The sequence below is a fragment of the Myodes glareolus genome, chromosome 5 (genome assembly GCF_982192425.1).
Source record: "Myodes glareolus chromosome 5, mMyoGla1.1, whole genome shotgun sequence".
NCBI classification, from domain to species: domain Eukaryota; kingdom Metazoa; phylum Chordata; class Mammalia; order Rodentia; family Cricetidae; genus Myodes; species Myodes glareolus.
The window spans coordinates 102,936,880-103,081,058 of NC_142030.1; the positions used below are offsets into that span (position 1 = coordinate 102,936,880).

A 144,179-nucleotide genomic window follows, 5' to 3' on the forward strand; every position below is an offset into this window, starting at 1 on the left:
CAGGCAGAGTAAGTTACCATGGCAACATGATCGAGCAATAGGTGAACTGAACTGCGCTGTTGAAGGTGCCTAGGAGAAAATATCAGTAATCACAAAAAAAAAAAAATCTGTTCATTGAGCAGATATCAGATGGATGGGTCTCGAGGTCACCAGGAGGTGCTGGTGTCACCAGCTCAAATAGAACTCACTGTGAGAAACTACACTCCATCCTTAAGTGTCCGTCCACCCACCTCCAAACCACCATCCTAGCTGCTCAGCTGATCAATGCAAACTGCAGGGCAAGTGCTTACAACCTGGAACAGGAAAGGGTGCTTTACAGAGCTCCTGAGAGGGTGATGGAAGCCAGGCTGGAACATAATTCAGACATAGAAACAGATGAATCTGTGGCCTGTACTTGAGGCTATCCTGGGCTACCTAGTGAGAGCCCGTTCTGAAGAAGCCACAGGCGTATTGATTAGTCACAGCCCCTTCCTGTCTTCTCCCTCTGCTTCCTGGTCACCATGATGTGAACAGTTCTTTATCATGCACTCCAGCTGCCCTGGTATCCTGCACCATCCTCTGACAGCACATGCTGAAGTAAGTCCTCTCTCCCTTAAGTCGTCCCTGCCAGGCAGCATGTCACCATTTTGAACCGCAAAGTATGTCACCACAGAGTAATGTTCCACGTTGCTGGACTAAATACCCTGACAAAAACTCGGGAGAGGAAAGGGTTTGTTTGGCTCACAGTTCCATGTTTCTGTAGTCCATCACTGCAGGGAAGTCAAAACAGGAGCTCAAGCAAGCTGCTCATGTCATATCCACAGTCTGGAGCGCAGAGAGAATAAGTGTGTCCTTGCTTGCCTTCTCTCAGCCAGCTTTTCTTCTCTTACATTGTTCAGGGCTTGCTGCCTAGGCAGTGGTACCACCAATGGACTGTGTATTCCTAAATCATTTTACAAACAATCCCCCCACATACATTCTTGCAGGCCAATGTGATCTAGGTAATTCCTCAGCAGGAGTCTTCCCCCAGGTGGGTTCTAGGCTGCTTCCAGACTACAGTTAAAACTAATCAGTACCAGAAGTCTGGCCTCTTTACAATGAATAGTTCATCCTCCCCCAAATATGGAGGCGAGATGATTTGAGAGACAACAGAGAAGGAATCGGACACACTTGGAACAACAGCACCTTCCTGGAGACACTCAGTGACCACAGCCTCAACTCCTAACTCTCCCACTACACCCCGCCCTCCTTGTTTCCAAACCAACACGACTGAAGTATTTGGTGATTCTAATTAGTTGTGTGATTCCATCACAGCACTCCATATTTGTTGTCCCCGTGGTTCTCCCAGAGTCCAGGCTCTCTTCATTCACCATAGGTGTGATTGTCATCTGTCATGCTTTGAATCTTGAATGCCCACCCTAGACACCCCCCCCCAAAAAAAGTCTACACAGAGTTGTTGAAAAGTCACGGAGACTTTAGGGGAAATATTTTTTCTTTATATGTGTACCTGTGTGTCTGTCTATGGTTAGCAGTATAAACCTGGAAGAGTGGGGCCTAAAACTGAGGTGGACTAAAGTCTCATGCAGTAGCCAACTTTATTCAGAACATCAGACAGTTTATACTGTAAGTGTTAAGAGTCACATGAGTAAAGTGTCCAGTGGCAAGGATAAGCCACGTGTGGCAGGTAAGCCACGTGTGGCCAAAACAAACCATATTTTTCCATGGAGGCATATAAACAAACAATAATAGCCAGTTGTAATGAATACTATAAAGGAAGCGCACGCCTATCCAATACTCCTGGGAGCATACACAAGAGCACAGTACAAGAACAATTCTGGGTTTTTGAAGAAACTGATGGTCACAAGACTCTTGTCTATTTTTTTTTTTTTTGGAGTTTTCTCACAAGTCCTCAGAATTCTCACATGATTTCATTCTTGAACCATGTTCCAGCAAGTGCGTAATTGCACATGTGTGTGGGTATCCATAGAGGCCAGAAGAGAGCAGTAGATCCCCTGGAGCTAGAGTTGCAGGTGAGTGTGAACTGCCCAACATGGGTGCCAGGAACCAAACTCCAGTTTGCAAGAGCAACAAGTACTCTTAACCACTCAGCCAGCTCTCCAATCCCAGACTTCCTTTTGTCCATGAAATTGCTTCTTCTGCATCCAACCCATCTTGACTGTTGCAAGTCAGGTTTCCTAGACCACACATGGTGAGATTAATTAATTTCTTGTTTTCTTGTGGGTGGACATCAGCTACAGGGAGGGAAGGAAAATTCAATCCAAGGGAGAAGTTTATATTATTCATTACAGCTGGCTATTATTGTTTTGTTTATACGCCCCCATGGACACCATCTCAGCAGAAGTTTGAGGATGCTCTCCAGTGGAGCGGCCTACGGCTTCATCTTAAGTTGGAGTGAAAGATCTGGGCTTTATAGCCTGTGTTACAACAGATGGGCCACTCCTAGAAGGTTTTGCAATTCCGGAAGGGGGATGGATGGAGGTTGTTTATTACAGCCTTCCCAGCTGCCAGGGCAAGAAATTCGTCAATGCTTTAAGAGAACGTTGGTGTCAACACTGGTGACCTAAAAAGAAAGCAGGGCAGGGAGGAGGAAGAATGAAGGGAGAAGGAAGAGAGCAAAGAGTCCTTCCTTTCTCTCTCTTTGTCTACGTGTATTCATGTGTGTAGTGGTGTACACATGGAGGTGAGAGGGCAACTTCAGCTGTCATTCCGTAAGCATTATCCACTTCATTGAAGCAGGCTCACTCACTAGCCTGGAACTCTCCAATGTGGCTAGGTAGACAGGCAGTCTATAGCTAGTAAGCCCAGGAATCCACCTGTCTCCTACCTCCGCAGCCCTGGGGTAACAACCATGTGCCAATCATAAGCAGTGTGTTAGCTACAGCTGTCGATTTGCTGAGCTCTGGAATCACCTGGGAGATGGGGCTGTAGGGTATACGATTACGTTGAGATGGGAACTTCTTTCCACTGTGGGTGATACCGTTCCCTGGGCTGGGATCCTGGACTGTACTAAAAGGAGGAAGCAAGCTGAACACAAGTGCCCCCCATTCTCTGCTTCCTGACTGGATGCAGCGTGACCAGCTGCCTCTAGTTCCTGCTGCTGTTCCTTCCTCACCACAATGGACTGTAACCTTGATTGTGAACCAAAAGAAACTCTCTAAGTTGTTTTTGTGTGGGTATTTTATCACAGCTAAGGAAAAGCAGCTAAGACACTGCGCCCTTGTACATGAATTCTTGGGTCTAAGTCAACCATTCCTGCTTGCACTTACTGACTGGGTCACCTCCCACCTCTCCTTCCCTTCTCTTTTTTTTCCTCCCCTTCTCTCCTCCCCACCCCTTCTCTCCCCTCCCCTACCTCTCTTTGTCAGGTCTAATTGGGAGCAGAGTGAAACAAGACAGTTGCTCCCTCCCTGTCGAAGAAGGTGTCTGTATTGGTTACTCACCTGATGATGTGCTAGAATACCTTGACCAAAGCAACTCAGGGAAGAAAGGGCTTATTTTGGCTCACGGTTCTAGAGAAGACACAATCCATCCTGAGAAGGAGGCATGGCAGCAGAAGTGTGGGTTTGACCTGACAGGAAGCAGAGTGCTCCTGACAGGAAACAGAGTGTTCCTCTTTCATCTGCACACAGGAAGCAGAAAGGGAGAGAACAGGAAGCAGGCCTAGGCTGTAAACTCTCAATCCCACCCTCAGTATCGTTTCCTCTCACAAGGCTCAACCTCCTAAATATCCCAAAATCTTCCTAACTATGGTGCTGACGAAAAGCTTCAGAGGCCATTGAGGATGAACTCTTCCCTCATGGTCAGCTTTGAACCCACCTTCTGTTTTCCAGGTCACTATAGAAATGTAAACATCAGCCTAGCCTCTCTTGATTAGTCCTCTTGCTTGGAGCACCTCTGTACTTTGGCATTCTGATCTGCTCCAAGATTAGAACATCATACTGTTGTCTCCTTCCTTAAGAGGTGATCCAGCTGGGACTGTCAGTCCCCTGGCCAGGAGTCCAGTACCCAGGAAAGCTGATTCAACCTGAAAAGGCATAAAGAGATGGGAGGAGTAACCAGCCTCTTGATAAGATGCTGTTCATGCTTCTTTCTGTTGTCGTGAGCGAACACTCTGATGTCTGTCAGTTCATTCGCTGGCCTGCTCTCTGACTTTGGTTTAGCTAGCTTTTTCAGATAGCCCAGAGATAGATCCATGCACAGTGGGCTGGGCCCTCGTGCATCAATTAAGACAATCCAGACATGTCCACAGACCAACCTGACAGAGACAGTTACTTGGGTGGTTCTAAGACATGCTAAGTTGACAACTGATACTAACTAGAACAGATACTGTAATCCTCACCCAACGATCTGGCCCATGTAGCCACTTGCAGACTTTCCATTGTGTAATCTGCAAGTGAGTCTGCACATGTTTCTGAGCTACTCACAAAAGCATTACTTTCCCTTTTCCTATCCCTTCTTCAGACACTGGCCAAGCTGGGGCGCGCTTTCCTGATCCTTATGGCTTCCCCACTCTCTCCAGAACTTTCCCTGCCGACCATGGTGATGCAGTCACTTGTCCACCATGCAGCCGTTTGTCCACCATGCAGCCACTTGTCCACCATGCAGTCGCTTGTGCACCATGCAGCTGTTTACAAATGGCATGCCTTTCTCTCTTTTCCCCTTCATCTCTTTTCTTCCAGCGGCTGCCAAGGCTCACAGTTTGTCGGCTCTGTTGTTTTCGCTTAAGTTTTAAATCTCTAGTGAGAGTGTTCTTAATTTTCTTCTGAGTCCATTTCTAAATTATTTTATTAACCAAACTAAACTTAAAAGAGGGAGCCCCAGTTTCCCTGGCAACACAGCTTTCAGTGGTGCGGTTCAGGATGGCCATTTTCAAATTATGAGCCTTGCAGTTCTTTGATTCATTCTGTTATTTAACTGTCTCTCTTGCTTGATTCTTTGAAGCTAGAAGTTGAGTCTGTTGGCTTTCTAGAGCTATGGGTTCCATTGAAGGATGTGAGGCTAGATTCTCTGGTCCTTCCTCATGAGCTGAGGGTTCAGGATATGAATCAGCTGCAAGGGGAATGGAGAACATTCCCAGGGTTCATCCCAGCCTTCCTTCCTAACTTGACCTTCTGTGAGCTGCTTAAAATGCAGAGGAGACTAAGATCAACATAGTCTTCCAGTCCCTGATCCATTCTGGGGTGTGTGTGTGTGTGTGTGTGACACTATTCTTAGGGAAGCATGAACAAAGAGCTACAGACATGGAACCAACACAAGATCACAGTAAGGACATCACAAAGTCCATCTTGATACAAGACAGAAGCTACACCAGGAGGAACTAACCAGGTGCTGACAGGTTTTCTTTTTTTTAATATTTATTTTTTTATTATGTATACAATATTCTGCCTGTGTGTATGCCTGCTGACCAGAAGAGGGCACCAGACCCCATTGCAGATGGTTGTGAGCCACTATGTGGTTGCTGGGAATTGAACTCAGGATCTTTGGAAGAGCAGGCAATGCTCTTAACCTCTCAGCCATCTCTCCAGCCCCTGAAAGGCTTTCATTAAATCTACCAGGCTTCAGTCAGGATGGCCAGAAAGTACAGCCCTGGGGGGAGTCACAGAAGTGAGTGTTAGCGGGTAGGATAGGAGCAAACTCGCAGTGGGCTTCTCAGGCCCTGACTGTCAGCAACTTAAACGGTTTCGAAATAAAGGCACCGCAACATGCTGTCTAATGCAGCCTGGTGCAAAACTGTGAATTCAGAAAATGATGGCTGTGTCCATCAGAAGAGTCAAAGCCCATCCATCTTGTTACCAACTAGTTGGTGGACTAAGATAACATGGCATCACCAATGTTAAGCCCTGTCAGTGTTTGTGCCAATGAGTTTTATTGGGGTTACTTACAGAAGCAGAATTGATTCGAAGATAGCTGTGTTACCAAAATTCCACTCCAGCAAGGGTGACAGCTCATGAAAGCTGGGAATCTGATGCTCAATGCAGAATTTACAGACAGATCAACAGGCTGGGAAGGGTCTTTCCTAGGTAAGACAGTTTGTCTGATCCTCTTCCTGGGAGTTCAGCTGGTCCCTGCCTCTTCCAGGCAGCTAAGTTGGACTAAGCTTCTTGTAGTGTTTCTCAACAGTGTTCACTGCTTGTTGGGAGCACAAAGGCCTTTGTGCTCACAGATAACACTGCGGAAACCAGAAATGTTAAACATGCAGGTTGTTTTTCAAAGAAAAGGATGTATAACCTTTTTCTCACCCAGAGGGTTGGGAATGGAGGTGCCTAACAGCCTAGGTAACCCTTGCACTATCTGTAGGGCCAGGCCACACCTGGCTCCCCTCAAACTCCCACAGCCAGGACAGGAGGTGGCTAAGAGTCTAGATGATGCCCATGCTATCTGTATGACTGGACCATATCACACCCTCCCCTAAGTCCTTAAGTTAACACATGCAGCCTATCTCTAGACCCCATCTCCATGGAAGGAGTAACATGTGCTTTGAGGAGAGTTTGGATGTAATTATGTCACATTCTTGTGCACATGGGATTGTGTTGCATAAGGAAACTTTTTTTCCAAGTTGTACTGTACTTAAACTGCCCATTGTCAGATGCTAGAAATTTCCAGCAACCTTGGCTACTGAGTCCTACTGAACCAGAATTCCTTCTTGTCTCACACAGATCTGGCCATGGCATTTACAGAACCCTGCCCCCTCCCCACTGCTCACATATGCTTGGGGAGAAAGGAGCATAGTGAATCTAGGTGATTTTAGGGACTTCCTTGGCGCTGTGAAGTGGTTGACTTCCTGGATGTTCATGAGCTTCCCTGTGTCTTAAGGCATTTTCTTCTTTGTTGGAAGTTTTGTTTAGAAGCAATTGCTGAGAAGCAGGATGGGAGCAGGGTGTGGGGGGAGCATGGGTGTCACGGTGACCTGAGTGGACTGGGTTCTTGCAGCAAGTTGGTGCTCTTTGTTGCCATCGTGGGTTCGGGAAAACCTTGGTTCTTGGTGACTGTTGCTCTTGGTGAGGAAGAGGCATGTTTAAAAGCTACCTTTGAATGCGTGAAAATTTAAAAAACGGCTTTTGGATATATAAAACCAGGCAGCTGGGGGGACGGAGGGGAAGGAGATGTTCTGCTAATTAAAACTGGGAGGCAGGAGGAGGAGGAACAATTACTCTGAGGCACTATCTCTCCCCGCATTTCTGCAAACAAATTAGCTTGAACACCCACGCAGTAGGAAAACTACGTGGCAATTATACTTCAGTGCTTCCTGAACCGTTTGCTCTCTCCATCTGATCACTAACGTTACAGTGCTAGTGGGCTGGAGGTGGGCCGGCCGGGTGCTTATCTGGACGAATGATTTCCTCCTACTTTTCAACTAAGTCAAAACCACAGCCATGAGGAGGCTGGGACCCTGAACCACACTGAGAACTGTCTCCTCAGCTAGAGCAAAGGCTTCCAAATGGATGAGCATCAATAATAGTCTTTCATCTGAAGAGGAGGAGCGTATGCTTTGAACTGTGAAGTTTCAGTAGAAAACTTAATGGAAAAAAAATATGTTTAAAATAGTTGCATAAAAGCATGTGAAACTATGGCAATTGTCTGTGAACAGAAAAAAAACAAACCACATTTAGGGGCTGATGAAATGGCTCAATGGTTATGGGCACTTGCCATCAACCCTGATGACCTGAATCCAATCCTTGGGAGCACATGGTAGAAAGTTGTCTTCTGATCTCCACATGTGCTCTGTGACACACACACACACACACACACACACACACACACAGAGAGAGAGAGAGAGAGAGAGAGAGAGAGAGAGAGAGAATATAAAGGTAAATCATTTTAAGAACCAACCTCACACTTATTTCCATTGTACATAATGGAGGTGTCTAGCTAAGGTAGATGACAAAATATTGTTGGGAATCTCTGTAATGGTAACAAAACTCTGTGGGTCCCCCAAAGGTGGAATCAGGCAGCGGGACACGAGGGGCAGCGGGTCCCAGGCAGGGAGCTACGAGGTGGGATGAGAGATGGAGATGGATAGGCATGCCTTGCAGAGAAAGTGGGCATTTATTTAGTGGGTTATGGAGGGGAAAGGGAAAGGAGAGGGGGGACGAGGAGAGAGAGAGGCAGAGAGAGAGAGAGAGAGAGAGAGAGAGAGAGAGAGAGGAGAGGAGAAGCTACCCTCTCTCTGAAGGAAAAGGGAGAGAGGCTGAAGAGGAAGGAAGATCCAACTTGCCTTGGAGGGAGGAAGGGGAGGGGAGTGGGCAGGGCTTTCTCTTAAATGGACAGGACAGACTATTACAATCTCCACTCCAGTTCACCCTCCCATTCCAAAGCCTGTCTGTCTTAGAAAGCCCGCCAAGGGTCGACTTCTCCCCAAGACCATGCCTACTGGCTACTTAAGACTTGGCACCTAGGTCCATGGTGTGATTTCTCTCCTGCTTCCCCCCTTCTATTGAGAATCACCCAGAAGTTGCTTTGCTCATTAAACCTGAACTTAAATCTGACTTACTGCATCAGTGGATAAACCTACTACTGGGGAATTCAAAATACTTTCAGATATATTTTAGGGAAGTAATCTTCAAGTATCAAGTAATCACAAGTAATGGTACAATAATCGACATGTGCAGGTTTTATTTAGACATATTTTTTGACTAGTTTCCATGTATATTTTTGAAACCTTCATGCAGCCAAAGCGAGAGTTATGAAGGAAGATGACTATCTTAAAGACACAGGTGGGGTCTTGGGAGTCTGGGAACAGGGCCTGAGAGCGGAGCCTGGGAGCGGAGCCTGGGAGCAGAGCCGGAGCCTGGGAGCGGAGCCTGGGAGCAGAGCCTGGGAGCGGAGCCCGAGCCTGGGAGTGAAGCCTGGGAGCGGAGCCTGGGAGCCAACTGGAACAAGGATGAGAGTGGGAAGATCCCATGCGATGCCTTCATTTCATCCTCTTTTATTTGACGCTTCTTTCCCATGCGATGCCTTCATTTCATCCTCTTTTATTTGACGCTTCTTTCCAGATATCATGGTGGATTTAATAATTTTGATTTCAAGAAACATACATCCCTGGGGGCTTGAATGCTATCTAGGTAAGGAGGGACTAAGGCAAAATTCTTCGTTTCTGATGGGAGTGTGTCAGTGAGTACAGAGTCCCGTGACTGTTCTTGGTGCCAAGACTTAGGGACCTCTGAGAGCTCGGCTCTAAACAAGACATTTAGAACGCCCCCTATGCCAGGGAATATACTGGCATATATATTCCATATATATATATTGGCATATATATTCCTCCCTTCCATAAGGGAGGCCGAAAGACTGTGAAAGCTGAGAGAGAGGGAGGAGGGCTGTGAAAGGCTGTCCTCCCGGCTGGCACGGCCTGTGGAGACTGCCTGCAATGAGTCTGCACCGTACGGGGCCTGTCAATCATCCATGGGAGGGGGTCTCAGGGCACTACTTCTCTCTACAGAACTATTACACACTGATATGTTTTTGGAGAGGGGCAGCCATTAGTTGGATAGGCACCACTGAGATCACCAGGCTTCACTGTACAGAACCCATGAGCACAGAGATAGCCCCTGTTAAACACAGTATGTCATAGAAGCAAAACAGCATGAATCTGGAAGAGAGACTTGTAAGGTGGGGGCAGGGGGGACTAACTGGGGGGGCGGTGGGTGAAAGTGGTTGGAATGGACTATATGTCTGAAACTGTTGAAGAGGACATTTAATCAAAGGTAACTTCTGAAAAGACGTAGGTATCTATCACGTAAGGCTGTGAAAATTCAATGATTTACATGGGTTACTTTGCCTGACTTCCATGGAGCACTTAGCACAGTGATTGACACAGAATGCTTACTGTACTGTCTTATAAACCGTCTCACAGTGTTGTATATAGAGTAGTGATGGACAGGGAGTACTTAGCAGCGTCACCCACTGCGGGTGTACAAAGTCATGCAATGAAAGTAGGAAGCGAATGCCTCGGAACGCTGCTCTGGAACGGTCGTCACGGTGTGTTTCCGACCAGCAACAGCCCCTCAGTGCTTGTTAGAAGTAGAATGTCCTGGGCCCCAGTCCAGAGCTAACACTTAGGGCAGGGTCAGAAATCGGCCTGTTAGCTACTGCTCCAGGTAACTGATGTGCTCAAGTGTGAGACTCAGTGCATCCTGGGACGGTACTGTGTCGTTGTACCACAGGTGAGTCTCAGCCCTGCCAAGGATCGCTTTTCACTATAAATGTTAAAGAAATAAGAAATTTCTTTAACAGTTTCATATTCTTTCTCTATCTTTCTCCCCTCCTACCCCAAGGCAGCGTCTCATGAAGCCCAGTAAAGCTTGGAACTAACTAAGTGGCTAAGGATGACCTTGAACTCCTGACCCTACTGCCTCTGCCTCCCGAGTGCTGGGATTACAGGGTTTGCCACCATGCCCAGGTTATGTGGTGCTGGAAACAGAACCCAGGGCTTTGTGTATGCTTGGCAAATACTCTTTAACTAAGCTGCATCCCCAGCTCTCCTGCCCTCGCTCTTTCTGGTTACTTACTTCTTTTGTCCTCATATACACTGATAAATTTTCCTCACTCCTTAAGATGACATGCCTTCCCCAATGCCCTGCAACACCCAAAATAGTCTATCTTAATGAGCTGATGTTATGTCCCTTCCTTCTTTCCCCCATCTCTTTCTCTCTCTCTCTTTCTCTCTCTCTCTCTCTCTCTCTCTCTCTCTCTCTCTCTCTCTCTTCCCGTCCCTCCCTACCTCTATCCCTCCCTCTCTCCCTCCCTTATGTCCTTCTTTCTTGTTTGCTTGGTGTCAGCGAGGTCTCCCATGGGCAGCTTCATGGAGAGCCCTGGCACATCCACTACATGCCATCTAGTGGAGAGGCAGAAGCCATCTCCTGCTGTGTGCTGACTTCCGAGTCCAAGTCCGGATAGAGTCCACAGTTCCAGCAGGGCTGGACTCGGGGCAGAAGTGCAGCTCAGGAGCAGTTTCTTTAGGTAGTTAATATCTAGGAGCTGATGAAACAGGAAATGGGCATGATAAAAATAATATTAAGAATTATCTGGAAGAGCACACAAGAGCAGCAATATCAAACAATGAATGCTTTTTAATAACGGCATGAAAGATCATCACAGGCGACATGGGAGGTCTGGAGACGAAAGGCCCGGCTGAATAAAAGTGGTAGACACGTTCTCTGAACATTTTCTTTGTCTCCCTTTGCATTAATTTTTATTGGTGTAGAAAGTGTCAGGTTTGAGGGCTGCAGAGATGCTCGGTCATTATGAACATTTGCCACTGTTGTAGAAGACCAGAGTTCAGTTCCCAGACCCTGTGTCTGGTGGCTCACAGATGCCTGTAACTCCAGCTCCAGGCGAACCAACACCGTCTTCTGGTTTCTACAGGCACCTACACATGTATGTTGATGCACACACATAAATAAAAATAAAGTTTAAAAATAAAACAACAAAACAAAGTATTAGGTTTCGTTATGGTATTTCCAAATAAGGTTTGTCTTTGTTTTCCTTTTCCACCTCCTCAGTGGCCCCGTGGCCCCCACACCCTCCCATTCTTAGAACCCTCTTTCCAGCTGTTTCCTTCTTTCTGTTCTCAACACCCCACCCCCTCACCCCCATGGCCGTCTGTCTAGTTCCCTAGCCTACAGTCACTTTCTCACATACATACATACAAATATTGAAAACTAAGACCCATGTATGAGGGAGAACATGTCATGTTTGTCTTTCTCAGCCAGAGTCATCTCACTTGACATAATACTTCCCAGAGTCACCCATCTTCCTGAAAATTCCATAATTTCATTTTTCTTCACAATTGAATAAAAGCCCATCGTGTATCCATTGGCAGACACTGTAGTGGTTTGAATATGAAATGCCCTTCCCCAGTTGGCAACGCTGTTTGGGAAGCTATGGAATCTTCAGCAGATGCAGGCTTGGCAGAGGAAGTTCATCACTGGGGGTAGGTGCCAAAGGTTTATTGCTTGACACTGTTTCTAGCTTGCTGTCTCTGCTTCCAGTGTGTGGTTGAGATGTGATCTCTAGCTTCCTGTTCCTGCCACCCTGCCTTCCCCACCACTGTGGACATCTAATCCCATAGAACTAAAACAAGACTGTTCCTTATGTTGCTTTTGGTCATGATGCCTTATCACAGTGACAATAACAACAGATAGCTAGTACAAGTCATCTAGGCTGGCTCCACTTCCCTACTAGTAAAAATAATGCAGTTAGTGCGGGAGAATTATCTGTATTCTCTCAATCATATATTTTAAGAAAATGCTGATTAGCCAGGCAGAAAGTATAGACGGGTCAAGTAAACAGGAAGTAGAGGCGGGGCGATGAGAACAGGAGAAGGCTAGGAAGGAGGAAGCCCATTCCTCCATTCCTGCCCAGACTACCGAGAAGCAAGCTGTAACCTGCCCCGTTGTGAAAGGTATTGAGCTGTGTGGCTAACATAGATAAAAATAATGGGCTAACATAAGTTATAAGAGCTAATAAGTAGCCTGAGCTAATGGGCCAATCAGTTTTATAACTTATGGAGAACTCTGTGTGATTTTCTTTGGGGCTTGCCGGCTTGTTGGGGTACCGGGCGAGACAGAAACCCCAACAAGCCGGCCCTCATGTTACATGCAGCAATAAACACGGATACACAAGTGAAATGATCTGACATGAGTGAGAAGAAACCCGCAAATGCAGTTCTATCCGTGGCCAAATAATTACAACGTGCATCCCTGTAGTAGGACACAGAGTCCTTTGGGGACTCAGAAGTGGTAGAGTTGGGTCATAGAGAAGATCTATTTTTTAATTACTGAAATAAAATGTTATTGTATATATTTCTAGAGGGCGATGCAGGTGCCATAGTGCCGTCTGGAGGTCAGAGGACAACTTGCAGTCTCTTCTTCTACCGTGTGGGGCTCAGGAATGTGACTCCTGCTGTGAGGCTCAGTAGCAAGCACCTTCATCCTCTGAGCCAGCTCTCTGGCCATGTTTTTAAATCTTTTTCTTTTTAGATACCTCCATGCTTTACATTTTCTCTAAAACCAAACACTGATAAGGCAGAGTAAACAACCTACCCCCAGGTCAGGGAGGAAGGAACTACCCTCTGGAATCTGCCGGGTGCTGCTGTTCCTCCTCATGAATGGTTTGGCTTTATTCTGTTAGTCTTCTGTTGCCTGCTTTGTCCACCTTCCTCCTGCCAGGCCTGGCTCTTACCTCCACTCCCTTCAATTTCTCAGTGAAATCCCCATATTTAATATCCAATCAGAAGCAGCCTTTCCCCAAGAGGTGTGCTCTCCCTTCCCAGAAAGCAACAGCCTTTGTTAGTGTCTCTAAACTATTTAATACATGTTGTTGCAACATGGTTATTCTGTAGCTATTTCTGGTCTCTGGAAGATGGAACATACTTGTCCAAGTTAGTTTAACTGCCAATGTGATCCACCCTGGAAATCAGCAGAGAGGAGAGCTTCACTTGAGGAATTTCATAGATCAAATTGGCCCAAGCGTGTCTGTGAGATATTGTCTTGATTGTTAGTAGACATAGTAGGTTCCAACTCCACGCACTGTGGGTAGTCCCATTCCTTAGCAAGGCAGTCAAGGATGTAAAAGGAAGCTAGCTAAGCATTTAACTGTTATATAATCAAATAAAGTGGATAATTTCTGGGCTCTCAAGATGGCTCAGCTGGTAAAAGGACTTGCCATAGAAACCTGACGGCCCAGTTTAATCTCCAGGTCATACTTAATGAAAGAAGAGAACAAACTTTCTGAGAGTTGTCTTCTTAACTTCATATGTGCCATGGATAAAGGGCGCACGCACACACACACATGCCAACACCACCACCAACTAAAGCTTTTTAAAGTGGATAATTTCTATCAAAGACAAAATACATAGGTAATATATCGGTGAAGAAAATGTAGCCCCTTTAACCTTTAAAGAACTAAAATTTAGACTGTTGAAGTACATTATTGGACAGCAAATAAACATTTTTCTAATGATAAATTGATTTTGGCAAGGTTTCAAGTATCTTCCCTCCCCCCTTTTTTCTTCTTTTCTCTTTGTCTTTATCTCTGCCTTCAAAAACCAGAGTTAAAGGAACAGTCAATCCATTGTATATCTCTCAGGTATGATATAGAAATATGAAAAAGGAATAATCACACTGTTCCTACATTTTAATCAGTTATCAAATTTGGAAGAAAATACAGCCAAGAAATAATACGCAAAGGAAAAAGTTGAATTGTAAGGCTACAAATTAGTATCTTGACTGCTAAACGCTTGTCAAGCCTTACTTAGCCCTGGAGATTCCACTTGGCTGTAGGCTAAGCTACAGTTTCCTCCTGTTTCTGGTATGACAGCTGAGCACATGAGACTTCTGGATCAGAGACGAAGACTTGATTACTCTGTACTGAAACTTCATGTTGTTGACACCCGTTCCTGGTATCTTAATCCAGTTCATTGATGTAGAAGACCCAGACCTCTGTGGGTGGTTCCATTTCCTAGTCATAGGGTCTTGAACTGTCTTAAGAGTTGGGCAACTGAGCTGAGCACAGAGGTAAGCAGACAAGCGAGCATGCATGCATTCACTTCTCTCGGCTCTTTGTGGTGTGCTCTGACTAGCTAACTGCCTCAAAGTCCAATGATTTGACTTCCCTGTCATACTGGACTGTCACCAGGACTTGTGAGCTCAACTAACCCTCTTCTCCTCTAAGTTGCTCTTTGTCAGGATATTTTAATCATAGCAACGGAAATGAAACAAGACTATAAATTGGTGTGTGTCCTGTGGCATGTGTGTGACAAGAATGTCCCACAGTGGCCACACGGGCAGTAAACTGTGTCTCAGGAGGAAAGTGTGAGCCTGACCTTTCCCATCTCGGTGGTAGATGGGAGCCTTTTGATCTGTGGGAGAAGCCACCTCCTTCCTTCAAGGCAGGGCTCTTTCAGCTTCTTCACAAGTGAGCCATCCTCACCTGAGAATGTTTGCTTCACCCCAGGCATATCGGAATGGAGAATAGACATACAAGTCAGACATATACTGTTAGTAAATCATAAAGAGATTACTTTAAAACGATTCCTTCCTGTACATTGAGTTTTGCTACTCACTAAAGGCAGCAGCAAATCTGCATGTTCACGAGGTGGATGCACTTGTTTTCTTTTAGGAAGAAGGCATTCTCAGCTGGACATTTCATACTGCGGGAAGTAGAGCATCTTCAGGGCTCTTCAAAGTGGATCAACATTTTTATCTGATAATTGTCAGTGTTGAGAACACTGCTTCACATCAATACATAGCTCAAAATGATGAAAGTATGTTTAGGGCTATTTCAGAAATTGTTGGAAATTATATTTCCAATTGTAAACCAAAATTCCTTACACTTAAAAAAATGCATCTTAGATCTTTGTTTTCTGTAATTAAAACACTCTATCTCTTTAAAGATTTTACATTTATATATGTATATACATACATACATACATACGTGTCTGTGAGTGTGTGTGTGTGTTTTGTGTGTGTGTGTGTGATGGCACACAGGTGGAGGTCAGAGACAGCTTTTGGAAATCTCTCCTTCCACCATGAGGGCTCTGGGAAAGGATTTAATCACATGGGGTGCAGTCACAGCAAGCTGACAAATCTCTATTTTCCCATCTGCAAATGGTAACTGTGCCTTAAAAGGCTGCTAGTTGTGATAGCTTATACAGATTGACATTTTGACAAGACCTAGAACCACCTAGGAATGGAACCTCTGGGTATGCCTGTGACTTTACAGATGAATTAAACCACTGTGGATGTGGGCTGTACCATTTGATTGGCTGGGATCCTGTACTGAATCAAAAAGAGAGAGCTGGGCACAGCATCCATCAGTCTCTGACTGGCTGCATCCTTCTCCTGCCGTGTGCCTATGGTGCTATGATGGACCGCACCTTCACCGTAAGCCAGTATAAACCTTCCCTTCCTTCAGCTGCTGCTTTTTAGCAGGTATCTGTTACAGTAAGAACAAAAGGCAGCTAGGACTTTGGTAGGCGACTAATACACTGGTAAAGTCAACTAAAAAGCATGCGAAATAAAGTGTTTTGTCATTACAAATATCTGACAGATAAAAACCTATATAAAATCATGATCACCCTGAAGGTCAGAAAAGAATTGTTTATGAAGTCTGGGCATGGAGTTAGAAAGAGCAGAAATTGTCCTCACCTACTGAATGCGTGACACCCCCTGCTGCTCGCTTTATCTAACTTTGTTTTCATAACAATCTTACATGAAGCATAATAATCTCTACTCAAACTATGTATTAATTAATTAAATTAATTAATTAATTTTAATTTTTCGAGACAGGTTTCTCTGTGTAGCTTCAGAACCTGTCCTGGCACTCGCTCTATAGACCAGGCTAGCCTTGACCTCATAGAGATCCACCTGCCTCTGCCTCCGAGTGCTGGAATTAAAGGTGTGTGCTACTACTTCAAGGCTTAATATCTGAAATATTTTTTTAAATATTTATTTGTTTATTACGTGTATAATATTCTGTCTGTGTGAATGCCTGATGACCAGAAGAGGGCACCAGACCTCATTACAGATGAGAGCCACCATGTGGTTGCTGGGAATTGAACTCAGGACCTTTGGAAGAGCAGGCAATGCTCTTAACCTCCGAGCCATCTCTCCAGCCCTATCTTAAATAATTTTAAGAGGCGTGGTGTGTGTGTGTGTGTGTGTGTGTGTGTGTGTGTGTGTGTGTGTGTTGCGTGTGTGTGTACACCTATGTGCAGGTGGCTGCAGAAGCTGGTCCAGCGGAGCTGGAGTTCCCAGTAGTTAGTTGTAAGCTGCCTTACGTGGCTGACGGGACCTGAACTCAGACCCTGCACGAGAACAGCAAGTGCTCTTAGCCACCGAGCTGTCTCTGCAGCCCCAATTATCCACAGTTTTTAAGATAAGAAGGCTGTCTCAGAGCGCCTAAGTTGCTCAGAGTCTTTCAAGTGATAAATGGTATGACATTAAAAAAAAACTACAAAGAGAATAGATAGCAACATGAAAAACGTTAATGGAAATGAACAAAATGAAAAATTAATTTGGGGCATGAAAAATGTATGTGGAGAGAGGAACAAAGACTAAGAATGAAAGCGAGCCATGAATTTGGTGCCAGGTGAATCTTTCTACCTTTTTAACACCCTCGTTCTCTGTTCAGTACGCTGGGGGAATATCATTGCAATAATATTTCTCTTAAAGGATTCTTTTCATTCCACTAGTTTCCTCAAAATCACCCAATGTCCACCCTGCAGCCATAGGCTGTTTAGGGCCCAAGATAACTATTATGTACCCTGACACAAAATCTTTGAATCATGTACCTTTAGGACAAGATTGCCCAGTGGCCAGGATGACGTTTCTGGCAGAATTAGAGAAGAAAGTCTATTTTTTTTTTAACTGGGGCTGGAGAGATGCCTCAGCAAGTAAACCATTTGCCACACATGTGAGGATTGAATTTGGATTCTCCAGAACTCGTGTAAATGCAGGTTGGGTGTGGTGACCTATAATCCAGCCTTAGATGGCAGAGCAGAGCTGGTGATTCCCAGAGAAAGCCTGCAACAGCGAACAGCTGTATTATAAGAGATCTGCCTCCGTGAATAAGGTGTAAGAGTGAGAGGAGATCTTGCTGACACTAGCCTGGGACTATCAGCGTGAGCGTGCGTGTGCACACACACACACACACTCATGAGACAGAGACAGAGAGAGAGAGAGAGAGAGAGAGAGAGGAGAAGAGAAGAGAGAGAGAGAGCGCTGCCTTAACTCATATTACTACAAAAAGTAGTACCTGTTTTAGGCTTGGGTGGCCTTTCTGGGAGTTCATCTTCTTGGGAGTTCATTGACCACTTGCCGAGTCCACTGACTCTTCCTAACATCCAGCTTGGCCTCCTCTGTCCCTAACAGATCAGTAACATACTATTAATTTATTTTGAGGCAGTGTTTTTCTGTAATTCTGGCTGTCCTGGAGCTGGGTGTATAGACCTGGCTGGCCTCAGACTCATAGAGATCCATCTGCTTGTCTCTGACGTCCAAGTGCTGGGGTTAAAGGCCTGCACCACCAACACCCTTGATACACTTTTTAAAATTTGAGATTGGATCTGGAAAGACAATTCATTGGGTAAAAGCTCCTGGCCCCAAGCCTGAATATCTGAATTCCACAGATATGAGTTCCATCCCTGTGATCCACATGGTGGAAAGAGATAACTGACTTCCTTTACTTGTTCTCTGATCTCATGATTCTCTCTCTCTCTCTCTCTCTCTCTCTCTCTCTCACTCACTCACACACACATGTACACACACATTTTAAAATGTAAAAATAATTTAAAGTATGAAAATGAGGAGTGGATGTGGTGGAGAGTGAAGAGAATTTCACCTCTGTGGTGTTTGTTTGTTTGTTTGTCTGGTTTTTGTTTTTCCTTCCCCCAAGCTGCTGGGTGCTTGCCTGTCGTGAGCAATCCCCCTGAATTCATTCCCAGCACCACAAGACAAAATTAAAGTTTCAGCAACAAAACGTTTGGCTTGAACTTGGAAGAGGATGGTAGAACTATTAGAAACGGAACGCAGTGAAGCACCGGAAGTTAGGGATTTGGCAAGCAGGTTGGAAACTGTCCTTCTTCCAGATCTCTGCCAAACAGCTTCAGTCTGGCGCTTTCTGCTCAAAGCGTGGAGGTGGGGGGTTGGGGGGAGAGAATGGGCGATGAACTCCAGTGCTCAAGTATGAACGAGGCGCCAAGCAGTGGCCTGGGTGGAACTGAGCTCAGGACTTTCACACACTCCAATATTTGGGGCCTTTGCTCCGGATACGGGTAGAATCGAGGTTCCAGAAAACCACAATGCCTTTGACTGGGACTCCATTGTCTTAGTGTCTAACCGAGCCACCAAGCCCGTAGGAGGGATGTGCGGAAGTGGTGGCTACAGAATCAGGACAGGGTTGTTAGAAACCTTCCGGAGGCGGAGGGGACCGCTGCTGGGATTCTCTCCACATGCCACAGCAGGAGACAGCTGGGACAGCGCTACAGCTACAGCTCCTATTGGTGGCGGCTCCAAACCTGCTCCGCCCACTTCAGCGCACACCAGGGGTCCCTGGGTTCCAACCCTTATCCAGTGGAGGTCTCTCTGAGGCATCTCTGCGCTCAGACATCGGTCCCCAGCCCTCAGCAGCCAGTTACCCTGAAGATCACAAAGGGACCCGGAGAGACTGATAGCTTGGTAAAGCAGACCTAAAGGATCCGACTCATTTTTTTTTTTCTCAGCTGGAAAAGAGGGTCCACGGAAGCCACCAAAAGAAGCGCCAAAGGGAGGTTGCAGTTTGGAAAAAGGACTAGGGTGGAGCGATTTAGACTCCTCTGCACAGCGAAGCACGAAGTGCCCCTCCTATTTCACTACCTACCCACAGACCACGCAATCACGCGCACATCTGCCCAAGAGCCCAAGTCCCTGAACAATGGAAGTCTCTAACCTCTCAGGCGCCACTCCTGGCATCGCCTTTACTCCCGGGCTGGAGAGCTGCAGTGACGGCCCAAGTTCCGGCAGGGACGTGGGGTACACCCCAAGTGGACTCATCTTGCCAGGCCGTGAGCCACCCTTTTCCATCTTCACCGTGCTCGTGGTGACTCTATTGGTATTGTTGATCGCTGCCACTTTCTTATGGAATCTGCTAGTTCTGGTGACCATCTTGCGCGTCCGCACCTTCCACCGCGTGCCACACAACTTGGTGGCCTCGACAGCTGTCTCGGACGTGCTTGTGGCGGCCCTGGTGATGCCATTGAGCCTGGTAAGCGAGTTGTCAGCTGGGCGACGCTGGCAGCTGGGCAGGAGTCTGTGCCACGTGTGGATCTCCTTCGACGTGTTATGCTGCACGGCCAGCATCTGGAACGTGGCGGCCATCGCCCTGGACCGCTACTGGACCATCACGCGTCACCTACAGTACACGCTGCGCACCCGGCGCCGCGCTTCGGCGCTCATGATCGGGGTCACCTGGGCACTGTCTGCGCTCATCGCGCTCGCACCGCTGCTCTTTGGCTGGGGAGAAGCCTATGATGCTCGGCTACAGCGTTGCCAGGTGAGCCAGGAGCCCTCCTATGCTGTCTTCTCCACCTGCGGAGCCTTCTACCTGCCTCTGGCGGTGGTGCTCTTCGTCTACTGGAAGATTTACAAAGCCGCCAAGTTTCGCTTTGGCCGTAGACGGAGGGCTGTGGTGCCTTTGCCTGCCACCAAGCAGGTGAGAGGGGCTAACTGTGGATTTGTGGGTAGGGGACTCTGGGAAGAATGGAATTTAGAGAAAGGGAAGAGTGGGACAGAGCTTGGATATTGGAGAATAAGAGGAAAAACTGTCGCGTCTGGAATGCGGGAGGAGGTGGCCATCTGTTCTTTTCAAGAGCACATGGGGTAACTTATCGCTTCCGCTTCTAGCGAACCACCTGCGGGATATGCACCTGTGAAAATGGTTGCTTTGCACATTGGGACTAGTGCTGGAACCTCTAAACCTCAGAAGTAGTGTGTGTGTGTGTGTGTGTGTGTGTGTGTGTGTGTGTTTAAAAGAAAAAAAATCCATTGCCGCTCTCCCTTGTTATACCACCCCCAGTGGTATCCCCTGGAGAATTGGGAGAGAGAAACTGGGTTGCAGTTCCAGTTCCAGACATCCATTGCTTAACACTCTCGTGCCTCCCTTTTTCCATCTTTAAATAAGTTAGTTATTACTTTTAATTTAGTTTAATTTTTGAAGGCAGGGCTCAGGTACTGCAAGTCGATTTGGAACTTTCTGAGTAGCTGAGGATCACTTTGAACTTCTGATCCTTCTTCCCTCATTTTCCAAAAGCTGGAATTAGAGGCAAGCACCACCATGCTTGGTTTATAGTTCTGGGAATGAAGCCCACAGCTTTGTCCATTTGGGGCAAGCATTATTATCTACTGAGCAACATTCCCAGCCTTAGGTCCTACTGTATAAAGCCCCTAGTGAGGATCCCATGAACTGAAAAATGAAAAAAAAAATCTACATAGCCCTGACTCATGGAGGGTGGCAGAACTGGCAGAGGAAAGGGCGTCTCAACCGTCTGACAGTTTAACGGCAACAGTGAAGCTGCAGGTTCAAAGAGAGACCCTGTCTCAAAAAAAAAAAATACTATGGAGAAAAATTGAAAAAAACACCTAATGTCACACACACACACACACACACACACACACACACACCCATATACACATACACACATATGTATCCATGTATACATACACACAAATACAATGTGTGAACCAGAAAAGGGGTCAACATTAAAGAGAGCCCGAGATAGGAAAGGCTGCTGTAGTTTGTTTTACTTTTACAAAGTCTGCCCAGATACTAAGCTACCAGACAAGTGCATGCATTTTTAAAAGCAGATTCTTTTTTGTTATTTTAATTAAATGGCAGAGGAATTTTTTTTAACACAAAACAGGAAGGTCAAGTCTATAATTGGAAAATGTTGAGAGAGCTTTATTCAGAATTAATGATGTTCTTTGAAAGGTACCTCGGAAATGCCTGGGGTGATTATAGTTTCTCCGTCTGATTGCAGGGCTAGGGCTGACTTTTAATAGCTACAGCAATCTAGTTATGCACCTAGGAAAATCACAGTGGACTGGATGCCTGAAAGGCTTGCCAAGCCTGATTTTACTCTTCATTTTGGCAGAAGAAACAGTTTTTATTTGCTAAATTTATTTTGGTTTGTTTTGGTTGCATTGCTGGCGATCAAACACAGGCTCTTATACAAGATAGGCAAGGACACTGCCACTTGGTGCCATCCCCAGCCCTTGCTGTCCACTCAGACACATCCCATTTAGGAAGGTGATGAGAAGAGGTGACAGGACAGTTGACTGACCAATCAGAGGCAGGCTCTGATGGGAAGAAAGAACTCCAGGAGGCAGGGCCGGATTTGTGCCTAGTGACTCTGTAGTGGGAGGACCCGGGGAAAGCACCCCTCCCTTCTGGGTCTTGACTGCTACAATGCCCAGCATCATCTCTGTCATGGTTTGAATGTGAAGTGTCCCCCCACAGGCTCATGTGTTTGAGTGCCTGGCTTCCAGCTGGGGATGCTGCTTGGGAAGGTTGTGAAATCTTTCAGAGGCACAGCCTCCCTAGAGAAATGGCTCACCTAGAATGAGCCCTGATAGCCCAACCCTACTTCCCTGCTATGTTCTGCTTCCTGATTGAGAATGCAATGTTATCAGATACCTCCTAGCTTGCTACCATGGTTTCCCCACCGTGACAGACTGTGCCTAAGAACTGTATGCAAAAATAAGACCTTCCTCCCTTAAATTGCTACTTGTGAGATATCTGGTCAGAAAAACCAGAAAAATATTTAATATTGCAAGATGATTAATTTGTCCTTCCTGCCTTCCTTCTTCCCCCCAGCCCCCTTCATTTTTTTTTTATTCAGTTTGAGACAGGTTCTCTCTATGCAGCCTTGACTGTCCTGGAACTTGCTATGTAGACCAGGTTGACCTGATTCTGCCTCCCAAGAGCTGGGGTTAAAGGTGTGCACCAACACTTCCAGCTGATGGTTAAGTTCTAACTGTCAACTTTGATATAACCTAGAATAACATGTCAAGAAAGTCTTAATTGGGAAATAGTCTAGATCAGGTTGGCCAGTGACCATGTCTGTGAGGGATTAAGTTAGTTGATGTGGGAAGACCCACCCACGTTTGCTGGCCTATTCCCTAGATAGGGGGTCCTGTACCATGTAACACATTCCCTTGGTAGAGGGTCCTATAATACAGTGTAAGGGAGGAGAGTGAGCAAGCATGCATTTCTCACTTTGCTCAGGACTAAGGGTACGATGTGACTGGTTACTTCAGACTCCTGTCACTTCTGCACTGTGATGGACTGGAATCTGGAATCAAAAGACGAATACATGACTTTCTCTCTGAGGTCATGGTGGGGGGTGTGTGTCAGGGTGTTTTATTACAACAACAGAAATGAAACCGGGATCCACAGTATCCCAGTACTTTCCTGATCAAACTGCTTCCCCTAGTCCAGAACCAGATGAAACTAAAGCTGAAAACATAAATGCAACCAAACCTCAATTAATGTACTTGCTTATATTTTCCCTTGCTAAGCACTAATCCCAGTGCGTCCTCTGCCCTTACAGAGCAACCAAATTCTCAGCAGCAACACAAAAATCCACCTAAACATAAGAATCATAACTAGTGTACTGTACCCAAGAGTTAGAGGGCTGGTGAGATAGCTCAGAGGTAAGGAGCACTGGCTGCTCTTTCAGGTGTCCGGAGTTCAAACCCAGCAACCACGTGGTGGCTCATAACTGTCTATAATGAGATCTGGTGTCCTCTTCTGGCATGCACGCAGAACACTATATACATAATAAATAAATAAATCTTTAAATAATTAAAAAACAAATAAACAAAAGAGGGTTTGGCCAACCTGTGTATTTCTTGTGTATTTTGCTGCATGATGGGATGGCTTATTTGTATCAAGCCAACTGTGTTCTGCTTCTATTTTCACAAGAGAATGTCCTGATTTACACAGCTTTTTTCTACACATGAGAGGCAGTGGAGAAAATTTCCTGTTCTGAGTTGTCAGACATGATAAGCATCCTCTGTTTACGGTGGGTGATGTTTGGAGATGCAGTTTTTTTTTAATTAAGATATTTTTAATACAATCTTTTCTCATTTTGTACAGCTATCCCTGTACCCACCCTTCCCCCCACCCCACCCCCATCCATTCCTCAGAAAGGGTAAGGCATCCCATAGGGAGTCAATAAAGTCTGACACCTCACTTTGAGGCAAGACCAAGACCCCCCCCACCATATCTAGGTTGAGTAAGGTATCCCACCAAAGAGAAGGGGCTCCAAGACACCAGATAAATCCTAGTTCCATTGCCAGTGCCCCCCACAGATTTCCCAAGCCTCACAACTGTCCCTACACATTCAGAGGGCCTAGTTTGGTCCTATGCAGGTTTCCCCACTATCAGTCCAGAGTCAGTGAGCTCTCACTAGGTCAAGTCAGCTGTTTCTGTGGATATCACCATCATGGTCTTGATCCCTTTGCTCATATTGTTGCTCCTCCCTCTCTTGGACTGGTCTCCTGGGCCCATGTATTCAAGGCTACTTCCCACTTTCTATTCAGTGAGGTTCAGTGTGATTTATGTTGAGGTCTTTGATTCAACTGGACTTAAGTTTTGTTTATGGGGATAGATATGGATCTGTTTGCATTCTTCTACATGTTGATATTCAGTTATGCCAGCACCATTTGTGGAAGAGGTTTTGTTTTTTCCATTGTATAATTTTAGCTTCTTTGCCAAAAACCAGGTGTTCTTAGGTGTGTAGATTAATATCAGGGTCTTTGATTTGATTTCATTGGTCAACCTATCTGTTTATATGCCAATACCAACCTGTTTTCATTACTGCAGCTCTATAATAGAGCTTGATGTCAGAAATGGTGATGCCTCTGGAAGTTCCTTTATTGTACAGTATTTTTTTTTGGCTATTCTGGGTTTTTGTTTTCCCATATGAAGGTGAGTATTGTTCTTTCAAGGTCTGTGAAGAACTATGCTGTGATTTTGATGGGGATTGCATTGAATCTGTTGATTGCTTTTGGTAAGATTGACATTTTTACTACATTGATCCCACCTATCAAAGAGCATGGGAGATCTCTGCATTTTATGATATCTTCCACGATTTCTTTCCTCAAAGACTTAAAGTTCTTGTCATACAGGTCTTTCACTTCCTTGGTTAGTGTTACCCCAAGATATTTTATGTTATTTGTGGTTATTGTAAATGGTAATGTTTTTCTGATTTCTTTCTCAGCAGCTTTATCATTTGTATATGGGGGGGGGCTACTAATTTTTTTTTGAGTTGATCTTGTATCCTGCCACATTACTGAAGGTGTTTACCAGCTGTAGGAGTTTCCTTGTCAAATTTTTGGTGTTCCTTATGTATACTATCATATCATCTGCAAATAGCGAAAATTTGACTTCTTCTTTTTCAATTTGTATCCCCTTGATCTCCTTTTGTTGTCTTATTGTTCTAGCTAGAACTTGGAGTACTATGTTGAATAGATAGGGAGAGAGTGATTTTAGAGGGATTGCTTTGAGTTTCTCTCCATTTAATTTAATGTTGGCTGGCAGCTTGCTGTGTATTGCTTTTATTAAGTTTAGATATGTTCCTTGTATTCCTGATCTCTCCAAGACCTTTATCATGAAGGGGTGTTAAATGCTTTTTCAGCATCTAATTAGATGGTCATATGGTTTATTCTTCCAGTTTGTTTACATGGTGGGTTACATTGATGGATTTTCATATGTTGAACCATCCCTGCATCTCTGGGATGAAGCCATCTTGACCAGGGTAGATGATTTTTTTAATGTATTCTTGGATTCAGTTTGCCAGTATTTTATTGAGTAGTTTTGCATCAATGTTCGTGAGGGAGATTGGTCTATAATTCTCTTTCTAAAATATGTCTTTGTGTGGTTTGAGTACTGTTGCCTCATTAAAAGAGTTTGACAATGTCCCTTTTGTTTCTATTGTGTGGAATGATTTGAGGAGTATTGGTATTAACTCTTCTTTGAAATTCTGGTATAATTCTTTATTGAAACCAATTGATCCTGGAAATTTTTTTTTGGTTAGGAGACTTTTGATAACACTTCTATTTCCTTAGGTGTTATAGTTCTATTTGAATTGTTTATCTGTTCTTGATTTAATTTTTGTATGTGGTACCTATCTAGAAAATTATCCTTATCCTTTAAATTTTCCAATTTTGTGGAGTACAGGTTTTTGAAGTATGAACTGGTGATTCTCTAGATTTCCTCTTTGTCTATTGTCCACTTCTAATTGGACTTCTAATAGACAGTGTCTATTTCCACTTTTAATTTTGTTAATTTGCATATTTCCTTTCTGCTTTTTGGTTATCTTGGATAAGGATTTGTCTATTTTGTTGATTTTCTCAAAGAACCAACTCTTTGTCTCATTTATTCTTTGATTGCTTTGTTTGTTGCTATTTTATTGATTTCAGCCCTCAATTTGATTATTTCCTGGAGTCTATTCCTCCTCAGTGAGTTTGCTTCTTTTTTGTTCTAGAGCTTTGAGGTGTGCTGTTAAGTAGCTAGTGTGAGATTTCTCCAGGTTCTTTATGTAGGCTCTTCTATTCACTTTCCTCTTAGCACTGCTTTTAAAGTGTCCCATAAGTTTGGGTATATTGTGCATTCATTTTCATTGAATTTTAGGAAATCTTTAATTTCTTTCTTATTTTTTCCTTGACTCAAGGGTAATTCAGTTGAGCACTGTTCAATTTCCACGAGTTCGTATTTTCTGCAATTAGTGTTTTTGTTGAATTCTAACTTAAGCTATGGTGATCCAATAAGATAGAGGAGGTTATTCCAATTTTTTTGGTATCTGCTGAGGTTGGCTTTGTGACTGAGTATGTGGTCAGTTTTAGAGAAAGTTCCATGAGGTGCTGAAAAGAAGGTATATTCTTTTGTGTTTGGGTGATATGTCTTGTAGATGTCTATTAAGTCTATTTGAGTCATGACATCTGTTAGTTCTCTTATTTCTCTGTTAAGTTTCTGTCTGGCAGACCTGTTCACTGGTGAAAGTGAGGTGTTGAATTCTCCCACTATTAGTGTTTAGGGTTTGATGTATGATTTAAGCTTTAGAAACATTTCTTTTACATATGTGGGTGCTCTTGTATTTGGGGCATATATGCTCAGAATTGAGACTTTGTCTTGATGAATTTTTCCTGTGATGAGTATGAAGTATCCTTTTCCATCTCTTTTGCTTGACTTTAGTTTAAAATCTATTTTGTTAGATATTAGGTTAGGAACACTTATTTGTTTCTTAGGTCCATTTGATTGGAAGTCCTTTTCCCAACCCTTAACTCTGAGGTAATGCTTGTTTTTGGGATTGAGGTATGTTTCTTATATGCAGCAGAAGGATGGATTCTGGTTTTTTAAAATTCATGTTGTTAACCTGTGTCTTTTTATAGGTGAATTAAGAGATATTAATGACCACTGATTGTTTACTCCTGTTATTTTTCATTGGTAGTGTTTGTGTGTTTCCCTTCTTTGGGGTTTGCCAGTGTGAGGTGTGAGGTTACTTGTTGCCTGTGTTTTCGTGGGTGCAGCTAACTTCCTTGGGTTGGAGTTTTCCTTCTATTACTTTCTGTAAGACTGAATTTGTGACTAGGTAGTATTTAAATTTAGTTTTGTCATGGAATATCGTGTTTTCTCCATTTATGGTGATTGAAAGGTTTTCTGGTTATAATCCATGATTTCTTAGTGTCTGCACCACACCTGTCCAGGACCTTCTGGTTTACAGAGTTTCCATTGAGAAGTCAGGTGTAATTCTGATGGGTCTGCCTTTATATGTTACTTGGCCGTTTTCCTTTGCAGTTCTTAATATTCTTTCTTCATTCTGCATGTTTAATTTTTTGATTATTATATGTCAGGGGGACTTTCTTTTCTGGTCCAGTCTATTTGGTGTTCTGTAAACTTCTTGTACCTTCACAGACACATCTTTTTTGGGGTTGGGAAAGTTTTCTACTATGATTTTGTTGAATAGATTTTCTGTGCTTTTGAGCTGAAATTCTTCTCTTTCTATCCCTATTATTCTTAGGTTTGGTCTTTTCATGGTGTCCCAGATTTCTTGCATGTTTTGTGTTAAGGATTTGTTCGATTTAATGTTTTCTTTACCAACGAATCCAATTCTATTGTATCTTCAACTCCTGTCATTCTCTCTTCCATCTCTTGTAACTTGTTGGCTATGCTTGCATCTGTAGTTCCTGTTTGTTTACCCAGATTTTTCATTTCCAGAATTCCCTTGATTTGTGTTTTCTTTATTGCCTCTATTTCAATTTTCAAATCTTGAACTTTTTGAGCTGTTTGCTTCACCTGTTTGATTGCTTTTTCTTGGTTTTCTTGGTTTTCTTTAAGAGATTTATCGATTTCTTACAATTTTTTGTTTATCTTTTCCTCCATTTCTTTAAAGGAATTTTTTTATTTCCTCTTTAAGAGTCTTTTCTCTCTTTCAGCACCATAACGTTATATTGAAAGCTGTTTTTTTTTTCTGCTTCTTCTGGGTTATAATGTTCAGGTCTTCCTGTTGTAGGACCACTAGGTTCTGGTGGTACCATATTGGTCTTTTTGTTATTGAATGTGCTTACACTGCTGCCTGTCCATCTTTTCCTCCAGTGGGTGCAGGTGGGGTCTGTGACTTAAGTGGTTGCTCTTCCTCTGGGTGGAGTCAGGTCTGTGCCTCTAGTGGATGCTGATAAAGTTCTGGGGCTCTTCTTCAGGGGCAGTCTGGACCAAGGCTCTCTTCAGGGTCAGTCTGGGCCAAGGCTTTGTCCAGGGGCAATTTGAGCCAAGGCTCTGGTAGTCACAGATTGGGGTGGAGGATGGTAGTGGGTGTGTGGAAGCTGTTTGGGGTCTCCCGGTCTTGTTGGGTGGGGATGTTCCTCCCAGGGCAAGAGCCTAGGGAACTGAGCCCTCCAACTGGAAACTCAGACACCTCCCACACAAGGACAGTCTGGGCCAAGGCTCCGGTGATCACAGATGTGGTGGAGGATGGTAGCAGGTGTGTGGAGGCTGCTGGAAGTTGGAGATGCAGTTTTTCAAACTTGGCATTTGACTGTTGCAGAGCAGACAAAGCCCTTGGGTGTTCCAAGTCTTGGCCTGGCATCTTCGGTTAGAAATAGTTACTCCAGAGGTTAGAGAGATGCTTCAGTCAATAAATTGCTTTCATTGGAAGTATAGGACCTGAGTTGGACCCCCAGAATCATGAAGAATGTCTAAGAGTAGTTGTGCACACTTGTAATCCCAGAGATAGGGAGGTGTAGCTGGGTAAATCCCTGGGACCCACTGACTGGCCAGTCTAGCCTATTTGGCTAGCTACAGGCCAGTGGGAAATCCCATTCAAAAAACAAGATGTAGCTGGAAGGTCATTTCATGAACCATTTTCAGCCTGCCTGCATGTCGGTGATGACCCCTCCCGGAGATCAGGAATGAAACTTCCTGCTGGTGATGTCATGCTGATGTTTTAGAAGCTTTAGATTTGCAGACATATTGGATTTCTGATTTTTGCAGCAGAGCTTTCTGGTGCTGTGAAGATCACACAGATTGACGTGAGGATGAGTTAGTGGCAGTTGGTTCAAGGGGCCAGTGCTCTCCGCAGCATCTCGCCATTTCCCAGTGTACACAATGAGCATGTGTGGGTGCGCTTGTGGATGAAGGTTAGAAGATAACCTCAGTTGTTTACATTGGGGTCCCCTTTCTTTTCCAGACAGGCTCTCTCACTGCCTTGGTGTACACCAAGTAGACTAGGCTGGCTGGACAGCTGGACTCTAGGGATCCACCTGTGTCTACCACCATGCCCTGGGATTACAGATGTGCACCACCATGCCCTGCTTTGTCTTTCTATTTTCTAATGGACATCACATGAAACGTGAAAATGAGTTATTATGTATAATTGACTCATCGTCCTTCTCCCTCTCTGCCCTCTCTCCCTCTCCCCTCTTCTTTCAGTAATGACCACTGAACCCAGGGCCTTCTGTATGCTATCCAGACTTTACCACTGAGCTACAAACCAAACTTTTATATTTCCTTAGAAGTTGCTGTTGGAAGTTCCTTCCCTTCCAGTGTCCCTCTGTGGTGTCTTGTTCACGCTGGACAGTCGTGAACACGGAGCTTCTGAGCACACATTTTGATAGTACACGGGTGGACTCAGCTTACTGCTTCCTTGGTGGAACTGTCTATTTCAGACAAATAATCTAATCAGTAGACTTGCCTTTTCTACTTTGCTTCCTTCAGGATCTCTTCAAACTTAATTTATCACATCCATTTCTTTTTTTAAAAAAATGATTTTATTGAGCTCTACATTTTTTTTTCTGCTCTTCTCCCTGCCTCTCCCCTCCCCTTCATCCCTCTCTCATGGTCCCCATGCTCCCAATTTACTCAGGAGATCTTGTCTTTTTCTACTTCCGATGTAAATTGGATCAATGTATGTCTCTCTTAGGGTCTTCATTGTTGTCTAGGTTCTCTGGGATTGATTTGTAGGCTGGTTTTCTTTACTTTATGATTAAAAAAACCACTTATAAGTGAGTACATATGATAATTGTCTTTTTGGGTCTGAGTTACCTCAATCCAAATAATGTTTTCTAGATCTATCCATTTGCCTGCAAATTTCAGGATATCATTGTTTTTTTTTCTGTTGTGTAGTACTTCATTGTGTAAATGTACCACATTTTCCTCCCCATCAATTCCTTACTTTCTATTCCTCAATAGAAAGACTCAAGTGACTGGAAGGTTCTTTAGATGGGTCGAAAGATGGCTGGGAAAGTGCCCACTAACAAGCACTTCCTGAGTGGGAGGGGAAAGGGAAAGAACGGCCAGTTTCTTCCGCTGGAGCTCTGCGGATCCTGTTTCCCTCCCTGTAAAAGATGACTATGAATTACTGGAATGACTTCATGACACAGCTGTTTGTCCCTTAGACCGTCTGTGGTACCTGATGGTGCTCGGTGATCCACAATGGCCTCGTCTTGTCTTCTCCAGGGCCGTGAGTTTTGTTTTGGTCTTGTTTGTAATTTTGTCCCCTGTCCTCTGATCTGTACAATGGGAAAAGTTGGAACAGCTCATTATAGACGAGGTGGTTCTCTGCTACCTTTCTAGAATACACCTGCAGCGACCCCACGGGAGAGAGACTCCGGTGTGGGAGTGTGCTGGAGTGTTTACACCTGCAGCGACCCCACGGGAGAGAGACTCCGGTGTGGGAGTGTGCTGGAGTGTTTACACCTGCAGCAACCCCACGAGAGAGAGACTCCGGTGTGGGAGTGTGGTGGAGTGTTTTTTTAGGCCCTTCCCACTTTTTTGAGACAAGGTCTCTTTGGATATGTCTGTCTCCTCCTCCCTGTCACTGGAATCCTAAGTACAATCCATCATTCTTGGTCCATCCTTTTTTCCTTCTTCCTTCCTTTCTTCCTTCCTTCCTTCCTTCCTTCCTTCCTCCCTCCCTCCCTCCTTCCCTCCCTCCCTCCCTCCTTTCCTTCCTTCCTTCCTTCCTTCCTTCCTTCCTTCCTTCCTTCTTTCCGTCCTTCCTCTTTCTTTAAGACATGGATTTGGGGGCTTGAAATCAGCTTCTCTCACTTACAAGACAAGAACTGTACCAAGTGAACTATCCCACTAACCCCCCCCACCCGGCCACTAACCCCCCCCATCAGGAGACTGTTTTACTGCTCAATTATTTACCCCTTCATAGTTTCTCCTCAGGTGATAGGTGGAGAGGATGATGGGTGCTCGGGTATACAATGCCAGAGGCTCTTCTTTTGCATAGATTTTCATGCATCTGTGTTTAGACTGATATAGTGATTTTCCCAAACAGACAGGTAGGGACCTTATGAAGATGGAGCAGGAGACAGAATCTGAATGTAGACGTGAATAGAATTCTGAATGTAAAGCTAGGCCACCTGGAACCCTTCCTAGTGTGTATTTTTAGCAGAGCTACTCCAAGTGAGAAGGGATGGGCAAGCAGATATGCTGAGAATGGAGTCCAGTACACTTACTCCTGTGGTGGTCCTGATGCTTCCAGCTGGATCCTGGACAAGAGCTGGAAACAGTTATTGCTTGGCATCTTCCAAGAAGCAAGAGAGAGGCAGGTGCAAACCATTGCATTGTAACACTAAGTCATTGGTTAAGTGGCTATTTCCAGGGAGCAGGTGCTGATGCTAGGTAGTTCCTGCACTAAGAAGAGGTAGGTCCTTCCTCTGTCTCAGATTCAGACATCACACTCATAATTACCCAAATTGCTATAAAAGCAGAAAATCTGGTACAGGGATCTTGGTACAGGGAGCCATGAGTGAGTTCAGAGGATCATAGGCACATTCTTTTAGGACTAGTAACCTAAGGGTCAACAGAAGAAGCCTCCTTCTCTCTCTCTCTCTCTCGCACGCGTGCGTGCGTGCGGTGTGTGTGTGTGTGTGTGTGTGTGTGTGTGTGTGAGAGAGAGAGAGAGAGAGAGAGAGAGAGAGAGAGAATGTGCAGAGAAGGTAGCTAATTATTATGATGTTGTCTGTATGTGGGTGTGTAATGCTGATTTCAAGCACACACACAGGCATGTGTGTGCTTGTGAATTTGAAAGCCAGAGATGGGTGCTGGGTGTCTTGCTTGATTGCGCTCTACCTTATCTTAGGGTTGGTGAGGCAGGGTCTCTCAGCCTTCCAGGTTGAGCCAGTCTCTCTAGCCAGCTTGCCCAAGGGATCTTCTGCCTCCATTTCCTTTGCTATAATTACAGGTGATCTGTCATGCCTGGTCAGCATTTACATGGGTGCTAGGAATCTGAAATCTGGTCCTTACACTTGTGTGGCAAAGTGAGTATTCGCTGAGTCATCTCCCCAGTCTAATAATTTATGATACAGAGTCATTTAGAGTTTGTTTTTTAATCTAGGCAAAGCAGAATTATTATATTACGTATAAGGATCCTCTTCCCGTAGTAATTATACAATACGTTGCAATGCTAATGTGGACAGACTGTCTCTCTAGAGCAGACTCTGTAAGGACCAGGGTTGGCCTGCTCCACTGGTGACTCCAAGTCCAGTCCCAGTCTCCAGCATGAATATGGACGGGTGAATACCTGTGGCAGGGGTTATTCTGGGCACAGACTGTGTATCCAGTGCTCATCTTCCTTGGATCCTCGGTGCAGAGCAGTCTCAGCAGCCTGCTTCACAGGGAGGCAAGCAGGCTTGGAAAGGCAGATGAGCTTGCCCAGTCCCAACCACGGGTCTGACACAAAAGTCTCTGCTCTTGTCATCTGGCCTAGTGGGGACCTTTATTCTCTCTTCTGAAGAATCTTTAGATCTTACCTTAATCTGTATTTTCAATAGATTTTTTCAAAGATTATGATAGGTTCCTTGACTAAAGCTGGAGAAGTGTTTGGCAAGTCTAGAAAAGCCTTGTGTTCCTGTGTCATGTGGTATTGAGGCAAGGGAACGTATCTCAGTTAGTAGAGACCTTGCCTAGTATTCACGAAGTCCTGGGTGTGATCCCCAGCACCACACAATCTACACCTGGTGATGTGTGCTTGTGATTCCAGAAGGAGGTGGGGGCAGGAGGATGAAGGTCATCTTCAGATAAATAGTGAGTTTGAGGCCAGTCTGGCAAAATGAGGCCTTTTTTTCAAAAGTAAAGCCATATGGCAGGTTTTGTTTCAATGGTTAAATCTTTTAAAGGGCAATTTTTGTTTTTTATTAAAATGGACGAGAACCTTCACACATGGTTTATTTTATTACCTCTGCCCCTTAGATCGGTTGACCATATGCCCTAATTTCATTTCTATTGCTTTGATTAAATACCCTGACGAAAACAGCTTAGGAGAGAAAGGGCTTATTTCAGTCTTATTTCTGGGTTTCAATCCATCATAGTGGGGAAATCAAGACCACAAAAACTCAGACTTGGTCACATCATAGTCACACTCAAGAGCAGAACAAAATGAATAAAATGAATGAATACATGATTGCTATTGTTTATCTCACCATCTCTACTCTTACATAGCCCAGGACTCAAACCTAGTGAATAGTACTGCTTAAAGTGGGCTGGGTCTTCCAATGTCATTTAATGGAATAAAGACAATCACTCACAGAAATGCCTAATGGTCAATCCCTCATTGTGATTCTCTTCCCAAGTAGTTGCAAATTAACAATTTAATCCCCCCCACATATGTGTGTGTGTGTGTATACATATATAGGTGTGTATATATATATATATATATGTTTATTGTTGGACTCTCCATGTTTTGCCATGTTCCACTGATCTACTGTATTTATATGCCTTTTTCTAACACAACATACTCTCGATTACTAAAACTTTATAGTACTTTTCTGTTGTTGTTGTTGTTTCTTTTGTTTTGTTTTGTTTTTGTGAGACAGGGTTTCTCTGTGTAGCCTTGGCTGTCCTGGAATTTGCTTTGTAGATCATGCTGGCCTTGAACTCACAGAGATCTGCCTGCCTCTATTTCCTAAATGCTGGGATTAAGGGCATGTGCCACCACTTCCTGACTGTAGTATTTTCTTAAAAAAGTGTTTTTATTTATGTATATGATGTGTCTTGTGTGACTATGTATGTGTGAGTGCAGGTATACACAGAGGCCAGAAAAGGGCATCGGATCCCCTGTAACTCCGTTACAGGAAACTGTGAGCTGTATGACATGGTGCTGGTATCTGGACTCCAATTGTCTGAAAAAGCATCAAGCTCTCCTAACCACTGAGCCATAGATCTAGCTCCTTTAGTTTGTTTTAAAGTAATTAATGCTAATCCATCAAGTCTGTGGTTCTCCTTCAGTACTGCTTGTGTAAATTTCTACCTTAGGAAGCAAGACAGGAAGAATAAATTCTATAGTGTCGCGACCGCCTCGACCAGCAAGGAAGACGCAACACCGGAGCTCTTCTTGCAAGCAGTTTACTCAGGACCTTGTTACAATAGTTTCTCTCCCCGGGGAAGCTCCTCCCAGCCCTTAAGTAGCCCTGGGCAGCCAATCCTGGATCACCACGTGGGCACTGTCCATAGGTCCACTTATACGCAAGCAGCTCACGATCATGCTGTGATCCTGGCCTTAGCCAAATAAGGTGTTGTTTACCACTGAGAGCACTCGCTTTCGGGATCGAAAAAGGCGGAAGCCAGTGCCGTCTTTTAGGTGCGGTTCCACGCAGTTCTATACACTATAGTAAGAATCAGAGTGGAAATTTAAAAAGCGGGAAGTAATCAATGGAGAAAAAATCAATGAACCCAATAGCTGGTTCTTTAAAATGATCGGTAAAAGTGTAAAACTTGAGACAGGCTAAGGAGAAATGGCAGCAGTTAATATCAGAAGTGAAAAACGGGACATCACTACAGATCCCATGGTCATTAACAGGATAATCAGGGGACAGGGAGATGGCTAAGTGGGCAAAGTGCTTGTTGTATATGCTGGTTAATTTTTTGTCAACTGGGCACAAACCTGGAGCCACCCAGGAAGAGGAACCTCATATAAAAAAAAGCCTTAGCTGGGAGGTGATGGCACATGCCTCTAATCCCAACACTCAGGAAGCAGAGGCAGGTGGATTTCTGTGAGTTCAAGGCCAGCCTGGTCTACAGAGCAAGTTTTAGGACAGCAAGGGATATGCAGAGAAACCTTGTTTGAAAAGCAAAACTACAAAAAAAAAGAAAAGAAAATTGATTTTTGGGACTGGAAAGATGGCTCAGAGGTTAAGAGACTCCACTCTTCCAGAGATCCTGAGTTAAAATTCCCAGCAACCCCATGGTGGCTCATGACCATCTATAATGAGATCTGGTGCCCTTTACTGCCCTGCAGGAATACATGTAGGTAGAACACTGTATACATAATAAAAAAAATAAATCATAAAAAAGGCAACACCTCAGTCTCATTGGTCTGTAAGTCACTGCTGTGAGAGATTGTCTCAACTGGTGATTGACATTGGAGATTGGAGGTCCCAGATCACTGTGAGCAGCACTGTCCCTAGGCAAGTGGAGCTGGGCTACATCAGTAAGCCTCAATCCTCCATGGTTTCTGCTTCAGTTTCTGCCCCAACTTTCCTTAAGGACTGAAGCTTAACCTGGGACACGGTGCAAGCATGAGGATCCAAGTTCAGGCTCCAGACCCCACTTATGACTCGTTGAGAGCCAGTGCCCTGGACACACACTAGCCTGTCTCATCTCTCCTCGGTGGGACTGGAAGGTTAACGGGTGCTTGAGTTTAATGTTTATTTCTCCAAGGAAGATTAGACTCTGGTTGATTAATTTCTCCTGATGCTAAGCCTTGTTCAGAACAATAAAAAGATTTGAGGGGTTTGAAAACAGATCTCCCTATCACCAGCAGGAAGCACAAAAGGATCTCCTCACACTATCTGCTTAAAGACAGGGCAGAATTTCTGAAGGTATAAACTTATAGACATGTATACTTCCACTGTCCACTTCCTTCCTTGAGTGAGTTCTCATGTGGTGTTTGTGTTAGCGTGTGTGTGTGTGTGTGTGTGCCAAAGTATGCGTGGATGCTAAAGGTTGATGTTAGACCTCTTCCTTTGTTATTTTCTTCTTTGTTTCTTAAAATTGTATATGTGTGTGTTTGTGTATATGTGTGTGTGTGAGTATGTACGCCTATGCCTGTGTGCAGAAGCAAGATGAGGACATCAGGTATCCACCTCTTTTACTCACTGCCTATTATTTTGAAGCAGGGTCTCTTCCTGACTCTGGGGCTTCTATTTTCTCAGCTAGACTGGAAGCCAGAAAGTTCAACAATCCTTCTGTCTCTATCCTCTCAGATCTGGGGTTGCAGGCATACAAAGGATGCTGGGATCCAAACTACAGTCCTCATGATTGCATGGCTGGCTAGTGGTCTGAACTGATGAGGCATCTCCCTAATCCTTTTCACCTTGGTCTTTTGGAACAGGGTTTCTCATTAACCCTGGAGCTCACCAGTTTGACTGGATGGTCAGTGGGTCCCAGAGGTCCTCCCGTCTCCACCTCCCCAGCACACCTCATTACAAGTATATGTCACCATGCCTGGAATTTGTAGCTGGGTTCTGGGTATTGCCCAGGCACATCTGGAGCTTTTAGCAATCAGATATGTTATTCATATTTAGAATGTTTTGCCCCTGCACACTTGTTCCTGTTTGTGGGCTCCTATTCCCCCAGCTGTGAGTCTCTGTACTCACTGGTTTCTATCTTGGAAACAGCACCTGAGCCTCGTGACCTCTCTTCTCCGACAGAACTGAGAATAGCTGGCTTTTCTTCTGTTCAGTGTTTCCCCTTGTTCTGTTGTTTTGATTCCATATTTCCTTTGTTCCAAGGCGAAGGAGGCACCTCAGGAGGCTGAGATGGTGTTCACAGCACGCTGCAGAGCCACAGTGACCTTCCAGACGAGCGGAGACTCATGGCGGGAGCAGAAGGAAAAGCGAGCAGCCATGATGGTGGGGATCTTGATCGGCGTGTTTGTGCTGTGTTGGATCCCCTTCTTCCTGACGGAGCTCATCAGCCCGCTCTGTGCCTGTAGCCTGCCACCCATCTGGAAAAGCATATTCCTGTGGCTTGGGTACTCCAATTCCTTCTTCAACCCCTTGATTTATACAGCCTTTAATAAGAACTACAACAATGCCTTCAAGAGCCTCTTCACTAAGCAGAGATAGGAAGGGCTGAGGGCCATAAGGGAAGACCAGGGAAGAGCAAGGGGATTTGTAATTCCTGTTTCACTGGGGGCATTCTCTCCACCGCACACTAATGACACTTCAAAAGTCATACCATTGGGCCTGGAATATGGAATGGTTCTCATGAAGGACACAATTGTTTGACAACACACCCATGCCTTCTACAGAAGGACACGACAGACATTACTAGCCGATTGTGGTACACGTCTGCAATAGGCAGAAACCCCGCCAAACCCTTACAGGTTACACTTTAGGTAGTACTGTAATTCATTAGATTTGACATGTGACAACGTTGATTTGCTTTGGTCTTATTTAATTTTCTGCTCTTCAGTGAGGGCCTCGGAGGGCTTTCCTGAGATTGTCTCCTTGACATAGCTTCTGCTTTCCTCTCTCCACCAGAGGAGTTTGACCTTATCAGCTTCATGCACACCTCCGCAAGGCAATGATTCTTAGCTTAGGAGCATATGAACCTCACCTGAAGCCTTGTTAAAAAGTGTTCCATGCAGGTGTCTTCAAGATGGCTCAGTGTGTAAAGGCACCTGCCACCAAGCCTGGGGACCTGCTTTTGAGCCTTGAGACCCACATAGTCGCAGGGAAGAGAGAGAGCCAACTACTGCAAATTTTCCCTGACCTGCACCTATGTGCCAGCATCCCTCTCCCCCCTATGCACAAAAAATAAATAATACCTATAATTTAAAGATAGAAAAAGTGTTCATTAATTCACACAGACCAATTCAGACTGGGCTAGTATTGTGGTGTCTCGGTGGTCTTTCTGTTTTGTGTCTGTTGTTATTCATTTCAGACAGGGTCTCCTATATAGTCCTGACTGGGCTAGAGCTTACTATGTAGGCCAGGCTGGCCTCTAACTAACAGAGATTCACCTGCCTCTGCCTCCTGAGGGCTGAGATTAAAGGCATGCATCTTATCATGCCCAGCTATTACTGTTTTTCTCCCCCAGTTAGTCCATATGAGATATTGCTGGGTACTTACATACCTCTTCAAAGTTTTGGCTTTTAAAGATCTGTTTGTACTGGTGTGTGTGTGTGTGTGTGTGTGTGTGTGTGTGTGTGTGTACGTGTGTGTGTGTACCTGTTGGTGTCTGCAGTGACCAGAAGAGGGTGTCAGAATCCCTGGAGCTGGAGTTACAGGCAGTTCTACGTTGCCCCACAGGGATACTGGAAAGCAAACTCTTCCTCTGCAAGAGCAACAAGTGTTTTTATCTGCTGAGCCACCTCTCCAGCTCATTAAAAAAAAATTCTTTAGACCAGTTAAATGGGCATTTCTGGGTATGATTCACACAGCAAGACTCCTTGTAGCTCCTCACATTGCCTGCTGTGATGACTCCTCTATCAAAGGGAAGGACAACTGTTAGAAGCTACTGGTGTATGTATACCTGCAGACACACATACATGTGTGTGTGTGTGTGTGTGTGTGTGTGTGTGCGTTACTGTGCATGCATGGGTGTGCATGTTTATGGTTTGTGTGCATGTGCGTGTGTGTATAAGCAATAAAAATACTTCTGAGATGTTCCTTTCTTGGCCCATTATCAATTGATTTATGGTGCCTACTCCAAGATTGGGAGTGTGAGGCTCGCTGTGTACTTAGAATCAACACCACAAAGCCTCTATATCATACAAATCCTTTTGATTAAAAGACACTAAGGGTCATAGTGAACTGTGCAGCTACAAAAATCTGAATGGCCCATAGAACAAATCTTTGTCACCTTGCTGAGATGCCTGTGGTCTGTGTGGGCCCTTCCAGCTCTTGGTTGTCTTCTTGGGTTCCCTGGTGTGAGCAGGGTGAGTTCTCAAGAGAGGGCAAGAGCGTGAACAAGCCAAAACCCCCAAAACTCACATTAAGTCTGCTGATGCCCCATGGGCAGGAGCCCAAAGTGGGGACAGAAAAGTGCACACTAGGAGGTAAGAAAAACAGAGCTGGGAAAACGGCACATGAGGCAAAGTGCTTACTGTGAGATCCCAAGGACATGAGTCTGAATTGCCAGAACGCAGATGAAGCTGAGCACAGAAGTGTGCCTCTGTAATCTCAGGGTTCCTGTGGAGACTGGGGGCAGAGATGGGAATCCCTGGAAGTGTGCCTCTGTAATCCCAGGGTTCCTATGGTGACTGTGGGCAGAGATGGAGATCCCCAGAAGTGTACGTCTGTGATCCCAGGATTCCTATGGTTACTGGGGGGCAGAGATTGGATCCCTGGAAGCTTTCAGGTCAACTAGCCTGGGTTATGAGGCAGTGAGCAAGACTCTTTGCCCCCAACAAGATCAAGGGGCACCCAAAGATGACCTCTGACCTCTACCTACTCTATGAGAAGTGCTCACCTGCTCTTCCACACACATCACACACACCAAGATGAAGAGAAGATGTTACTGTAAACATGGAAGTAAATCCAAGAATAATAAAGAATGGAGTGGGGACTGGGAATGCAGCTCAATTGGGAGAGTGCTTTTCTATCACCATGAGGTCCTGGGTTTGATACTCACCACCACATAAAACAAGTGTAGTGGAACATGCCTGCTGATCCCACTTAGATGGAGGCAGGAGGACCAGAAGCTCAAGCCATTCTCAACTACATAGGAAGTTTGTGGTGGTTTGAAAGAAAATGGCCCCCTAAGTGTCACTATTAAGAGGTGTCACCTTGTTGGAGGAAGTGTGGCCCTGTGGAGGCCGGCTTTGAGTTCTTTTATATGCTCAAGCCACACCCAGTGAGATGGTTCACTTCCTGTTGCCTGCTGATTAAGATATAGCACTCTCAGCTCCTGCACTATGTCTACCTACATGCTTCTATTACCCATCATGATAATAATGGACTAAACCTCTGAAACTGTAAGCCACCCCATTAAACTTTTTCCATTATAAGAAATGCCATGATCATGGTGTCTCTTCACAGCAGTAGGAACCCTGAGACAAAGTTCAAGCCTGGGCTACATGAGACTTTGTCTCAAACACACACACACACACACTCACACATACACACACATGGGTCTGGGGGGAGCCTTAAGAAACTTTTGTCTCAGTCATATTCATTATGTTATAGTTATCTTGTAATTTGGACTCCAGCATCTACCCTGCAGTTAATCACTTCCAGAGGGAGCCCCATTAGAGTTGCTTCCCTCTCAAAACACTCCCATGGCCCCTCACACAGGTCCTCAAACTCACCTGGGTATGTGCCTAGTCAGAATCTTTTTACTCTTGGGGTTGGCACCTTGTCTCCATGTGACTCTGGCCCTGTTCGGTGGCTGAGGCTTTCCCTAACATTTCAGTGTAACAATGCAGCCACCATGAAACCCATTTCTCCAAGTCCATCTTCCTTGTTTTAACCAGCATATTGAAGCAGCTGATGTGTCCTGGGTAAACTAGGGGTGGGATGGAGGGTTGGGAACATGATGGTCAGGATGGTTGAGTTTAGGGAGGTACCAAGGAGGGAGTGTAATGAAAGATATCTTGATAGAGGGGGCCATGTGGGGTTAGGGGAAATCTGATGCTAGGGAAGCTTCCAGGAACCCACAAGAATTACTCCAGATAAGACTCCTAGCAATAGTGGAGAGGGTGCCTGAACTGACCTTCCCCTGTAATCAGGATTGGTAATTACTCCTGTCATTATAGAGCCTTCATTCAGTAACTAATGGAAGCAGATGAAGAAATCCACAGTCAAGTACTGGGCTGAGTCCTGGGAGTCCAGCTGAAGAGAGGGAGGAGGAATTATTTGAGCAAGGAGGGGGTCAAGATCATGATGAGGAAACCCACAGACACAGCTGGCCTGAGCTTGTGGGAGTTCATGGACTCTGGACTGTAAAAGGAATGGCGGGCCACTTTCCACTGCCCGCCCGGCTAGCTTTACCCGAAATAATTACACTGAAACTGTATTCTTTTAAACACTGCCTGGCCCATTACCTCCAGACTCTTGTTGGCTAACTCTCACATATTGATTCAACCCATTTCTAATAATCTGTATCTCACCACGAGGTCGTGGCTTACCGGGAAATATTTAGCATGTCTGACCTGGCCGCTTCATGGTGGCAGCTCTCCGCCTCTGCTTTCTTTCTCCCACAATTCTGTTCTGTCTACTCCACCCACCTACGAGCTAGCCTATCAAAAAGCCCAAGGTAGTCTCTTTATTAACCAATGAAAGTAACACATAGACAGATGACCCTTCTCCATCACTGGACTGGCAGCTAGGGAACCAGCACAGGACCAACCTAGACCCTTTGCACCTGGATGACAGTTGTGTTGCTTTGTCTTTTGTGGGGACCCTTGCAGTGAGTCCAGGACCTGTCCCTGATGCATGAGCTGTCTCCTCGGAACCTATTCCCTATCATGGGATGCCTTGCCCAACCTTGATGCAAGGGGGAGGAGCTTGGTCCTGCCTCAACTTGATATGCTATGCTTTGCAGACTCCCATGGGAGATCTTGCCCCTTCTGAATGGAGATGGAGGAGTGAATGGGGGGGTGTAAACAGAGACTGTGCTTTCATTTCCTGGCCACCCAGACCCGAATAATCGCACAAAACTCTAATAATTACAACACTGTTTGGCTGATGACTCAGGTGTATTTCTAACTAGCTCTTACATCTTAAATTAACCCATTTCTATTAATCTGTCTATCACCATGAGGCTGTGGCTTACTGGTAAGGTTCTGGTGTCCTTCTCCTTTGGGAGATACATTGCATCTGCCTGACTCTGCCTTCTTTATCCATGCATTCAGTTTAGTTTTCCCTCCTGGCTCTATTTTGCTCTGCCATAGGCCAAAGCAGCTTCTTTATTAACCAATGGTAACAAAACATATTCATAGCATACAGAGGGGAATCCCACATCATGGGGATAGAAGGGAGGGAATGGGAGAAGAAGAGAGAGGGGAAACTGTTGTTGGTATATGAAATAAATGAAAATTATTAAGATGGTAAATTGCTTCATATATATGTATATATATATATATATATATACTTAATTTGAATAAAAAAGTTCTTTTTTTCTTTTCAAAAAAAAATCAACTGACCAAGTAGAGGACTTCCCTGCTTTAGAACAAGCAGTACTTGGGCCAGAGATGGTCAGAGGTTAAGAGTCACTGCTGCTCTTGGAGAGGACCTGAGTTCCATTTCTAGCATGCATGTCAGGAGCAGACAAATGCCTGTTATTGCAACTCCAGGGATATCTAATGTCCTCTTCTGGCCATCACAGGCACCTGCACTCACATGTGTGTGCACATGCATATGTGTGTGCACCTCCCCACACTTAAATAATACTTAACAGGAGTTGTGGCTCCTTCCCTGGGGATTCGATGGTTAATGTTGATTGTCAGTTTGATGGGATTCAGAATCTCCATGGAAATAAAACTCTATGTGAGGCAGTTTCTAGATTAGGTCATCAGAGGCGCGCATCCATGAGAATGGATAGCATCACACACTTGGGATCTCAGACCGAATGAAAAAAGAGAATGCGAGCTGAGACAAGCATTATTCCTATGCTTCCTGATGGTGGGCACAATGTGACGAGACACTTCTGAAGTTCCTATTACCATGCATCCCCACCACGATGGACTGTGTCCCTTGGAACTGTGAGCCAAAACAAATCCTTCCCTCCTGAAGCTGCTTTTGTCAGCTATCCAATCACAGCTACAAGAGAAAGAACTAATGCCCCAGAGTTGGACAGTCAGTTGCTCTTCTAGTTTGCTTTCTATTGCTGTGACAAAGACACAGAGCAAAGGCAACTTGGGGGCAAAGGGTTTATTTCTGTTTATACTTCCAGGTAACATGCTTAATTTTAGCGAGGGAAAGCAGAGCAGGAACTGAAGCAGAAACCACAGAGGTGGAACATTGCCCACTGGTTCCTCTCTGGCATGTGTTCAGCTAATTTTATATATGGATGAGGGCCACTTGCCTAGGGATGGTACTGCCCATAGTTGGTGGGGCCCTTTCAGATCTATTGAGACCATCTCTTATAGATATGGGCACAAGCCCATCTGAGACAATTCTTCATTTGAAGTTCCCTCTTTACAGATGACTCTAGGTTTATGCCCAGTTGGACAATAAAAACCAACAAGAAGAGTTGGTAAGGAGGGGGTGGGAAAGAGCACCCACAGAAGGTTCCAAGTGATCGAGGCATGGCTGCTGGCATTGTTCAGAGGTACTGTCCCCACCTTTTGTACTGCGAGTGTCAACAGGCAGGTTATAATGTGATTCTCATGAGATATAGCAACCTGAGAGCAGTTTCAGCTCATTCCCATCCCTGGTAAACATACACACAAGAGCAGAACCATCTTCCCCAGTCCCCAAAGCTCTTCCAGCAGACACAGCCAGCCCTTCATGTGGTCCAGTGCCTAAGACCCAAGCAAGTGAGCCTAGCTGTCTGTATTGGCCAGGGTTCTCTAGAGTAACGGAATTTACAGAATGACTTCATGCACGCACATGCGTTCTCTCTCTCTCTCTCTCTCTCTCTCTCTCTCTCTCTCTCTCTCTCACACACACACACACACACACACACACACAATTTACAGGCAGTGGTTCAGCAAGTCCAACAGTGACTGTCTATGAATCTAGTAGTTGTTTAGTCCATGAGGCTGGATGTCTCAGCTGGTCTTCAGTATACACCAGAATCCCAAAGAAGTAACCTCTAATGCCAGTGAAGAAATGCACTTGCCAGTGAGAGCAAGCAGACCAAGGAGGGGGCATGCTACCTTCTTCTGTGTCTTTTACATAGTCTGCCTTCAGAAAGTGTGGTCCAGATTAAAGGTGGATCTTCCCACTTTAAAAATCTGGATTAGAAGAGAATCTTTCCACTTTAAGTAATTTAATTCATAAAAAGTCCCTTACAGTTGTGCCCAATCATTTGAGTTTTAGTTAAATTCAAATTTGGTCAAGTTGCCATCCAACAACAGCATCACACTGCTTGACTCCAGTGATTTGCTTTAGTTAAAAAAATAAATTATTGAGCACCTTTAATCCCAGCACTCAGGAGGCAGAGCCAGGTGGATCTTTGAGTTCGAGACCAGCCTGGTCTACAAAGTGAGTTCCAGGACAGCAAGGGCTACGTTGAGAAATCCTGCCTGAAAAACAAAACAAACAAACAAACAAACAAAACCAAACATATTGATGGGGGATGGTGGTGATGTAGTTCAGTTGGTAGAATGCTCACTTACCATACAAGAAGCCCTGGGCGTACACTGGGTGTGGAGAAACACACCTGTAGTCCCAGCACTGGGAGGTGGAGGCCAGAGGATCAGAAGCTCAGGTTCACCCTTGATATATGGAGTTTGAACCCCGTCTGGGATACGTGAGACCCTGTCTCAACACCATGTGTCTAATCCCTTCCCTAAAAATAAAGGAAGGAGGGAAGGAAGGAAGCAGATAGCAGATAAATGGAAGTGTAATCTTCTCCCACGATTTTTTAAAAAATGAAACCAAATTAAACTTCAAAAACTATTTATTTTTGAGTAGATAGTGCATGTACATGGTACAAAATTCCAGAATACAAAAGACAAGCGGTGAAAAGTCATTCCCACCATTTTCCAAGAGACAACCAAGGTTGCCAGCATTCTGTGTCACTTTTCAGGGACACCCTGGGCACAGGCAAGCAGACGTATCACAAGCATTTATGTGAGTATATGCAAACATACATATGCATACACGCCTACAACACATACATATCTCTATTCCAAACACTGGCATTTCATGAATGTTCATTTATGTTTTCTTCTCCCACTTAACCATGTGGCTTCAAGGTCTGTGAACACTTCCTATCAATATATATCACAGACCTTTTCTTTTAAATGTCTGCAAAATGCCCCATTGTAGAGATGGGCCATGATTTTTCACCCCTGTTCTGAATTAATGATAGTTTCCAACTTCGTGTTATTACAAACATTGCTTTAATAAAAGTTTCCATACATAAGAAAAGTTCCTAGACGTGGCACTGCTGGTTCAAAAGGCGGTACACTTGGACTTGTGATAAACATACTGTTCAGTTGTCCTCCAAGGAGGCCACAGGTTTGCAGCTCTGCCGTCCCTGTATGGGATGCTGCTGCCCACAGTTGGACAGTACCACCCATTTTCGTGAATTCACGTGGCTAAGATGTATCTACCACATCTGAAAGAAGAAGAAACTCATCACCCTGTCTGACACTGCTGTGCCCTCCCTGCCACAATACTGGGCATCTTCAGAAGGTGATCTTGGTTAAAGGTTGGAAACTTCTGGAAAACTTTTTCCATTCCGACCTTCAAGGTTGGTGACTAATGAAAGCTTCTCTAATGCTGCTACTAGAGCCGCCAGCCTGCTTCAACCCAAGCATGGATTAGGTTCAATCTATAGCTTGCTGCTACAGAATGTTAAGATACAATTTGGGGAGCCAACTTCACCAAGTGGATGTGCTGACTTGTCTGGGGAACCACAATGAAGCGGGCAAGGTCCCTGCTTCTGCTGCCCTTACACATTGCAGAGAGGGACGATGCAGACCTTACAAAGCACTGGGGGCCGTAAGCAGTGCCATGTGTCATTAGGACAGACAACAGGGGTGTGGTGGGTGGACTGTGATATGATCAGGAGGCCAATGTAAAAGGGAACACACAGGTGATCAAAAGCCACTACTCCAAATCAGGGAGAGGAGAGAGTCCTCTTCAGGGAGCACGTGAGGAAAATACCCACGGAGGGTGAGCTTGGTCCATCTAGGAAACTGACACAGGCTGATGGGGTTACAGAATGTCAGACACACTGCAGATGAGATCCCAAAGCCCACTCACGATCTTACACATCATATTTATTCTGAGAAGATGGAACACATTCATTACTTTTTTGTATGTGTATGCTCCTATATGTGCATGGGATATGTGCGTGCACGTGTATGTATGTGCCTGTGCACATGAAGGCCAAAGGACAACTCAGATGGCTTCGTGATTGCGTGCCACCTTATTCTATGAGACAGGTTTTCTCACTGAACTCGAAGCTTACCAATTCATTTAGTCTGGCTGGTCAGTGAGGCCCAGAGATGCTTCAGTCCCTGCCTCTCTAGTGCCAGGAATACACAAACATATGGCCAGGCCTGGCTCTTTACATGGATACTGGGGATCCTAACCAAGGTCCTCATGCTTGCAAGACAAGCACTTTACTGACTTTTATGTACAACTTTGGCCTGCTGCCACCTGCTGCTAGGGGGAGCATGGCAGACTCTAAGATGCATCTCATAAGGCTCTTCCTCTGGCCACGCTCAGCTTTAAGAATGGGCAATAGCACCCATGACACTCACCATGGCACTGCTCTCTATTAAGGTGTTCTGTTTCTTGGTGACCAACACTGGCAACGAATACACTATACAACACTTCCTTACAGTATTTCTCAGGGCACATTTCAATTTAACCATCTGAACCTAGACAAGCAAAGTCACGGCTAGAAGTTACTTCTAGAAAACTGACATCCACCACCTGGAGAACAGGCAGGCTAGAACCATGGGGAGCAGAGGGAATGTGGGATGTACAGGCTGCAGGGCAGGCTGGGGTCCTACTACCCTTCAGGTAGTGCCTACTTTACTCAGGATAGGTAAGATGAGAGTCTGCCAAAGTGACAATCCATGGGAATGACACTCTGTGAGGTAGGAAGAGGGCTGCTGGAGGGCCTGCCCTTGCTTTGTTCAAGGGTTTGGGAGATCTCCAGGAACACTCTGGAGAGGAAAAGCCCTGCCTGGTGACCTATGCTGGTTTGGTTCCACTACCAGTCTGCATCTTCACTGTTCTTGAACCAAGGGCTACAGACCAGAACTCCATTTGCAAGAGCAGGCTAAACAGGAGCTTATGCCCAGCATGGACTCTGCTTCAGTAGGAAAAACACCACCCCTCTGGATGCAGGTTGGCAGTTGTTCGGTGGTACTATGTGCAGCCCTGTGGTGCTGGCTGACTAAACACAAACATGGGAGAACATGTCCTCACATCCTCCCAGCCTTTCACTATTAACTTATTCTAGCCCAGCTCACAGCTGCTCTGAGCCTGATCGTTATCAGAGCACCCCTGGGTACTCCATGAGAAGCAAGGAGGAGTGAAGGCGGCTCCCGACCTGCAGATTGGTCCTAAGAATGCATGGCACTGGGCACCGGCCCAGTGAACAGTCTCACTGCTCTGAGTCTGGTTTCTGCACACTGGAAAAAAAAAGTCACTTACAGACGTTTCTCCACTGTCTTATAATTCTGGGAAAAAGCCAGAAAGCTCAGAACTCAATGCTATAACATGTCTGGGCACAGAAGACACTGCCCTGGTAGGCCCCTCCCTTTCACCAGTCTCCAGGTAGATTCTGAAATGACCAGGGCCCTCGGGGAATCTCCTCAGCCTACTTCATGCTGGAATTACCCACAAAGGTGCTGTCATGTTTCAGGATGTTGGAAGCAAATGCAGGATTCTCAGTGCTGACTTCTGCAGCCAATTCAAAGAGTGTTCAACCAGCCTAGTCAACCCAGAAGGCTTCAAAATACAGGTCAGCCATCGCTCATGGTCTCCCACTAGAACACCAGATGGTAAGACACTACTACTTTAGATGCCACACACTTTGAATGTAGGACAGAGAAATCACGGTAGATCCAAGCCAGGGGCTTTCTTTCTCCCTGCTGGCGAGCTTTCATAGTGGCAGATGCTGCTGCACAGAGAGCTGCGGGGAGGGTGTCGTCAACAGTCTTACCCAGCTATGAACTTGCATGCTATAATACCAACCAGCTCGGCAAGATGTGAGCATTGGTGCAATAGAGGAATGGCTGTTACGGGGGGAGCCAACTGCATTTTGTTTAGATCTGTGGCCTGCTCCTCCGGAAGGAGTTCACACCTGGCACTGTAGAGCTAGCAACACGTATCTCTCGCCGTCTGTATTAAGTCTTGTGAGTTAAAAAATGGGATACGGTGTCTACCAATTTCTTCCTACCAGGAGTGATCAAGCTTTTGATGTTATAGCACGATACTGTCATCTACAAAGTCTACACAGAGTACACAGCGTAAAGAAACAGAGAGGGAAAAGAACCTCCATGTTTTAAATCACTTTAAAATGTGGTATTGGATCACATTCACAGCTATCCCTGGCTGCGGGCAGCCTGTGGCAGAACATGCCTACAGCCATACCAAAGTAACTCCCGGAAACAATACCAAATAAAGGTTTCCATCTCCAAAACCAATTATGGTTGCTTTAGATCAGGTATTCCAGACCTCTCCCAGACACAGACAGTGGGCTCCAGAGACCTTGAACCTCACCGGTTCCCACTTCCCTCCCAACACCTGTGGTCAAACACTGACATCAGCCAGAGTTCTGGGTGGACGAGCCTCCTCTCAAGGTAAGGTGATGGTCCTCTCTGAACTGGGAGTTCTAACACAGTCCCGATGCCGCCTCCTCCCTCAGCGCATCACTCCACAGCTGAGCCTTTCTCAGTGTTCCTGTGACCACCAGGTCACAGCGGAACCTGCGCACATGGCTCTCTAGGAAGTGGGCTGGCACAGGGGAGTGATGCTTTGGGTGCTGCCGCTCCTACCCAGCTCATCACAGCTCAGTGACCCCTGGGTCAGGAACACGTGATGCTCTTAGGCCTGCATGGGAGACAGTCTTCTGTAGCCCAGGCTGGTTTCCTTTTTGCTGTTCAATCTTGAATAACCTTGACACCCTGCTCCTCCTGACTCCACTTCCTGAGAGCTAGGATCCCAAGTGTACCTACCATGCCTGGTTTATGTAATGTTAGGGATGGAACCTCGGCAAGAGCTCCACCAACTGCCCCCAGCACCTCTTTCCTGAGTCCGTATGACTCCCGCCTCTCTTAACCACATACATTAGGAAACGAGAAATGAGCAGTGCTTCTGTGACTGCGCAGTGCTCCACCTGCCTCCCATATTTATGCCTCTGTCAAACGGTCCCAACCTGCTGTTTAGAACATGTGTCCGCCAAATCTACGCAGACTGGAGCTCAAACCTCACACTGGGGTTTACTGAGCAGGACCCAGTTGCTAGGTTCTTGATTGCTGGGGGAGTATTCTGCAATCTCTTCGCTCTGCTCATTTCCAGAGTCTAAAACCAACCCTTCAGGGGCTATTAAAGGCCCTTCCTCCTATTTCAGCTAACATCCTGTTCCTTTTAGATCTAGCCCAAGTGTTGTTTCCTGCATGGAGTCCTTGTGCCCCTATGTACAAATCTGCCGTTCCTCCCTGCTCAGCCCCTGCTATGTTTCCCTATGCCTGCGCTGATAAAACTGAACAGCACACACATCTTAGTCTCTACTTAGATCCCGACAGTGCAGGAACATGGGGTATGCTTCAAACAAGGACCCATCCTGATGTGGGAGGCTTCAATGCTAATTGAAGAGTCCTCAGCGGAAGGTGCATTTGCAGCGTTTCCATCAAGTGAGCCTGGTGATGTGCAGGGTTGAAGGACGACGCTGATACCCTGACAGCTCTCCTTGACCACATATAGCCTGAGGGCTGGACAGACCCACAGCCATGCCAAAGGAAACACCAGAGAAGCATGGCTCCAGAGGAAGGGTTCCCATCTCTAAAACCCATCACGGTCACTTTATATTAGTCTTCCCAACACAGACAAGTGAACGCTAGTAAACCTGAACCTCTCCTGATTTAGTCTCTACACCCATGGGCTAATTGCTCAGCATGCCAGCCCAGCCTATAGTCTGTATGCACTGTGAGAGGCCAGAACAAAAGGCACAACGGTTGGGGTATGGCCAAAGCCAGCAACACCAATGGGCTGGTTGCTCACTCAGCAGCCTTCGGAAGCATTACAAGGGGCAAGCTTTAGGGTTAGGAGGGTTGTATCTGCTCTCTGTCCCTGCTAGATGCCAGAGGAGAAAGGGACAATGCTCTGTATTCTGCTACATTTACCCCAGGGCTCATTTTTCAGCAGTTGCTCAATTAATACTTGCTGAACATAATGCTCTTTATTCTCAGGGCCCGTACAAACCCGGGTACCTTCATAAATGCAGTGTTACTGGAGAAAAAAAGTTGAGTGGACAGTGAATGAGCACTGCCCACGATTCTTCATAGGGTCCTAGGATGCCACCCAAGCCACGGTGTCACTGTCTGAGGCTACCAGCTGCAGCCAGGAGAGATGAAACGAAACAGTGGAAAGAAAACATCCATCCAGAGAGTTGAAATGAATCTTCCCGCATCTCTCCACGGCCATTTTCATAACCGTTTTGGGATCCTGTAGTCTGTACATGCCATCAGAAAAGTCCCAACAACATACAGAAGTGGAGGTGGACGTTCAGGAGGCCTTGGCTTTGATCTTGGACAGCAGCAGCTCGTTCTTCCGGCCCTCCTGGGAAAGCGGAGGAGGAAGACAGCAATCAGTGTTAGTCATTGGCACTCACATGGGGTCTCCAAACTTTACACCCCAACTTTACACCCAGTCTTAGTAACTTTTTGACACAGAGTCTCACATTGCCTAAGTTGGTCTTGAACTGGGTACAAAGCCAAAAATGTCCTTGAATCTCTGATCCTCCTGCCTCTACTTCCTGAGTACTAGAATTACAGATGCTGGGATCCAACCCAGTGTTCTGGACTGCCAGGCAGGCTCCACCACTAACCTACATCTCCTGCCCCTCAGCAGCCATTCTCTGACAAGTCAGGCTGTCTCCTGGCATGATACTGCTTGGTGACCTCCTGACCTGTGTCAGGACAGGTGTGGTGAAACCTCTGGGCTGAAGACAGAAGACCAGGCCCTGTCAGTTCTACAGACAGAACTTTCTAAACTCCCAGGGGACAGAAGCAGAAAGCTTATTTGCCGGTCTTCTTGAGAGGAAAGGAGGGGAGAAGGGGCCTTAGAGACTGTACCCTAAGAGGTGAGTAAGGTAGCTTTAGTGTACACAGCAGGTGAAAGAGAGAGAGGTTTATCTAGCGAAGATGCCAAGTATTCTTGGCCTTAAGAAGTAAGTGCACAGAAGACACAATGAGAGGTGTTTATGAAGGGAACTAAACACTTTGAGTGCCATCACTGAGGGACGCCACTGGCCCCACTGCCTGCCAATGGCGTCCAGTGTCCAGAGTTACCAGTTACCCTTCTGGATTCCCTTTCTCTGGCAAATTCTAGAGTTGTCCACCTGACAGTTCAACCCCAGGTCCTTACCAAAGTGTCTTCATGTCTCTAACCAAAGGGAAGCTGAGAGGCTGGATGGCTCAGTGGGCAAGTGTGCCTGATGAACAAGTAGGAGGACTGGAGTCTGGAAAGATGGGCAGGACCGTGCACACGTCTGTAACCCTGGTGCTGTGGGCATGCGGACAGACGACTGCTGGGTCTTCCTGGCTGCCAGTCTAGCTCTAGACCCAGTGGAAGATCTTGCCTCAAGGGAATATAGTGGATGAATGAGAGAGCAGATGTCCAACAGCCTCTAGTCTCTGCACAAGCATGCATGGACATGCACTTGCACACACATGTGCATCACGTATGTGCTCCACACCAGTCCCTGGGTGCTTTCCATGCCTCAGGACCCTAGGCTGCTTGCTGATGTGCTCCCGCTTTCCCTACAGCCGAGCCCTGCTCAGCCTGCAGAGTCTGCTCTGGCTGCAGATCTGCGCTGTCTCTCTATGGTGAAGCTGACACTATTACTTTATTATGTCTTATTCACTAGGGCTTCTGCTCATTTGCTTCGTAGCTTCTCATCTGTCTCCTTCAGCACAGCAGAGCTCCGTAGGGACAGACACCACGTCTGTTTTACAACCTGGCTTATGCCAGAGGCACAGTCAGAGCTGGGAGAACATTTGGAAGGATGAGATTTGTTGCTCTGCCCGTAGACAGGCGTACAGTTGCCAAAGCTAACTCATAAAACAGAGCGTAGGCCAGGTGAAGAAGAATAAGGTGGAAGAAGAGACAGAATAATCTTTAAAAATAAACAAAAACACCATCAACATGGAATGTTTTCACTTTGTTCATGTGTATATGTGTGTGTGTGTGCTTGCACACGTGTGTACATGTGCTTATGGAGGTCAGAGGTCAGGCTTAGCTGCTGCTCTTCAGGCATTGTCTACCTTCTTTTTAAAATGATATTTTCTATTTATTTACTTTGTGTGTACATATGTGCCTGCCACGAAGATCACAGGGCAACTTGTGGGTTTGGTTCCCTCCTTCCACCATGTGGGCACTGCCTTTTGAAGCCAAGTCGCCAAGCTTGGTAGAAAACGTCTTTACTTACTAAGCCATCTTGCTGGCCCTAGCTTACTTTTCTGAGACAGAGTATTTCCCTGGCCTGAAACTCATGGGGTAGGCTAGGCTGACTGGCCGACAAGCCCCAGAGTTCTCCTGCCTCCTCTTCCCCAGCACTGGGATTATAAGTGGGTTCCATACCTGTTATTTTTCCCCTATCCTGTGAGTTCTGGGTACCAAACTCAAGTTCTCCTGCTTTCATTGCAAGTGCCTCACTGACAGAACTCAGTTCTTGCCAGCCCCCAGCTCTGGTTTTTAAGGGTGCATCTTGAGGTGAGGTGAACGAGCACTTGATTTTGGCTATGATTTGGCTATGACCTGTCTGTCCGGCCCGCATCCGCTCACCTCTTTGAACTCTTTCACGGTCTTGAAGTAGAGCCGCTGCTTTTCCAGCAGCTCCAGGTACTGATCGTTCAACTGGTCCCTTCTCATTTTGTTCTCCTGCTTCTTCTTTTCCATCTGTTGCAAACATTTTGGAGAATGAATGAATAGTCATTCTGACAGCGACTACCACAGGCATCTGACTAACATTCGCATCTGTCTCTTCCAAGCCTCCCTTCCAGACATAATTTCTCTGGCTGGCCTGTTTTCTTGAATGATAGATACCATCTGTAGGCTCTATAATCTATTCGGCAGTAAACTGCCGTGGAACGTTAGAGGAACAGCATAGAGAGATTCTCAGCTGGGGACTACTTTGTCTTTAGAGAGTATTTGTGAGTGTCTGCAAGACGTTTTGGGCGTCACAACTGCAAGGAAGGACTTGTCAGCACCACCAGCAAGGAGAAGCTGCTCACTACCCTACAGGTCCGGGACTGTGATAAGGAAAAGGATTATCTGGCTCGGAATGTCGGCAGTGCTGTAGGTGAGTAACTCTGATGTATATTATTGTGTATTTATAATAAATAGCCCATCACCCTTTCATTTATTGCAACTGCACCATAGGATAAGCTATCTACTATTACTTTGACTACGTTATATGATTTTTCCTCTCTGATCTTATACACAGACACTAGATGCTGACTTCAAGGGATTTTCTAATGTAGCCAAAAGCTCAGCGAGGTTGTGAGTAGAGATTGGAGGACAGCTTGTCTCTCCTTCCATCATGTGCCTATACCCAGTGAGCCACCTAGTTGGCCCCACCTTGTTTTAGACACAGGGACTATCATTGGCCTGAAACTTGCCAAGTACCCCATCAAGCCCCAGGGATGCTCCTGTCTTCAGGTCCCCAGCTCCAGAAATACAAGTATACACTAACACCACTGCATCTGACATTTTCTCAGGGTTCTAGGGACTAAACTCAGGTCCTTTATTAGTAAGGGAACGCCTACAGAGATCCTAAAGTTATCAGTGAACAAGCAAAGTCTTTGTTCTCACTAGGCACATCCTGGCAACTGGTACTGTGCCAGACTAAACCAACCAACCAGCTAACCAACCAAGCAACTGCACACTACAGTTCTCAGAGTATCGGTGCTGAGGAAAACGGAATGGAGTGAGATGGTGAGGGTGTGTGGACTCTGTGATGCAGAAGGCTGGGGGTAGGGGTGGGGGTGGTTGCTCTGAGGTGGGGCAACTCAGCAGAACCAGGAGTGGTGTGTGCAGTGTTTCCTGAAGCTAACTGCAGAACACCAGCCACCCAGGAGGTGAAGGCAGGAGGACTTTGTGTACAGAGCAGATGCTGCCTGCAAGTAGCCATGATGGTGCCTGTGCACGCACCTGTGTGTAGTTATGTGCATGATTGTGTATGCGTAGGCCAGGGGATAAACTTGGCTGCTAGCCCTCACCTTGTATCCTGAGACAGGTCTCTACCTGCCCTTAGACTGGTTAAGTAGGCTAGGAGGGCTGGTCAGTGAGTCCCAGGGATCCCCCATTGCTATCCCCAGCATCAGAATCATAAGCACATGCCACCACGCCCACTTCCTTTATGTGGAAGAAGTTTGGTTTAGGAGTGAAATGTCATGAGATCAATGAGCAGGGAGGAGGTGGCTGGATGCGAGAGGCAGACTGCTAGCAGAGGGCAATTCTTTATCTGTAAAGCAGGGGAGGGGTAGGATCATTCATTTGATACAGTCTATGCGGGGTAGCACAGTCCCTGGCATCCAGAGTGTTTAGTGCCTGGAAGCTGTGATTCACAGCAGTGTGGAGGCCTGCCCCACCACAGAGTCTCATGTCTGGTGCAGGCCTTGTGGAAGGATGCAGTCAGGATGGAAAGCCTACGCCTAGGACCTCCTCACCACCACAGAGGCTATGGGTTGTAGAATAAGCTAGCTGACCTTCATTCTGTTTTGTTTAATGCCTTCGACGATTTGTTCCATCTGCCTTAAAAACTGGTCCCGGGAAGCAGGGGAGGCCATGGCTCTGAAAGAGAAATCAGCAGAGGTAGGTCCAGTACATGGGACTGTTAGAAAGGGGGTGGGGACACCTGGACTGTGCCCCAACAGTCAACTAGGTCTTTGCAGGGCACAGTGGATCCAGAGGGCCACCAAGAATAGCAGGCAGACAGGCAGTACTCCAAACCTCTGACCGAGTAACCAAATGTGAATCTTGTTTCCCCTTCTCCCTAAGTTCCTGGGGCGATGGACTGCAGAAGGAACAACTCTCTAACTAGATGGGGATGGATTCTGAGGAAAACCATGCAGTTGAGGAGACCATGCTGTCCTTTAACTACACAGACAAGTAGTGTACCCCCTTCAGCAGCAGAATGCACACAGGCAACTTTGGGGGTGGGGGGGCTCCCCTTCCATGCACTTTTCAGCTTCTTCCTTTAAACTTTTATCCAATCCGTATTTTTCAACATAAAATAAATAAAAATAATAAAAATGCCATTTGCTATGAATGACAAGTACATATTAAGGAGTTAATTCAGTTTTGTCTTTAAGAATCTGAGGACAGGGAGACATTAACTAGAACTAGGGGCCATGTTCTGAGTATTCCTAGATCTCAGCTGGGAAGCCTAAGCCATGTTGGAGGCAGCAGGCGGGGTAGAGTTCCCGCTGTGCCTGCTACACCTTCCTACCATAGCCAGCTCTGCAGAGGGACAGAGACCAGGAGGCTCAGAGCATGGGGCTCACAGGAGTGGGGATTCTCCCAGAGAGTGGCTGGCAGAGCAGAACTGTCGTGGATATCAGGGAGATGGCACTACCGTCTGAGAAAGGAGGGCATCAGGACCCAAAGGCAGGTGCCACACCTGCACCTCCCAGGACTATGGCTGCTGGCTTTTTCCCCTTCTTTCCCTTGCATGCTGTGATCCCAAGGATCCGATTAAGGTTCAGGTATCACGGAGAATGCCTTAGCCCGGCTGTGTTTAAATCAGAAAAGACGTAGAAACCCTTGGTTCTGAGCGAACTTGGTCTTAGAATGTTTGTGGTGTCCTGCCAGGGGCCTGCAGAGGCTTGCACTAGGAAAAGGAAGCATGTTATTCTGGAAGCTTTAGGCTACCAGGAAGGTGGGCAGCTAGCTCACCCTGGGTACACTCCAGAACTGGTGTTACCTGGTAGCCTTGCTATAGGATTTACAGAGATGTCCTTGCTACACATTTAATCCTATTTTTTGAGACAGAATCTCATGTGGCCCTGAACACACTTCATAGTCAAAAATGACCTCAAACTCTTAATTCTTCTATCTTCCCTTTCAAGCGCTGGGGTTACAGGCATGCTGCGTACTAAGTAGTCCCAGCTTATGCGGTACTGGGAACTGAGCACAGGCTTCGTGCTCTGTGTAAGAATTCCTCCGCTGAGCTAAATCCCCAGTTCAGAGGATGTATGCTAACTCACAGAATACACCTTCAGGGTCTGCCCACCTTGTTTTTTGAGGCAGGCTATCTCAACGGCCTGCAATTCACCAAATAGGTTAGGATGGCTGGACACTGGTTCCCAGGAATCTCCAGTCTCCACCCCATCAGCTCCAGGGTTACAATCACAACACTACACTCGACTTTCCATCTGAGGGTTCTGGGATGGAACTCAGTCCTTGTTATCCACAGTATTCCAGTTTGCAGAGCCTTCCATGAAGGCGTCTGCAATGGGTGGAGTAGGGAGAGTGAGGGGTCCACACCAGAGCACCAGGCCATTCGTGCATCAATAGCTCTCCCTCACACTACAGCAAGATCAGGAGGGCAGCCAGGGAGCAGGGGCGTGGTACTTACTGTGAGAAGTTCTCGTGAATTGAGTTAAGCAGGCTAATCTGGGGGTGAAAAAGAAACACGTAAGTAGGAGGCGGTAGGATTCCCACAGCACCTCAATCATTGCTGGGAAGTTTGCCTGGGGCTGGGCTAACAAAACTGAAAGGAGCCAAGACTGTCAAGCAGGTCAAAGTAATACACGAGAGGAGAAAAGAAAGCACATGTTCTTGCCTGCATAGTTTTCCTCCAGGAACCCATTTCTATGGACTTAAAGAAAACTTTCCTTAGGTGCATGACCGTGAGACTGTGGAAGGACAACCTTTGAACGGCCCAGTCACCAGCTGGGAGGACTCTGGTGGCAGGGCTCTTCAGACAAACCGCCAGCACAGGTCCTTTTTGTCTTCTCAAACATCACTTTTTATCTGAGGCTATTGGCCCAGGATGGGCCAGTGGGGCCGGCACAGAGAAGATACTGACCGTCTCCCACCTCCCACTCCTGCCCAACATGGCTAGACACTAAGTGGCTCTGAGAGCTTCTGATGAAACATATCCTTTAAAGCCCTGTTCCCGTGGAAACTGTCTCTGCCCTCATATCTGGACCCTCCATTTGTCCTTGTGAGGCATGCCGGGAAGGGCTCTGTCTGGGTCTTCCTGGTTGTGCACTGTTCAACCTGTTGGCTCATCCCTAAGCAGTCACTACACCTCGACTTGAGACTCACAATACACAACACAGGAATGACATCACCACACCTGGATTTTAGACTCAAAACACACAACACAGGAATGATATTCTTACCCTTAATACTTAGGAAGGAGTGTGGGTTTTTTATTTGTTTTTCCTCATGTGTTTTTGTGTTTGTCTGTGCACTTGCATGTGGAGCCAGAAGACAACCTCATCTGCCATTCCTATGGTGCAAGATGCTCTCCACCTTGCTTTCTAAGACAGGGTCTCTCACTGGCCTGAAGCTTATCAAGGAGGCCAGGATAGGGGTGGAGCAGTGATCCCCGGGATCTATCTGTCTCTGCCTCCCCAGTGCTGGGATTATAAGCACATTACCATGCCTGCTTTTTTCTTTTCTTTTCTTTTCTTTTCTTTTCTTTTCTTTTCTTTTTAAAATGTGGGTTCTGGGGATTGAATGCAGGACCTCATATGAGCCTCTCATGAAGGTGTTTCTCTCATGATAGTACAGAACAGGTGAACATCAGCTTCACTACACTGCAGGGAACGCCCAGGCAGTCTCCCACTTTGCAGTGACAAACCTCTGCATTTGGCCCAGGAGTGTCTCTCTGCTTACACTAAACGACCGCATCACAGGCTCTAGGTCCATCCGAATCTTCCGGAGCTGTGTGCCGTCAGTGGCTCCTGTGTACACTTAAATGACCCCATCACAGTCTCTAGGTCCATCTGAATCTTCCGGAGCTGTGTGCCATCAGTGGCTCCTGTGTACACTTAAATGACCCCATCGCAGTCTCTAGGTCCATCCGAATCTTCCGGAGCTGTGTGCCGTCAGTGGCTCATCTGAGTTATTTTCTTTCCATACAGGCTCTCACCCAGGCCAGCACAATGGCTTAGTACAAAGGTGCCTGCTGCCAACCCTGAGGACCTGAGTTCTAGTCTGGAGCCCACATGGGGTAAGGAGAGAGCCGGCTCCTACAAGCTGTCCTCTGAACTACACATATGCACCCCTCTGCGATAAACTTTCAAATGTAATAAAAAGGAAACAAATAATCAACAAAGGCTCTTACCTCCTTTTCCAGATACACTTTTCTGTCATCCAGAGTGTTATACAAAGTGAAGAACTGCTTGGTTTCCTTGTGCACCGCGGAAACTGCCGAAGAGATCAGTATTCCAGTGTAAGAGCATCAGCCGAGCAAAGCATCCCAACCCGTGCAGAGTGTGCCAGGGCCTCATGCCCACTTAACCATCATGACAGCCTATGTCTGTGTGCACATGTTTGTACGTAGGTACACGTGAACACTGGGTACCTTCCTCAACCCCTCCTCACCTTATTTCTGAGACAAAACCCTTCACTGAACCTGGAGCTCACTCACTAAGCTAGGCAGGCTGCTCAGCAAGCTTCAGCGACCCACCTATCTTCACCTCCCCAGTGTATGTACTACCATGCTTGACTTTACGAGAAATGTGCGTGTGGATCCTTTGCCTGCATGCATGTATGTGCACAACATATGCTTGTGTCTGGTGCTCATGGAGTGTGTTGGAGCTCGCGAAACTGGAGTTATGGACATCTGTGAGCTGTCATGTGGGTGCTAGGAATTTAGCCTAGGTCCGCTGCAAAAACAATTACAGTGAACTACTCAGCCATCTCACCAGCCCTTTTCTTTTTCTTTTCTTTTCTTTCTTTCTTTCTTTCTTTCTTTCTTTCTTTCTTTCTTTCTTTCTTTTTTTTAAAAAAAAAAACAACATACAGAGATCAAACTCAAGTGTTCATGCTTGTAAGGCAAGCACTTTATTAACTGGACCATCTCCCTAAGACCCTGAGGGTGGCTTTGAGCCTGACATGACATAGTCACTGGGTCAGCTGAGGTCCTGGATTATGAGGAGACTATGCTGGTCTAAAGCAACTCCAGTGAGACTCTGTGGAGCACCACTGACGACCACCTGGAGATGCTGGGGTGGGGATGCTTCATAAGAAACTGGGAAGAAGGGGCTCAGGTGACTGCACACAGCTAACTGCCAAGACAGCTGGCCAAAGCCAGCTCTTAAGACCATGAACCCATCTACAGAGTGGACAGTCAGACATCAGGACAGCTCCCAGGGCTGTCCAATAGGCCTGATGATGAGGCAAGGTCCCTTTCAAGGTGGCATTTGTGGACTGTGCTCTCCAATGCTGTACCACACTAAACTTGACAGAACCCCTGCCTCGCATCCCTACTGGGGCCCAACAGTCTGTGTTTGATCAAAACACCTACTCTGACGGTAGAGTTCAATAAATCGCTTCTGATACTGTATCAGCTCAGCTCGACTGGGCACTTCGTCAATCTTGCGATGCAAAATCGCTATTTCTCGATTTCTTCGTGCCTAAATGTAAAGATAGGGAGAGAAGACTTGGTGAAAGGATTCCTGTGTTCGCTTGTGCCCCCACATGCTGCGCTAGCCACAAAGACACACATTTGGCTAGTGGCTTAGGGTCCTCACGGGGGATTGTGACTGGCTTTCCCATTTTCTGACCTGTGCAGAGGCTGCTGACCAGAACCACAGAACCACAGGGCAACTGACCTGAGGACAGGTCATGACAGGAGAGCCCCAGATGACAGGTGCCACCTGCTGCCCCTCTAAGCTGCACTCTGAATCCCTCAGCCTACGTGGAGGCCCACAACTGACTTCTCAAATGCTGTCAGACAGACTGTATATCAGCTGCACAGGAGACAGCAGGGTGTTGTGTGGGGACCATGTCACAGAAGCAAGTCACTTAGTTATGTCTGACTCTCAGGACCTGGGCTGAGCACTGCTGTTCTCCTCAGCCTTTGTCCCTCCTCTCCATGGCCCACCAGCCCTCTGGCCTATTGTCTCAGCAGCAGGGACAGACTTCTAATTTATAAGGAAACATAGTCTCCAAGCAGGAAACCCACTCTTGTAACTTAAGTCCAGTCTATGAATCTCCGGACAAAAGGATGCAGACCAAGGGTATGCTCCTTGCAAGGGCTGGGGCTGATCTCTATTCTTCTCCCCAGGAATCTTAGGGTACAACCAATCAATCTTCAAAACTTTTAAAAATTACATTTCTTTTTATTTCTTTATTTAATAGACACATGCCATGGAATTCAGAGGACGATCTGTGGAAGTCCTGGTGATAGAGCTTAGGTTGTAAAGGATGGAACCTACCCCTAGGTGGAGACATGCCCTTGTCTCCTCCCTTAAGGGTTGGTCCAGTTAGGCAGGGCAGGGACCAGGCCAGGAGACTATCCCTATGACAAGGTCATTTTCCTTCCCAGCACTCCTGGTCCCTAACGTGGTCCCTGTGAACCACCATCAAGCCTGACTTCCTGAGTCCAGACTCAGAAGGGCGTAACTATTCTCTTATCTTTCCTCTGTCCTTTTCTTTCAAATGCTGGCAAGAGTCTTACCAAATTTTTAAAATGGCTAACTAACGCGACTGGGTTTTTGTTTTTCTAAAGCTCCTGTCCCTGCTGAGTGACTGACTTCCAGGCTCATCTTCATTCTCCTTCTCCCTAAGATACACAGTCTGCCTGCCTTGGGGTTTTCCTTGTAAACTCTAATTAATAAATTGCTCTTGAGCTTCTGTTTGAGTTTGTTTTTAATTCTTTTATTAATAAAACCAAGAACCCCAGGAGGAAACCCCCATGTCCCTAGCATTGTATGATGTCTCTATTGGACTCCCCAGGATTTCTAGCAACACATCTCTCCTGCTTTCTAACTTGTTAACAGGCAGAAGAAATGAACTCGCCCCCGCACCGCAACACAGCATACACGTCACCAGGCGTCTTTACTGTAGGTGCCATTTCATGCCTGCATGCGTGGCACCTTTTCATTGTGCCTTTATTTCTAGAATGTTCTGCATATATGTGGGTGCCTATGGATACACTGGCTATTCAACATTTAAATCTGCTCAAGCCCTTCACTTTAAAGAACTCTTTCCCTGAGCCACACCAGTCTCTTGCCTTTTTCTTTTTGTATCACTTGGCAGCCAGGCATGACTGAGTAGCCATGACGCCTAGGAGAGATGTAAAGGAGACGCCCGCTGTCCAGCTGTCTGCAAAGGGGGCAGGTTCCAGTGCTGAAGCTTTCATGAGTTGTCGCTTGTGTTAGGTAGTACTTTTTGGGAGTCATCCCTGATCCTTATAAGGCATCCCTCGCCATCACTTTTGTAAGTAACCCCAATGAAAACTCACTGCTTCACCAAGGGGACTTTGGTGGGATCATTACTTTGACCTGTCCTGGGTTCCCTAACTGCAGGAATTAGCAGCGTGTGCCTTGTGTCTTACTAGAAGTCTCACACGACTTCAGCGCCACTTCAGACGTTTTCTGGGGCCTGGGGCACAATGAATGGAGGAGTCTGAACTGTTTCCCATATATATGTTTTCTTTTTCTCTTTTATTGAAAATATATTCTTTTCTCACACAACAGACCCTGATTATAGTCTCCACTCCCTCTACTCCTCTCAGCTCCTCCCCACCTCCCCTTCCCTCTAGATCTACTCCATTTCTTTCTCTCATTAGAAAAGAACAGAATAACAACCAAACATGATAAAACAAAGTATAATAAGATGAAGCAAAATCCATCATACCAAAGATGGACATGGCAACCCAATACCCGGCCTTTGTGAGCAGCCCGTGCTTCCTCTCACACCCCCCTCTCTCGTTCTTGCTTTTCTTGCTCACTAGGGTTTGGTCTTGGGCCTTGCCCACACTTCCACAGCCTTAGTTAGCAACCACACACTGAGGAACGAGTTCTCCAGCCCAAACTCTTTGGAGCTGGAGCTGGAGCTGATGCAGAACATTCTTCCCACAATGCTACCTGGTGGATTACTGGCCCCTTCACTTTTTCATGTGTGCATGTATGGTGTACACATGTGGTGTATGAATGTTTCTGCTTGTGCTTGTGTACATATATGCACAGGCTCATAAAGACCTAAAGTCGATGGCAGGGATCACCCTGTCATTCTTGCACCATATTCACTGAGGCAGGGTGTCTCAATCACACCCAGAGCTCAGACAGGATGAGTCTTGCTAAGCAGCTTGCTCTGGGGATCTTCTGTCTCCCTCTGAAGTGTTATAGGTGGGCCGCTATGTTCAAATGGGATTTATGTGGCTTCCAGGAATGTGATCTCTGGTCTGCACATTTGTAAGGCGAGTACTTTTTAAACCGGGGAGCTGACTTCCAGAGAACCTCACTCCTCACCCAGCTGGGGGTTTACTGATACTTGTCTTCAGACTGCCGCCTGAATCTTTTCTCTTTTATGCCCATTCCCAATGAGTTTCATGTGTCTATACCTTTGGGTCTGACACCTGAGCATCAGCCTTGATCCCCCTTGCATCCAGGCATCACTAGATTGCATCAGGTAGAGCACCTCACCTTCCCCTGGCAGCTCCATTCACAGATCCTGCTGCCTCTACCCAGACCAGTCCTCAGCAGCTACTGACTTCCTTGAAGAAGTTCTCTTCAAGTTTGGCCTCAGCCTTGTCTTTAGGTGGCATTGCCCACATAAACAGCCTTGTACTTTGGCACATATGAGTAGATCTTGGTCCTCAAATAACCAGTTCCCAGAGGGCAGGTCATCTCAGCTCTTGTTATTAGGACCCAATGCATGGCTGAAAAAGTAGGAAGTAGCCAGTCAGCGTCTCCAAATAGCATCAGGGCACAGATTGTATTAATTCTATGTATCTTTAAATATTTGCACTTGGTCTTGCTGAAGGCTGAGAAGCCATCTTTAAATATTTGAAAGGTAGTCATGCATGGTGGTGCATATCTATAACCCCAGCACTTGGGAGATGGAGGCAGGATTATGGGAAGTTCAAGGCCAGCTGTGACTAGACGTGGACTCTAAGGCAGCCTGAGCTAGAAGATTCTCTCTCAAAAACTAAAAGAGAGAGAGAGAGAGAGAGAGAGAGAGAGAGAGAGAGAGGATAGGACTCTTGTATCAAGGACATATTCGACTACTCTGAATTTAACCAAACATCTCACAGAACACGATGGGAATAACCCCTTACCAGCCCTTGAAGCTCCCTGGCCATTCCTGCCAAAGTTTGGCATTTTCCTCCCAAAGGAAAGAAAAGTGTTCAAACCAACAGGGACACTAGGCCAAGGGTTGTCTGTGGGTTTGAATCCCCGTGAGTCAGGCACTGGCAATATAAAGGGCTTAGAACTACAGTGTCAGCTATGGCTAGGTTTGGAGCTGGCTCTCCAACCTCCCCACCCCATATGTCACATCGCTCTCTCAGATCCCCAGTTATTAAGTAGACCTGAACTTGAATCCTGCCTTGGGGACCTATGCGAGGCTTGCCCTTGGAGAAACAGCGTAGTTGAAGCATTTTTTTTAAAAAAAGATCAATTTTTTTATCATTTTATATGTATGGGTGTTTTGCCTGCATGTGCATGTATGCCTATGTGCCATGTGAGTCCTCAGAACCGGAGTAGAAGACGGTTGTTAGCAGCCATGTGGGTACTGGGAATTGAACCAGAGTCATCTGAAAGAGCAGGCAGTACTGCAGAGCCATCTCTTCAGCGCCCCCTCCTTATTTTCCTTTTTACTGATGTGCAGTTGTGTGTGTTTGTGTGGCATGTGCGCACATGAGTGTGCATGTCAGATCCCCTGGAGTTGGAGCTGCAGGTGGTTATGAAGCAACTGATATGGGGTCCTCCACAAGAGCAGTATTCTTACCTTCTTAAACATCTCTCTAGCCCCCTGACCCCATTTTCTTCATACAGTGTATGAGGCTAACCAAGCCTACTCTGTAAGGTGAAGTTCAACTCCAGAGAGCAATGCTGAAAGCAACAGCCCTGCGAAGCCGCCCGTGACGCTGTTGGCAACAGCTCAGACCAGGGTGCAGCGAGCAGAGCCTGGCTCTCGAGCTCTCACACACCTACGCCTCCCATCCAGCCACAGGACACCCCTGTCAGCCAGGCATATCTGTGCACGCTGGTGCTTGGACACCCACCTGCAGCAAGCGGATCTTGTACAGCTTCTCTTTCTCCATGTTGTACCGTCTGTCCAGGTCCTCCTAAGAGCGACAACAGGCCAGTTATCGAGATTGGAACTTCCATTCCCTGACGGAGCCTCAAGTTCCTTCTCTCAAATGGCCAGGTTTAGACCCTCCTACCCATGAGACACTTCCACACTGTCTCCTAACACCTTTTCTTCTGTCAGTATCCTGGCTGAATCCAATGTTCTTTTCAGAAGGAAAAAAGTACTTATTATTACCCGGAGGTGGGAGGGACATACATGTGGAGGTCAGAGGGCAATTCTGTGGACCTGTTTCTCCCCTTCCACCTTCTGTGGGTTCTGGGGATTGAACTCATGGCATCAGGCTTGCAAGGCAAGTACTGTACTCAGCAGCCCCTAAATCCAATGCTCTTAACTGAGTACCTCCTAACGACTCCTGCAGCCCCCGCCCTTAACCAGGAACACTGTTCAACAAAAGGGAGATCACACACTACCTTAAGAGTCTTTGTCCTACGCCTCTCTGGGTTTTCAGCTAACACTGGTTTTCTGATTATGTTTCTGCCTGGACCTGAGGTATCCAAAATGGTAGACCCACTAACCCTACATGTCTATTTGAACTTGCATCAATTAAAATAAGGAAAAACTCAGTCCCCCAGTTTCAAGAAGCATGCACTATGTGTAGGAAGACACTGATGTGAACAATTTCAACATTACACAGAGTTCTTCTGGGACAGAGCTAATGCACAGGTGTGGCTCTACACTGAACCCAGACAGGGAAAAGCAGCTGCGCAGTCTGTTGTCCCAGAGAAAACTACAGAAGGGGCACGCATGCACACATGAACACACATAGCACATGCAGTTTCTTGGACAGGGCTCAGCTAAAGGTGACATCTAACATATCACTGTAGGAGTCCCATGTCCAGTCTCTAACAGGCTATGAAGAAACACCCTAACAGTCCTGCTTGGAGGAGGACCCTGCTTCTGTCCTGTCTCTTCTGTCTGTCTCTTCTTTTCTCCTTACATGTGACAAGTATTGTTTTAACTCATAACAAGGTTCAGCAAACTACAACAGGTTATGGAAAGCCTACACCTTTGAACCATGCCTGACTAGAGTTGTACTGGAATACAGTCATGGACATTCATTTATAATACCTGTGACACAATGTCATCACTTAAAACATTCATGCTTGGGGGCTGGAGAGATGGCTCAGAGGTTAAGAGCACTGACTGCTCTTCCAGAGGTCCTGAGTTCAATTCCCAGCAACCACATGGTGGCTCACAACCATCTGTAATGAGATCTGGTGCCCTCTTCTGGCCTGCAAGCATACATGGAAGGAATGTTGTGTACATAATAAATAAATAAATCTTAAAAAAAAACATTCATGCTTGGAAAACGTGCAATCAAGTTACCAAAAAAATCCCCTTATACTATTGTAAGTAAGTTTAACTGTGTCGAACTGCACATCGGATACCCTGACACACAGTTTGGCAGCTGGAGCAGTGGCCTGCTACAAGGCAGTGGTCTGTCTAACGCAGTGGCCTGCTCTAACGCAGTGGCCTGCTCTAACGCAGTGGCCTGCTCTAACGCAGCGGCCTGCCCTAACGCAGCAGCACAGAAGGCACTTTCCCCTCAGCCCCACTCTCTCGCCCCTCAGCACTTATGTGGCTGATGCAGGCCTCTAATGAAAGGTCTAAAACAGTACCATGCCCACGGAGGGCAGTAGAGGAGGAAGTGGCTGTACAGACTAGACAGGAGGCCAGAAACGCTGTCGGGGGAGAGCAGAAAGGAGGCTGACCCATCTCTCAGGACAATGCTGGTCCACGGATGAGGAGATACTTACATTGTGAGTCATGGTGGAGGTCGCGGCACCCTGTGGCTCTCCACTGGAGACAGTCTGAAAGGATGAAAACAGGGTCAGCACCTCTGCTCAGTGAGGGGAGCAGAGAGACAGGAGCCGGGAGGGGCAACTATGGAGCTGAAATGACCTCGTTTTTCTGAAGAGTAGTTAGACTGTTCGAGAAACCCAGATTTTAGACTGTTCTCTGATGTTTGCCAGGTACACCCCAACAAGCTCCACTGTAGTGTGAGCTGGATGTCGGTGCCTTTCTCAATCACTCTCTACCTTATCTACTTAAGGAAAAACCATTATATTTATTTATTTATCACATGTATGTATATTCACATGTTTGTGTGTATATGTTGGTGGACAGCTTGCTGGTCTGCCTCTCCACTGTGTGGGACTGAGGGGTCAAACTGAGGTCATAAGCACTCTCACCTTGCCTTATTTTTTTGAGCCTCGGTCTCTTTACTGAACCTGGAACTTAACCAGTTTGGCTACCCGGCTGGTCAGTGAGCTTCAGGGGTCCTTCAGTATCCACTGCCCTGCCGCCTGGCTTCTACAAGGGTGTTGGAATCCAAACTTGGGTCTTTGTGCTTGTACAGCAAGCAGCTTATCCTGAGCCAGGTCCTCAGTCTCCTGTGGTTCATTTTCCATAGAAGAGTCCCTTCGATAGGACGTAATGAGATAAAAATGTGATCTCTGCCAATTCAGGGGCCAGAGGAACCGACAATGCCCAGAGGCTCAGTGCTGGGGAAGTACCCGAGGCCAGCCGGGGCTGCATTCCTGCCGCTGCTGTTCACTCCTCCTCTCCCTCAGAGGTGGGCACCTATGGCCGAAATGATACCACAGCTCTAAGGCCTGGTCTCTCTGGCTAGGGAAAGCACTTCTCCATGGTCTAGTGTCCACTGGAGAGTGCTGGGCATGGTGGTGGGGCAGCTGGAAGAGCATCAGTGCTGGGGGCTTGGGCGGGAGCTTTCCTTCCCTTTCCTTCCCGCTCTCCCTGCTACAACGGCAGGGCAAATTCAGTTAGTGGGCTCTAGGGCCATGACCAGCCCACATCTGGGGAGACGCAGGCTTTGAATGAAGTGTGGTAAGAAAAAACAAAATCCAAGAGATCCACAGGGTCTGGTGGCCCAGGCCATAACCCCAGCTACTCAGGGCAAAGTGGAGAAAATTTAAAGAGACAGGCTAAGTGGGAAATAGAGCTCAGACATTTCTTATGGAGGGAGGGATCAGAGTTTTGGACCTTTGGCTATGCCTTCCACACCTAGAAGGAATCACTTGAATAAGACCTAAGAAAATTGGTGGGAGTAATTGTAGCACTTAGGAGGCAAAGGAAGGCAGATCTCTGAGTTCAAGGCCTGTTCTACAGAGCAAGTCCCAGGACTGTTACAGAGAAACCCTGTCTCGAGAAAAACCAAACCAAATAAAAAAAAATATCAAAGAAAATTACAGGAGAAGTTGAGAAATACAACTTGGGTTGAGTGTGGTATGTGTTAAGGTATACTCGTGTGAACAGTGCGGTGTGTGTTAAGGTATACTCATGTGAACAGTGCGGTGTGTGTTAAGGTATACTCATGTGAACAGTGCAGTGTGTGTTAAGGTATACTCGTGTGTAGAGGCTGGAGGAAGGTGTCCAGTGTTCTGCTCTATTTCTCTGCCTTATTCTCTTGAGACAGAATTGTAGACTGGACCTGAAAGAAGGCCAGCAGTCAGAAAGCACCAGAAATCCCTGTCTCTGTTAACTCTGTTAAACTGGGAGCATAGTCCCAGTCCCTGGCATCCATCCCAGCCCCCTGGGCTGGGAGTTGTAGTGCTCTGGACTCCAAATCCCAGCATGCCATGTCTTGACTCCTCCCCGGGGGCGGGTCAGGACCACTCCACAGGTATTTAAGTGGGCTCCCAGAGAAGGTTCCAGGTTTACATATGCTCCCCCCTTTTCTGTCTCCCCTGCCATGCTGTTGGCCATCTGGGAGCACCGCTACTTAATAAAACATGGGCGTTTAATTTGGTTTAATCTGACCTAATTGGATTTCTTTGCGCCAGCCGTGTTAGGATTTTTTCCTAACACCATCCACTACAGTGATGGGGTTATCGACCCTTTCAGCCATGTGTGGCCTTTTTTAAAACAAGAAATATTTATTTTATTTTATGAGTCGTTTCACCTGCATCGTATGCTGTGCACCACCTAGATCATCAGACATCCAGAACTGGAGTTAGAGAAGGCTGAGTCGCCTGTGCATGCTGGGAAGGGAATGCGTGCCCCTGCAAGAGCAGCAAGTGCTCTCACTAACCCTGGGAACTGTACATTCAGAGACCCCGCTCAAGGAAGTCGGCAGTCCTTTGGGAACATGATTAATGGTTGGTGCTAGGAGCATGGCCTTCTACTCCAGGCTTGATGTAGCTGTTGCCATCTTTAAACAGAGTAGCAGGGCTGGGCAGCATAAGGCCCTCACATGATCAGACCTTTTAACAGCCCATCATGTAGAAAGAGAGAGGCTCTTGAGCCTCCCCTCCTCAAGCCGTGTGAGAGGTGAGCTACTGACTGAAGTGGGTCTCGGCAGCGCTGCAGGCCTTTGTGACACCCTAAGCCCCTCTAACTAATCCCCCAAAACATACTTTGTTCACCAAACTGGATTTAGACAGGAGTCCTCCTTCAGCCTGGCAGTGCCCTTTCTGGCTGGAGTGAATGGCTGTCTTTGTCTCCCCAGGAAGAATCATGGCACCGAACTGCTGCAATCGTCCCAGCCAGAAAGGGCTAACTGAAGCCTTTACCTTGTCGCCTGGTGCTCTCTCAGCTTTCAGGGTCTCAATTTCCTGCTGCAGACGAGCCATCTCCTCCTGGAAAAGCAAGGTGAACCTTTACAAAGCTCGGGGAAGCTATCGACTGGAGGTAACCGTTAACTTCGTCATACGTGGTTTGTTTTTACATTTGTGTTTGTGTGCACGTGTATGGACACATGCATGCATCTGGTGTGCATTTGCATGTGTGCACTCATGCTCATATGTGCACCATAGCATATGTGTAGAGATCAGAAGACAGCCTACGAGGTAATTTTTTTCCTTCCACAGAGAGCATCCCAGGGACTGAGCTCAGGCTGTCAGGCTTGGTGGCACTCACCATTATCTGCGGAGCCATCTTACCTGCCCAGTTTAAGTATTCAATGGAGACGGTTCATCTTTACTTTCACTAGTGTGTGCCAGGACAACAGTCAACAGGGAACCAGGCTCTCTGCTTCCTCTGGCAAGCTTGTCCCTTTCTGGGAAAGAGCTCTCCCAGGCTTGCAAGGGCAGAAAGCACCTTCCCCATAGAGTCACCTCCTCAGCCTGAGGCAGCTTACACTGCACTGCCCTGGCTAGCGGGCCCCAGAGCACAGGGGAGGGAAGCCAAGAGCCTCGGCAGAGCTCTGCCTGTCCACCAATGCCACACAGCACTTACCCGGCAGTGCGCCTTAAACTCCTGCTCCTGGCTTTTCAGATTCTCATTCATGGCTACGAGGGCTCGCAGGCTCTGGAGAATGCTGAGGAAGAAAGACCAAGGGCACAGGGCAGGCCATTACCATCTGCTTTAAAAAATCGAGGATAAAGTCACATCAAGACTACAAGGAGCTCCTTCTTAAGTTCCTTTGTTTTTCTCAAGGGTGTAATGGGAGAGCCACAAACGGTCATGATTTCCATTTCTGAGTATGCATTTGGACCCTCAAGCCCGGGAGGAGACAAAAAACTACCTAGGACAGGATTCTAGAATGTGAAGGTCAAATCTGGAAACATTAGTGAGCTTCAGTGGTACTCACCATTTATTCAGCTGTACTTAGGGTAAACTGTGTGTGTGTGCGCGCTCACGCACTTGTGCACATATATGTGTACATCTGTGTGCACATTCATGTGGAGGCCAGAGGACAGTCTCAAATGCTGTTCTTCGGGTGCTAGCCCCTGGTTTCTTTTAATTAAAGCTTATTATATTTATTTAGTACGTGTGAGGAGTGCGCTTGTGCAGCAGGTGTGGAGGTCAGAGAGCAACTGCAGGAGTCTCCTTCTACCACGTGGCTCCAGGAACTGAACTCAGGTCGTCAGGCTGCATAGTAAGCACTTTACCCCACAGAGGTAGCTCAGCAGCTTTTCCTCCTTGTGTTTTGAGACAGGGTCTCTCACTGGCCTGAGACTGGCCAGGTAGTTTAGACTGGCTGGCCAGGACCTGTTTCTACCTCCCTGGCTTGAGGATAACAAGCATGTACCACCATACTCAGCCTTTTCAGGTCAGATCTGGGACATCAAACTTTGGCTTGTATGCTTAAAACGCAAGCACTTTAGCCACTAAGCCCACAGTTCTGTTTCACTGTTCTTAAAACCAGAACACAACTGCTTAGATCACAAGGAGAGCTGAAGGGAAGGTGGGTGACTCAGTGCTGTCCAAGAGTCTCGGTGAGCATCAGGGTGACTGCTGGTCCCTTCTGGATGGTCATGTGACATTATCTGAATGGAAGTGGAGCTCCAGCCCATGACCTGTGGCTATGCTGTCCCTTCATCAGACAAATCAAGCATCAGACCCTGCTGTCATTTTCATCAAAGGGCTAATAGCACCTGCCGAAACCCCTTACCTTGGGTCAGCTTTGGCTTCTAATTTCTCCAGGGCTGCCTGTTCTTTGTCTAGTTTCTCACCATGATTCTTTAGCTGCAAGAAAGAACAGAGGCATCATTGGCTACAGAGACTTAAAAGCAGAAAAGAGGGTGTGCTCCATGACTTAGCCCGTCTCTGGCTCACTTGGGATAGATGGCTGAACCACTGGCTTTGGTTGTGCACTGAGAAAAAGAGATGAGCCAGACAGATGGGATGGAGGGGGAGATGCAGGGGCGAGGTCAGAACCATAATCTGCTAAAGGTTGCACTGGCTGTGGAAATACTGAGGAAGACTTCACAGTGCAGCAGGAGGAGGTGGGAAAGCCCAAGGTGGTGCAGAGAGCAGTTAGGAATGTGGGCGGGGATAAAAAGTGACAGAGAGAACGAGAGAGAGAGAGAGAGAGAGAGAGAGAGAGAGAGAGAGAGAGAGGAAGGAAGGGACGTAACACCAGCTCACTAAAAAGATAGACTACTGGTATTTTTTCTAAGTATATCTTTCACAATGATCTAGAAAATAAGGTCTAAAGTCATGAACACAGTGAACTCCCAAGCACCTAAAGAAATATGTACACGTGGACTGACGACACGGCTCACGAGCGGCACTTGCTGCCACTCCTCAACATCCGAGTTCAGTTCGTGGACTCCGCATGGTAGAAGAGAATCAACTTCCGCAAGTTGTCCTCTGACCTCCACACATGCACTGTGGCACGCTTACCAGACTGAACCATGTGAACATGTGACATATTCAAAACAAAACAAGTTTCAAAAGTTCCTAGCTGAAAATGGCAGTACAGCCAGGTGTCACATCAAAGCCTTCTCATCTCAAGTCTCGAAATAATCCAGGCTATGATGCTGCAACACGTAAGTAGGCTAACTCCTGGGACAAGACAGAGGGTTGGCAGATGGGAACAGACAGAAGACGGCTATGGAGAACTAACTAGCATGGGTGAGAAGAATGGCTTTCAGGGCTGAGGCCTGGATCAGAGCAAAGCAATGATGCCTGACTCGGTTACACAGGAGAGCATCTGAGGGCCCCAGATGGCTGGCAAGAGCAAAGAGAATGGGAAGCTTCCCAGCTCTGAGTGATTCCCAGCCATGAGCTGATTTACCACAGGGAAGGCAGCACCCGTCCAGAGAAACTGTGGAAGCGAGCTGCTGTGAGTTCATACTGTCAACTTAACAGGATCTAGAGCCACCCATGAAACAGGCTCTGGGCACACCCGTGACAGATCAGCCAGGGCAGTCCAGCCTCTGGGAAAGTCCACCCTACAAGTGGGAGGCGCCACCTCCTGGGCTGGTGCCTAAACTGCAGAAATCCTTGAGCTGAGCGCTGGTATTCATCTGTCTGCTTCCTGGCTGTGTGCGCTGGGGCCAGCAGCTTCAAGTTCCTGCTGCATTGCCTTCTCCACCATGAAAGGCTGCATACTTCAGCTGCGAGCCAGACTAAAGCCTTCCCTCCTTAAGCTACTTCTTGTCATGGGTTCTGTCACAGTAACAAGCCAAGTAGCTGTAGCATGTACATAGTATTAGTGAGAGGAAATTTTAAACTAGATGAATGTATAACCAAGAGTCCTCAAACACCCGAAGACAGAAAAACATGGTGGATCAACTTACAAGTTTTCAGTCAACCCCTGACTGAAAAACAACTATAAAGAAATATACACTTTATACCAGGGACCTAGGAAGACAGTATTCATCTAAAATGGAACTGAGCTTCCATTTAGGCAACTGGACTGTGAACCAGAGAGATTACAGCTGGTAGCCCATGCCACTGATGCTGCAGCCAGTTAGGTTCTGGCTTTCCTGGGGTGGCTGTGTGGTTGTCTCCAAGGGTGTCATTGCTGTCACCACCTGTCTGCCACCTTCCACTTCACTGACGTGGCAAAAGCAGTCTGAATTCATCACATTAGTCTACCTGGAAGGGCAGGCTTTGTAAAAATGCAGATTAGGTCTGCATCAAGAGAGCGCCTGGCATGGTCATCTGTCCAGTGCTGCCGGGGGAACGCTGCTCTCATCAGCTGCTGTGGCAGGAAGACAGCCTCAGAGTCTGGTCCACAGTAGGGGAGCAGAGGTTCATGGTGGTGCTTGACCCCACACCATCAGTTTATCCACACCGCTGTGATCTGACCCGAAAGAGGAGGCTGTGGGCCCTGAGGTCACAGTAAGGGAGGAGGGGACAGATGCTCACCTCTGTCAGTGTCTTCTTCATGTCACTGTACTTGGCCTGGAGGCTGCTGTGATTTGTTTGCAGCTGTGAGAGAGAGAAAGGACATTTGCTTGAATGGAATCCCTTTCTCGGTCCAGACAGTGATGGGATCCTCCTTTTACAATGAGGAGGTAAAGACCAGAAAGACTGAAACATTTGAACTGCAGGACTTTCATTTCATTTTTTTTTTAAACAGTTCTATACTTACTTATTTTGGTGCTAGGGAGTTAACCTAGGGTTCCATGTGTAATAACATGGAGTCTTCCACTGAGTTCCACCCATAGACCAATGGGGGGGCACCTCCCCATTCCTAGGATTATATACTGAATGCCAGGCTTTCCAAATGGGTCTTGGGGAGTTGAACTTGGGGTGTCATGCTTGCACCACACCCTTTACCAACTGAGCCGTGTCCCCAGCAGGCATGCAGACTTTTATCGTCCAAAGACGGTCCCCAAGTCACTCTCTGCCTTCTTTATGGTCTGCCTTCCTGGGAGAACATATGAAGGTTTTCCAAGACAGTCCCACCTGTCACCAGGACCTATAAATGACCAATAGCTCTCTTAAAAAGAGCATTTGGGGCTGGTGGGACAACTCAGGCGGTAGGCTGCTGGCTACCAAGTCTGATGACCCAAGTTTAGTCCTCAGGACCCATTTGGTAGATGGGAGAATTGAAGTCAGCCAACTGTCTACTGACTTCCATGACAAATGTGCACCACCCTCAGAAATAAACGGGAAACAGTGGCATGTTTCTCCCACTCCTGCCATCGCCAGCTCACCTACTGCACCTTCTTTCGAAGGTCTGGGACTCCCTGAGTCTGCTGCCATGTCCCACATCATACACACCAACAGGCAATGGCATGCCACGACCCCGCCGCAGTCCTCCGTGGCTTCCACAGTCCTAACATGGACCTGGAAGGTGCTCCGTTATTGGTCTGCCTACCACACACCTCACTCAAGACTCCTCAACCATCAGACAGGAAGGAGCTGGCCAACTCTTCCTCCCTTCATCTTTGCTGATGTTGCTTCCTAAGCCTCCACCTGGTTCCTCAACATCTCTACGCAGACCTCCCATTCAGTCAACGCCCATTCACCTTCCCAGACTCAGTCAGCTCTGTCAGTTACCCAGCTCCCCAGACTTCCCCACTCAAGCCCTCATCACAACTGTAACATGGTGAGTGTGATGCAAGCTTCATTTACTGCAGGTCTCCATTGCACCTTAGGGTCCTTGCGGGCAGGGCCCTCACTTGTTCTTCATCATCCTTATAGCTTAACTCATCACTTAGCACACACAGCACTCTGCATTTGTGAAGAAACACCACTCTGGCCCTGAACATTTTTAGCATTACGCACACCCACACATGCATGCATTCTGGTACTGTATATTTACACACTTACACAAACACACACACATGCATTCTGGTTCTACATATTTACACACTTACACAAACAAGCACGCACATGCATACGTGTGCAGTGTACATACGCATGCATGGTTCTGCAAGCATGCAGGCTTCTGCAAAGGTCAGAAGAGGAGGTCAGACCCCCTGAATCTGTAGTTACAGCCAGCTGTGAGCTGCAAATGTGGGTGCTGGGAACCAGAACTCATGTCCTCTGCAAGAGAAACGAGAGCTCTTGATAGCTCCCATCTCTCCTGCCTTGCCCTGCATTTCCTGTGACAGGGGTTGACAAACTTTGCCTAGAAGGGACCAGGCAGTACACAGTTTAGGCTTTGTGTGTTGTTTGGTCTCCATCACAACTACTCAACTCTGTTACAGTAGCTTGAAAGCAGTCATAGAAAACCAGGAGAGTATATGAGTGTTTAGCTGTTCCAGTGAAACTTAACTCATGGGGATGGGGAGAGGGCTAGTGGACAAAGTGCCTGCCATGAAAGCCTGAAGACAGAAGACTTGGTCCCCAGGATCAATGTGAAAAGCTAGGTAAGCGTGGCAACTTGCCTCTAATTCCAGTGCTTAGGAGGCAGAGACAAGGGATATCCCTGGCAATTTAGCTAGCTAGGCAAGCCAAGCTGGTTCAGAGAGACCTTGCCTTACTAAATTAAGTGGACAGTGATTAAGAAAGGAACCCAACAACAGTCTCTAGCTCCTGCATGCCCATCCGGCACAGGTATGCACACTAAGTACCCCCACATACTCGCAAACACCCACACATGTACACATCATCCATATAACTTTACTTACAAAAATGCATGCAGCTAGACAGCACTGTAGGCTGTAGTGTGCCTGAGCCAGTGCCCCTTTGACCAGTCTACCACAAGGCTCTTCATTCACCTTCCGATTTTTCCCCTTGGAAGAAGTTTCAAGCACTCGAGTAGAATTTTAAAAACACTCACCTCTTCTAGATGTTTGGTCTTCTGCAGAATTTGTTTATTCAAGGAAATGACTTTCCGCTGATGCAGTTGGGAGGTTCCTAACTTTTCTGGACTTTCTTCAGCAGACAGCTCAGACTGCTGTGGGAAAACCCAAGGCAGATAATGAACTCAGCTCCATTCAGATTGTCCAGCTGTACTCAGTATAAGTAAGGCAGTTCTGGGCAGCCAGTCTCACCCAGCCAGGGTATCTACTATGTCCTGCCCAGAACCAAAATCCAGACAGGAAAAGTCTGACGTCATCAAAGTCTGCTTGGGAGCAGGGGAGAACATGGGTATAGGCTGCCCAGCTGTGATTATGATGAAATCGTTGAGCCAACAGCACCTGTGTTGGGGGGTCTTAGCAGGGAGGGGGATATAGGCGGTCTTAGTGGTTTCTTCATGAGACCATCTGGAAATATCAAGAGTTACAAACTGGAGACGGCTAAGTGGGTAAAAGCATTTGCCACCACACCTGATGAGTTGAGTGCAGTGGCAAATGTGTAAACACATACAATAAATAAATCATGTAATAAAAATGAAGAAAGCTATACACCGATTCACTTTCATTAAAATTTTAAAAATACACAGTTGCAAAGTCTAGTCATTTCCGAGCATGTAGAATGATAAGCAGCTGGTCCGCCTGCCCTCCCCCTCCACAGACCACTCTCAACTATTTCCTACTTCTGTTCTTCTGACTTAAGAGAAGCACAAGAAGGAGAAAGTTGCCAAGAGAGGCCATGGAGTAAACCTCTGGAAATGGACAAGTGAGGAGGGGACAGAGAAGGCCAAGCAGACACAGGGACTGTAAGAACTGGAGGCAGGTAAAGGAGAGATTTCTGGGTAGTGTTACAGGGTGAGTGACTGACATTTTCTAGAAGGGTTAATGACGATTAACCTCATGTGCAAACCTATCGCGTAACTTACTGTCCCTGCATGTGTCATCAGTGCTCATGGGTCTGGAAGTCTGGGGTGCAGCACTGGCACAGAGACTGCCAAGAGTGGAGGAGAACCCACACAGGCGTAAATACTATGCATCTTGGCTAGGGCTTTCCCTGAATTATTTCCACCACTGACAGAAAAACCATGAAGGTTTTCTGTGGGTTTGTTTTGCTGTTTAATGCTAGAACTTGGGAACAGTGGGTTGGGTATGGGTGCAGTGAAGAGCCAGGGGTAACATTCTGTATACTGTGGGCTGAGAGTCCAGAAGGAAACAGAAGACCCTGGGGCTGGAGAGACAGTATTCCTTCACTGGTATTAAAGCTTACTTTCCAGGAATTCTGGTGTATGTTGAAGACCAGCTGACATCCAGCCCAATGGACTGAACTACGTTGGATTCTTGGGCTTTCCACTGGAAGATAGCCATTGTTGGACTAGCCAGACCCCAGCCTGTAAGTCACTCTAGTGAATGTATATAAAGCTTCCCAGCTGGACAGTTTCCTGAAGCACATGACTCAATGGTTAGTAAGGTGGATCTGCGCATACATGTATTTGTTATTGCATTTACACTAGAGAAATGTATCAGCATGGATCTGGTCCTCAGAACCCTGAATTAATTAATATGAATTAATACTTTATAAATGAAAATTAAAGAAACTTCCAGGGCCATAGAGATCACACACACACACACACACACACACACACACACACACACACAGAGTTCCTCTAGAGAACCTCAACTAATCCACTTGGTAATCTACTCAGTGACTAGAATGCAACAACTGACCCACTGTTTGAGAAAGAACATGGAGGGAGCCCACCAGGATGTCAAGGAAGAAAGAAAAAGTTCTCTCTCCAATCCACTCTCTCACTGAAAATCACATAAACAAAGAGAAAATGCATGCATACAGGAAGAACCCCGAAGTCTTTTTAAAACCCTGCTATATCTTTACTAGAATATGCTCCAAGAAACAGGGGCTTTCAATATCTGTTAGTGCTAAGTAAAAATACATCTGTGGACTCTCTCTTTCTCATGTGTTCATGTTTGTGTGGATATATGCACCTGTGCATGAGGGTCACACACATGTGTGTGAGTGTATGTATATGGAAGCCAGGGGCTCGCTTTGGGAGTCTTCAATTATTTCCCACCTTCTCTTTGGAGACAGGGTTTCTCACTGAACCCAGGGGTTCCAAGTCTCGGCTAGCTGACTCAGCTAGTCTTGGGTAGCCCCAGAGACCTTCCAGTCTCCTCTTCCCATGAGGGGATTATGGATGTGTGTAGCTGCATCTCACTTTTTAAATGGATGGTGGGGATCTGAACTCAGGTCCTCACGCTTGTATGGTAAGCACCTTACCCACTGAGCCATCTGTCTAGCCCCTGCAGTTTCTGACATTTCTTATAAAGTATTAATTCATATTAATTAACTCTGAGGACCGGCTCCATGTTGACACAGTTCTCTAGTCCATGCGCAGTGACAAATACACAAATGTGCAGGTCTACCATACCAGCCTGTGAGTCTAGACAGGTGCTTCAGAAAGCTGTTTGTCCAGCTGGGAAGCTCTCAAAGGAAGCACTTTATTCTGGAGCTATAGTGAAGATAGGTCTCAAGAAGCCAATGGAAGTCTGATTGCTTTTCAAACATACTTTTCATTACACAATCTAAAGCTTTTATTTCCTTCAAATTATCTTCCTAACAGCCAGGAACACCCAGACTGAAGGCAGAAACAGGTCTCTGGGTCAGCGCAGCCCATCTGACAGTGGCCAAGGCACAGTTACAGCGTGAGAGCAGGTGACGAGGACAAAGTTGGTCGGATTCAGAAGACAAGACGGGGCTTCACACCCAACCCTCCATGGGAAAAAGTTTAAGCCACAGGCATCTTAACAGTCTATTTACAAAATACAGCATCTGCCAAAAAGGCCAGCCACTGACAAACACACCCCTGTGCCACCGAGGAGCAAGGGCTGATGTGTGGATCTCATTTTGTTCAACAACTGCAGATTAAGAACGTGCCGGTAAAACCACAGCGTGGATTAGGACAGTCTGCTGCAGATCTCATGTTTTCTAATGTGACAGATAGAAACGACAGCCATTCTTAGGGGAGATGGCTTTAAATGTCACTTGATGGCATTAGCCTAGTTCAAAATGTTAAATACCCAAGAGAAATAAGAAATGATTACTTTACCTAAAACGCTATCCTTTCAGAATTGAATGAGCCCCAAAGGTTATCTATGTATTAACCTTCATCTCCTTTTTCAGGGCTGGAGATCAAACCCAGGACACTGCACATGCTTGGGAGCGCTCTACCCCAGAGCTACATCCCCAGCTCTAACTTGCTTCTGGTTCAGGAAGTATTAGTGCCTTCTTCCTACCACAATAGAGACTCTAAGATGAGAAAGGGGGCCCCTGCACACCACCTTTCATGGGGATCTCAGTTCTCCATAGTGATCTCAGGAACTTCGGTATCCGGCATCTTGTAAGCCTCCAGTTAAATCAAGCACACAGATATCAAAGTATAGCTCAGTTCCCTCCTGGCACAAAACTATGAGTGAGGAAGAACACTATGGAATTCTGGGAGGCCAAAATGTAAGTGAATATGGCAATCTAGGAGGCACATGCCTTCACTGAAGGTGGCTTACTTCTCTGGGGTATTTTTCCAAAACCTTGTAATGTCTAGCTTTGATTTCACAGTCGGTTAACAAAGGCCCACGTTAGTCTTGGATTAGTGTAAGAGGGAAATGTATGCAATGAAATGTTGTAAAGACAGACAATCAGCTTCCTGGAGTTCTGCCATCTACATCCACAATGCTCCCTGCACGCCTACAAAACTGCAAGCCAGGAGCCGAGTGTGGTGGTGCACACCTGCAACCCCAGCACTCAGGAGATGGAGGCAGGAAGATCAAGAGTTCAAAATCATCCTCAGAAACAGTGAGTTGATGCCATCCTATGCTCCACGAGACCCTGTCTCAAACAAAACCAGAGTTTTCCACTAGTTAGGACCCTACAAAGGACCAGTGCAGAGGTGCCACCCAGTGCCTAAGAAGCAAAACTAGATTCTCCCTGGAAGAACAGAGCTGCAAACCTCAGCTTCCAAGAATTTCCCAAGGAAACGTTCAGAGAAATTCGGTGATTCTGCAGTTAAAACTCACAAGCAGGCTGGAGAGAAGGCTGAGTGGGTAAGGGTACCCGTCACCAAGCCTGACAACGTGACTTCAATTCCCGGGACCCACACAGCACAAGGAGAGAAAAGACTGCTGCAAGTTGTCCTATTGAGCTCCATGTGAGTGCACACATCCACGTGTGTTCACCATGGCATGTACAACCAACCCTAACATGTACATTTAATTTTAAAACTCCTTACAAGCACTCTGAGAAGTCAGAGCACTATGACCCTAAGCCAGCAGGAACAGACAAGAAAACCAGGTCTGCTAACACTGAAACACACACACACACACACACACACACACACACACACACACACACACACACACACGACAGTTCAACTTATGCAGGAGCACCTACAATTCTTCTCTACCAGGATGTCAGGATGTCAGTGTCTCTCACTGCCTTGCCTGCTGTCCTCTGGGCACACAACAGTGTGGAAGTGATCTTCTGAGGTGTTCCCATGGAATGTGACCATCCACTCTCCCTGGTGGTCTCTCTGCTTCTTCTTAACATTGTGTGTGCGTGCATGCATGCATGCGTGCACATGAGTGGACATGTATGCCTGTGTGTGGAGGCCACAGATGAACTCCGAGTGTCATTCAGAAGCTCCTCACTGTTTTCTCTTTGAATCAGGGTCTCTCACTGGAACCTGGAGTCACTGATCAGTGTAAGCTGTTTGTCTGGCCAGGGAGCCCCGGGGATCCCCCCAGTTCTTCCTCTCCAGGGTTGAGATTACAAATGTGCCCAACACACCCATCTTTTATGCGGACTCGGGTCCTTACACTTGTGTGACTGAGCCACCTCCAGAGGCCCCGAGTTGCCTTTAGAACTAACTGTCTGAGAAGCTCTAATACATAACCCAGAAACAGTGGCCAAGTCACAGAACTAGAGCAGTTAAATAACACGAAGACAGGAGACACAAGTGGGTAGATAAAGCATTAAGGTTTTCCTTCTGGCTCCATCCTATCAGATTTAGCATACAGATGTCCTGAGGGCCTCTGGGGGACAGGCACCATGTGCTAATTTCACAACAGCAGCCTGCTCCTGTGGGAAATCACCATCCCCAGTGCACTGCCAACCACAGAACACAACAAATGGCCTGAAGAGAAAATAAATGGCCTGAGCCTGTCAAGCAGAGATGAATAGCTCAGGATTTGATACAAAGATAGGGGAGAGATGGTACGACTGAAACAGTCTGTGGCCAGGCTCCCAGGCAAGGCCTTGAGAAAGAAAATGGCAAGCACAGGCAAAGGGCCACGACAAGTGCTGAGTCTCCAGGACCCCAGGAGGGAGCCAGGCAACACAAGGCTCTCTCTTGCATGCTCCAGCAGCTGGGTTGCCGTCACTCACACTCTGGAGAGGCGAGTGAATGACAGAACTCCAAAGGCATTCTTTTCCAGCCAGTTCACACTGCCATGTGACCTGGGCAAAGTACTAAACGTGGATGACTGCTGAGTGCTCAGCCTGACACGGGACATGGACATCACTCCCTCTGAGAGCACAGGAGGCAGGTGTACAGGAAGAGAAAGATGGCAGGGAGTTCCGTGAGACTGTCTCCCACTACACTGACCAACTCAGAAGGCTGTGGCTACCGGCACAAGATCCTCATAAGATCAAGCCGGTCAAGTCTCCATCCTGGGGAGGGGAGGAGTTCACCTGGAGACCCAGGGAGCCACTGGCAGTTGATGGCTGCTGAGGGAGGGAGGGCCACTTTCCTCACTTGTGCAGCCCCTGGAAAGCTCTGCCCACGCTCCTCATCTGTGTGTGCCCAGGCAGCCTTAGTTACACTCAGCAGGAGGGAACACACTTACACAACAGCAAAACACAAAACAAAATAGGAGGGCTTGTTGGGAAGAAGGGTTCAGTGGGAGAGGGCTGTGAACTAGCAAGATACATTATATACATGTATGGTTTTGTCAAAAATGCAAGTATAATGCATTTCATTAATATCTAATATAAAAATCACTGTGTGTATGTATATGTGACTCGCATCTGCAAACCTGTGCTTAGCTACTGTAGCAATGGGGAAGGATTTTTCCTTTGTATTTTTGCATATGTACCCTTGGACCAACCCCAGGTCTAATCATCTGCTGAGGCAAGAGTGCTCTCAAGACACAGGTGAGTTTCTGACCAGCTGCCAGAACACAGTCCTCAGAATCAAAAGGTCAGGAGTAGCGGGCCTTCCAAGACCCATTAGGGAAAGAACACCTTCTATAAATACACCTTTTGAGGACCTAGAAACACATTTCCACACAGCAATGAGATGACGATGGGGACAGCTGGGATGCTGTGCATGTGTGCACATGGATGGAGATCAGAAGACGACTTCTGGGAGCCAGTTTTTTCCTTCCACCATGATTATCAGACTTGGTGGCATGTGCGTTTATTGGATAAGCCATCTCTCTGGCACTGAGATGGTTTATTTTAAAGATAGCTACATGAGAATGTTATAAAATGTTCTGTTGTGACAGAAAAAACCATTAGCTACCCCTTCTATAACTTTCGTGGGCCAAAAAGATGACGCAGTGGTAAAACACCCTTGCCACACAAACCCAATGAGCTGTGTTCGATCCCCATGTTAATGAGCTCAGTTAAAAGTGGAGAAAGAAAACCAACTCCACAAAGTTGTCCTCTGGCTTTACATGTAGAACATGTACACGTGTCCCCCATCTCTCTCTCATACACACACATTAATAATAGTAATAATAATGATGATGATGATGATGATAATAATAAAAGTTAAAAAAAAGTAAGAAACTTCAGTGCCCAGCAGCCTTGTTGAGATGCTGTGTGAGCCCAGGCTGTACCGGGTTCCCTTACTTCTGTGGTCCATTCCCAGCATACTCACCCCTTCCCAAAACAGCACCCAAGGCAGCTGGAGGCATGGTGAGCGCACCTGAGGAAGCATGTGTCACTGTAGACTCGGGAGTGAGACCCATGGATGGCACACAGGGTTCCACCTCCCCCAGTGACCTTCCATCTGGCTAAGGAGACAGGTTTTAAAACAATGGCTTCCAATCTGTAGGTCACCACCCCTTTGGCAAAATTTTATTTCTAAAAATAGTTACATTATGATTCAGAACAGTAGCAAAATTACAGTTATGAAGAAGCAATGAAAATAATTTTATGACTGGGATCACCACAACATGAGGAACTCTATTAAAGGTCACAACATTGGGAAGCCAAGAACCACTGCTCTTAAGGCAGATGGTCTGACATTTGAACCAGGAATGTTCTAGAGTTGCACAGGAACGCAGAAATAACGAAGCCTCCATAACCTACACTTTCTTCATCTGAAAAAGGGATCTAATGTACACTTCTTTAATATTCAGTGACTTGTTCAGATAAACAATGGAGTGTAGTCCATGCGCACATCCACAGACAGGACTAAGTAAGTACGGTGATGGAGGAGGGCCGTAAGCAAGAAGACAGTTTGGAAGAATCAAAATCTTGGGCCAATGAGATGTTCACTGGGTAAAGGCACTTGTCACCATGTCTGACATGAGGGGAGGAGAGATCCAAGTCTGGAACGTTGCCTTTGGTCTCCACAAGTGGAGATGCACCCCCGCCCCTCAAGCACACACAAGTACACAAATTAATAAAGTGTAAAAGAGAAAGAATTAAATAATCTTTTAGAGTTAAAACAAATGTTGGGCTCGGGGGATGGTTCAGCACTCCTACAGGTGGAAATAGCAAAATTTTCTGGAAGCAAAGGGATCAGCAAGTCTGTATAGCCCGGCACAGAGCGAAACAAGAGAAACTTCCTTCAAACAATGTAGAATGTGAATGCCAACTTGTGAGGTTGCCATTTGATCTCCACATGCTGTGCACCTATGTGCACACATCATTTACACACACATAAAAGGAAAGTTGTGAGCTAACAGGTTACAAACTACCTACCAAAGAGGGCATCAGACTGTGTTTCCAGAGGATAGATCTACCTACACAGTCAGACCTACAGAGCCCTCGAGGACCCCATCAGGATCCTACAGAGATATCAGTTAAGGCTGACTTAGTTGGCAAGCACAGGGGGTCAAGAAGGTGGGTGGTGGGTGAGGAGCAGCATTAGGGCTGCCCCTTCCTGCACTTCCAAGGACCTTGCGCATGCCCTGGCTTGGCTTCTTTATTTCTTTCTTGACTTCTATACTGGCTTTTGCGGTTAGTGGGCTCAGAGTAGTTTTGGACAGTCAAACTGCTACGCTGTCTGCAAACCACAGTAAGATTCCTCTGTTAAAACAGAGATGGACGTACTGCAAAAGTTAGACATTGACACTAAAAGGCTCTGGGCGGCCTTCTGGAACATTCAGAGTGTTGGGTGATGACATAGGGAGATAAGGCTACCACGACTAGAGCCTTTAGAAAAGACGAAAGCAGAGTACAGCTTAAGTGTGTCACAGTGAAACAAAGATATTTGACAAACAGTATGAAGGTAAGTGAATAAAAATGGAAAACCAGGACAGACCGATACACCAGAATCACTGAAATCAATGAGGTATTAATTCCAATAAGAGATTAGTTGATCAGCACTAGGGAGACAGAGGCAGCAGGCAGATCTCTGTGAGTTTGAGGCCAGCCTGGTCTACAAGAGTTAGTTCAAGGACAGGTCCCAAAGCTACAGAGAAACCCTGTCTTGAAACCTCCCCACCACTGAGAGAGAGAGAGAGAGAGAGAGAGAGAGAGAGAGAGAGAGAGAGAGATTAGTTAAAGGCCAGTGAGCTGTTTCAGGAGGTAAAGATGCCTGCATCCAAGTCTGACAACCTGAAGTCAATCCCTAGGACTCACAGCATGGGAGGAAAGGACCAAGCAATTTTCAACCTCTGGCCTGCACATGCATGTCTACACTAACAAACACACATACACACAGACACACAGATAAATACAAATATATACATAGACAGACACACAAACACAGACACACACAGAGCAGAAACACATCTAGTTGCCCTCCCTGTTAAAGGTTGATAAGGATCACGGCAGTCTGGGACTGCAACAGACTCACAGCCTTGCCACTCAGGAGAACAAAGACAGGAGACCAGGCCACTTCTGGGGCACTGACTTCATTCCTCTTTCTACAACTATGCATTGTGGTCTGTTGAGTTTATTGAACCTTTTACAGTAAGTGGAATGTTTCCTGGCTCAATCTCTGATGACGATCTGATCAGACAGGACCTTTGAGTTCTTGAGAGTTGGACAAGAAAATCCACATTCAGAAGCACACATGTAGATGGGTGATGGGGAAACAAGACAGCCCACCCTAGACATGCTACTATTCACTGTCCTGCTAGGAAGCACCATTGCCTGGAGGCCCTTCAGGGATGACAGAGGCCTCTTCCTCAAGCACACCGTCTTCACAGTCTTCACAATCACTACGGAAGGCTAAGTGCAGAGGGCAGAGTGGAACTACTCCATTACCAAAGCATGTGAGACAAGAGAAACAGAATACACTGCTCTGGCAGATAGGATACTAGGAGCACAGCCCAGGGAGGGATGAGGCCCCAAGACCCATCTGGTGCTTGATTGTAATGCAAACTAGATGTGATCTAGATTCTCCTCAGAAGGGGATGTCTCAATGAGGAACTGGCTAGATTAGCTGCTCCTGTGGGCATGATGATGAGGGAATTCCTTTGTGGGGTTAATCCAGTGGGGAAAGTATGCAGGTAGCAATTCAGGGGCTAGGGGCTGGGCAGAAGAAAAAGGAGAGCGCTGAACACGTATTCACGCAGTAGTTGACTGCTGTCTGCTCTTGACTGTGGTGTGACCAGTTGCTTCACACCGCTCCCTGCAATGTGGACCGTAACCCAGAAGTGTGAGTCTCTTCTCTTGGGAGCTGCTCTTGTGCAGGCTGTTATCACCGCATCAGGAAATGAAACAAGGGAGACCTTACCCAGGCCATGGCTCAGCCACACCAAACTCAGGCATGCGCAAAATGTCTCTTCACTGGGTTGGCCAGTTGGCCCAACAGGTAAAGGTGCTCACTGCAGGGGCCAGACCTTCCGAGTCCAACCCTGGAACTCCATAAAGGGAGAAAGAAAAGACCTATCCCATAGAGTTGTCCTCTGAGCCCAACAAGTATGCTGTGATAATCTGCTTCCCCATACAAACACATTAGTAAATAAAAATTAAAACTGTTTAAAAATGATTCAATTCTGTATTACTGAAATATTTAAGGTCCCTCTGCCTCTTAGAATGGGAGAAAAAAAGTAACATTGAAATACAACTGAGGTTTTGTTCTTTATACACACTTTTTAATAAAATCGAGAAAAACTTTTGCCATGGGCTTGGCTGAGTTATAGAGTTTATCTCCTAAATGGCCAAAAGCGCTATTGTCTGCCCACTTGCCAAGCCATGCCCGTGTTACAAGCAGCCTGGCAGGGAGGAAAAGATGACAGTCCGGTCCGCAGATGCGACATACTAGATCTGATTGCTATTTCAAGACACATTTTTTTTCCCTTAATATTTATAGAAAAAATGGACCCCTCCAAATAAAATGAATTTGGCTCATGGGCAAATGCTGGCAGCTGTGCATGGTCAAGTCTGGTGCTGGTGCTTCTGACGAATGTGGTTCATGAATTCAGTCAGACTCCACGGTTACAAAGGGAAGGAGCTAGGATGCAGGAGGGTAAGGCTGTGGGTGTGACCTGAGCCCCAGGCTCTGGCAGGCAGCAACCTACCTTTCCTGCATACTCAGACACAATCTGCTTGATCTCAGCAGAGCAGAGACCCACGATCTGGCCCACGGAGCTTGCGGTGAGGCGGCTCTGCAATCAAAGGAGGTTTGATTTTCAGGAACGCTTGCCCATCATAGAACTGAGTATGTTTACAAAATACACAGTATTGACCCAGGAAAGTGATTTGAACTTTGACCACTGACTCATCCACAAGACTCAGAACAGAAGTCAGAGCCACTGCTCCATCTCCTGAGTCACTCGGACGGATGCATTAGTTTCCTTGGCCCCTGGGGACCCCTGGAGCCACCCCTCCATCTCCTGAGTCATATAGTGACTATGCTAACATCCCCTTATTCATGTCTTGAATACCCTTACCAAACTTTCTCTTGGGCCCTGGGTATCCCTCCTAACTTCCCTTAAGACACTGGCCACCTGGACTAGCTTCCCTGCCCTGCATGCCCTGGGTACCCTAGGATTCCATCTTCTTCTCCATCCCCATGTCGAGGCCTGGGACTCATAGATGAGAAGTAGAAAAAAAACCATAGGTCTTAAAGTATCTCTTTATTCCCACAGGTCTTTCCTCATCTTCAAAGAAACGATCCCATCCAAGGGCATAGCTAATCGTTCTTTTGGAAAGGCCTTGACCTGTGAGAGGGCTCCCTGGCAACTCAGGATTTCATCTCCTACATAGCTGGTTTCAGAAGATGGGTTCCCATGGTTACAGAGAAGCAGGACTGACGCTTGCTCTTCCTTAGAGGCCAGTTAGCCACCCCTGCAGGGATATATCGCCCCAACGGTTGCCTTAAACTCTCCCTCTTAGAAGGCCCCAAGGACAAGGCTAGGCATTATAAAAATCTTCCTGAAAAAGCAGCAGGGCTCAGGAGGAGGGCTCTGAATGGTGCTCCCTGGCCCAGCCTCCCCCCCTCCCAACCCTCACCTCCTCACTCGCCATGGCGGTCATCTTGGTCATCAGCGTCTGAATGCGCTGCTGAAAGAGGAAGAGAACAGCAGTGAGCGAGCGGTCTGACCGTGCACAGGAACAGGTGCTGCCCGGGGCTTTGTGGTGGCACCCAGGCTGCTGCTTTAATGTGGGCTACTGGTGAGCCTCATAACAGCTCAGAAAAGGGAACTGTGAGGAGAGGGAGGCGGCTGGAGAGAGAGCTGTGGATGGGAGCCAATCTCCCGCCAACGACCCACTCCGGGACCTCAGAGGGCCACCACAGGGCACACACCTCCTCAGCTGCTTGAAGCTCATCTTCTTCATGAGCATCCGTTTTCTCTGTGGCCGACAGCCCTGCGGCAAGCGTGGTTTTCTTGTCCTCAGTCTAGAAGGGAAGATGAGGAAAGAGCAGAGCACCAGAGGTGGAGACTCAGCAGAAATAAGACAAGCATGCAGAGGTGTACTCTATGGAAGAAAACCTAGCTGGGGCCCAGCCAAGGAGAACAGGTAATCTAGTGGCTTCAGTCAAGTTCCAAAGTCCAGAGTGGGCTAGGCAGGCATGGGCTGGTGAGCTGCCTCATGCCAGCCACCTCTACCTGCTGGACTCATTCTTGATCTGTAGCTCTGGGATGCTTCTGCTGGCAGGCTAGAAATACCAAGATGAACAAGCAGGGGACAGAGGTGGCCAGTGCATTCCCAGGGCCCCTGCCTACCTACAGCCCGGTGCTTGATCAGCAGGACCCGTGCTACCCAGCCCACAACTGCTGCCACCCCCCACCCCCAATTTAGGTCTTCCTTACCTTCTCCGTTTTGCTCTGGCGACTAAATCCGTATCTCCTGTAAGTCATGAGAAAGAATTACTATTCAGAAATCACAGTAAATTCCAACAAGTGTATTTTTTTTGACACATATGTGCATGTAGAGGCTGGGTAAGCAACACTGGATGTCTCCTCCCTTAGTCCTTTCTAACTCTTTCTGAGACAGTATCTCTCAGTGAACTTGGAGCTTACCAGTTTAGCTCAAATGATTGGCTGGTGAGACCCTGTGCTCTCCTGCCTCTGCCTGCCCAGCACTGGGTTTACAGGAACATAACCTTACACCTGGCTTTCACGTAGGTGTGGGGACTGAGCACCAGCCCTCATGGCTATGTGGCAAGCATTTTACCAACTGAGCGTTCTGTCCAGTGCTTGGTTGATTCTTCTATGAGAAACACCGAAGAGGATTTAGGCTATTGAGTGCTGGAAGAAAATATTTCAAATGCCTTACCCAGAAACATAACCCACCAGGCTCTGGCTATGGCCGGTCATGTTAATCTGCTGTTTAACTAATGCTATACACAGAAAGCTAGCATAGGAAGTACAGGGAAACCTTTGAGGGCACTCATTGATCTTCATATCAAGAACCGCATCGCGGAACCACACTGAGAGCTGAAAACCTTAAAACATCCCTGCAAACAATGTCTTTCCTAAGTCCAAATCAGACTCTAACAATAATGACTTGAAATCTCACCCGTGTTTTACTTTCAGACACAACCCAAACATAATGTGAGCAATGTGTACTCACTTCACAAAACCTTAAATTTAAAAGGCACACAGACACATTCCAGCTTAGTTTATTTTTTTTTGGCATAAAACAAACAAAAACTATAATTTTTTTTTTAAAAAATCAAACACAACACAAAAACAACTCACCCAAAAACAGAAGGTATAGTGCAAACATCGAGGTTCAGATTTTAGTTTGGAAAGGAATAAAATCGTGTACAAGCATTTAAGAAAAAAACAGATGAAGCTTTTCCTCTGCCCCTGCTTGGGACATGCCTGGTCTGGGATCAGTGGGCAACCCTCGCCACTCGCTGGTGTAGGGTCTGCAGCCTAACCTCTCCTGCTCGTCCACCACCCCTATCCCCTTCACTTTAGCAAAATGCAGGACTCCCATGCTGTCTCCCCATTGCTTCCTCACATCTTCTTCCTTCCTCCTCCAAGGCCCTGCTCAGCCTCATGCAAGCAGCTCTTGCTCCATCTACTGTTTACACAGAGCGTTACACAGCGCGACAACATCTCTCCCTCACCTGCTCTCTGTTCTAAAATATGTCTGCAAAGTTTCCGTGTGTGTAGTGCATGCATACAGTGCCAAGACCTGTCCATCTAGGCCTACGCAGGCCCCTACTATGGCAGCTATGACCAATCACCTGAGCGCAAGCCTGTACCCTTCTCCTGGCGGATGCTGCTGCTTTTATGGTTTGAAGTGTTAATATTGGTTCAATGAAAAAGTACAAACAAAATAAAATGCAGAAAGTACAATGTCATAACATTGCCTAACTTTGCCATAGGTTGTCACAGAACTGGAAACATTGTTGGGCAGTGGCCCAAAGTATAGCAGATTTAATCTAAGGCTGGGGTCTGCACACCATTCTGTAAAGAACATTATGGCAACCTCTGTAGTCCAATCAGTATTGCTGATTTAACAGGAAAAAGCTACCTCAGAGTTAATTTCAGGGTTGCGGAGAGTTGGAATGTTGTAGATGCAGAGCCACACCATCCTGGGGCTAGCCTTGCCTCCAGTTTCACTAACCCCACAGCTAAGGATGCCACCAGACAGCAGCCCTGCCCCACAGCACACATCTGCTCATGCGGTGGAAAATAAATGTCTTTAGTCCCGTAGTTGTTTCATTACTATAAGAGCTTCATGAGGCTTCTTTCATATTGTAACAGGGAATTTGGGGCAACTTAAATCTGTGATTCAAGCCAGGGTCACTCACATTTGACTCAAGAAAAAGAACTATCTTCTATTCCCTGTGAGGTGAAAGCTCGTTTTCTGTGTCAACAACTGAATCTGGGTGACTCAGTTCAACAGTACAGCCTGGGAAGCTCCCATCTACTCCACGTACAGATAGGCTACATCAGGGTTTCACCACAGTCTTTTATTGTTTGAGAGTGCGTGCATGTGTGTCTGTCTGTCCACCTTCCTTTTACGACAGGCTCTTTCATTGGTCTGGACTCACCCATTAGACTAGGCTGGCCACAGTGAGCCCGGGATGTTTCTACTGCTGCCTGTCTAGCCCTGGAAGGACAGGGATGCTACCATGTGCAGCCCTTTACTGTGGTCCTGGGGACTAAAATGCAGTCCTCATAAAGTGAGCACTTTACCTAATGAGCCATCTCTCCAGGCTTTTGCTAATCATTTTTAACAAGGGGTCATGTAGTTTAACTTTGTACAGTCCCTGCCCCCTCTCAAAATTATGTCCCTGGTCTGAACGGTCCCTGAACTGAAAAACACATTCAATTCTCAGCAGCAAATGATGAGTTGGGAGGATGGCCGCCACCACACAGGACTTGGACCAGAATGAACTCAGTGGCTTTTGAAGCACACGAGTTTCAACTGTGGGAGGGAAAGAGACTTGACCTCAGACTATTACCTCAAAACACGCAAATAAACAAAACCAAACAGCACAGCATGAGAGGCAGATGAGACGGCTCAGTGGGTAAAGGCGCTTGTCATGCGAGCCGAAGATCTAAGCTCAATTCCTAGAGTCCACATGAAGGTGGGAGGAGAGAACTGACTCCTGTAAGCTGTCCCCCCCCATAATAACAATAACAATAAGCACTGCCTTTCCTTGAAAAGCTAGAATAGTAAGCCTCATTTCCTCTTGTTTGCCACTGTTTCCCAGAGGAAGGGGCCATGAGACACTGGGGGACATGCCCGTGAGAAAGAGTTAGTGTTAGCCACACAACAAGGCAGGCACACTCTCTCACACACAGGCAGGCAGCACAAGGCACATACTCACATCAAGAGATTGGTCACCCTGGGTAGAGAACATAGGTCATAAGGGAAGGTTAATATGCAGTGTTGAGCAAAGCATTCAAAGGAAAGCCTGTCCTTGCGTGGTTTTTAAAAAAGTGAGAATGTAAAAGTAAAACTCTTTATTAAGGATAGAATAATTTTAAGAAATAATAAAGCTTATTATTAAAGTTTTCATTTTTCTAGTCACAGCAATCTTTGTCCCAAACCAAGAGGATTTCTGTAGGTGTTCTGTGGACTGTGTTTAAAAGCAGAGCCAGGAAACACATGCGAGCCCTGCTCTCACACCACCAATTCCCCAAGGAAGCCAGAGTCCATGAACAACACCATCCACGTTTCAGAGAACTAGAAAGGCCGGGCACAGAACACAAACTTAAACCTGGAAGTCATAGCTGCAGACCATAAACTCAATTAGGCAGCAGCTAGCTCTGTGTGTATGTGTGTGTGTGTGTGTGTGTGTGTGTGTGTGTGTGTGTGTGTGTACAGGGTCTCACTACGTAGCCTCGGCTAGTCTGAAACCCACTCTACAGACCAGGCTGGCCTCAAACTCACAAAGACCCGTCTGCCTTGGCCTCCCGAGTGCTCAGACTATCAGCATGCTTCACCATTTCAGCAGCTGTCCAATTTTAACTCAAGAAAGGTAGCTTGCTGGATTTCCCTTCCTCCTTCCCTCCCTCCCTTCCTTCATTCTTTTCTTCTTCCTTCAGTTCGTCCCTCCTCCCTTCCTGAAATGAAGAGACTTTGTTAAGAAAGCAAAGGCGTCCCGATAATGGAGAGAACCAGTGAGCTGGCACAGGAACTCAGAAGCCTTTATGTTTGCTTTGTTTGTTAGTTCAGGGAAGGAGAAGCTAGAGAACAACCTTGTTCCTCAGGACATGGTCCACCCTGGTTTTCAAGGAAGGGTCTCCCATTGGCTTGGAGCTCACCCAGTAGACTTAGTTCAGGCTGGGTGGCCAGGGAGCCCCAGGATCTTCCTGTCTCTACCTCCTCAGCACTGGGGTAACAAGTGTATGCCTCCACTCGGGGCTTTTCCTATGTGGTTCTGGGGACTGGACTCACTTCCTCCTGCTGCAAGGCAAGCACTTTTGACTAAGTGACCACTCCAGCCCCAGCTTGACTTGGAAATAGTGTCATGAAATCGGTGCAGACCAGCACCTTCTCCGTACCTGCCGTACTCCAAAAGCGTGGAGTGGACTCGGGACTCCTCGTCCAGCAGCTCCTCCGCTCCCTGCTGCCGTCTGTACTTGCGACGGGGCTTGTAGGTGTCCTGAGGAGACGAGAAAGGCAAGGCAAGGAGCATGAGAGGCTCCCCAGGACTGTGGCTGGTGCCTCCAGCCACTCAGGGGAAGTAGACCTCTAATACAGAATGGGGACACCTGGTTGGCTCACATCAGGGGCCACAGACACAGAGACTCTAGGTCAGGCTGCCCTGCGAGCCTGTCTGTGGGGGACTGTCTGGCTTGCTTTACTCCATGTGGGAGGACTGAGCCGCAAGGTGGGAGTCACCATTCCCTGGGTGGAACCTTGGACTGCATGAGAGAGAGACAGCAGGCTGAGCACTATGCGTCCAGGCATTCTTCCTCTGCTCCTGACTGTGCCGTGATTGGCTGCCTTCAGTTCCTGCCTTGAGTGCCCCACAATAATGGACCATAACCTGGAAGTTCAAACCAAAGAAACCCTTTCTCTCCTAATTTTTTTTTTTTGGGGGGGGGAGGGGTCAGGGTGTTTTTATCACAGCAACAGAAAGGGAACCAGAGCACAAGGCTTAGGAAGCTCAGGTGAGAAGCTGTGCTGGAGCTGCCTCCACCCCTGCGAGCTGACCGACCACAAGCCGCCCCTGCCAGGGCGGAAGTTCTCTGACGAGACCAGCCTTTGCACTATTTGTGTTCTTCTTTTCTTTCTTTCTCGCCTTCCTTTTGTAGCTGAGGATGGCCTTGAACTTCTGATCCTCCCGCCTCCAGCTGCAGAACGCAGTAACAGACTCTCGGACTCACGGACTGCCTGCCACATCTGGCTGTTGTACTTGGGTGCTGAGGGTGCTGAGCTGTACCGAGCTCAGGTTATTTTAGCAGTGCTTCCTCAATTCCACATTTTATATTCTGTTAGTTTTAACTGTCAATGCCACGGAATCTAGAGCCATCGAGAAGATACTCTCATAAAGAACTGTCTAGATCAGGTCAGCCTGTGGTCACGGCCACGAGGAATGTTCTTTGAAACCGCAGTCTGGCTGAGCACTATTGCATGAGCAGAAAAGGCTGTTGAGGACCATGCTCACACGCTCTCATTCTCTGGTCTGGCTGTGGCTGCGGCTTCTCTGCCTTGACCCCCATAACGATGGACCGCAATCTGAAGTGGTGGCCTCAAACAAACTAACTCCCTCTCGCCTTCTGTGAGGGTGTTTTATTGTGACAACAGAAAGGAAACTACAGCACGCAGCTTACTTCTTAAGTGAGGAACAACAAAACAAGCAAACACAGAAACAAAACACCTCATTCTGGTATCGCCGCCAAGTATATTCATAGTATAGTTTATGTTTAGCCTTAATTTTTTTTTTTTTGTGCTGTGAAAGGAAGGAAGCCATATTATTTTGATGAGAAAACTAAGGATCCCAGCGCTATTCATTGGAAAGTCTAGACTTCTGAACTATGGAGCTTCCTCCCTCCCCACATGCATACACACACACAGACACTGGACCCCACAGAACACATCTCTTGAGTCTTCTTGTTTGATGTTCATGCTTCCTGCCTTCACCATTTTGTTTTATCCACATTTCTGCCTATTCTTATTCTTATCCTAGCACCAGCCTGTTAAGATCCTTATACAACCTCTTTGATTTTTTACAACCATACCAAATTTCTAGATGACTTTAGAAGAGCAATATCTTAGGGCTGAAGTGATAGCTGCTCTTCTATTGGACCTGAGTTCAATTCCCAGCACCCAATGGCAGTTCATAACAGTAACTCCAGTTCCAGGGGATCTGACGCCTTCATACATAGACACGCATGAAGTGAAACAGCAATGCACAGAAAGTAAGAATGAGAAAGAACAGTGTCTTTATGATGCTGCCTTGTTGTGAAATAAAGGGCTTATGTCTCCTCTGTGTTTCTCAACGGCTTTCCACGGGAACGGGCACTGAACGGCTGACCTTCCACAACGCCAGCCACAAACCAGAACACTGCCAGACCTGTGTACACACCAAACGTCCTAAAGGTCTCTACAGTGAAGGGGACTTCAATTCTTTCAGAACCTAGCACTGGAAATGTAAAATGGTTGTTGTGGTTTGAATGTAACCTGTTCCCCACAGGCGTGAGGGCTTGAACACTCGGGCCCTTCAGGAGGCGCAGCCTTGATGGAAGAAGTATGTGACGGGTGCGTTTGAGCGTAGCCCTACTTCCTGTTCCCTCTCTGCTTTGTGTGTGGATGAAAGGTGACTGATCTGCTTCCTGGATGAGTTCCCAGGAATGATGGACTCCATCCCTCTGCAACTGTAAACCAAAATAAACCCTTTTATGTCAAAGTTTCTTTCTGTTGAGGGATTTTGTCACAGGGACAAACCCTCTAGTTGGCCACACCTGTAAACAAAGGTGCTCTTACACTTCAGTAACAAAAAGCTGAAGAAGACTAAAATGCCCTGTAATTTTTTGTTGACTTTAGAAATTACTAGAGTTTTAGCTTTGTTTTGTGTTTTGTTTTGTTTTTTTAAATTTCCCCTCTTTTATGACCAAGGATGGCCTCAAACCCCGTCTTAAGAAATTCTCTTGCTCCAGCCTCCAAAGCAGCGGGACTACAGGGAGAGGCCTGGCTCGAGCTGTGTTAGTGATAAACACACAGTACAGTAACTACAGAGCTATTTCATGTGGTCTACCTTCTGGTCGAATGTGCGCATATATGCACATGTGCATACATATATGGCATCTATCTTGAACAAAATGCGTGGAAAGATACGTGCACATGTGTGTGAACATGACAACATGTGTGAACATGAACAGAACATGTTCAGTAACCACTAGTCTCTTCCTGCTGCTGGCCTGATTTGTCATTTTACCCCAATAAATGTCCTTCCTGACTGCTGAGATGGCGGTCAGTAGTCGCTCAGGACAACCTACCTGGGGCTCTGTATGTGGACCGGTGGACACTGTGCCAGTACATGACTGTCCCTAGCCGACCCCAAGATCAGTACTGCGACAGCCCCTTTACATTGGCACTTTACTCCAGTTAGAACTGCTGTTCCCTTGAGATAATCTAGCTTACAGGACTTTAGTTTATGTTTCTTTATGAAAGTTCTGAGTGTCTGTCACATACATATCCTCAACTTTTATTCACTGCATGTGTGCTCATGCTTGCGCATGTAGAGGTCAGAGGTCAACTTGAGGGAGTCGGTTCTCTCTATAGGGATGGAACTCAGGTTTGGCAGCAAGACCCTTTACCCACTAAGCCATCTCACTGACCCATCTCAGTTTTTGCAGACAATATCCAGCCTGATGCTTGAGGACTGTTATCATAAAATATCTCCTAGTTTGCCCCAGTGTCTACACAAATATCAAACTATAAATAACACCAACCAGACCTATACAGAAATGAAAACCAGAATGAACCTGACACGGTGACTGTATATAATTGAATTTCTACTAAGTTCTCCTGTTATAATAGTGCTGCATAATTGAGCTTAACTGCTGTTCTCCTCAGTTACCATTGAGAGAGCCAATGACGCAAGACAGGAAATTGGATTCTGCTAAAGAAAAGACTTCAAAACAATAGCACGGGGAAGCCCAGAGCAAGGGACAGCTTGCACTGTGAAGCAACAGCAGGCCGATGAGGCTTCGCATGCATCTCACCTCTGACACCACTAGGAGGCAGAGGCAGAGTACACAGTAGTATTTTCAACTTAATACTAAAGAAGCAGGGGCTGGAGATGCAGCTCAGTTGCTAGAGTGCCTGCCTAGCATTCGTGAGGACCTGAGTTCTGTCCTCAGAACTGCATGAATGGGCTGCGGTAGCACATGCCTATAATTGAGCTGACTAGGACAGAGGAAGTGAATTAGAAGTTCAGGGTCGAACTTTATAGAAGAGAAAGTGGGAAGTACACTTGAACGCATTGGCACAGGAGACCACTTCCTAAATATAACCCCAGCAGCATAGACACTGAGAGAAACAATTAACAAATGGGACCTTCTGAAACTGTAAAGCAAAGAACTCAAGAAATTGGTAACTAAAAGAACACATAATTCAATAAAAAAAAAAATGGAGTATAGACCTAAACAGAGAACTCTCAACAGAGGAATCTAAAATGGCTGAAAGACACTTAAGGAAATGTGCAACATCCTTAGCCATTAGAGAAATGAAAATCAAAACAACCTGAGATTCCATCTTACACCTGTAAGAATGGCCAAGATCAAAAACACTGATGACAATTTATGCTGGAGAGAGGAAAAGGGAACAGCAATTCTGCATTGCTGGTGGGAATGTAAGCTGGTACAGCCCCATTGGATGTCAGTGTGGCGATTTCTCAGAAAATTAGGAAACAACCTTCCTCAAGACCCAGTAATACCACTTTTGGGTAAATATCCAAAGGATGTTCAATCGTGTCCCAAGGACATGTGCTCTACTATGTTCATAGCAGTATTGTTTGTCATAGCCAAAACCTGGAAACAACCTAAATGCCCCTCTACCAAAGAACGGATAAGAAAAATGCAGTACATTTACACAATGGAGTACTACACAGCAGAAAAAGTAACAACATCTTGAATTTTGCAGGAAAATGGATGGAGCTAGAAAACATCATTTTGAGTGAGGTAACCCAGACCCAGAAAGACAATTATCACACATACTCACTCATAGGTGGCTTTTAAACATAAAGCAAAGAAAGCCATCCTACAACCCACAATCCCAGAGAACTTAGACAACAATGTGGACACTAAGAGACTTACATAAATACTCTACATAGGAAGTAGAGTAGAAAAAGACAAGATTTCCTGAGTAAATATGGAGCTTGGGGACCTAGGGGGAAGGCTGAAGCGGGGAGGGAGAGGCAGGGAGGGGAGCACAGAAAAATGTAGAGCTCAATAAAAATCAATAATAATAATAGAAGTTCAGTGTCATCCTCAGTTACACAGTGATGCCAAGGGGCAGGGGGTACACAAGATCCTGTCTCAGTGAAAAAACAGAACAAAACAAGCCCCAATAAATGAAATAATTTGTTTAAGATTCTAGGATAGTATTGGGCCTTGGATAGATTCTCCAGGACAGCATTAACCTAGGTTAGCATTGGACAGGATTAGCCTATGATAACGTTAGGATTAGTACAACATTAGCCTAGGACAGCACTAGCCCCCAGACATTAGGGCTTCTAATATCAAGGCTTTTTTACTAACTAGCACATGCTGGTCACTCGCGTGCCCACAAGCCACCTCCGCAGCTGATTTTCTCACGAGACTTAGTGTACGTGCCTACTGTAAAGAGCTACCGCTAAATCCGTCTTCAGAGAGAAAGGCATCTTCTCCCATCTCTGCCGCTAACCGCCGCGGACAGGTTTCCAGCCGTAGAGTGAGGGTGAACTAGAAGATTTTACAGGATATGCCCGTGTCTCATTCACTGTTAACACGATTGTGTCAATCTGGAGTCTGAGAGCAACAAACAGTACTGTCTGATATATGACTATGTTCACTTTCAAAAGTTACGCAGAGCCAGCCACGGGGTTCGGGGTCAAAGTCTTTACTGCTGAGCCTTAGGACTGTGGTCTCATCGCTGGGACCCACATGGAAGGAGCACTCACTGCATGTGGGTACCCACACATACATACATATACCATAAAGAAACCAAAACATTTTATAAGTTTATACAGAATCAACTTACTCTTTTTTCTTTTTGTACATGTGTGTTTGGGGTGCACATGACTGTGGAGACTCCAGGGCAGTCCTGGGAGTTCTCCTCTGTCGCTTCCTACCTTGTTTGGTTGTTGTTTTAAATGACATTTTATTTGTTTATTTAGCACGTGTGCATATGCCTGCATGCACCCAGATGCAGACACATGCCACAGCCTGGAGGTGGAGGTCAAAGACAACTGGTGGGGGGTTTTATGAGAAAGGGTCTCGCACTTTTACCAAAACACTCTAATTTGGCAAGGCTGTCTTCCAGCAGCGCCAGGGATCCTCCTGTCTTAGCCCCTGCCAACTGGATGTCAAGCCCATGTCACCACGTCCATCTTTCCATGTGGGTTCTAGGGGGCATTTCCCATTGAGTCATCTCTCCTGCCAGAGTGTTTGGCTACAAACACCTGCCAGGCCAGCACTGGCTTCTCCATAAGCTCTGCCCACTATTCTAGGTTTCTGTTAGAGACAAACCCTGCAGAGTCTACACTTTTATTACACTATTTATCTTATGTGCATGGCTGGGGAGGGTACATACATGTGTCATGGTGCACATGAAGAGGTCAGAGGACAAATTGGGGGGTCAGTTCTCTCCTTTCACCATGGATTCAGGGTCTGGGACTCAAGTTCGGGTGGTTAGCTTAGTGTCCTTATCACAGAGCCACCTCACTGGTATTGAGTTTAAACAACCTGCGCATGGCTAACAAGGCATTAAGAGATAAAGACAAAATGACACCGAATGGGACTCTTAGGTGCTTCTCCCCCCTCACTCTGATCACCTCTCCTTGCAGGCTCTGATATTTTGCCTTGGCAAGTGATAAGGACAGGTAAGAAAAGTTAAGGTGACCCTTGAAACAAAGAATGCCTGTGTGTCAGAGAGCAGCTTTCCTCACAGGGATGGTTACGGCTGCTTCCATCTGTCACAGAGACACCCCTGGGCCCACATCTGAAATGGCAGGGCAGGGAGATCTCCACTCAAGTGTCAAACCTGTGAACGCTGCCCTTGCAATTGCCAGGGACAACTTCTTTATTGGAATCCAGAGACATAAACTCCTGGGTTCTACATTCAAAGGCTGCAGTGGGTCACAACACAACCAGCTCGAGGGGAGCTGCCTCCGCTGACCGTAAATCACTCACTCTCACAGCCCTAACAACTGCTCTAGTTTCCTTCCCGTTGCTGGGATAGAATACGCTGACAAAAAGTGCTTAGGCGAGGGAGGAGTTATAGCTCATAATTCTAGGTTACGATCCACCACAGCAGGGAAGTCAAGGCAGGTGTGGGACAGCTGACCACACCACATCCACTGTCAGAGAGAAATGGATGCTGTTCCTCACTTGCTTGCTGGTCCTCAGCTCGATTTCTCTATGCTTCCATAGTCCAGAAACCCATCTACAGAATGGCGTTGCTCACAGCGGGCTGGGTCTTCCCACAGCAATTAACAATGAAGACAACTTCCCCAGAGGCCAACCTGTTCTAGACAAACCTCCATTGAGACTGTCTTCCTAGGCGATTCTAGATTGGGTCAAGCTGACCATCAGAGCATCTCTAACAGACACAGTCTAGGAGCTGTGAGTAAACCATTTCCCAGCCACCAGGGCACCACAGGTGCTCACAACCTACTCCTCAAGCAAACAGCTGGAACTTACGACCACTCTCCTTCTAGGTTTTCACATTAAAACAGCAAACAAATCAAAGCCCCTGGATACTAAGTGATGGAAATGCTAAGACAAACAGACAGATCAAAACCCCTGGATACTAAGTGACAGAGATGCTGAAACAGATGGACAGACAGACAAACAAACAGATCAAATTCCCTGGATACTAAGTAATGGAGATGCTGAGACAGATAGATCAAAGCCTCTGGATACTAACTGACAGAGATGCTGAGACAGACAGACAGACAGGACTCATTTGTACATGCTTTTCCAGACACAGCCCCAACCTCATCCCATGTCCATCTTCTCCATGAGCAGAGCTCTCCCACGGATTATACCTTCTTCTCATGGATCCGGAACAGGTGCTACCTCCGGGCTCCATGAGACTCTACCACATTGTGTAACTAAGTTGGGTATGGTGGTGCACACCTGTAATCCTGGCACTCGGAAAGTTGAGGCAGGAGGACCACTGCAATGTCAAAGAAATCAAGGGGTCCATGGTAAAACCTTGACTCAAAAACAAAACGTGATGTGTTTTTTTCAGCGTCATCACTTTGGGGCAACACAAATTTAAGTCCAGAATTGTTTTTCTGAAAAGATTCCCTAGTAAGCTCACAAAGCTGAATAAGCCAAACTCAACTTCTGAATTTACAATGCAGCCCTCTGTCATCGTCACTAAACACACATTTGATATTTAAGCTGGATGAATTATTATTATTGGTTTTTTTGAGACTGGGTTTCTCTGTGTAATAGCTCCGGTTGTCCTGGAATTCACTTTGTAGACCAGGCTGGCTTCCAACTCACAGAGCTCTGCCTGCCTCTGCCTTCCAAGGGGGCTGGGATTAAAGGTATACATTACTACTACCCAGGGTAGCTTATTATTAACAGGCACTACCTTAAACAGCAGAAAAGTAGCTGAGCTGGGGTAAGGGCTCAATGGGTAAGAGCACCTGGAAGCATAAGGACCTGAGTTTACATCCCCAGGAGCTATGAAAAAAAAAAAAAAACCAAACAGACAGATGTATAATTTGAGATTTTTTTTTTGGATTTATTTTTTTTTTAATTTTAATTTTTTTTTTTTTTTTTTTGGAGACAGGGGTTTCTCTGTTTAATAACCCTGCCTGTCCTGAAATTCACTTTGTAGACCAGGTTGGTCTTGAAATAACAGAGATCTGACTGCGTTTGCTTCTGGGATTAAAGGTGTGCGCCACTACCACCCAGCTTAATTTGAAAATCTTTAATCTTAGCTCTTCTACAGAGAGATAGACAGTGGCAACAGGAGAATCACCAGAAACTCTCAGGGCTTGTTGTACACAGCCAAAAACCAACAAAAATACCCTGTCTTAAACAAGGTGAGAGGTGGGAACTAACAGCCACGCTCGTACCCTGACTGACGGTCGAATCCCTGCAAATGAGATCGAGCAGAATGCTGGACGTGCTACGACACAATGAAGTCAGAAACCAGATGCGCAGAGCACTGGATGCTGCTTCTAGAAGAGATACTATGCACCGGGCATAGAGGATCAACTCGCTCTACATCGAGGCCAGAGGCTTTAGTCTCCCTCTCTGGCTCGGAGCATCTTCACAAAGCTCCCACCCACACTGGGAGTGGGGTCATGTGTAAGACAAATAGAGCACGTATGGTGACTTTCCTGCGTAAGCTCAAAGCTACTTTGTCTTCCCAAAGCCATCGTGGGAAGGGGCGGGGCAGGGAGGCCCACTCACCACCTCCAGTTCTTGGTCTGTCCTCTAGAGCTGTTGTTACTTCTGCCACTGGCGTAAGAAGGGGGCTGTGCACTCCAGCTGTTCTCCCTTAAAACCGGAACTAAGGACTTGGAGCATGCCAGTGGGTGTCTGTGTCCTGGTATGTGTGTAAAGCTGGCAGGGATACTAACATACATCCTTTGAGGCCGGCTCCTGGGTGACGTGTGACTTCTACAGGGAATATCTGGAGGCCATGCAGTGCTGGGACAGAGGCACACGGGCAAGGGGACTTACTGAGAGGTCAACAACGGTCTTGATGGCCTTGTCTTTTCTCTTTACGAAGTCATCGTCCTGCAAGATAGAACACAGGAATTCAACCAGTTCTACTGAGGACTAAACTCAGCTGGACATACAAATCTCCCTTATCAAACAACTGCCCATCACTGCTGGGCACGAATTAGCACAAAAACTGCTTTTCACGGTGTGTGTCTACGTCCGTGTGTGTCCATGCATGAGCAGGTGCATAGGTGCATGCATGCTGGGGAGGGAGGGGAGAAGAAGCCAAAGCTGCCCTTCCTCAGGTGCTGTCCACCCTTTGTTTGGAGAGAATCTTTCACTGTCCTAAGCTGGCTAAGTAACCTAAGCTGGGTAGCCTGGGAGCCCTAGGGACCTGCCTGCCTCGACGTCCCCAGGGCTGGTATTTACCTTTTAAAATGTCTATTCAGGAATTAAATTCAGTACCTCCTGCTTCCAAGGAGCTATCTCCCCAGCTCTCAATTTTCTTATACAGGGGAATACATCTCCCCTGGGAAAAAGCTAGGGCCTCTACAAATAACACCCCAGAGCCTTACAGTAAGTAAGAGAGAGAGGCCATGGAGCTCAGTGACTCAGACAAACACCGCATGCCCAGTCCTTAAAAGCACTGAACGTTCCAGCCAGAGCCTAAACTCTAAGCCTCAGTTCTTCCATCTGCGAAAGAACAGCATCAGCGCCTACATGATGGAGCAGTGGCCGGGATGAAGATGGAAGACAGCGATGTGCTGGAGCATTTGATGGTGCTTAGTGATCTTACTGCCGCAGACACGATAAACTGTGCCCACAGGAAATGTGCTACACAAGCAGTCTCCTAAAAACCTTTTTACAAAACAGAATTGTGGGCCAAGGAGGTGGTTCAGGCAGTAAAGTACCCACCCCACAGGCATAAAGCCCTGAATTGGCTACGCCCCAGCACCCAGGCGAGGTGGCACTATTGATAAGCATGGCACTGGGAGGATCAGCCAGTCTAGATGAGTCCATAACCTCTAGGCTCAGGGGAGATCTGCTTCAAAAATAAGAGAGAAAAGAAAACAGAAAAAAGGAGGGGCATGGAGTGACTGAGGGAGGTACCTGATGTCAATCTGTGGTCTCTACACATGTACACGAACATGACCATGTGTACAATACATGCAAGCTTTTGCAATTTAGTAAAAGTTCTGAGTCAAATACTAAACTTAAAAACAACAGAGCTGTAGAGATTTATCCTCAGTGCCATCCAGAGAGCAATTCTAATGAAGCACAAGGCTGTTCTGAGGTGCCAAGTGGAGGGTGAGGTGCAGGAGAACCTACCTGCACCTCACCCCAGCACTCTCAGGGCACACTCACACCAGCAAGGAGGGAAGAGCACACACAAGCTTGGTCAGGGATGCTTCTTCTGCAGTGGGCAGTTAATACCGAGAATTCTGACTGGCCAAACTGCTAAAAAATATACGCTTGCTGCGTGTTCAGCCCTATGGGAGACATGTACATCAACTGCTGCATGGCGCAGGGGACAGCACAGGAGAGAATGCAGAAAGAATGCAAGAGCTGGAGGATGAGGAGAAGAGCTGCAGAATATGTCACGCAGCTGCTGCACCCACGAAGTCACCGCACCTGTGACCTCCTGCACAAGAGCAGTCAATATCCTGCGAGGCAGGCAGCACTAACTAACCAGGTGGGTAACAGAAAGTAAGGGAGGAGGGCGTGGGTGGGGGATGAGCAGGTGTTAGAGTCTGTCCAGGGTGGGTTGGAAGGAGCTGGAAGTAGACAGGATCAAGATACCTTATACATGTGTAAAATTAAAGATTAGAAGGGAAAACCCCAGCACGCTGGAGCGATGGCTCAGTGGTTACGAGCGCTCACTGCTGTCAGGGGACACAAATCAACTTCCTAGCATGTGTGCCACGTGGTTCACAACTTTGTACTCTAGGTCCAGGAGCATGACTCCTTTAGCTTCCTTGGGCACTTGCACTCACGTAAACACACACACACACACACACCACAAATAAGATAAATCAAAAAGAAAAAAGAAAGAAGGAAAGAGAAAAGAAAGAAATTAGGACTGAAGACGTGAACTAGAGAGAAGAGAGTGGCGCAGGTACTGACCTCTGGGAGGCTGTAGGTCTTCTGGAACTGGGAGATAGAATAGGAGCGGATGTAGTCGCCCATTTCTTCCTTTGTTTCTATAGCTCGCTTCACCAGCCACTGGGGAAGAAAGAAGTGTGAGACGACAGTGAAACTGCTGGGCCTCTGAACTCAGACTGGCATGACTGAACTGACCTGGTGGGGAGAAATCACAAGTACACACTGCTCCACTGGAAGAACAAAGCGCTGGGCATCTGAGAAGTTAAGCCCTGGTGACCTTGTGTGATCAGTCGGGAAGTAACTGTGCAGGGTTTGAAATCTACATCCACATCACCAGACAGGACTGGTGGAAAGGGCAAGTTTCTTGACATTCTTTTTTTCTTGAGACAGGGTCTCATGTAGCCCAGGCTGACCTCAGACTCACTATGTAGTTGAGGATGAACCCAAGTGCTGGGATGACAGGCATGTAGTACAATGCTTATGCCTTACTAGGGATGGAACCCAGGGCTTATTCGTGCTAAGGAAGAACTCTACCAACCAAACTCCATCCCCACTCTCAGTTCCTTGATATTCTCTCTCTCTCTCTCTCTCTCTCTCTCTCTCTCTCTCTCTCTCTCTCTATTTACTTGTATTTTACACGTGTGGGTGCTTTGCTCACATGCATGTCTGTACACCATGTGCATGCACTGCCTAGATAAACCAGATTCCCCTGCACCCACAGTTGCAGATGGCTGTTGGCTTCCATGCGGGTGCTGGGAATTGACTGGATCCTCTGGGAGAACAGCCAGTGCTCCTAACTGCTGAGACATTTCTCCAACCCCTCAAAAGTCTTTTGTTTTTAAAGATTTACTTTATTCTATTTACGAGTGTATGTGTGCACAGGGGGACACACACATAAGTGAGGGAGCCTGCGGAAGCCCGAAGAGAGCGCAGGATCTCCGATACCCAGAGACATCGTGGCTGAGAACTGGTGACGTGTGTTGGAAACTGGACTCTGTGCCTCTGGAAGAGCAATGAATGCTCTTAAGAGCTGGGCCATTTGCCCAGCCCCAAGATAGATATTCTAGAGCAAAGACCTACAACTTGAATAAAGCAGCTCACAATGTTAGAGCTCTTAGTGAACCCTGGAAGCTCAGGGCAGCTGAACTCAGAGATTCGCCTGCCTCTGCTCCCTGAGTGCCGAGATTAAAGTATGTGCCACCACAGCCCAGCTTCAGTGGCCAATCTTAATGCCACTATTTTTTTTCTGTTTGCTTGCCACGAGGTGAAAAGGAGTACAACTGAGAACTCTTGGCGTAACCCCTCTTCCTTCCGTTAGACAAAAGAAATCCTTAGGTGGTAGAAGATTATATACAGAGGACAGAGCCTCAGAGAGCCTCAGACATTGGGATCATTGGGACATTTTCTAAATTCTTGTGACATTTAAGGTAGATGGAACTGAGTTCATAGAATCTCGCGGAGACACTACATTCCTTTGCTCAGTGATCTACAGCTACAAAGATCTAAAGCTGGGAGTCACACCTGGGAGGCTGCCACATCATCAAAACAGGTGATGGTTTTATTACTGTTATTGCTATTATTAACAAGGCGTTTTTTATTGATTAATTGAAAATTTCACATAATGCAGCCCAATCACATTTACTTCCCAATCTTCCCAGGAATATCTCCCACCCTTTTGACCTCCCCCAAAACAAAAGAAAAAAATGCCAAGTCTAATTTGTGTTGCCCATATACTCACTAGAGCATGGTCAAACTCTCAGTAGCCAGTCCCTTAAAGAAAACCGAGTCCTTTCCACCCCTCTCCCTACCAGAAGCCATCAACTGTGAAGAGCTACACTTGAGCATGCCTATCACAATTTCTAAGAGTTCTCTTCAATGGCTTCAAGTCTAGACTGTTTCTTTTGGGCGGGGTTGTCACAGAACCCTTCCACGATTCTCATTCTCAGCTGTGAGTCTGCAGTCATTGACACCCCGGCAAAAGAAGCTTCCTTGCCCTTTGCAGTCAGCGGGAGCACAGACTATGGACTTCTACATGGCTTCTGGCTGCAACAAGGGCCACAGACATTAACATGACTTCAGGTAGAAAAAAAAAACACCAGATGGACTATTATGGTTCCCAGTCCCATGAGGTTGGGGTCTGGAAGCCCACAAACCCCCTCTTCCTAGTTTCCAGCTCAAAAACTCCAGGGATTAAAACACACACACACACACACACACACACACACACACACACACACACACACACGCTGTTATGTAACATTTCCCTCCAGGACTGAAATATTCCATCCTACAGAAACACTCCTTAAACAAGACTGCAAACATCTCAAAATGATGTCAGGAATTCCCCAAAATTGACCAGATTCACTAGGCCCCTCCTTGCCAGAGTAAGCAACAAAGACTGAGAAACTCTCCCAGACGGAAGGAAGGCAGGCTGTAAAGAAGACTCTCAGACAACCAAAGCTGCAGAGGACTCTGAGCAGCAGCCTAGAAGCAGCAGAAACCAGGGCAGCTCCCTGGAAGAGGTTGAGACCTGGAAAGGACACTCTCCACCCTGTGGAGCTGCCTGCAGGTTGTGCAGGGTGCTCCAGGTTCCCAGCTTTGTGAGCTGTCAGCTATGCTCAGGTGGGCCCTGTGACGCCATTAGTCATTTCTGCTCCTGTAACTAATTCCTCACCCACATTCCTGTAAGTCTTAGAAAACCCACTGGTTCACCAGGTTGGACTGTGCTGGTATCCACACTTTGATCTGTTGTAGGCTCCCTGCCTGAGGTGAGTAGACAGAAGTATATGTCTCCCCAGGAACAGGTCTGTCACACAACATATGCACAAACACAAATATGCGCAACGCGCACACACACACACACACACACACACACACACACCCTGTGGACAAGGCAAGCACTGAGTCTCTACTTGTTCCTGCTCTTCATTCATTCTTTCCATCATTCAAGAGCACACTGGAAGAGAGAACCACTTGTCAGAGTTGACAGTCCCTTCCTCAAAGAGCACTCCTACATCCTCAAAGTCGTTTGGGGACAGTGGGGTTTACCAACTCACGGCATGCTTGACCAGGTCAAGTTGCCTAGACACTGAGATATATGGCCCATGGCAGGGCACTCCTGTAGGAATAGATAAGTTCTATAGTTTATTTTTTTAACGACATGTATGCAGGCATAGCTCAGAAGTGGAGGTGGGAGAACAACCTTGTGGAGTCACTTCTCCTCGTCCATCTTTATGTGAGCTCTGGGGATCACATTTAGGCCTCCAGGGTTTCACTGTGCTTTACCTACAGTCATCTCAATGACTCAAATTCTGCATGTTCTGCAGCCAGCACACGTAAAAGGCATGCTTTGGAAGCAGGTGCCCAAAATAGGTTAGCTTCATGAAAATAACATGCTACACAGCACATATACCATGGGACACGTTCCTGTGCTCTGCACACCCTAGGAGGAACGTTCTTCTGTTATTAATTAGCACCTCTTCCGCTATTTCACATCAGCCCCAGCCCCACCCCTGTGGACCCCACCTGAAATCATGAGCAGGGCAGGAAGGGAGAGAATCAGGCTGTATTGGAACCTCCTCTGTTCCCACCAAGAACCATGGCCTTGGGTCCCGTGGTGTCTGCCCTAGTTTCCTTTCTGTTGTCGTGCTAAAAAATCCCAACATAAAGTAAAGCAGGAGAGGAAACGTTTATTTCATCCCACAGTAACAGGCCATGCCCAGCCAAGGCCAGAGAGAAAGGACGCATGCAGGCCTAGCCTCAGTTAACTTTCTCTACTCTTACAGAGTCCAGGGGACCAGACCAGGAGTGGTGCTCACTCCAGGCGGGGTCTTCCCACAGTCATTACAGCGATCACAGACACCCACAGGTCAAGCTGACCTACACAATGCCGTACGACCCCCTTCCAGTGTGGTTCTAGGTTGTGTCACACTGAGGATGAGAACACAAGAACTAACCATGTAGCCAGGTGTGGTGGCACATGCTGTTAATCCAAGCACTCTGGAGGCAGAGGCAGGCGGATCTCTGTGAGTTGGAGGCCAGTCAGGTCTACAGAGTGAGTTTCAGGACAGCCAGAGATACACAGAGAAACCCTGTCCCAAAAAATAAAATGAAAAACCAAACTAACCATGCAGCATTCATCTCAGTTCATCTCTACCTCCTTGTGGGTGGCTCACTGGACCCTGGTTCTGATCTTTCGTGTCTGTTTCTATTCCACGTGAGGAGACGTTCTTTGGTTACAGAGAGTGCGATCCAGCAGAGAAGGTAAAGAAGGCTGCATCCCAGGAGCCCCTCGGGGAACCTATTCAAGAGTCCCCACTGTCAAAGCTAATGGAGGGAACCTCCTAACAGACAGCCACTTTCTACTGTGACTCCCCTAGCACCGAAAAGAGCATCTACTTTCATAGACTCAGATCCCGCATGGGAGGAAAAGGCGTGTCTTAGCCAGCTGCTCTAGTCTACTTGGCAAGCAGACACCAAATGATCAATATCCAACACTGCCCTCTGACTTTCATATGCATGCACTCACATGTATGCACATACACATGGACACCTATACACACTTGTAGGCCCCCACACGTGTGCACTAACAAACACATGTGTGCCAACAACACACACAGAGTTGAAAAAGAAAAACAGCATCTGATGGGAACATTCAAAGATCGTAGCAGAGGCCAGTGTGAGACTATGGCACATGGAATACCAGCCACCTTTCTGAGAATGATGGCCAGGATACCTATCAAGTACGCTGCACCAAATCCATCCTGCACGCACTAGACCCAAGGTCCAGGCTGGGCTGTCTGAGAGCCAGATGGGTTCCAGGAACTCTTAATTCAGAGACAAGAATCCACACAGAAGCCCTCACCTGCACAACAGGGAATATGTGAATAAAATCCATGCCCTGGATCTGGTGGGGCTCCAGTTGGTGGGGACACTTCATCCTTGGGAGAACTGAGACGATCTTTTCCGATAGAGCTCTGTCCAGAAAGAAAAACAAGCGGAGTGAGGACCTGCTGAGAGGCTCTGAAGACATCTCTAATGTTCAAGTAGTCCTGCGGAGAAATCTCGGCATCCGGGAAGCATAATTCAGCTGTGTGCAAGTATGGTCACAAAACTGAGTCTTCTCCCCTCTACTGCCTCCCCCCTTTCTTTCTTTTGGCAAGGTCTAATGCAGCCCAGGCTGCCTCAGACTTGCTAAGGAGACAAGGATGATCCTCTGTCTCCACCTCGGTGCTGGTGCTGGTGTCACAGGCGTGTGCCACCATGCCCTATTACACATGGCGCTGGGATCATCCACCCAGACTCTACACTCTGCTGGTTCAGGTTCCTGGCTCAGGGTTGGTCTTTATGATCAGCACAGCATCATGCTGTTCTTTAGTGCCATCTTCTTCAACCGGAGGGGTGCTCCCTCTAGTGGGCCACAGAGCTATAGCTTACATCTATACAATGAACCTTAAAATTCAGCTTCAGATCCAGAGGCTGAGACTTCAACAACACACAGCCAGACTTATGCCTTTAGAGAGGGTTCTTTCTCCCTGGCCACTCCTCATAGCCAGCTTAATCAGGCAAGTCATAAACGCCCGGAGGGAAGGATATAGCAAGTCATTGTGGGTTTTATGAGTCTCTTAAAACTGCCTCCCAGAAACTACAGCCAAGTCTAGACAGTCCCAGTGACAAGTGGAAGTGGTTGCCAGCACCAACCCTGATGGCAGGAGAGACAGGGAAGGACGCACGAAGCGGGGAGGGGCGGGGGCGCAGGGCAGGGGAAGGAAGTAAGGAAGACTTCTTAGAGACCATCACCAGCCACCTCTGCTTTGCCAGGGAAACTCGGGCTTCCCGAAAAACTCAGGGGAAGGAGTGTCCTGAAGAGCTTGTCAACCTGACACAGCCTGGATCATCTGAGTGGAGAGCCTCAATTGAGGTACTGCCCAGATCAGACTGGCTTGTATGTAAGCCTGGGGTTAACTGCTATAGGAGTGCACAGTCCACGGAAGGGAGCACCATCCCTACGCAGGTGTGTAAGAAAGTTAGCTAAGCATGAGCCTGGAGGTGAGTGAGTTGGCAGGATTCTGCCACGGGTACTACTCCCGTTCCTGCTCGAGATGCTGCCCTGACTTCCTCAAAGATGGACTGTGACCTGTGCTCCAAATAATCTCTTTCCTCTCCTAAGCTGCTTTTGATCATGGTGTCTATCACAGCAACTGAGCAAAATTAATAAAACAAGGGACAGTACAGGTCACCAGGCAAGCTTCCTAGCTTAAGATTTTAGTACGACCACTGCCACTACAGACTACAAATCTGACTTTAAGGGTATTTTCTTTTTAGACAGGATCTTGTCATAGCCCAGGATAGCCTCAAAATTGTAATCCTCCTGCCTCAGCTTCCTGAATGCTTGGATTACAGGTGTGCACCACACACCCAGCCATAGACACGCTATTTCCTCCTCCACCATAGTCGACTTGTCCTGGATCTAAACCCCAGTCCTATCACCACCTCTGGGACTTCTGGCTCACCAGCTCGGGCTGACAGACCCACAACAAAACAGCTGGGTGAGGAACAACCCAGGGGAAACAACTGGGACAGAAGATGACTCAGAGGGTAAAGACATTTGTGGTAAACCTGACAACCTGAGATCAGTCTCCAGGACCCACATGGTGGAAGGAGAGGGCCAACTTTCACATGTGTCCAACTCCACATGCAAACCACAGAACACATACACACACGCACACAGAGTAAAACACTTAAAATGTGGGAGGGGAAAAAATCTCACCTGTCCAAAGGCAGGACAAATGGCAAATCGCATGCACAGCGCTGGGAAGAGGTTCCCTTCACCTAGAACCCTGTCCCCTCAAGCCTCAGTCCCACAGCAGCCCATGCTCATGGCACTCAAACCTGCACACGGCTCCCACCTTGCTCCTCTCCACACTCTCCCCAGCTGCAACTGCTCACGGTGCTCCCACTGTGCTCCTCCCCACATTCTCCCCAGCTGGAACAGCTCAAAGTGCTCCCACTGTGCTCCTCCCCACATTCTCCTCAGCTGCAACTGCTCCCACTGCTCCCACTGTGCTCCTCCCCACACTCTCCCCCAGCTGGAACAGCTCAGAGTGCTCCCACCGTGCTCCTCCCCACACTCTCCTCCAGTTGGAGCTGTTCCCTGTGCTTATGCAGCTTCCATATAATTTTACTCCTCCAAGATTGACTTTTTACTTTTTAATTATGTATGTGCATGCCCAGAAAAAGGCATCGGATTCTATGAAGCCAGAATTAGGCTGTGCTGCCTAGTTTTATGTTACCTTGACACAAGCTAGTGTCATTTGGGAAGAGGGACCACCAGCTGAGAAAATACAGCCACAAGAATGACCTGTGGGTAAGTCGGTGGTGCATTCTCTTTAATTGGATATTGATGGGAGCGGGAGGAGAAGGCCCAGCCTACTGTGTATGGTGCCACCCAGGCTGATAGTTCTGGGCTGTGTAAGAAAGCAGGCTGAGCCAAGCCTTGGCGAGCAAGCCAGTAAGTAGCACCTCTCTAGTTGCTGCCTCCAGGTCCCTGCCTTGGCTTCCTTCTAAGACAGACTGTGACGTGAAACTCTGAGTGAAATAAACCCCTTCCTCCCAAGCTGCTTTAATCACTAAGGTGCAACACAGAGAGCTGTGAGCTGCCCAACCTTGGTGCTGAGCTCAGAACTCTGACCCCCTGCAAGAGCAGTGTGCATTCTTAGCCATAAAGCCATTTCTTCAGCCCCATAGTTTATCCTTATTTGATATCTGTAGGGCCATACTAAGTATAAGCTTTGCTAAGGCAGGGCACGTCTCCTGAGTGTTCCCAAAGAGCCCAGGACAATGTCTGACCCACAGTATTTATACGGTCTCGATGAATGTTTATTGAAAAGATTAATGAAGAGACTCTTTCAGTTTTCTCCTTTACACTGGCAAGATGGCTCAGTAGGTTAAGAAACTTGCCACTAGGCCTGACAACCTGAGTTCAATCCCTGGGACCTAAATGATGGAAGGAGAAATTAATTCCCTCAAGCTATCTTCTGATCTACACACACACACACACACACACACTTCTAATTGCCATTAGGTGAAGAAAATTGTATTTCCTCTTTTTTCTGAGCTCATTCCTGTATTTAATAATTACCATAAAACAATTATACATTTAAGAATCTACCTGCAGATAAATTATAGAAAATTAACCATTAGCATAAACATTCTGCCCGCTCTTATCATTTCGAAGGTAACGTTAGGATGGTAGTTGGAGGTGGAAGGCCAAACAGAGATGCTAAAATGTCTACTCTAAATACTTAGAAATCACATGATGTTAGTGGGTTAAGAAGAAGCGTGGGCTGGGGAGATGGCCCGGTGAGTAAAGCGAACGTCTTGGCAAGCCCAAGGACCTGAGCTGTAATCCTAAAACCCATGGGGGAGTCAGGCGTGGGCATACACCACTGGAATCCCAGCCTTCGAGAGGTGTAGACACACTGGCCTATCAACCTAGTCTACTTGGCAAGTTCCAAGAGTAAGAGACTCTGTCTTTCAAAAAGTAGACAGTGCTTAGGAACAAGAGCTCATCCCCAGGCTTGCTCACACAACACACACGCGCGCGCACACACGCACATGCACACACACACGCGCACACACACACACGCACACACACACACAGGTTAAACACAGCCTCACAACATGAGAAATGAAAAGGATGAGGACATAAACATGTAAGCACCGTCTCCACCATAAAGCCCCTCCCCCCTCAGACCTTCTATGGCAAGCCCTGGGAACTTACATTTTTTGCCCGATGGTAGAGTTTTCCTGAAAGAGCAGATCCACGTCCACGTCGAAGTTGCAGGTGCTGATGCACCACGTCATCCCTCCCACTACCTGCAAGGGAGAGCGCTGCTTCTCAGGGATGCTCAGGAAGGGAAATGGGGCAGGGGGAGGGGCATAGACTCCTACACACTTCACACAGGCTCAGTAAGTACACAGAACTACAACTGTCTGGTGTGGTTGCATGTGTGTTCATGTGTGTGCACATGCACATGGAGGCCAGATACCAAACTCTGGTATTGATGCTCAGATGCTGTAGACCTTGTTTATTGAGACAGTCTCTCACGGGCCTGGATCTTGCCGATTTGATCATGCAGGCTGGCCCCAGAGCCCTGCAGATTTTCCTGTCTCCGTGTCCCCAGTGCTGGGATGAAAAGTACCCACCACAGCACCCAGATTTTTACACGGATTCTGGGGCTTAAACTGGGGTTGTCACACATATATAACACTTTACTGACAGCTGACTCCACAGTCCTCCCAAATGATGTATCTTTAGAGGGCGTGTCTTCCTTACCCACCATTCATCAGCCAGCACTGCTCTAAGTCCCCTGCAGTGGTGGCAGTGGCCATGCCTACACTGTGACGCTGTGTGCTGCAGCAGCGCCTGGCGCCTGTGCTGCCGGTGTCACTGAGAAGCTGACTGTGACCATGAAAACGTCTCATCCCTCATAGAGCCTCTTACAAGGGAGGGTCAGACACCATGTGTTCAGAGATTTCTTTTGTATGTGTGTTTGTGATACGTGTGTGCACGTGTGTGTGGTCACCTGTTTGTGGGCATCTGGAGGCCAGAGAGACATCAGGTGTCCTCTATTGTTCTATGCCTGAAGTTTTTGAGACAGGGTTTCTTGCTGAACTTGGAGCTCACCACAGCTGGGGTGTCCCGGGGATTCTCTATCTCCCCAGTGCTGGGACCACAACTGCCCACCACCACGGCTGGCTTTTCACATGTGTTCTGGAGACTGAACTCAGACCCTCATGCTTGCGCACCTATGAGAGATTTCTTAACCCTGCTTCCGAGTGCCAGATTGAGAGGCATTATGAGTTTGACCAACTGGCCACGTGGGTAGCAAAGCTGACATTCTCTGGCTCCTTATTTAAAAGCTGAGATGTACAATAAAATGCACATTTCCAGGTCCCAAGCCCAGACCAGCCTAGGCAGAAGTTCATTGGAGAAGGCATGGACATGCTTCTTACAAGCATCCCTCGCAGGTTCCTGTGAAAATGGGAGGAGGGTGATACTCCAGAGCACTGAGCTCAAGCTCCAAAAGTTTCCCTGGCCTTCCTTGCCATTGGTCCCAGATGCTTGAGGAGCACAGTCTATTCGGTGTCATATAACTTAGCCCCTGCCCGATGGTTCACTTGTCACTCTTCTCTGTAACAGGGGACATCTCTGGGCAAAGGGCTACTGTTTATCTCTGTGTCCTCAATACCCTTTACTCTGTCCTATGTACATTAACTGTTCACAGTTCTCTAAATTTAAAAGATGCCATCCCGGGGCTGGAGAGATGGCTCAGTGTTAAGAGTGCCCGCTGCTCCTGCAGAGAACTTGAGTTTGGTTCCCAACGCCCACACTGTAACTCCAGCCCCAAGAGATCCAATGCCCTCTGCCAGCCTCCATGGGCACCTGTACACACGGACACACTTATACACTTAATTAAAAATCTTAAGATCCCGTCCCATGGTGAAGCTCCCACCTCTAAACATAGCAGCTGCCATCTACAGAATATCTGCCACTGTTTCTAAGTATGTGGTTCAGTATACCTATGAACTCAGGCTATTTTCTATATATACTTTATTATTTCTTTCCAAATTGTATGCACCTTAAAAGAGAAACAATTTTGTGTGTGTGAGTTCTGTTCATGTGTATGCATGTGTACATACACATACATGCAAACATGTAGAGGCCACGGGTCCACTAGTTGACACAGGGTCTCTCACTGTCCTAGAACTTATCAATTTGGCTGGGTTGGCCAGTCAGGGAGCGCCAGGGATTTGCCTGTCTCCACTTTCCCAGTACTGGAATTATAAGTATGCCATCATGCCTGGCTTTTAAAAAAAAACAAAAAACAAAAAACCAAAAACCATGGGTTCTAGGGATCCAAGTCAGGTCCCCATGTTTTCCCAGCAAGTATTTTACTGACTGACTGAATCATCTCCCCATCTCCCCAGCCTGAGAAAATAGCTCTTTTGCTTATTCACATTTCCTAAAACACAGTGTACAGAAAAAGAATACAATTGAATCTACTGACTTATAATTCTCTTTGAATAGAAAGTATGAGTACATCCATGACGAATCTGGCTTGGAAGGAATGGTACAGAGGAAGTAAAAACACCATCACTTCATCCTCCACTACCCTTACACTAACCATGCTATTGAAGAATAGCGAACAGCCTAGTGGTTAGCAAGGCTTTCTCTTACCTTGTCAAAAGGAGACAAGCCTTTAATCCTTGCTCTGAAATACCCAGCTGCAACCAAGAGCTCCAGAATTTCAGTCAACTTGACATTTTGTTCTTCATCTTCTCTCGTTTCCACCTGGAGAAAATGGATGTGCATAACTGATAAAGGCCATTTTGACAGAATGGAAATGAAATACAACCTTCTGGTGCCATGGTCACATTGCCAAGAGTCTTGGTGACTTCAGCTGAATCACTGCACTATTTTCTCAAATCTCCTAAGTTGGCTCAGTGGACAGAGCACTTATCGCATCGGAATGAGGACCAGCGTTCAGGTTCTCAGAAGCCGTGTAAATGCTGGGCAGGCATGATGACCACCTGTGGTTCCACACAGGAAGGCAAAGACCACAAACTAGCTATCAGTAGTTAGACTAGCCCAACTGGTAAGCTCTGGGTTCAGCTGAGAGGTCTTGCCTCAGTAAATAAGGCAGAGACGGACTGAGGAAGGAACCTGATGTCAACCTCAGGCCTCCACATGCACTTGCATATTCGACATACACATGTAGTCACACACATGTGAACATCCATACATACATGCATAGACATGTGTAGACACCACACACACATGAATAAAATAGGAATCCTTCAGCCATCGTGTGCCTTGAAGATGCTGCCAAGAGGAGGACACTGCATCCCAGAAGGACCACCGCCCACCTCAACTCACGCTCACAGCATTCCCGCAGGCTACTGTGCAAGTGTGCGGCCTAAGGCCTCTTGTTCACTCACCCTAGAATGCAGAACTAACTATACTTTTACAAGAGAACCAGGGAGATAAGTTTTGGCACAAGACACTGAGTGGGGATGTTTGATTCCAAACTCACTTTACCCATCTGCACTGCAACAAAATGGGAAGGGGTCACGGGCTGATGCACTGAGAACAAAAACCAGCATTTCTTAAAGCCATAAAAAGAAACCCACACTGGTTAAAACGTCCAGTTACTAAACCCAGAACACCAAGGGTCAGAGAGAGAGATAGTTCAGTGGTTGAGTGAAGAGATCGTTCTTCTAGAGGGCCCAAGTTCAGTTCCCCTAGCCCACACCAGGCAGCTCATAACCACCTGAATTCATCTCCAGCGTATCTGACACCTTCCTCCGGCCTTCATGTGGACCCAAAGTCACTCACACATAAAGACACACAGACATATACATAAGTAAAAATAAATAAGCCTGTAACCAGGGCACCGATGAAGAAGAATCACCATGAGCCCTTAAGCTAGGCCAAATAAACTCTCAAGTATAGCTCCCAGAAGCTTGAAGGGTCTAGCTATCTTTCTTTCTTTAATATAAACACAAAGGGGCTTCAAAGCTGAATGGCATGAATTAACTGGATTAGTGAGAGCCAAGTGACAGGAATGCTGTTTTGTTTTTCAAGATAGGGTCTCAAGAACCTGAGGTTGGCCTTGAACTTGCATGCACCACCACCCAATTTTTGCTGTGCTGGGGACAGAACCCAGTGCTCAAGCATGTTGAGCATGCTAAGCAAGCACTCTCCATGAACCCTCATTATTAGGATCTTTTAAATTTTATCCTTGTGCTATAGTTTTAGGATACAAGTCCATAATTTTTCTTAAATGTACATCTATGCAATACTATATGATACAGGCATTGTTTTGTTTCCCCTGTGTTCTGCTTTTTCTTTTTTGAGACAGGGTCTCCCTATGGGTGTCACCCTGGCTGGTCTGGAATTCTCTATGTAGACCAGGTCACTCTGGCTGGTCTGGAACTCTCTATGTAGACCAGGCTAGAAAAGAGCAACAAACTAGAGCCAGGCTCCTGCAGTCCACGAAGAGTCGAGCAAACTCAGAAGAGTGGACATCCACTAACGTGAAGGATTTAAGGTAGAACTGGAAGCCTAGACAGGACTCTATAGCAGAAGGCCCAAGCCTTGGCGCTGGAACAGAAGCGCAGGCAGTACAGTGCTTGCCTCACCCACATGAGGGTCTGAGTTCAATCCCCAGATTCCCACATAAACGACCCAGGCATGGTGGTGTGTACTTGTAATCCCTGGGACAGAAGGATCCCTGGGACTCACTGGCTGACCAATCCAGCCCATCTGGTGAGCTCCAGGCCAATGGCACTGTTTCAAAGGTTTTCAGTGTTCTTGAGGACAAGGGAGGCCATATTCTGGCCACCACACACGTGTTCACATATGCACGTCAACACACACACACACACACACACACACACACACACACAGAGAGAGAGAGAGAGAGATTAAGTAGCAAAGAAAAGCTGAAGCATTACAGTGCAGACCCCACTTGGCACAACCCCAGGTAAAATCAGAACAACACATACATGAAATTTTATCCGGTGCAGGGGCTGCGACAACTGATGACCACGTCAGCCCTTCCGTTACTATATACTCATCCGAGCACAGAACGCTGCGATTGTGTAATGAGTACGATGAAGAAGTAACAGCCGGATTTGTGAGGGGCACAGGGAGGCAAGATAGGTCCAGGAGAATATCAAAGGGTACTAGGCACAGTGTCAAAGAACCAGGCACACCTCTGCCAAAGCCAACCTTAGAAAGGGGTCCAGGCGCAGCAGGGGTGTTCCCTATTTCTCTCTGAAAACTGGGACTCTTCACTGAGCTCTGGACTTTGAGTAAAGCAACTGGAAGAATAACTGGAAATCCGGTAACCAAGCTCTAACGGTGGCCCAAAGAGGATAGCTGAGTTTTTATTCCGTGCAAGCATAGAAATCCTGTCCCTAGGATGGAACTAGTACAGACCAAGTACTGGAGTACAACCACACCGCACGTGAAAAGGCGGTCCCTCTTTAGTACAAGCAGCAATCCTCCTGTCGAGGCACAAGGCACCACAAGAGAGGGTGTCCTCAACTCTGCCACCACCCCGATGAGCGCAAGGCTCTCAAACTTCCTCCATCCTCCCGAGCCTGGGGAGCGGGGGCTCTACAAGCTGGGAGGGGGCATTCCTTCCCGACAAAAGGGACTGAGAGGCTGGCCACCTGGACCCCCGCAGAAGGAGACTTGTGTCCCAAGGTCACCGCCCTTGGACACCAGGGGACAGGACAGTCCCACTGAACGTCTGTCTCGTGACTGCTGAGACTCCAGAGCGCAGCAGTCTTGGCCTCGGGAAGCCAGTCTCGCAACGTGAGGGGCTTCTAGACAGCCCGAGACAGCGACTCCCGGGGACCTCGTGATGAATGAGGTTGCATCTGGGCAGGGATCTGGATGTTCCCCGTCCCCAGAGGACCCAGGAATCTTTAAGTTTGCACCCAGCAACACGCTGCACCCCTGCACGCCGAGGGACCAGTCAGTTGTCCCTCCAGGGTATCTAGGGCCCGCCTTGGGGCAGACACCTCTGAACAACGGCATAGTGTCCCCACCGCCTCCCAAGCCGGTCCCTGCCCGCCGCCCCGGGCTCGGCCCTCTCTCCCCAGCAACCCCAGGGTGTCAGGGACAGAGGTCCTCACCTCGGGGAGCCCCTGGCCCTCTGGCCCTTTGGGTAGCCCCATGATCCGGATGCGCTGATGTGGTGTGGGAGGGAGCGGGTCCTACAACCGAACTGTGATCCGGGTGGGGTGCAAAGCGGAAACTTCCTTCACAGGAGCTGACACTACCACAGCCGGTCGGAGAACCGTGGCCCCGCTGAGCATGCGCACTAGGGCGGAAGCGCTGTGCCACTGCGCCTGCGCAAGGGCAGAAGGAGCGGCTGAGCGGGGCGGGACTAAGTAGCCGATCCTCCCACTCAGGGGCGGTACTGAGCTGAAGATTCCGCCCAGGCTACTTTTTCTTTCTTTTTATTTATTTATTTATTTATTTTTCCTTTTAAATTTTTTTCCCTTAAAAATATTTTCTTTCTATTTTTTTTAGTTTTTTTCTTTCCTTCTTTCATTTTCTTGACACAGTGCCTTAGTCAGCCTGGCTTAGCATTTGCTGCATAGCTAAGGAGGACCTTGGATTTATGATCCTCCTGCTTCCACACCCCACATAATGAGATTATAGGTATATGTCACCATGACCAACTCTATTTTTAAAAATCAGTTTACAAAGCAGCGGATTTCCTTATGCCATTTTCATAAACCTTAGTTTTACTTGAACGCCCATCTTGTTTTCTCATTGTCCCATCCTTCCCTTCTTACAGTATCCCTCCTTTAAGCTCTCATACCACCTGCATTCTCTGATCATTCCCATCGGCTCCCTCAAAGTCTCTTTTGTCCTCTCAAGGACTCTTCTAGTTTCTTGGCCTCCACTGGGCTTCTTAAAAGGTATTTCCCCCTGTGTCTTGAGGATTTCTCCCATCCCCACTCTTCTCCTCCCCTCCCCTCCAATCCTCTTCTCCCCTGTTCTCCCCTCCCCTCCCTTCACTTTCCTTTCCTGCAAGTCTTCTCTCCAAGCCTAGCTTTGGAAGCTCTGAGCTCCTGAGTCAATCCCGGCCCAGATGCACTGGGGCGTTCTTTATGTAGCTAAGGCCCAGTTCCAGGCATGTTTAAAACGCTCTTGTGCCAGTTATCAATACATGGGCACAGGGACAGAAACCCCTAAAAGAGATTATTTGGGTCTGTTGCCTCTGCATTTTATTTCCAGGAAACTTCGAGTGAGTTAATAATCCCCACACCATCCCATCCTGATGTTTGAAGTCTTCCTGGGAGAAGTCCTTTGCAGAATGCAGAGTCCTGAGCTCATGTAAGATGGGCTGCTACATCACTTTTATAATGTGCCTTTTGTCTGTCCCAGAGGGTGGCAGCTACACAAAGAGTGAAGAGTTGTCTCTTTTCCCACCAGCTCCATAACGGCTTCTCAGCTTACTTTTTTTTTTAAGAGGTAGAAGCAGAAGTGACATGAACCCCTTTGCTGTAGGAGATCTGTACTAGCAGGGCTGGGAGGGGTAGAGGACTGTAGAAGCGTGTGCTTGCAATTAAAGCGGTTTTGTGTTTGCTTCCCCTCTTCCTTTTTATACCTCTGATATTTCAACTTTTTAAGGTTTATTTATTTTAGGTGTATGGCTGTCTTGCCTGCTTGTATGCCAGTACACCTTGTGCGTGACTGGAATGCACAGAAGTCCAGAGGTATGAGATCCCCTGGAACGTGAGTTTACAGATAGTTGTGAGCTACCTTGAGACCATTGGGAATCAAACCTAGGTCCTCTGTAAGAGCAGCAAGAGCTCCTAACCTCTGAGCCATCTATCTCTCCAGTTTCTGTGAAGGTTTTGCTTGGTGGTCAGCTTGACCACATCTGGAACGAACTACAGTTCAGAATGGAGAGCACACCTGTGCGAGACCTTTTGCTTGGTGTGAAGTGCGTGAATCCACTTCTAGTCCAGACCTTTGAGGCAGGATGCCTTTGATTTGGATCTGAAGGCGGGAAGATGTGCCTTTAATATGGGCCATACCTTCTGCTGGAAGGACATAGAAGAAGGAAGCTTTTGCTCTTCGCCTGTTTGCCCTTGCCTTGCTAGCACACCCATTCCTACACTGACATTAGAGCCTACTTCGGGATTCCAGCATATTCTAAAGACCAGCCTTGTGGACTGAGCAACTACTGGATTCTTGAACTTTTGGTCCACAGCCAGCCATTGTTGGATTAGCTGGACTACAGCCCATACGCCATTCAGAGATTCATTCTATAAATTGCTACCTCAGAGAATCTGACTAATACAGCTCCTATCCCTGAAGTTTTAAGAATTGATACTAAGTAAATGTTTGTCCTTGGAGAACTTTGCACTTTGTACTTTTGGGGTTTATCCAAACCGAACAGTGGCTTCTCTGGACCCAGAGAAGAGCCTTGAGAACATCACGCACTGCCTGGACACAGAGCCCAGGGATTGTTTTGTGAGCATGAAGGTCTGAGAACGATTCCCAGAATCTCCGGGAAAATGCCAGAAGTGGTGGTATGCTTGTATTCCCCCGCTGAGGAGGCAAAGACAGGCGGATGCCTGGAGTTTTCTGACCAAACATCTTGGCCTTAACAGTGAACTCCAGAAAACTGTGAAGCCAAAATTATGAGGATGCTTCTTATGCTTCCAATAAGGGGAGAAATCTGAATAGGTAAAGTAAAGTGTTAAGAAAAGAACGCCCTGGGTTTCAGATCTTGCTCTCTCATGTGAAAACTCGTTTGAAAAGTGTCCATTCATAACTCTCAAAAGAGTTTAACTTTATAACCTTAAAACTGTCCTTCGCTGACATGGCATGCATTGAGAGAGAACTGTAGCCACACAGGGTCAAATATGGACCACTGCCTCTGTACAGGAGAACTTAGACACCTGGGGGTAAAGCAGCCCAGGTCATAGGCCTCAAGAACAGGACGCAGGGATGCTATGACATAAGTACCCTATTGTAAATGCCTTCACAATGTTCTAAATAAAAGATAAAATGTGTATGTTTCTATGTGTGTGTGTGTGCACATGTGAGTGCAGGAGCTCTTGGAAGCCAGCAGAGGGCACCAAAACCCTTGGAGCTGGAGTTACAGGTGGTTGCACTGTGCTAACTCCTGACAGCCACCTCTTCAACCACCCGCCCTTTGCAATGTTAAAAAATAAACATGAGCAGCTAACTTTATTATTTAACTATCCCTGTAAAATGATTCCAACAAAGCTGGGTCAGCAGTGTTCATTCTCTCTGTCTGTCTCTCGGTCTCTACCTCTCTCTCCCCTCAGCAAAGCATGATAGCAGTCAAGAAGCTTCGAGCAGCACATACTTCAGAGGGGAAAAGATTTATGAAGACTGTCAGTTAAATACAACATTCTCCATCTCCTGTGACACCAGCTACCTCCCAACATTTCCTAGTAGGCTATTTGAAGATTATGATCACCCCTTTCCTAGGCAAAGCTTTCTCCCAGTCCTGAAGATATATCTATCTATATCTATGTCTATCTTTATATCTATATATCCTGGATTCTCCTTGTTGGTTATAGCAAGAGTCCAGGAGGATTGTGTGAAGTCTGAAAAAAAAAAGAATGATGAAGATAGTATAGAAATCTTTGCCCAGAATAACACACACACACACACACACACACACACGGAGAATATATGTTCAGTCGCACGTGCGTGTGTTGAGATCAGAGATCATTAATCTCAGGTGTTTTTCCTTGGGCACTTTTTCCCTTGCTCTTTTGAGATGGGCTCTTTCTTTGGCCCAGAGCTCATGTGGCTGGGCTAGCTGACCAGAGTCTGCAGGAACTATTGTCTCCACTTCCCCAGTGCTGGGATTATAAGCATGTGTCACCACACCCAACTTTTTAAATTTTATTTTATTGTCATTTGTGTGTGTTGGTTAGCATTTTCTTTTTCTTTTCTTTCCTTCCTTCCTCCCCTTTTTTTCTTTCTTTCATTCATTTTTTAGTCATATTGACACAAGTTAAAGTATCTGGGAAGAGAGAACCTCAGTTGAAAAAAAGGACTTCCCCTGGATCAGTCTGTAGGCAAGTCTATGGGGGCATTGTTAACTGATAATTGATGTGGAAGGGCCCAGCCTACTGTGGGTAGTGCCACCCCTAGGCCTGTAGTTCTGGGAAAGAATAAAAAATCCACCTCTCCTCTATGGCCTTGCTTCAGTTTCTCATATTTTCTGTCTTGAGTTCCTGCCATGAGTTCCTTACTCATAAAATAAAGCTTTTCCTCCCCAAGTTGACTTTGGTCATGGTGTTTATCACAGTAAATAGAAAGTAAACTATAACAGTGTGCATGTGTGTGCACGTGTGTACATGTGTGGGGTGTGTGTGTGTGTGTGTGTGTCTACCACGTATGTGTGGGTGTACAGGAAGGCAGAAGAGGGGCTACAGGCAATTAGGAGCCTCTTCACACCACTAAATCGTCTCTCCAGGCTGCTGCTTCTCCTTCTCCTCCTTTTCTAAAGTGTCGGTTCTGGGGCTAAAACTCAGTTCTCGGGCATGCATGGCAAGCACTTTACCCACTGGGCTGTCAATCTGTCTCTTCTTCCTGAAATTTCATAACCGTATGTTATCCTTACGTGGTAAAGTTTGGACAGTTGTGCAATGTGCGCTCTATATTTAGCATGACTTCATAGCTACTAGGGATTGACTCTCGGGCACAGCACCAGCTAGGCTAGCACTCCAGCGCTGAACTACCTCCCCCGGCCCTCTTTTCACTCTTTTGAGACAGTATCTCACTACGTTGCCCAGGATAGTTATAAACTCACTCTGGAGCTCAAAATAGCCCTGAACTTTCAGCTCTCCTGCACCAGACTCCTGAGCAGCTAGCCTATATGCTGGGCCACTAAGGCTGACAGCATGTGACATTTCTACAACACAAAGGTAGAGACATTATAGTGTAAAAGAAACGACGGGCTGTGTCCCACCACCTGGCTCCTGGCTGACTTTACCTGAAGTAATTACACGGAAACTGTATTCTTTTAAACACTGCCTGGCCCATTACCTCCAGCCTCTTATTGGCTACCTCTCACATATTGATTCAACCCATTTCTAATAATCTGTATCTCACCACGAGGTTGTGGCTTACTGGGAAAGATTCAGCATGTCTGATCTGGCAGCTTCATGGCGGGCAGTTCTCTGACTCTGCTTTCTTCCTCCCAGAATTCAGTTCTGTCTTCCCCGCCTAACTATGTTTTGACCTATCAGGCCAGGCAGTTTTCTTTATTAATTAACCAGTGAAAGCAACAGATAGAATAGTACATGGCAGGATGGTTTAAACAAGTGGCTCTCAACCTTTCTAATGCTGCAACCCTTTAATATTGTTCTTTATGGTGCAGGGACCCCCCCCAACCATAAAATTATTTCACTGCTATGTCTAGTTGTAATTCTGCTACAGACATTTGCATTATTAATCATAATGTAAATATATGGTATGCAGGATTTCTGAGATGCAACCCCAAAGAGTTATGATCCACAGGTTGAGAACCTCTGATTTAAACCCTATGTCCTCTGAACTGAAGATAAAATAACCCAACATACACACACACACACACACACACACACACACGAGTTCCTCTAGCAATTCTCTAAAACAAAGGATAGTTGTATTAACAGATTCCACTAATTTTCACAACCATACTCTATTAACATGATTTAAAATGATTTGACAAGAACCCAGCTCCACAGCAATGAATAAAACTTATCAGAGAGTATCTGCTATATCCCCTAATGAAAACATTTCAGTATTCTCTGTCTCCCCAAAAAAAGGATACTTAACATTTTATTGGCATTTTCTATGATGGCAGAGCAAGTGAATGTGTGTGTGTGTGTGTGTGTGTGTGTGTGTGTGTTTGCAAGAAAGTTTGTGTAAGTTCAGGTGCAAGTGTGTGGTGCACAGTTGCATGTGTGTGCAGGTGTGTATGTTTGGAGACCAAGAGTCAACCTCGGGTCTTACTCCCCAGGAAGCAACCCCATGATTCTCTAGACAGGGTCTCTCAGGGCCTGGAGTTGGTCACTTAGGTAGGCATGGCTGGTCACTGAAATTTAGAGGTGCACAGTTGTCTCCAGCTTCCAACAGCTGGCTTTCTAAACGCATGCTAATGAATCTACTTTCCATGTGGGTGATAGGGATTGAACTAGGTCCTCATGCTAGTGCAGCAGGCACTTTGCCAACTGCTAGTTATTTCCCCCGCCTGCAAATGGATTTTTACGTCTTCACAGGTGATTCCAGGGAACGTCCAATTTGACAAGAATTTGTGCCAGAAGTTCTTCTTGGTGCTGGAATTATTGTAGCCAACAAAGTAGACAAGATAATTACCAAAGGAAATTAAGCATGTAAATTAATAAGATAATGTCTGGTAGAAATAAATGCTATTAAGAAAAAAAACCCTACTTAATGGGCTAGGGAACAGTTCAAGACAGTCTTTTTACAGGAAAATGCCAGGATGAAGTTCTCTCATGCTATTTGAGGGAAGGATTGAAGCCTAGGAAGGTGTCATAAGAAACCCCAAAGAAAGCATCTCAGAGAAGGGGCACTGCGGTGCACAGCACACCACTCCCTGTGCCCTGCAGACCCCCTCTCAGAGGGTTTTCTTTGCTTGTTATTATATAAAGATGACCAGCAAGAGCTTCATCAGCAGAACCTCCAGTGTAATGATCCTTGGTGTGGTCCCAAGGTAAAGTGATCTACAACAGACTGGAAACCTGAGTTGTGGGGCCTAAGAGTAGGATTTCAATAGTAGCTTGCCAAATAGACAAGAACTTCAAATATATCCTTGGGTATGATGCTTGCATTGTGTGTGTGTGTGTGTGTGTGTGTGTGTGTGTGTGTGTGTGATATCAGTATTTATGTGGGGTGTATACACTTGTGTGGAGTCTGAAGAGGTCAAAGCCTGTTGTCTTCCTTGGTTGCTCTCTTTCTTCTGCTTTTGGGAAAGGGTTTCCCACTGATGGTGGAGCTCATGGGTGTAACTGGAGGTTCCTCTCCCACCCTCCACTTCCCAAATAACCACTCTGAACTTAATATTAACTACATACTGCTTTCCTCCGATCTGGACTCAGGTCTTCTCACCCACCCCATAGGTGCTTTACTGGCAGAAACAACTCCCCAGTCCCTGTCGCATTTTTAGGGCTTCTGTACATAACAATGATGAACTAAGAAAAAAAGAACAGAGTTCGTGTAAATACTTTTAATAAAGGTCTGGCTAAATATGGTGTTTGCATTTATGGAGCATTCTGCTGTCAGTGAAAGTGTGTACTTAGGAATGAAAGAAGAGGTTGAGATGGGAGGCTCTATAAATATTAACAATGTGTGCCTTTCAAAAAGAGGAACACATTTAAACACTTAAAAGACAAACCGGCCAGGGGATGTTCATTGCTTGTGACAAGAAGACTTACAAACAAGGAGAGAAAATTGAATAGAAATGTGAGTGTGAGGCTTGAATAGAGAATTCCTCAAGGAAATTGTCACCAAACAGATAAGGAAATTTCTGCTTCATTTAGAAAGTCAAAATGAAGTATTCTTCCTGCATGGAAGGAACACTGTTTAACACTGCTGAAGTAGACTGGTCCTGCTCACTGAATTTCCCTTACAAGTTCAAGAAGATGAACTGGCACAGCTCATGGCTCACCAAGCATTCCGTCAGTGACTCACCCAGTACTCAAGGGGCAGCTGGAGTTTTCACTAGGTTCTCTGATTTGCTGTGATGAATGAAACGCTCTTAACAAAAGCCACTCCGAGGGTGGAAGGGCTTCATTTGGCTTCCAGTCCTTTGCTGAGGTCCTCCCAGCAAACCTAGAGCCGGAGTTACCTCTCCAGGACACACGTAGTAGAAGAAGAGAACTGGCTAGTGCAGCTTGTCCCCGACCTCCACATAAGGACACACACTGCAGCATGTGTGAAACACACACACACACACACACACACTCCATAAATAAAAGTTTTCAAAAAAGACCGGAAGGTTAATGACGGCTAACCCTCACTGGGGGAAGAACTGTCTGAGAGACAGCGGATAGATTGAATCGATTGAAGGTGACGCATTTCATGGTCTGGGGTCCCAGACCGAACAAGCAAGAGAGAGACTGAGGACCAGCATTCATCACCCCTCTCTGCTTCCTGACTACAGACACGATGTGACAGCTGCCCCACATGGCTGCCACCACGACTCCCCCACCAGAAACTGCAGGCCAGAATAAATCTTCTCCCCTCCTAAGTGGCTTTCCTCAATTTTTTTTCCCCAAAGAAACAGGAAAGAAGTAATTAGTATAAAGTCTTAACAGTTACAAATCTCCCCCAAACATAAAGCACTTCCCACAAACCCATGAATTTGTTAGCTTTTCAAGGAAGGAAAAGAGTCTTGTATGTCTTAGTTATCCACAGATCTAGAGTCTTCCTAGAAGTCACCATGGGTTAATGGTGGTAGAAAAGCAACAAAAGGTGGCCTCATTAGCACAATGCGTGTATCAGAGTGGCCACCAGGTGGCAGAAGGACAGTCAAGTCCCTCGGAGAAAACCTAAGAAGACATTAGAAACATTAGACATTAAGAAACAGGAGGCAGACATAACTTCTTTAGTTTTATGCCAGTGGAATTTCCCCAATATTAAACTGGAAAGTTACAACTATCCTAGTAAGTGATCTTGTGTCTCAAACATCATTAGGTCAGATTGATCTTTTCTTGGGATTGGAAGCCTTGTTGCAAAATCAACAATAAAAAAACAAGCAATCCAAGAATGAAGCAAAACCAAAAATCAAATAAGCAAAAAGCCAGGCAGTTGCAGGAACTTGTTATTTAAAATAGAATTTGATATATTTGGTATCTGGAATGTTCCCACACAGGCCCATATATTGAAGGTCTGGTCCTTAGCATAATGGTATTGCAGAGTGGTGTTAACTATTAGGAAGTGGTGCCTAGCCCCATATGTGGTGGCACACACACCTATGACCCAGCACTTCGGAGGCAGAAAGAGGTGGACCTCTGTGAGTTTAATGCCATCCTGGTCTAAATAAAGAGTTCCAGGCCAGCCGGGGCTACACAGTGAGACCCTGTCTTAACAAAACAAAACAACAAAAACAAGACAAACAAAAAAACAAAAAAAAAGTGGATCCTAGTGGGAGGTTTTAGATCATTGGAATTGTTTTCTTGAAGGACCAGGGGACACTAGTCTCTACATCTTTTGTGTTTTGACTTCGTGATAAACAGCATCCTCCACCATGTGCTCCCGCCATGATGTGCTGCTTTTCCACAGGCCCAGAAGCAGTGGGGTTATCCTACTGCATGGACCAGAACCCTTAAAGCTACGACTCTCTGGGATGGGCATGTAGCTCAGTGGGAAGAGTGCTGGTCTAGCAAACATGAAGCCTGTGTGCCATTGCCAGCACCGAGTAAAACTAGATACATGCCTGTGATGTCCTCAAGGAGTAGAGGAAGGAGGACCAGAAGCTCGGGGTGATCCTTGGCTATGTGTGACCCTACCTCAAAACAAAAGAACAAAGAGAACAAGGGAGAAAAGACGGGGGAGGGAGAAAGGGAGGAAGGGAGAGATGGAGAGAAAAAAAGAATAAGAAGGGAAGATGTGGCGAGGGGACAGGAAAGAGATACAAGTAAGTATAGGATACAGTTTAGCTTTGCATCCTTGTGCTGGTTACGTTGACACAACTGGAGGAGGGCTAAGCCATTTGGGAAGGGAAAATCTCAACTTAGAAAATGCCTCCACCAGATTGGGCATTTTTGTGACTGATGACTAGTGTGGACAGACCCATTACACAGGGATGGTGCCAACCCTGGGCTGGTGGTCCTGGATGGTATAAAATAAACCAGATTGAGCAAGACATGAGGAACAAGCCCAGTAAGAAGCATTCTTCTGTGACGTCTCTACTTCCCTCAGTAATGGACTGTGATGTGGAGCTATAAGCTAAATAAACCCCTTCCTCCCCAAGTCACTTCTGGTCATTGTGTTGCATCATAGCATGGAAACCCCCAACACTCAACTCCCATTTGTTTGGAGTGATGCACACCTCCTTCTGTCACCTGCACACACTGTGCACATGCACCCCTCTCCAAACAATGCACCGAGAGAATCCAGACCCCACTTCACTCCCCACCTTCATTGGCCTGTATGCTGAGGCCGGGTTCTCCTTCAGTTCCTCTCACTCTGCAGTTTTCTCATTCAGTTCCTGGCAGACACAGGCTCTCTGACCAGCCCTACGACATCAGCTGAGACCGTTCCCACTTCAATCCTTTCTTGGTCCTGCACCCTCATCCCTAGGGAGGTTTGGGCGATGGGAAGTGTCAGAAATAGAGACCCTCACTTCATAATAATAATAAGCAGCGCACTGGAGACTCAGAGCAGACAGAGTGAGACAGTGTATTTTAAGATCCTGAAAATCCGGGCTTGTGGCTAGCGTGGCAGGTGCGCTTGCTAAGTGCAGAGAACAGAACAGTCCCAGAGCAGCCCCCTCCTCCCTGTCCTCTGGGGCTGAGGAATCGCCGAGGAATCACCTCCATCTAACACAGCAGCGAGGGCTTCTCCTTCCCTTCGCTGCTTACACTTGTCCTTTTCTAAACGAAAACCACACGTGGGTTCATCTCTGCATCTTACATTCCGTTTATTTTAAAACTTATCGAAGGTAAGACTTTGTCACGTCTTCAGGTTGGTAGGCAAGCTTGCCTGTTAGTAATTTTCTACTGTACATGCTTGGGGGTGTGGCTTGGCAGAGCGTGGGTGGGTAGGGGAATTGCTAGACTGGGGGGCTCTAACTGTGCTTTCTGCTTATGTCTGGACCTAAACCAGCTCCAAGTACTTTTGAAAATGAGCGATCAGACTTTATTTCCCCACAGAAGGACCTAATTTCTCTGCTCTAACTGACTCCCTAACTCTGAAGGGCAGCGTCTAGTCTTCCCCGAACACCTTGTCTCCATGCTGCCCAGAGTCACGGCAAAGCAGGGGCTGGGGACTGAGATGTTGGTCTCTGCCTTTGCCAGAGATCTATGTGTCCTGAGTGGTGATGGGAAGCTTAACCTTGCTTGAACACACAAAGCATCTATTTTAAGATTCACGCTCCCACATGTAACTCCTGGATGTTTCAGTGGGCCTGTTTTCCTTCTTTCCTACTGAATTTAAAAGCATGCCCTGGGCAGATGGCTCAGTCAGTAAGGTGGTACTTACAAAGGGAATGAACCTGAGTTTGGATGCCTGGAATCCATGTTAAAGCCAGGGATGTGGTGCATGTCTGTGATCTTGCCACTGTAGCAGGGAGGCAGGGAGAATCTTAGGGCTTTCTGGCTGTCCAGCCCCATCAGTGAACTCCAGGTTTGGTAAGAGATCCTGTCTCAAAAAGTAAGGCGGAGAGTGATCGATGAAGACGTTCAACATCAGCCGTTGGCTTCTGCACACACGTACACCATGTACATACGCAGCCCGGTATACACACATCTGCCCACACATATCCACACACAAGAACACGTACATCCAATTTCAGCTATCATTTATTAATTTCTGACCCCCTTTGAAGTTCTTACCTGGTGATGTATCTATAATTAGAATGTCTATAATTAGATAATTATAGCATAATAGACTTTTAAATGAAAAAGCATTCTGACTCACTCTGAGTCTCTAGGCTTTTAACTGATTTATTTTTCTTATTATATAGGCTAGAAGGAGGGAGACAGAGTGAAATGAAAGGTCTTTTGCTGTGAACACATGGTATGCAAATTCTATGTGCATTTCTAGTATGTTCTTTTGGACTGCAGGGCTATGACTTTCTAGATGTTGAACCTCAACCCAAATTCCAAGGTTTTTAAAGCTTTGTTGACGCTTCCTGTGGTGCCCCATGCCTGCCATTCCAGAGACTGGAGGGCAGAACCAGGAGCACCACAAACCCAGGGCGAGTGAGGATCTGTCTTAAAACAGAAAAGAAAACCTACTTCCAAGCTTATTTATTATGCTAGAATTACATAATTGCAGATAGTCATCAATTATAGATATATTACTAATTAAATAATATAAAAGGGACTCAGAAATTAATGAAATATCTGATATTTTTTAATTAAATGGAAGAGTTGGGAAATAAGGCCATGGAAATGTCCAGGAGGTCAGACAAGGAAAGACAGAAAGGGAGATTAAAAAAAAACGAGGGGGGGTTACTTGTTGAAAAGATGCTTCAAATACCATGTAAAAGGGATGAAAAAAAATCTACTTCAAAGTGAAGGGCTATGAAATTTTAAAAGATGCTGAGATGCTTCTCTTCATGCACAGGCCTAAAATCCCAACACTTAGGAGGTGGAGGCAGGAGGATAGCGAGTTTCTGGTAAGCCTTCATTACGCATGGAGTTTGAGGCTGGGATGAATCACATGGAAAGGATGTGTGATGGCGCAGTGGGAAAACATGCTTAACATACAAGGCATACTTGTATGAAGATGAAACTATGCTGATATTTTTGTAGCAACAAATAGACGGTCACATGGCAAAGCAATAATGGTAATCGGGGGGGAATGTTCTCTCGAAAGTAATGCATGAACGTAAAACTCTATGGAGTAACATATTTACACATGTCAGGGGGTGCTGAGGAGATGGCTCGGCGAGTAACAGCAGTCGCTGTGCAAGCACGAAGACCTGTAAAAAGCTGGTGTGGCCTATAGCCTTTCCTGTAACACCCCCACCTTCACACGGTGAGGGGTGAAGATGTGGGGGGGGGGTCACTGGGCCTTGCTGACTGCTAATCTAGCTCCAGGTTCAACGAGAGACATTATCTCAAGGGAATCAGACAGAGAGTGATAGCACCCACACACCTGATGCCCTCCTTGGGCCTCAGCACAAGTGTGTGTGCCTGCACATATATTCGTGCATACATTACACACACATACACACACACACACACACACACACACACAGAGAGAGAGAGAGAGAGAGAGAGAGAGAAGTCTAAAGAAAAGTTATTTTAAACTAAGATTCGTATAATACAGAAAGATTTTAGTTAGCCAATGAATAAAGGAAAAGCATATTGAATTATATGAGGTGGAGTTGCTTGTTGTCTGCGCAATGACCTTTCTTCCTTGTCGCATTTGCAGCAAACCTTGTTGAGTGAAAATGTCCTTGAATTCTATGTGCTGATCAGTAGACACGTGACCAACTTCTGAACAACTGACTGTGAATGCATGACTTCCAGGATGGAATCCTCCAAAGGTTCCGTGTGGATACAGTTTGCTGGCATGGTTCTTCCTGGTCACAAAGCTCACCTTAGAAAATCTTTTTCCCATCTCTTCACAAGCTCTTATAGATCTGTATACATTATTGTATGTTCTAGTTTGCTTTTATATTGCGGTGATAAGCACCATGACCAAAGGCAACTTGGGGAGGAAAGGGTTTATTTAGCTTACACGTCCCAACCATGGTCTGTCAGTGAGGGAAGCAAAGGTAGGAACTCAGATAGGGCAGGAACCTGGAATCAGGAACTGAAGTCACAGCTGTGGAGGAACACTGCTCACTCAGAGTGCTTTATTATACAGCCCAGGACCACCTGCCCAGCAGTAAGCTGGGTCCTCTCACATCAGTCCCTAATCAAGAAAATGCCCTACAGACTTGTCTAGCATCAGTCCGATGGAAGCATCTTCTCAGTTTAGGTTTCTCTTTTTGCGATAACGCTATCTGTGTTAGCTTGATAAAAATCTAACCAGGGCACCCTAAACTCCATATTTTTCCCTTTATACCTATTTATTTACTTATTTATTTGTTTGTTTGATTGATTGATTATCTTGAGACAGGGTTTCTCTGTGTATCTCCGGCTGTCCTGGAACTCACTCTGTAGACCAGACTGGCCTCAAACTCACAGAGATCCTCTGCCTCCCTGAGTATTGGGATGAAAGGCATGTGCCACCAATGCCCGGTTCTTTAACTACCCTTGAAAAACTTTTCCTGCACAAGGCACTATATTCATTCTTCCTTTGATCAAAGTACTGACTCAATGTGTCTTTTTATTTATTTTTTTAATCTGCAGTGGTTGTTGGTGGTAGTAGTGGTGGTGGTGGTGGTAGCGGAGGTGGTGGCAATCATGTGTATATGTGTTTGAGCCATATTACACATACAGAGGTCAAGGAGAAAATTTCACAAAATGTTTTCTCCTTTTGCAGTGGTTTCCAGATTTAGAACCCCGATCATTCCGCTTGAGGGATAATCACTTTTCCAGTGGAACCATGTTCCTGACCCAGTGAGATGGGATTTCAGGAATCCCATGCTGACCTTGAATTCACCATATAGTTGAGGATGACCTTGAACTTCTTCTGTACCTTCTACTCCTGAGTGTTGGAATTACACGTGTCTTAGTTTCCTTTCTCGTGCTGGGCTAAAACACCATGGCCAAGGAAACTTAAAGAAAAAGTGTTTGATTTGGCTTATATTTTCAGAGTGATGGAACAAAGGAGCAGCTGTGAAGTTACAAGTTACATCTTGATCCGCAGCCATGAGAGAGAGAGACAGACAGACGGAGAGATAGAACTGGGAATGATATGAGTCTTTTGAAATCTCAAGCCTGCTCCCAATGACACACCTCCTGCAACAAGGCCATACCTCCTAATCCCTCACAAACACCAACTGAAGAATTTATGGGGGGTATTGTAATTCAAAACACCATAACAGGTGTATACCCTCACTCTTGGTTTATCTGCTACCGGGGATGGAACCCAGGACCTTGTGCTTGATAAGCAAGTACTCTAGCAATTGAGGTACATCCCCAAGCCAAAGAGGAAACAAATTATCTATGACCTTCTAAGACACCTCTACCTTCTTTCAGGACATTTGAACTTGATTCATTGTGTATTGGCTTCACCCTTCTTGCTCACAACTTCCCTGACTTTACCACTCATGAGATCCTTCTAGCTTCTTGGTGTTAAAACATGCTGACTTCTCTTGGGGGCTAAACTCAGCAATCTCAGGTTCTGATCCTTCTTACATCCCTGTTTTCTTCTCCTACAACTATTTTTATTGATTTCCACCAGGATGCTTGCAATCCTGTCCCACAGTTACCTCACCTCACAATATGCTGCTGTGAGATTTATCATCTGAGCACCACACCTCTTGACTCACAATCCATTTATTTATTGTTGTCTTTGGGCTTCAAGTTTTCCCTTCATGGTCTAGTGCAAGCATGTCTTTCTCTCTTAACCTCTGAAATTCATCATAGGTTTTCTTTATTTTGTTCTTTGATTGCATCAGTTAAGTACATTAAAGACAACCTCAGAGACACCAAAATGTGTCATTGTTACATTGAGGAATGAAGTCATAGGTTTCTTCTTGGATTAATTTGACCAAGAGCAAATCTAAATTTGAAGCCTCCTCTTCTCTCTATGTCACTGTGTCTTCCGTTCGTCTGTTGTTTGTGATTATTGACCTATCTGTAATCAGTTCTATGTGTCTGCTCTGTGTAGATGCTGTTTGTTCCTCTGTCGCTATCAAAGGGCTTTGCTCTATATTTATTGAACAGCGCAGAAAGCACATCGTGGAAGAAAGTTTACGGAAATCTTTAACAGAGTTTCAGAGGGGATTAAGTTACTGACCCCAAATGACCTCCACACACAGTACTGCAAACAAAGTGTATTTGCATGTTACTTCCAACTTACAAGGCAGATTTTTGTTGTATAAGGTTGTTTCCACCCTGTTGGCTGATTTCAGCAAAGGATCACCACAGCATACATATTCACACATGCATTACTCTCAATACGATGCATAAACGAGTATATAATTTAGGATTAAAATCGTTCATTAGCCTACACTGTAAAAGCCCATGTGGTAGTTTGAAAGGGAGTGCCACTATTAGGAGGTGTGGCCTTGTTGGAGGAAGTGTTTCGTGGTGGGGGCGGGTTTTGAGGTCTCTTTTGCTCAAGCGTCTCTCAGTGTGACAGTCAGTTGACTTCCTGTTGACCCGGACTCAAGCTGTAGCACTGTGAGCTCCAGCACCATGCACACCGTGCACACCTGCACACCGCCATGCTCCCCTTCTTGATGATTATGGACTGAGCCTCTGAAACTGTAATAGAGACACCTCAATTAAGTGTTTTTATTTATAAGAGTTTCTGTGGTCATGGCGTCTCTTCACAATAATAAAAAAAACCTAACGAAAACCAGCTGTTTATATGGGAAACCCAAGGCAAGTAAGGTTGACCGCTACATTATTCTTTAAAGGTAGGTTAAATTTAAATAGACCGATTACACAGTAGGAGATCAGGTTAAGTTTTAAGTGAATTCAAGGTGTATTACCAATTCAGTTGTGGAAGCTAGCAAAAGTTCTGTTTCTGAACAGAAGAAATAGTCTCATAACAATTTATCACTACATTTGACAATTTCATGCATGAATATATTTTGAACAGAATCACACCCCATTTCCATCTCTTATTCCCCTCCCACTACCTCTAGAATCTTCTTCCCAACACATTTTTCTACTTCCATTTTAAAAAATACAACCCACCAAGTTTGATTTGGATTGCTTGAGTGTGCATGGGTGTGAGGTTATTTACTGAACCATGGACATTTCAGAGGATACACAACTGAAGAAAATGACTCTTCCCTCCCTCTCTCAATAGCCCCTAAATATTAATAGCTCCTTCACGACTTGGGAGCCCCATGTGCTTGTCTCCCATCCAACCACTATAGACTTCTTACAGCTTCTCAAATTCACTTGTATCCCCAAGCTATGTGAAATAGTTTATATTCTTTCCTCTGCCTAGAATACCCACATTCTATCCAGCCCATAGACCTTCATCTCGGCCTACTGAAGCTGAGCCCATCATCTCTGGGCCAGTCCTCATATCACCTTTACCTGTGAAGCATCTCCAAATAATTTTAGCACAATGAATCCCCAAAGTCACTATGACTACAAAGACATGCCCCAGTTATATATCAATTATAGCATTTATTACGACAGTTAATACAATACCCAACCCCCTGCCCAGGTACATGAAGAATGTTTCAGCTCTGTAACCCTCACAGATGCGGCACACAGTGCTTGGACATGAAGTACCACAAACGCTGTTAGATCAGGGGCTGGAGACGGCTTGGTGGGTAAGAGCACTTGCTACACAAGCATGCAAAGTCTGAATTCTCCAGCACCTGCATAAAAACCAGGCGTGGGTGAAGGGGGAAAAGGCTCATGAAGTTCCACACCTGGCTGAGACGCTATTGACAACTGATGCCTACTAGGAAAGTGAGAGTCAGGTTTTAAAAGTGTGGCATGCTCCACTGCGTGGCTCCAGACACCCGTGTGTGCATGAACAACACACACTGCACTTAGTGGATTATTTAATAAAAGAAGAACATGAAGTTTGGGGAGTGGATCTTAGAGGAGCTGGTAGGGGAGAAGAAATGGGAGATAAACATGATCAAAATTTAATGAATGAAATTCTTGAAGAGTTAAGTAAAATAATGTTTAAAAAATCGTTCTCTAGTCAAGTAGTTCAGAGATAGAACAACAATAAAAAAAGTTGGGTGTGGCCATGTGCACCTGTTACCCCAGTGTTACAGGGCCAGAGACAGGAAGATTGCTGGGGCTGCTGGATGCCAGTCTAGTTCTAGGTTTAGTGAGAGACCCTGCCTTAGGGCAGAGTAATATGGCAGGATGCCTGATATCTTCCTCTGGCCTTTACATGGATATGTGCACAGATGTGTACATACTCCATATACATAAACCACACTCATGCACCCACGATCACACACAGACAAACACAGACACACACACACACACAGAGAGAGAGAGAGAGAGAGAGAGAGAGAGAGAAACAGAGATAGAGACAGAGAGAGAGACAGAGAGACACACAGAGAGAGAGACAAAGATAGAGACAGAGAGAGAGAGAGACAGAGAGAGAGAGACAGAGACAGAGAGCAAAGGGGGAAAACACTGTTAGATGAACAGAATTGAGATTCAAGGAGCTATGCCTAGTCACAGTGAAGTCTAGTGTCTTTCAAAAATAGGAAAAGCTAAGTAATGCATACCAATTCTCCCAGGAAAACAGGCTCATAATTATTTTTAAAGTTTTCCATTTTATCAAAGGGCCATAGAAACTGCTCCTTTTCAAAGCTCCACCAAAGTATTATTTTCCTAATTAATTATTATAGAGGGAAAACTATTGCATAAATCAATTTCCAACTTAGCTTGATGGCAATCACTAATGAAATAGATTGGAGATCTGGAGCTTTAAAGAGAGCGTTTTCAGATGAATAATATATTTTATTTGTCAGCAGTCCTCGAGCTCAATTTATGCTGAAATTAACTGAAAGTGGATCGCAAATAATTGGCAGTCCGTTGTCGCTCCCGTTTTCCAAGACCCCGAATAGATAGGATGACGAAAGGTAATTTCGTTTTTTTTTTCCCCCTTCGTAATTGCTTCTGGGTAATACCAGAGCCTTTGAAAGGGGGTGCAAGGCGTTGAATGTTGAAAATTGCAAAGAAAATGCAAAGCTTGGTTTGAATACCAAAAATTCTCCAGACACAGCAGAGTTCACAGTCCTGAGGCACACCGCAGTCTGTTTTTCTCAACGTGTCTACAACAAGTGACATTGAATAACATGATTTCGGACTTCACATGTGAAAAACATTTTACAGTCAGTAGTGATAAGTAGCATATAATCCAGGACTAATTATCTTGATAGCAATGTCTCTGTGGGTGCACATGGTGCACGTAAATGCACGTGGAGGCCAGAGGACAGCCTCAATTGCTGCTCATTAGGCAGTGGCCATGTTTTTGAGACAGGATCTTTCATAGAACTCACCAAATAGGCAAGGCTGACTGCACAGTGATCTCTGGAGAGCCTCCTGCCTCTGCCTCCCCAGTGCTGGGATTGCCAGTGTGACTCAGCCATCACCCCAGCCAAAGGTAGAGATCTGAGAGGAAGGAGCTTAAGGGTAGTTTCTGCAAGGGGTTAAAAACTGGTTTTTAAAGTTTTTTTTCTTATGTTCAAAACACTGCAAGGAAGAGTCAGCAGAAGCAACCTCGTGAGAGGCTAGAAGTCAAGAATCAGAGTTCTCAGTCGTAAGACTTCTCAGGGAAGCGAGGGTGCAGAAAGCATGGTAGTCAGGGTGATCCTCAGAGTGAAAAATAATTTGTGACATCCCCACATTTATCCGGGTGCAGAAGTCATTTTGTAAGGTGAACGATCATAGCAAGTCAGGGTGTTTCTCAAAACCACACACTCGACAGCCGGCGGCTATTTGCTGGGAGTGATTTCTGCACTGTGTCGAGTAGTAACCTCCTTAATTTTAATTGATTTTGGGGACAATATGAATAAATAAAATGATACTAAGCTTGTTATTTAATTTTTTTCTTTTCAAAGTATTATTCCTCCTGTCACTATTACCCGTGCACTTCCTTCTCTAACCCCCACACCGCCCCTTAACTCTGTATGCAACTCTGTTATAGTTGGATTCCACTGTTAATGCAAATGTATACTAAGTCCTGTTGGTCCTTCCAGTGAACCTACAAGCTTGAGAATGGGCTCAAACCCCCAAATATAGCAAATATGTGATAAGTATAACTCAGCATTTCTTGTTGAAAATGGAGGAAGATGGCCAGCCTACACTTTTACATGGAATTGAGTTCGGTGTTTTCACTGAAACAGCTCTGGCCAGTTTGTCATTGATGGCTATACTCTCTTCTTTGCTGTCATAGTTAGACCTTTGAGCAGAAGGGGGAATCTTGTTGGATGTTTAAGAATCATGATTCCTAGCCAGATCTGTCTGCACACGGTTGTCACCACAGCTGTGCAGGAAACAACAGCAAGTTCAAGGCCTTTCTGGGCTGCAAAAGAAGTTCAAAGCCTGCCTGAGTGACTTAGCTAAACATTACCTCAAAATAAATGAAAAAAAGAGGGCTGGGCAGAAAGACAAGCATATGTTCTCTCTCATCAGAGGCTCCTAACTCCAGATCTTCAGATGTGAGTACATAGCCTGGATGCAGAAGCCAGGAAAGCAAAATGGACTGTTGCAGGACAGGGATCTTGGGGAGCAATAGAAAGGGCAATAGCGGGGTACAAGTGATCTGGCCAGGGAAATGGAAAAGCGGGGACTCTTTAGAGGATGGGATAAACACAGAAGAAGGTAGGAGGAGAATGAAGGAGAACAACAGCAGGGCACAGGGCATCTGATGGGGTAATGGGAAAGGGGGCTTTTGGGGCCCAAACAAACAGTGGGTTTGATATTTCCCCTCACTACTAGAGGGAGCCAGAATTAGCAACAGTGGGTGGAGAGCTTCAGTAGGGCCTCGCTTCCTAAACACAGAGACCATAATGAGGCCGTTTCTCTTTCCTGTTTCCTGAACAATATGTAGATGCTTCTTATTACCTGAGCCGTGTGAAGGCAGGAAAGAGATCACACTATAGTCCACACTCAGTAACGCTCTTACCAAACAAGCTGCCACAGGGGCATTCTTTTTACAGGAAAGTTCTTTCCGTGTTTTCCTTGGGTTGTGTACAGCTGACTCCTGCCCTCCCCGGTAGGAAGCTGTGCACACCTAGCCATCATCAGACCTTCCTCCGCTAGTCCTTCGGCTTTGAGCCTATGTAACCCATGGGCCTAATTGCTAGTTTTTCAATAAGGCGCCTGTCTGGTCCTGTCCGGCCACTGTCTCTAGAGAATGATTCCCAGGGTTCGCAGGATTCTTTCCCAAGTAGAAGGTCAATGACTCTATTCTAAGGACAGGAGACTTAGAGTAGACCCATTTGTTGCAGCAGAGACTTTCAAACTTTCTTTTTATTTTCTGCCTTGAGCCTTCTTTCCCAGCCACCTGTGCCTGGGCGCTGAGAGCATAAGGATTCCAAGAGGCAAATCTTTCTCGCTCTGACTCCAAATGGCCCTGTGCTGCCTGCCTCTTCTCTGTGTACCTGCCTCCACACACGTGCAATTTTTCCCTTTAATGATGCTCTATTTTTACCCATGATGCTCCCCTCTCTCGTTCTCATTGTCCCTGCATGGTAAAATATTTTTGTGTGTGGTGTGTGTGGGCACATGTGTGCATGTGGGTGCACAGAGGCACACCTAGGCATAGAGGTCAGAGATTGACTTTAATAGTTCTCCACCTTACATACTGAGGCAGAATCTCTACTTTAACCCACAGTTCACAGATTTAACTAGAATAAGCTAACCATCTTGCTCCAGGGATCCCCTGTCTTTGCCTCCCACATCTAGGGAAGGCCGCCATATCCACCCAACATTTGTGTGGGTGCTGGGGATCCAAACCCTGGTCCTTACCCTTACACAACTGGCACTGGATTAAATATTTTCAAAACTGCTTTTCTTCATGTGTCGATTGTGTTTCAGGAGGAAATAGGGGTCAATATGTACATTCAGCATAATATTTTAAATAAAGACTTTAAATAAAGATGTGTGTGTGTGTGCATGTGTGTGTGCACGTGCGTGTGTGTATAAGTGCACTCTGTAATCCACTAACCATCCTTGGTTTCCTACATTCAATGAAGTCCTGGCTTCAGGCTATACAAGCCTTCTATTTTTTTTAGGTCAGTGGACTCTTGTCAAGTGTCTTTGGCCTGCTCCACCTCCCTCTTGATAAATACTATATCCTACAGTAGGCCTCCATCACCACTCCCTGAAATTGCTCCTCTTCCCTTACTCTCCCTTTAAGGGAAATTCTCCAGAGTTTTCTCTTTGGACCTGTGTACATTCATTAGGGCTTCAGTGGCCATGTTAATTGGATGCTTCCCAAATCTGCTTCTCTGTTGGTCAAGCGGGACTCTTTCTCTCAAAGAACAGAAAATGAGTCCAAGTTTGTTTAAGAAAGAAAAGTGGGGCTCGGCAGATGGCTCAGTGAGGTGCTTTCCTTTGCAAGCATAAAGACCCGAGTTCCATCCCTAGAGCCTCCGTAAAATAATCGGGTGCTGTAGCTCATGCTTATGGTCCTGTCGTTAGAGAGGTGAAAGCGGATTGCTCGCTGGCCAGTCAGCCTAGCCCACCTAGTAAATTCCAGACCAGCGAGAAGCCCTGTCTCAAAGAAAGACAGGGTAGATGGCTCCCGAGGAGCCGCACCTAAGATTGTCCACTGGGCTTCACAAACATGCACACATGTTCACCTGTGTACACTTGCATCCACACATGCATACATTCAAAGGAGAAAAATAAAAGGACATTCAGTGTCTTATTTGCTTGAACTGAAGACATCACCAGGTGTCCCAAACTCCTTCACTCAGGGTGTGCTTTCCTGCGCATCTCTTGGTCGGCTTCTTTCCACATTTACCTGGTCTCAGGCTCTGTCTCCAGACGGCTAATTAGGCAAGCCTTGACTATCGCTACCTCTCGCTTCTTACCCAGTATCCGTCAGTCTACCCCCCTCGTTTCATTGCTGTATGCATCAGTCTGCCTGGCCCACGAGCTAACGAGGAATCTCCCATCGCTATCTCCAATATCACTATAGGCGTGCTAGGGTTACAGACGTCCACATGACCACGTCTGGTTTTTATTTGAGTTCTGAGTATCTGCACCCAGGTCCTTAGGCGTGTGCAGCAAGCTCTTTACCTGTTAAGCCATCTATCCTGCCTTGAAAGTTTTATTTGTTCACTCGTTCATTTGGTTGTTTGTTGGAGCTTTAACCTTAGGCCTGGTTTTGGAACATTATTTTGCATTGTGTAACCTGCCTCACACTAGTGAATTACTTCATTGCCATCCCGTTTCCCAGTTTGTTCGAGGGACATCGTGGCAGCATCTCTATCATTAGCTATTTGCAGGATGCACCGTGCTTGGCCCTCTGATATCACCTTTCTAGGGATGCGAGAGCACACAATGTAAATCTCCACATTACTTGGACCATTCTATCTCAAATTCCCCCCGGTTATGACCTCACATACAGATGATTTACCAGGACTTTTCCTGCTTCTAAGTGTGTGTATGTGTGTGCACATGTGTGCTGATGTACATTTGTGCATATGTATGTAGACGTCACAGAACAACTTGCCACCCACCTTGTTTTCTGAAATAGCTGCTCACTGACCTGGACCTCACCAAGTGTGCTGTGATGATAGACCAGGAATCCATCAGTCTGTTTCCCCAGCACTGGGAGCATAAGAATGTGGCTCATTGACAGATTTAAAAAAAAAAAAGATGTGGGTTCTAGGCATGAGGATTGGGTTTTTGGCAAACACTGTTAAATGCTGGGCCATCTTTCCAGCCTCCAGTTATTTTTGTTTGTTTGTTCGTTACTGTTGTTTGTTTTTGAGGCATTTTGTCATGGAACTCAGGATGACTTAGAACTCTATATGACTGAGAATGATCTTAAACTTCTGATCTTCATGCCTCTGTCTCCCAAGGGCTGGGACCACACATCATCACACCTGGCTTACGTGGTGCTGAAGACAAAATTGAGGTCTTTGTGCATGCTGGGCAAACACATCCCCAGTTCACAAGATGACTTAACACATCCAGGAGGATACACACATTATATGCAAACATTACATGGTATTATACAAATTGGGGCATCTCCAGCTAAGGACAGTGACCTAGGAACAAATTCCTATGTCATAGGGATGGACTGCTGCATCCCAGTGTCATTTCCTTGCTGGATTCACTTAATTTACTAGTAGAAGTTGCCTTTGAAATTAGCAGAACACGGGCTGGCCAAGATGGCTCAGGAGGTAAAGGCACTTGCTGCCAACCTTGACAACTGGACTTTGGTTCCTGGGACTCATATTTTTTTAGCTTTATTTTTTAATTTATTCCTTGTGTCATTCACATCACGCCTCCTGGTCCCGTTCACTCACTCCTCCACAGAATAAAACACAATAAAATATAAGAGAAAAAAGAGGAGAAAAGGGGGAGACAGGAAAAACTCTCATGGCGGAGGCTATAGTGTGGCACAGTGAGTCACGCAGTAAACCCCTTTATCCATCCATCTTCACTTGCAGGGGTTCATCGCAGAGTTCTGGTTGGAGGCCCCTGTTCTCTGCTGCACCATTGACGCTGGGCCCTCACTGGACTTTTCCTGGGACTCTTACAGTGGGAGGAGAGAACTGACTTCTGCAAGTTGTGGGTGTGCACGCGAATGAATAGGTAAATAAAAATAAAAAGGACGTTAGAAATGACCAGAATATCTTATTTAGTCAGTGACAAGGCTAGAAAAAAAATTAAGAAAAACATTTTCAGAAGGAGAACACTGTCTGTTGATTGAGCTTAAAACTCTCCCAAAAGCAAGAGATTATTTTTGTGTAGGGGACAGGACAAAAAGACATATTCTACTTCCGAACAACAGATGGCGACGTAGCTAAGCAAATGGAAGACGTTGCTCCATGTTCGTGAAGTCCTGTCAAGTGTGCGGAAGCCAAGCTATAAACAACACACGGGAAACAATGAATATTTTAATTAGGTGTTAATAACCGAATATTGAATCCTTGTCTTTCCACCTAACTCACAACAGTGTTGTGATGGCTAATTAATAAGCGATTGTAAAGGAAATGATTCATTATTTGCTGCAATAATTAGAACAGTTGACATGCTTCTAATCATGAAACGATTCTTAAAAGTAAATGGATGCAGAGCAAGTGAGCTTCCCGTTGTCACAGGAACCCCACAGTGCCTGTTTGGGGGTGATTTTTATTACCACTTTACATTGTTTGGGTACCAGCGCGGATTCGTCCTGTTATTTCCTTCTAGCCATGGAATTATATGTGGGTATTGTCTTAAAAGATAGCCTGCCACATGTACTTGAAATTATGTATATAAGAGGAAACACGAAAGCCTGCTTTTGTGGGGGAACTTTTTGGAAAGATATCAACCACCGAACAAATCAAAACAAAACTCTAGCCCAAAAGAATAAAGCCTCTCCCCAGAGTCCCCATCTCACGCGCCTGATTCTCATATATAAAAATAAAACTAAAAAGCAAGTATATAATGCCAAGCTCCTCCTCCTCATTCCATATTTCAGTCCTCTTTGAACTGCCTCATGTCCTCGGGACATAATGAAATGTCTTGCTCTGGAAGGAAGCCACACAGATACATTTCAAGACCCCTCCCTCCCTCTCTGCTAGTAGCAGGGCTAATGTAGTTTACTTATTAGATGAGTCACCATGGATACTGATAGACTCAAGCCAAGTCTACCCCACTGAGGGGAATTGGAGAGTTGAGGCAATTAGCCTCATAATTTAAATAAACAAAGCTCCCCTCGTTTTTGTTTCGGTTACCTGATTTTTTTTTTCCAAATGAATGTCTAATTTTAGTTTTGAATTATTAGAGGTGGTTCTTGCCTCGGGTCTCTTGTTAAATTAGCTGGCAGAGATCTGGACTCTTCTACCCTGGGCGAATGAGCTTTCTGGGCCTCCTCTTTTATCATTCCTAAACCTTCTATCTGGCACCTTGGGAAGCAATGTGAATAACTACAGTACAAGGTGAGCCGCCTCTGGAAGACGCACGCAGATCTAGAAATGGTTGCCTGGAGAGACCAGATCCTTCCAGTCTGACAAAGGCATCCATAAGCCCATGTCCTTCCTGACCCTGTGGTCCCCAGCCTGCTGTGCACAGGCCACATTTTTCTCTGCTGATCCCACATCAAGCCACAGTCTACAGTGACACTTCCAACTGGGATTCTAGGACTGGTATGGCTGCCTCTCCCAATCCCATCTTTCTTCTCATAACTCCCCCTTGACAGTGTGAATCCCCTCATCTGGTTCCTGCTGAGATAGAGGCATCTAAAGTATGGCTATCATTCCCAAGGAACGAGACTTCACAGTTAGCTGCTATCCGCATCGAACACCTCCATTATTCAGCGCTTCTTGCCTTTATCCTGGATGGCACTTTATGGCATGCATCCTGATAAATATGACCTGTGCTGGCTTGCTTTGTATGTGCGTGTGTTGGTGTGTGCAGGTGCTCATGTGTGTGCATTCGGAAGGCAGAGGCCAGCCTTGCTGTTTTGAGGCAGAGTCTCTAATTGCTTTGGAATTCTCCAAGTCGACTTGGCTGGCTGGTCAGAGAGTCCCAGGGATCTGTCCATCTTTGCCTCCTGAGTGGGATTGCAAGAGCACACTACCATGCTTGTCTGTTAGTTTTGTCTGTTTTGTTTTGCACGGATTCCTGGGATCTAATGTAGGTCCTGCTGCTTGCAAGGCAAGCACTTTCGTGGCCAAATCATTACGCTAGTGCTGCCCTGTTGCTCCTACTATGTGTTTGTGAAGGGAACATCTCTCTTTTAGTTTTGGCCACTTCCTTGCTCAGTGTGACTCAGCACTGAGAATACTCTGGCTCATTCACCACTAACAACTTCTTCTTCTTCTTCTTCTTCTTCTTCTTCTTCTTCTTCTTCTTCTTCTTCTTCTTCTTCTTCTTCTTCTTCTTCTTCTTCTTCTGCGAGAGAGAGAGAGAGAGAGAGAGAGAGAGAGAGAGAGAACCA

General features: G+C 46.4%; 2 protein-coding genes across 4 annotated transcripts; one reads left to right on the forward strand and one right to left on the reverse strand.

Annotated features, from left to right (window-relative positions):
• Nucleotides 1-18,686: 18,686 nt before the first annotated feature.
• On the forward strand, nucleotides 18,687-39,549 carry LOC125406738 (5-hydroxytryptamine receptor 5B). 2 transcript variants are annotated; one of them, XM_085688336.2, is made up of 2 exons: nucleotides 18,687-20,028; nucleotides 36,771-39,549. In XM_085688336.2, the coding sequence occupies exons 1-2, from the start codon at nucleotides 19,411-19,413 to the stop codon at nucleotides 37,104-37,106; spliced, it is 954 nt and encodes a 317-aa protein (XP_085544462.1). In that variant the 5' UTR covers nucleotides 18,687-19,410; the 3' UTR covers nucleotides 37,107-39,549. The 2 variants fall into 2 exon arrangements, with proteins under 2 accessions (XP_085544462.1, XP_048299751.1); XM_048443794.3 differs by having other exon boundaries at nucleotides 18,699-20,187.
• A 4,986-nt stretch (nucleotides 39,550-44,535) lies between these two features.
• Ccdc93 (CCC complex scaffolding subunit CCDC93) lies at nucleotides 44,536-118,094 on the reverse strand. 2 transcript variants are annotated; one of them, XM_087906592.1, is made up of 24 exons: nucleotides 117,899-118,094; nucleotides 114,429-114,542; nucleotides 111,969-112,063; nucleotides 108,051-108,162; nucleotides 103,208-103,306; nucleotides 101,102-101,158; nucleotides 91,748-91,848; nucleotides 87,584-87,620; nucleotides 87,076-87,168; nucleotides 86,781-86,828; nucleotides 85,847-85,933; nucleotides 75,058-75,174; nucleotides 72,690-72,752; nucleotides 70,483-70,556; nucleotides 69,324-69,405; nucleotides 68,660-68,725; nucleotides 65,885-65,938; nucleotides 64,039-64,101; nucleotides 59,332-59,440; nucleotides 58,147-58,229; nucleotides 56,425-56,462; nucleotides 54,554-54,638; nucleotides 52,629-52,742; nucleotides 44,536-50,402 (listed from the first exon to the last, which is right to left on the reverse strand). In XM_087906592.1, exons 1-24 carry the CDS (start codon nucleotides 117,938-117,940, stop codon nucleotides 50,349-50,351), a joined length of 1,887 nt encoding a protein of 628 aa, XP_087762718.1. In that variant the 5' UTR covers nucleotides 117,941-118,094; the 3' UTR covers nucleotides 44,536-50,348. The 2 variants fall into 2 exon arrangements, with proteins under 2 accessions (XP_087762718.1, XP_048299752.1); XM_048443795.3 differs by having other exon boundaries at nucleotides 86,781-86,831; nucleotides 117,899-118,093.
• Nucleotides 118,095-144,179: the final 26,085 nt, after the last annotated feature.

Bases quoted from the DNA above. Each gene is read 5' to 3' on its own strand.
- LOC125406738 (XM_048443794.3), top strand. From the start codon at position 19,411: ATGGAAGTCTCTAACCTCTCAGGCGCCACTCCTGGCATCGCCTTTACT. The intron at 20,188-36,770 runs GTGAGAGGGGCT...CTTTGTTCCAAG, and splicing joins CTTTGCCTGCCACCAAGCAG to GCGAAGGAGGCACCTCAGGA.
- Ccdc93 (XM_048443795.3), bottom strand. From the start codon at position 117,940: ATGGGGCTACCCAAAGGGCCAGAGGGCCAGGGGCTCCCCGAG. The intron at 87,621-91,747 runs GTACGGAGAAGG...CATGACTTACAG, and splicing joins ACGCTTTTGGAGTACGGCAG to GAGATACGGATTTAGTCGCC. The intron at 54,639-56,424 runs GTAAGTACCACG...TTTCTCTTTCAG, and splicing joins ATTCACGAGAACTTCTCACA to AGCCATGGCCTCCCCTGCTT.